At 39.7% G+C, this 142,740-nt stretch overlaps 8 protein-coding genes across 14 annotated transcripts in view; 4 read left to right on the forward strand and 4 right to left on the reverse strand.

Moving 5' to 3' along the window:
• Positions 1-1,269: 1,269 nt before the first annotated feature.
• On the forward strand, positions 1,270-25,024 carry mppe1 (metallophosphoesterase 1). Its single transcript, XM_084911776.1, has 9 exons — positions 1,270-1,820; positions 1,949-2,057; positions 4,075-4,178; positions 9,227-9,307; positions 16,238-16,346; positions 16,674-16,754; positions 21,977-22,099; positions 22,349-22,489; positions 24,150-25,024. The coding sequence occupies exons 1-9, from the start codon at positions 1,570-1,572 to the stop codon at positions 24,333-24,335; spliced, it is 1,185 nt and encodes a 394-aa protein (XP_084767902.1). The 5' UTR covers positions 1,270-1,569; the 3' UTR covers positions 24,336-25,024.
• Positions 25,025-27,623: 2,599 nt separating this feature from the next.
• On the reverse strand, positions 27,624-83,273 carry LOC146367952 (guanine nucleotide-binding protein G(olf) subunit alpha). Of its 2 annotated transcripts, none has more exons than XM_084911774.1 (12): positions 82,541-83,273; positions 70,208-70,280; positions 69,160-69,214; positions 68,876-68,995; positions 59,657-59,754; positions 35,233-35,287; positions 35,025-35,098; positions 32,935-32,993; positions 32,320-32,440; positions 31,900-32,030; positions 31,731-31,798; positions 27,624-30,023 (listed from the first exon to the last, which is right to left on the reverse strand). In XM_084911774.1, the coding sequence occupies exons 1-12, from the start codon at positions 83,025-83,027 to the stop codon at positions 29,877-29,879; spliced, it is 1,488 nt and encodes a 495-aa protein (XP_084767900.1). In that variant the 5' UTR covers positions 83,028-83,273; the 3' UTR covers positions 27,624-29,876. The 2 variants fall into 2 exon arrangements, with proteins under 2 accessions (XP_084767900.1, XP_084767901.1); XM_084911775.1 differs by lacking the exon at positions 82,541-83,273 and adding an exon at positions 70,567-71,428.
• Positions 83,274-87,712: 4,439 nt separating this feature from the next.
• LOC146367953 (serine/threonine-protein kinase MAK-like) lies at positions 87,713-97,886 on the forward strand. Of its 2 annotated transcripts, XM_084912877.1 has the most exons (16): positions 87,713-88,496; positions 88,576-88,823; positions 90,018-90,072; positions 90,387-90,508; positions 91,137-91,219; positions 91,448-91,580; positions 92,127-92,298; positions 92,616-92,783; positions 94,206-94,559; positions 94,760-94,914; positions 94,991-95,112; positions 95,525-95,635; positions 96,024-96,098; positions 96,191-96,304; positions 97,444-97,536; positions 97,623-97,886. In XM_084912877.1, exons 2-16 carry the CDS (start codon positions 88,660-88,662, stop codon positions 97,772-97,774), a joined length of 2,073 nt encoding a protein of 690 aa, XP_084769003.1. In that variant the 5' UTR covers positions 87,713-88,496; positions 88,576-88,659; the 3' UTR covers positions 97,775-97,886. The 2 variants fall into 2 exon arrangements, with proteins under 2 accessions (XP_084769003.1, XP_084769004.1); XM_084912878.1 differs by lacking the exon at positions 87,713-88,496 and having other exon boundaries at positions 88,508-88,823.
• On the reverse strand, positions 93,816-100,539 carry LOC146367954 (transmembrane protein 14C-like). 2 transcript variants are annotated; one of them, XM_084912881.1, is made up of 4 exons: positions 100,246-100,539; positions 98,566-98,667; positions 98,397-98,484; positions 93,816-95,109 (listed from the first exon to the last, which is right to left on the reverse strand). In XM_084912881.1, exons 1-4 carry the CDS (start codon positions 100,325-100,327, stop codon positions 95,070-95,072), a joined length of 312 nt encoding a protein of 103 aa, XP_084769007.1. In that variant the 5' UTR covers positions 100,328-100,539; the 3' UTR covers positions 93,816-95,069. The 2 variants fall into 2 exon arrangements, with proteins under 2 accessions (XP_084769007.1, XP_084769006.1); XM_084912880.1 differs by lacking the exon at positions 93,816-95,109 and adding an exon at positions 97,973-98,277 and having other exon boundaries at positions 100,246-100,538.
• A 70-nt stretch (positions 100,540-100,609) lies between these two features.
• On the reverse strand, positions 100,610-104,236 carry pak1ip1 (PAK1 interacting protein 1). The gene is made up of 10 exons (XM_084912879.1): positions 103,923-104,236; positions 103,501-103,663; positions 103,088-103,208; positions 102,917-102,991; positions 102,770-102,822; positions 102,539-102,684; positions 102,200-102,297; positions 101,983-102,082; positions 101,432-101,564; positions 100,610-101,237 (listed from the first exon to the last, which is right to left on the reverse strand). The coding sequence occupies exons 1-10, from the start codon at positions 103,998-104,000 to the stop codon at positions 101,125-101,127; spliced, it is 1,080 nt and encodes a 359-aa protein (XP_084769005.1). The 5' UTR covers positions 104,001-104,236; the 3' UTR covers positions 100,610-101,124.
• Positions 104,237-105,460: 1,224 nt separating this feature from the next.
• LOC146367956 (uridylate-specific endoribonuclease C-like) lies at positions 105,461-112,624 on the forward strand. Its single transcript, XM_084913410.1, has 7 exons — positions 105,461-105,557; positions 107,334-107,433; positions 109,248-109,359; positions 109,456-109,577; positions 110,685-110,797; positions 111,917-112,070; positions 112,166-112,624. The coding sequence occupies exons 1-7, from the start codon at positions 105,547-105,549 to the stop codon at positions 112,424-112,426; spliced, it is 873 nt and encodes a 290-aa protein (XP_084769536.1). The 5' UTR covers positions 105,461-105,546; the 3' UTR covers positions 112,427-112,624.
• Positions 112,625-113,635: 1,011 nt separating this feature from the next.
• On the forward strand, positions 113,636-135,600 carry cc2d1b (coiled-coil and C2 domain containing 1B). Of its 2 annotated transcripts, XM_084911426.1 has the most exons (26): positions 113,636-113,750; positions 114,037-114,163; positions 114,261-114,405; positions 116,693-116,793; positions 118,403-118,513; positions 119,028-119,171; positions 119,425-119,752; positions 120,303-120,421; positions 122,276-122,354; positions 123,683-123,760; positions 125,163-125,290; positions 125,964-126,036; positions 126,220-126,359; positions 126,438-126,567; positions 126,793-126,965; positions 128,912-129,037; positions 129,341-129,399; positions 129,514-129,630; positions 129,947-130,020; positions 130,279-130,337; positions 130,424-130,475; positions 130,790-130,889; positions 131,373-131,463; positions 131,593-131,715; positions 131,993-132,042; positions 132,592-135,600. In XM_084911426.1, exons 2-25 carry the CDS (start codon positions 114,101-114,103, stop codon positions 132,002-132,004), a joined length of 2,625 nt encoding a protein of 874 aa, XP_084767552.1. In that variant the 5' UTR covers positions 113,636-113,750; positions 114,037-114,100; the 3' UTR covers positions 132,005-132,042; positions 132,592-135,600. The 2 variants fall into 2 exon arrangements, 1 of the variants encoding a protein (XP_084767552.1); XR_014797523.1 differs by lacking the exons at positions 131,993-132,042; positions 132,592-135,600 and having other exon boundaries at positions 130,790-130,931; positions 131,593-131,609.
• A 61-nt stretch (positions 135,601-135,661) lies between these two features.
• Positions 135,662-142,740, reverse strand: part of zfyve9a (zinc finger, FYVE domain containing 9a) — a 38,171-nt gene continuing 31,092 nt past the window's right edge. For all 3 annotated transcript variants that reach the window (XM_084911424.1, XM_084911425.1, XM_084911423.1), the window contains 6 exons: positions 142,560-142,710; positions 142,317-142,397; positions 142,001-142,163; positions 139,986-140,091; positions 139,325-139,501; positions 135,662-139,105 (listed from right to left, as the gene is read on the reverse strand). In XM_084911424.1, the coding sequence (XP_084767550.1) occupies positions 138,944-139,105; positions 139,325-139,501; positions 139,986-140,091; positions 142,001-142,163; positions 142,317-142,397; positions 142,560-142,710 (840 nt within the window). In that variant the 3' untranslated portion in view covers positions 135,662-138,943. The remainder of the gene's footprint in view (positions 139,106-139,324; positions 139,502-139,985; positions 140,092-142,000; positions 142,164-142,316; positions 142,398-142,559; positions 142,711-142,740) is intronic.

A 142,740-nucleotide genomic window follows, 5' to 3' on the forward strand; every position in this document is an offset into this window, starting at 1 on the left:
AATTATGGCAGGGCTGAAAATTATCAAAAATGTTGACCTACTCCTTCATTATTATTAATGCATGAATGCTAACTTGTGTTATTAATAATGCATTTACCTTTGTGGATGCTGTGTGTGGTTGAAATATTAATATCCATACTTCTATTCTCCAAAAATTGATTCTGTTCATCTGGACGTAGCGTTTTCAGTGGGAGAAACGTTTCGTCACTCATCCAAGTGACTTCTTCTGTCTCAGCTGACTGCAGGTTTCCTCAGTCTTATAAACAGTACATTTGCATAATGACTGAAACCACCACAACTGAAGGAACAATGGTTCCTTCATCATAATACAGGAACTGACCTCCCAGCCCACTGTTTTTTGTGGATTTTGTAAATCCCCCCCCCCCCCCCCCCCCCAAAAAAAAAAAAAAAACACGAAAAAACAAAACAAAAAACTGCCGAATCTCAGTTTAACCCTTGACAGTCCTTATTTTTCTGTTTAAGCTTAGAAGCAAAGTCACCTCCTGTTTGTAAAATTCTCTTTCACTCCTTATGGCTTACATAATAGATGCAAAGTGAGAATTAGACTTTAAATTGGAATAACATTTGTATTCTCGAGTACTAAAATTGTTTTATTATTTTATTAATACAGTACTATTATATTATGTTATTAATATCAATGTTTAGTTACCTTTGCATGAATATTGTCCTTAATGGAGATACTTTTTATTTTCTTATTGAGTACATTTTTCATTTATACTTGAGTAAAGAAATTGCTTCAGTAATTCAACTTTTAGTGGAGTATTTTTTTTTAACACTGGTTTTCTTTACTTAAGTAAAGAACGATTTTATAAGTTTGATGTTATTTTGCCACCTCTGGTACTCTATGATCATATGTGACATCTTTCTTTTTGTTTTCAATGGCACAGGGCAAGCTGGTGGTTTATGAAATAATACTCTGATAAATTGATTAGCTGAAAGACAACAAGTTAAAGTTGGTTTATCATTAACGTTTTACAAGAGTATGGTACTCCTATGGCCAGTTTATTATCACCAATTAGCCTCAGTCTTTGGACTACAGGCATATACTTAAAGGCTTGACCCAGTGTGGAGCCTGAATCCAGAGGTATTTAAATTAGTTCCAGAATAATTGAAGTTTTAGAAACTTTCTGAACCTTAAGAAAGCCTAATTATATAGTATATACTGTACTACAGAAAGTATGGAGTTTTTGTGTGCCCTAGATATCGTGTTACCCGTTTTATTTTGAAAATGCACACCGGATGTGTTGTTTCCAGCTTAACTCATGAGAGCCTACGACTGAGAAACAGCGGCTGGCGGCTGCTCGCTCTCTCTCGCTGCTGTCCCCCTGAAATCAAGGCGCATTTTAAAACTTTGTTTTTCTTTCTTTTATTTTCGGAATCAACCGGACTCCACGCGAAGCCTGTTTTTATCCAGATGAGCTTGCCATGAGCATCACACGGCTGGAGACCTAAACCGTGGGGTCTGGAAGAGGTGAAGATGCCTCATGGACCGCTCCATCACCGCCAGTGCGCCAGTTCAGGGCATCCCGAACGCCGAATAACAAAGAAATGCCGAGGTTTAGCGTCAAATGGGTGGTTGCGGTGGTGCTGATTGGGGTGGTCGGCGGCGCCTTCTTCTTCTGCGAGTATCTCATCTACTTTCCGACCATCCTCAAGTGCGCCTGGCCGAAGATCAGCCATGCTCGCGGCGGAGAGGGCATCGACGGCCACTCGGTGGACTCTGCGGTCCGCGCTATGGTGCTGTCGGACACGCACCTCCTCGGAGCCGTCGGAGGACACTGGTTTGACAAGCTGAGGAGGTAATAATTCATTTGCATGTATTCTCATATATATTTGCCCTCCATCCGTCTGTCTGTGCCTGGGGCTCTGTAGGAGTGATTTGTAAACAACAACATCCAATAACGCTGACTTGTGTCCAAACGCGCAGGGAATGGCAGATGGAGAGGGCTTTCCAGACCGCTCTGTGGCTGCTCAGGCCCGAGATAGTCTTTATTCTCGGGGACATCTTCGACGAAGGCAAGTGGAGCTCGCAGAAGGTAATGTAGAGCTCCCTGTTTTTCTTCTTGCATTGCTGTGCCCCCCCCATTATGATAATTATGATGATGTTCGAGTATGTGGATGCAGAGCAGAAGCTCTGTGTTCTCTGGTCATAATAATCCTAATCTTATTATCATCCGGGCCCCAGAGGCTGCAGGTTTTTGAGGAAAACAGCTGCACCAGGTATCCTCTTAGCCCACCGTGGTACATCCATCCTGGTGTGTTGGGGGGGAGCTTCTGGGAATGCTCAGAAATCTATTACTGGGTTATAAAATGGGATCTGTCAAGACAGATAGAAGCAAGTGGAGCGAGAGGAACACAACACAAAGCCTCAGACAGTAAAATCTCCTCTAATCTACTTTTCCCTCCACCCACCCACTCGCTGATTCCTCCTCATTTTCACTCTTTGAATGACAACTCTTTTAATTTGTATTGTGCTAAAAGAGGAAGGGCCTGCGTGTTTGAATTCACGCTGAGAGTACTGAGACTTGATCTGCAGCAGGTGAATAGATTAGTCTGTCATTTATTTATTTGCCTGGCTAATCATTTACCTCATTTGTGTCTGAAGAGTTCCTCCTGCAGCTTAATAGGACATCTTGAAATTAATTATCGTGGTTAGAAAACTGGCCACAAGGGCAAAGGTGTTCAACGTACAGTGGTATGAAAGAAAGAAAAGCATGATGATTTTAGCATTTGTGGTTGATTCACAACGTGACTGGCTTCCACTTGAAGGATTTAGAGCTGATAGCTTGCACACAGAATAAAATATGCTAAGAGTAATAAATGGTGCAAAATTGTCCCAATTTTGCTCTGCTAACAGTCCAAAACCCTACTTATTTAAATAAAATCAGTATAAAGAGTAAAATAGAAACAAATCGGCACATTTCAGACCCCAAATTCAGGAGCCGTGTTGGATGTTTGCTTGATGAATGACCAACAGTTCCATAACCATTCATTCTGCGAGCAACCTAACTGCTCAGATACTTCATCGTTTTGGTTGTAGCCTCAAAACTTGTCCCACAAAGACAAGCTATTCAGTGTAAGCAAAAAGAAGCGTGTCAAATATCATTCACCAGTTTTAAATTTGCAGAGCGAGAACGTCTAAAAATGTGAAGCTGCGCTCAAATATGTTTGGTTTCTTTTCTGTCGACAGTCTCATTGTTTTGAATGAAAACCAAGGCGAGGGTGTCGTATTCGCCTGACAACTGACTTTAAAGATCACTCTGTTAGTGAAATAGTCTCCTATTTGCTCATTCTGTAAATCTACCAAGTGTTTATTTTGTCTCGAGCCTCAGAAATTGACCAAAAACCAAAAGATATTGAACATATGGTGTTAAAAAATGAAGAAAACCAGCTTATCGTGAAATAGAAGAACTTGAAAACGATGATATTTGGTGTTATGTGCTTGATTTACGATTTGTTTGAGGCACCTTCCTGGAGGATTCAGTGCTATGAGTTTGCAGAAACAATAAATGCTTAAAAGCAGAGAAACACACCAAACTATAGTATTAGTTCCTTTTATTTTCCTTTCACTCTTTCTTCTGTAAATGTTCGGAAAAACTGCCGGCTTTGTTTATCCGACAGTCAGACAACCAAATATTGTTTAACTAAAAATAAAAAGAATCAAATCTTCTGCTTTTTTAATCCAAATACTTTCCCACACACTCATCAATCCCCTAAATCACCTAACTGATTAATAAATAGTTACATTTAGTTTGAAAATGTGGCCAAATCAGAGATGAAAACTGCTCCAAATTCCCACATCCTATAAATTCTATAAATAAGAGACACGATGTATGAAACCCACAGCACTGATGCAATTAAAGGCTGTTTCTGTGTGCGGTTTCAATCCCGCAGAAGCAAAACTGAATCTGAATGAAAGCAACTCATCTCAGCCGCCCGTGGGGGCCGCCGGGCGACCCTCAGAGATCCCATTAACGCTTGTGAGCTTCTTCTGGGAGTTTTTCTTGTTTGAGGCCTGAAACTTCAGCTGTGTTCGTGTCGTTCTCTCCGCAGCACTGGGAGGATGACGTGCGTCGCTTCCACAGGATGTTCAGACACTCCACTGACACGGAACTGGTTGTACTGGTTGGAAATCATGACATCGGTTTCCATTACGAGTAAGCACATTCTGTATGCTATTGTTTTTCAGTTTTCATTACATAACCTTTACTCTGTGACCGGTTGATCTGGTTTTACCTGGCCTTTGCCTGAGGGACTTCTCTATTAAGCACAGGTTTTACCTCTGACTCAGTATGAACGATTTTCAGCACTATTCTTTGTTGCCCTAGTTACAGAAATACCTGCCTCCTTGAAAAGTTTTTAAAGCAAGAGAAACATTAAATGTGGCACCCAAAAAAGTCAATAACTGTCTCTCCTACTACTACACCGCACAGCAAGAGGACTTTGTCTACATTACATAAACTGCAAGGAGGCGATTGAATATTTCCATGAGGCAGTTTTAACAAGACAAAGCAGTGGCTGGATGTAGCACATGCAGTCAGGTCTGAAGCCATCGCTGGAGGGTCTTTGCTTTGTCTTGTTGCTGTAGCAGTAATGTGGTGCTTTCATCGTAGTATATATTAACAAGTCACATTAAAAACTAAGAGATTTACTGATATCGGTGTTAAAGGTAGTGTTTTTTATTGGAGGGAGTCTCACATTTCTGTAATGCAGCTTGGTAATGCAGCAAGCGTGTATTAATCCACAGATGGAAATATTCAGCAACAAATACACTGCTTGAGTATCGTTTGCTGGAAGCTACAGCTGTGCCCAGCTGTTTCAAGACAGTACTGAGCTGTAAAGAGGGAGGTTTGTGCTGCATGTTAAATATTGACAGACTAATGAACTGCTGGTATTGTTCGTTTGGTGGTGTTTGAATACTGCCTACTGTACTGATATCAGTTGTTTACATTCTAGAGTGACATATAAACATGAGGTTGTGGGCTTTGTGTTTAAATCTCACTTCTTATAATTAATTTGAATTGTTCTGACAGAGACACAAAAGCAAGAAATTGTACGGAAAGACAGAAATCTTCCTCTTAATGCCCACCAGGTTCTGGTTAGGGTTAGGTTCACATCAACCCATTTGTATAGTAATTCCATCTGCACGACCAAATAGAAATATTACAAGAGAAGAACTGTGGAGGAATAACAGGCAGCATCGTCTACTTTTTGAAAATAGTCTCTTTTGGCTTCTGGCTAAAATGCAACTTAACCCCAACCCTCTGCGGTTCACTGGAGATCTGATGGATGTTAACACCAACGGCAAAACAACGGAAAATGTAAAGTCTGATAAACCGAAGCAGAATGCATTTTCAGATACATTATGCAAAACACAAAGTGTCTGTAAAAATAAGTGTTAAAATAATAAATAAAAGCAGCAAAAAGATTACACGATTATATTGATAGCAGGTTGGATAAAAAGAAGGAAGGAAAATGTGGCGTCTCATTGAAGTGGAACTGCAGTTATGTAGTGCTGACCAAGAAAATTTACCCAAACAGCACTTTATTTTTTATACTTTAAGCGCTTCATCTACCTCACATCCACGGCTGCTTTAGACTCACCAGTTATTCTAATGTGCATGTCGCTGGGCACAGCGAGATCATGCAGACTCCACACAGAACGGCCTCGGGAAGGTTCAGCCTTCTTGCTGTGAGAAGATGTTGCTAACGGCTGCACAGAAGATCTTGACTCTGTGAGTCTTATCTTTAACGACAAGTTATTTCAGAGACTATAAAGAAAAACAATCTGCATCTTCTAGGCTCTTTGTGAGATCAAGTCCATGCAGTATTAGAGTAAGGAAAACCAGCAATTCCTTATAAGCAAAGAACATCAGGGAGGAAGAAGTCCTGATGACCGGTTAGGGAATGAGGGGAAAACAAAGGTACAACACACAGACCACAAACAGCAAACAGGACAAAACTCACGCCACAGCAGAGGGAAGAAAAAACGTTTATGACATTATTCATAATAATTAGATAATATAATAGCAGCATATAAACCAGCTCCATATGGAGTGAAGAAGAAGTGTTCAATGTATCATGGGAAGTCTTCCAGCGTCATGAGCCTATAGCAGCGCAACTTATGGATGGCTCAAGTTCACCTGATCTTGCTCTAACTAAAGATTTTAAACATGCAATAGTCAAACCCCTGATTAAAAAACCTGCTTTTGATCCTACAGTTCTTGCAAATTACAGGCCTATCTCCAAACTACCTTTTCTTTCCAAAATTCTTGAAAAGGTAGTTTACAGCCAAATAATGGCCTTCCTGGGAAAGCAAAATGTGTTAGAGGTTTTCCAATCTGGTTTTAAACCCTTTCATAGCACTGAATCAGCCCTTTTAAAAGTTTTTAATGACATATTTTTAGCTACTGTCGCTGGGGACTGTGTTGTTCTTGTGCTTTTAGATTTGACAGCTGCGTTTGATACCGTGGATTATGCCATTTTATTCTCTCGTTTGGAGCACTGGGTGGGCATTAGGGGCACAGCACTGGAGTGGTTCAGGTCCTACTTGGCGGGGCGAACTTTTTGTGTCAGCCTCGGTGACTATGTGTCGTCCTCCGCTCCCCTCTTGTGTGGTGTCCCACAGGGCTCAGTTCTAGGCCCCCTCCTCTTCTCTTTATATCTGCTTGGTTCTGTACTGAGAAAGCACGGCATTGCTTTCCACTTTTATGCTGATGACTGTCAGATCTATGTCCCTCTAAAGAAAAAAGGCAGATACCTTACACAGCCATTACTTCAGTGTCTCGATGACATTAAGGCTTGGATGTCTGTTAACTTTTTAAAATTCAATGATAAAAAGACAGAGGTGATGGTTTTTGGTAGCCCCACTGTGACCCCCAATGTGTATGTAGATTCCCTGGCACAGTATGTTAAGCCAACTGTCACAAACCTGGGGGTCAAAGTGGACTGTGATCTGAAGTTTGATAATCAAATTAAGGCAGTGGTAAAATCTAGCTTCTTTCACCTCAGGCAGCTGGCAAAAATAAAGCCAATTCTTTCACGGCAGCACTTTGAGACAGTGATCCACGCCTTTCTTAGCACTCGGCTGGATTACTGTAATGCACTTTATATAGGGGTCAGCACATCATGTATTACCCGTCTACAGAGGGTGCAAAATGCCGCAGCTCGTCTTTTAACTGGCACTCGAAAGTTTGAGCACATTTCCCCTGTTTTAGCTTCACTTCACTGGCTGCCCATTTCTTTTAGGATTCATTTTAAAATTCTTTTATTTACTTTTAAAGCTCTCCATGGCCTAGCCCCATCTTATCTCTCTGAGCTGCTACAGCCTTGTACACCCACCCGCTCTCTCAGGTCAGCTGATCAGCTGCTCCTGAAGATACCCAGGACTGGGCGTAAACTTAGAGGAGATCGTGCTTTTGCTGTAGCAGCTCCAAAACTGTGGAACGAGCTTCCTTTAGAGATTAGACAGGCCACTTCTTTATCTGTTTTTAAGTCACTCTTGAAAACCCACCTCTTTACCCTGGCCTTTGACACCACGTGAGATGTTGGTTTTTATTTTTATTTTTATTTCAGTTGTTTTTAGGTGATTCGATGCTGTTTTATCTTGTTTTTGTTTTTATATAGGGCTGTTTTAATTTTATGTTTTATGTGTTTTATTTATTTATTTTGCTGTTTTCTGTTATTCTATTGTTTTAACTTATTTTCTGTACAGCACTATGTTCCTGTGCTGGGTATTTTAAAGTGCTTTATAAATAAAATTGGATTGGATTGGATTGGATAACTGTAGAATAAAATAGACACACTAAATAAATCACAATGTGCCCCTCATCGAATTTCCTGGTCATCTTACAATATTCTTTCAGACCTACACAAATCTATACAACATCTTTTAGGTGCGAGATACACAGAAAGGAAAGCAACACAAGTCCAAAGAAGATACTTTGTTCAAGTATCGTTAAATTGGAGCCAAATAGTGTGCAAACCTTTGACATGTTTTCTCAGCATGCTTTTTAAACTATTGAACAGATCATTTGATCTAATTGATCAACTGTCGCCACATCCTCCCTTCAGTGCAGTTATGACACGGTAGTTTTTCTTTTCTTTATGCTCTAATGGACGTTTCTGACAAACACGGCTTCTCCTCCTATACGCGGCATGTTTGAGAGTGTTCAAAGACAAAACTCTGGACATCAAGCTGTCTCAAGTCCAAGTCATGGAAAAGGCTTTGAAATGGCGTTCACACGCCCCACTTTTTTATGTTGTAACCCATTCAAGCAGGGAAAAAATGGCAACTCGCAGCCCTTCATCAGAGGTGACACATTCCTGTTAGCACTTGAAAGCCAAGTTTTACCTTCTTTAAGCGTCATTTTTATCACCCCGATGATGAGAAAATGTCAAATATTTTACAAGACAAAAGGAGAGTTAAATGGCCTTAAAATTAAAGGTAATTTTCTTTTCTTTTTTTCCCTCCTTAATGGCTAATCATCTTGCAACCCTTCATATTCAGCTGTGGCCAGTTATGACAGAGCCCACTGATTTCAAAGGCCATTAAGAAATTATGTTAAATGTGCTTTTTTTGTTTTGTTGGTTGGCCCAACGTTTTCAAGAAGGAGATTTATTTGTTAAAAAAACCTTGATAAGATTTTGTAAGATTGTGGTAATATTCGGAGCAAAATTAAGAAGAAATCTAAAAAGAAATTATTAAAAAAAAGCAGAAGATGAGCGATGAAGAGATTTATTTATTTATTTCGTCACTGCCTTTGTTAAGAATTCCCATAGAAAAGTCATAAAGGAAAAAGATTTTAGCTTTTATTTTTAATAAGATGGTTTCACTGAGGTTTTATTGTTTTTCCGGTAATTTCTTTAAACTACATTTTTTGTGATGGATTGCATTAAATTGCAGAAAAGTTGTGTTCATTGTGTCCAGCATGTAACAGCCTTCTTATAGGAGACTCTTTTCTTAATTTCTCAGGGGAAGAAAACACAATGTCATGCTTTTTTTTTAAAATGCTTGGTATTTGACATGTGTGACTCAGAAATGTGAGCTTTTGTAGACATGCTCCTATGTGGTTTGATTCTAGCCGAGCAGCGGGAAGCATGCTGGCACAGCTGTTATGTAACGGTGCGTGATAGACAGGCCGACACGGCAGACTGAGCAGCAGGTTTTTGTGCTGTGTGATGAGCGTATTGTGTCTCCCTGCAGGATGGACTGGTTCAAGCTGCAGCGGTTTGAGAAGGTCTTCAACGCTTCCTCCACCAGGATCGTCACCAAAAAGGGCGTCAAGTGAGTGACGGGAGGGTGAAACATAAATGTAAACATAAAAACTGGTGACACGCCTGCAGGACAAACATGTGACTCAGCATGCGGGAAGGTCGACGGTTTAATCCCCTGAGTCGGCCTGTGCCACAGAGGTGCTTTTAGACGAGCCAGGCAACTGTTCCCGAGGTCTTAATTGTGTGTCGGGAGATTGCGCTCAGTTTTAAAAACAAAGTAGCCTCCATAATATGATAGATTATAAGATAGGATGAAGATGAGATCCTTTATTTAATATTCAACTACTGTGAAATTCTTGAGTTACAGCAGCTTTAAACACAACTTGTTACAGGACAGCTTAAATAAAGGAGAAACGCTCAGGAAAATTAGATACAGTCTTGTTTGTAGGGTTTACCCGTCAGGACATATTAGCACGTCTTAAAATGACATAGATACAACCTCACATGAACAGCAAACTATGGCACGTTAGACTGTGCCATTATTTAACAAAGACGAAGACTCACCAGCCTGTCGAATCACTTGAAGTAGTTGTTTTCTGCTTACATTTGTCGAATTTTGTCCCGCTCTTCTTTGTGGGCATTCTTTCATTCACAGCTCTCTTAAAGTCCTGACACATAGCAGTACCGTGATCCTTTTATTTTTTTCAGACGTTCCTCACATTTGACTCTAGAATACTTCGGTTTATGGTGAAGTTCACGGTCAACTCAATGATAGTAAGTTACCCTGGTCCTATGGCTGAAAAACAACCGCAAATCGTGACTCTTCGATTGCTTTGTGTGGCAATCAGTGTGAGGTGTTTCTGTTTATATGCTGTGTGTGGGTTTTGCCAGAGGTGCTGCTTTATGACCAAATGTCCACTTTGGTTTCATCTGTCCACAGGACATTGTTCCAGAAGAGGTTTGTTCAGATGCAAACCTAAGCCATGCTGCAATGTTTCTTTTAGGAAAAGAAAAAAATAGTCTTTCAGGCCTTACTTATTCAGCTTTTTTAAAATCATGTTGTCATGAATTTTAACATGCTGAGGCCTGGCAACCAGATGATGTTTTACTTTGTCCTGATACATAAAACTTGAACTTAAACAAGATGGTTTTTTCCACGTGACTGTAAGACAAAGCAGAATAGATCTTCAAGTTCAAAATCTAAATGGTAAAAGAGCTCAATTAAATAGAAAAAAATAAAGAAAAATAACAAAGGATCTCCAAAAGTGAAAATCTAAATGAAATTCAGTAGAATAACACGTGAAAGTTGAATATAATACAATAACTTGGCTGTGCAGAGTAAAAAAAGCCCTATTAAATATTAATAAATTGTAAAATTATAACATGTGGGAATGATTTCCTCCGGCAGTCTAATCAGTCATTTAAACTTATTTGAAACAGTGCCTGTTAATAATGGTGATAAAAGAAATGAGTCGATAAATGGACATTTATTAGTTAACATGGTAATTTATGGCATAAATGAAGCAGTCACATGGAAAAAGTATGGCTTATATATATTTGTTAGGTTTGCTGATTATCAGAGCTGCCTGTGGGAGTAGCAGACATCTTATTTTAAACTTCTTGTTGGTCTTTCTGCCACTGAAATATGGTGCGCCATTAGGCCAAGATCTAGATCTAAAGAGCCCCCTAGAGTCTTCAGGAAAAAGACTGAAGTCTGTAATAATTTGAAATAAATCATTAGACTGCAAGGAAAATTATGTACAAGTGGTGGAGAGTTCAAAGTGACTCCCAAACTGTGCAGGACTGCCAGGCCCAGAAAATTCAAAAAGAAAACTGAAGGAACACAAATGTCAGGAAGAAATCTGCAGGTAACCGAGTTGCTTCTGCAGTCAGAAAATTGGACCTGTATGCAAAGCATGCCAGGAGAAGAGCCTTTGCTGTCCACAAACAACGGTTTGTGTGTGTGAATACGCAGACAAAGAGCAGACCTGTGGAAAAAATGTGCGACATGCTGGAGCTCAGAGTTAGGATGCATGTTTGGCACAGAGCAGAGACAGCCTCCAGGAGAGGATCATACCAGCTCTGAAATGTTATGGTTTGAGGCCCCTTCAGTGCCTTAGGAAATGGGCAGCTTGCGGTCATTCAAATAAGAATCCTATATCATACGATGGAGTGCTTGAAGATAATGTGAGGCTATCTGAAGGTTTAAAGGGAAGTGGAGGTGCATTTCAACCTAAGTGCACCAGCAAATCCATCAAAACAGTGGCTAAAGAAGAAATGAGGCACTGCGGGGTAACTGGAGTCAGAGCCGAGATGTGAATCCCACTGAAATTTAAATGCAAGAAACCACTTAAAAATCCAAGAAAGGTAGATCTTCTTTAACACAATTTATACAGAATATTGCAGGTGTTGTATGCAGTAAAATTCATCTTTAATTTCAGTCATAATTTTACCTATCAGTGATTACCGAAACAAAATCAATGACAAAATACGGTTATGTTGTCTTACCTTTCAGAATAATTGTTTAGCCTTTCAGGACATTTTTCCCCTTTACTTTTATGCCTCAATAAAAAGCCAATATCACTCTCTGCCTGTCACGGTTGACGATGGCCAACCGTGGGGGAAGTGAGGGAAGGAGGACCCAGGCGCGGAGCTCAGTGTATAAACAGTGAGTTTATTCACAGTGAATGGAAAAACATGACAATAAATCCCCAGTGCATTCCCGACTCCCGTGACGTGTGCTCTTCCCAGTGCTAGTGTTCCTGTCTCCGCTCCTCGGTGTCTGAGCACCCCGTGCTCGCTGCCCTCTCGTCTCCACGCTACTCCTGGGAAAATAACAGAGGCAGCCGTCAGACACACCATAACGCAGCAGACTAAACTAGGAAACTGGTCGAGAGACTAACACAGGGGTGGGCAATCTCAGTCCACGAGGGCCAGTGTCCCTGCAGGTTTTAGATCTCACCTCGGGTCAACACACCTGAATCACATGATTAGTTCATTACCAGGCCTCTGGAGAACTGCAGGACATGTTGAGGAGCTAATTTAGCCATTTAAATCAGCTGTGTTGGTTCGAAGACACATCTAAAACCTGCAGGGACACCGGCCCTCGTGGACTGAGCTTGCCCACCCCTGGACTAACGTGAAGCCACACAATGATCCAGTGTCGGAGAGAGCTCCACCACACTCTCAAGTAGCTCCTCCGATGAGGCCTGATCAGCTGCAGGTGTGTCATGGTCTTCAGGTGTGGCCAATCACCTGCCAGGGCCACACCCACCAGGCCTGAAGGTGCCTGTAAACAGGTGCTCTCAGAAACACCTGCATCTACACCCACACGCATCTACAAGCAGGGAGAACGAGGGACAGCAATACCAAAAATACATATATTATAATACAAGTCCATGACTGCTCAGGGTCCCTGGGTCGCTCAGACCCAGTTACCCTGACACTGCCAGAGTGTAACAGATCACATTTAGTTTTTTTTCCCCTCATTTGAATTATATTTCAAAGAAATCTGCTTAAATATGAATTTGGTTTTTTTTTAAATATAATGAAACAAGATGTTTTCCAAAGTCTGAGTAATGAAGGCAAAGTCTGTAATAAATATAAACAAAAATTACTTTCGTTGTCATTTTCCCTTTAATTTTTGATATTGTGTGAAAAATAATATTTTCATTTTGCTTTAAGGATTCCAGTTTTATGTGTTGGGATATTTTCAAATGGTTAATGTACAAATATGTCAAAAAAAAAAAAAGTCAATGTCCATAAGATATAGTTATTTAAGGAACTGAAATCTACATGTATAAAATGACCAAATATATCTAATAATTTTAAAAAGCCACTTAATTCTATTGCACCAGATGTATCATATTTGATACATGAGATTTTAAGACTACATAGCACAATATATTTGAAATTTAGATAAGTCTTTTTTTTTTTAATTGTCAGAAGAATCAATAAAAAATAAAATATTTCATGGCTCAGGCTTTACAGGGTTAAAAAGTTTGATGATGTTGGTTGTGTTAACTCATTTTCAGTGGAACTAATTTTAGGAACCACTGCGTGACTAGAGCCAAATGAAGGATGCAAGAAGCAGAGTTAAAGTGAAAGCAAGCATTTAACGCTTAAGATAATAAGCAAGGTAGAAAATCCAGAGAACAAAAAGACAAAGACCAGGAATATACAGAGAACAATGGGAACACAGGACTGGGAAAACAGTGACATGGACAATCCTAAAAGTGAAGGATGAGACAATATATGCAATGAGATAAGAGAAGAGAAACCAGTTGGATAACCAAACACAGCTAGAGAGTCAGTGAGGGCAGGGAGAGGAAGTGAAACTAGTCAAATGAAAGATTAAACTGTTGATAAAATAAAAATAGAAAATAAGAAAAATTGGGGAAACGAGATTAATTTGACACACAACACAGCCTAGAATAGAACACTGAAGGCATCCAACTAAATACAACTAAAACTTGAACCATAAGAACAAACAAGGGCCTTTTTACTTCTAGGAGGAGGGAGGGGGGGCTAAATTAAAGCAACTCCTCTATAAATAGAAAAACTAAGAACCAACTGATAAGATAAAAGGCTCACCCAGGGAGATAGTGAAGAATATAAACAAGATAACATATAATACAAAAGAAACTAGGAACAAAACTCCCACATAGATTATTCTAAAACCAAAATGAATGATGAACTCACAAAAATTCAGAAGCCAAAAAGACCCGCGAGCAGTAACAACTAAGTGATGGCTGAACGCGTAGTTACCAGAATTGTGCTTAAGGTCACGGTCATATTTGCCATTTTACAGGCACGGTTCTGTCGGGTATTCGCAGGAAAGGGAAACAAATGCAGGGTATTAAGTCAAACACAAGGAAAGATAGACGGTGATACAGTTTGACTTAAACAGATAGGAGCTGAGGCTGTAAATAGACACGTGAGGCTAACCAGGGAGAGTGGAAACACCAGGCTAATAATGCACAGCTTAAACTAATTAAGACAATAACACAAGAAGTAGAACTAGCAACAAGGCACCAGAGAGAGCAGACTTACAAAATAAAACAGGAAGTAACTAAATGGGGACTCACATAACAGAGACAACAAGATGCAAGAAGACATTAGGGAGGCAAGAATAACGTAAAGAATCAAATATCTATTAAGAAGTCTAAAAACACTAGGACAGCTAAACTAGCCAAGCAATTCAAAAAGCTAAAATTCAAGAATAGTCACGGAAAAGACTAAATAATAATGAAAACTCTCCAAAATATCTACGAAACTCACAGCCCATGAGATTTTTCCATTTCCTCAAGAACTGGTCAGATTTTACTGAAACAAACTGAGGATTTTATTTCTCATTAGTTTGTGCAATTCAGCCAACCTATGAGAACAAAACTCATCACTTTCTTTTTGTACTTCACACATTACAAAACCTGTGATTTGTGGTGGATCGAGAGCTAGATGAGCTACTACGTCACTGGCATTCTGGTTTCTTTGTGCCTCGATGTCACACGTTCTCTTGTCCACGTTCGTTTATAATTGTCATCGGTCATCATGTGTCATTTAGTATTTTCATTTGTAGAGATAAAACGGAGCTTAATGACTCCAGTATACTTCTAAAAATAATTTTTAGGCTTTAGATTTTTACAATTCTTATCACCACTTAATGATGCTGACAGTGAACCGTGGCTAACAGAATTAGAGCAGTGCTGCAGAAACCTGGGTTTAAAATGTTTCTGCACAAAAGATTTCAGACAAACTAGTAACAGGATGTGTGTTTAGATTTTATTTAAAACAGAAGCGTGGAAGTAATAAAAGATTGTGATGACTTGTGACTGTGCCATCTACACGTTCCACCTACAGGAGCTTCTCAGCCATGAAGCTCCTGGTCAGCATCCTATTACAGCACCAAGTTGGAATTCAGTGAGCTTTTTAGAACAACCCATTCTTTCACAAATGTGTATCCCCCCCTCATGATTGTGTCAGAAGGCCATCCGGTGTAAAACTGCTAAATCAAACATGCAGAAGTACCTGCTGTGACAAAGGAGCAGCTTTCCTATTCTTTCACAAATGTGTTTAAAGACAGACAACAAGGCTGGGGGCTTGATTTTATTCCAGCAAAAATCACCTGAAACACCTGAAAAAACGCCAATTAATTGCATTAGAACACATTAGAACGTCTCTCATAGATAGTGATAATGTGCAGTGTTCTTGTATGAAATATAATAAGGTCATAAATGATCCTACTTCAGTTGAAACTCTCGACTGGTCACTTTAGGGTTAAAACATCCAGTAAATGCTTGTGCTCCCTGCAGCAGTGCTGTAACATATTTGCATTTGTTGCGTTACATTTACATGAGAACAGGCCTTTTGTTGTGTTGTAATATATTATAAAAGGATCTAAACAAAAAGCCCAGAGAATGGTTATGTGCTTCTCCCTTTTTTTTTTTAGCGGCGCTGATGTAAAACGCCCACAGTGCAGCAGTGTTTGTCCTCCATGTGAGCTCTAGTTTTAGGATCTATTTAAAGCAGCTGTAAGCAATAATTTTATAATAATGTATCAAAGATGACATGAAAACATTGTGGCAATGCGGAAAAAAAAGGAGGGCCACACATACACAGAGATTAATGCTCTGGATCCGCAGCTCGCCCTCGCCTTTACGGGCCCGGCTCATTGTTTTACTCTTCTGGTTTACTCTCATCGCACGTTTTCAGCTCACCAGACAGCAGACGCACACAGTTATCCGCAAGCTGGCGAACACAGAGCCAGATATTTCCCTCTGGAGTTGGTAAAAAACAGAGAGTGAATATTGGACTTAGATTTGTCAGGTGGCCAGAAACGCAACTCCAAACGAATTCAGATGCGGCTTTGAGAACTGCAACTGTTTTCTAACAGGTTCGCCATCTACTTAAAAGCCAATGATACTGGGATGTTGTTTTGTTGATAACGATGCTTTTCCTACATTTCCTGCCAGACTAACTGAGATTCTCCTTCTCTCGTCAGTTTTCTGCTGGTGAACAGCGTGGCCCTGCACGGCGACGGCTGTCCCATCTGCCAGTCGGTGGAAAAAGAGCTGATCAAACTCTCCAGGGACCTCAACTGTTCTCTTCAGGTGGGAGGAAAATTTCTAGGATTCTTTCGCACACTTTTACACTGTCAGCGCCTCGAATGCACTCTGCCACTGGCACTCGAGATGCGCGAACAAAAAATTAAGACGTACCCAGAGCAGGTGTTTTGTTCTTCTTACACATCCAGTGTTTATAAAAGCACATTAGAAGTGGTTTGTGTTTTTAGTTTTTAGGGGTTTTTTTCTGCACACAGCACCAGAACCAGAGGCAGTGTAGCGATATGAAATAAAAATATTACCTGATGCTTGAGGATGCTTTGTGAGGTTGTGGACAAGACAGCTGATGAATTCTTTATGTTTTCTCCTCTGCAGAGCGCGCAGTCAGGGAGCGGAGTGATGGACGGCTGTGAAGGCTCGCAGCTCTACCCTCCCACACCCCCCATCATGTTACAGGTAAACTGCATGACTCCACTCAGACTTCATCAGAAGCTGATAACATTTAGCAGCGGAAGACGTGATTAGCCTTTTCAACACTCGCGTACCCGAGCGTACACTGAATGCGTTATCGGTCTCTGTTATGGCCCCCGAGTGGCGTCCCAGCTCTACGCTGTGGACGAAACAAAATCCAAACACCTCGTTTTGTGCAAAATTCAGCTGCCTGTGCTGGACACAAAAGAAGGGAGGGAAAAAAAGTTATTTTCCAAAGTTGTAGTCTTTTTTTTTTGTCTACGACTCTCTTTTTGTTTTCCTAAGGGCAGAATCTTCTTGCTGCGCTCCAGCAGAAGAAAAACAACACAAAGACCTTCACAAAATTTCTTTCTTCAAAGTAGTATTTCTGGAAAATATCCACATGGTTTCATTTAGAACAGCAGTCCCCAACCCCCGGGCCTCGGACCGGTACCGGTCCGTGAGTCGTTTGGTACTGGGCCGCGAGAGTTGAGGCTCAGGTGTGAAATGTATAGTTTTCAGGGTTTTTATCGGTTTTCAGTGTTATTTTGTTATCGTTTTTATCATTTACTCGGTTTTCCTTGGTGTTTTCACGTGTGTTATGAATAAATTTTCTTTTTTTCGGTACCGGTACTAGTTTTATTTTGTTGTATTTATCCGCGACACCTTAAAGGCCGGTCCATGAAAATATTGTCGGGCATAAACCGGACCGTGGCGCAAAAAAGGTTGGGGACCACTGATTTAGAATGCTGAAGTCTTCACATCAGCTTCAGCTATGATAATAACAATAATCTCTTCTCCGCTGTGCAGAGTGGTGCATATCTGTCAAACTTGAGTCATGCTGGGAAGGTATCGCTTCCGGTACCCAATCTGTTTTTCAATGTACACAAAAATCATTTTGTGTTCTTTGGTGTGCATCTGCTTTTTTCTTCCGTTTCTATCGTCTCCGTTTCCTTCCTGCGTCTGTGTTCGAGTTTGAGTTTGGTTCTCTGTGCGTCTTGTTGTGGTTTTACTTCCTGTTTTTGACCTATTTAATCAGCACTCTGTGTATATCTAGCTGTGTCTTTCTTTCTGTCTTTGCTGGACTGTCAGTTTTCCCTCCTGAGCTTCTTGCCTTCATCCTGGTTAGTTTCGCTTTTGTGACTTTGATGTTTTCCTCTTTGGACGATGGCTAATCAGACTTTTAATTAAAGATCTTTGTCAGGTTTTTTTCATCCAGCCTTTCTATCTACATTTGGGTCTTCCTCTCAGCTGACCCTGTAATCAATTAATATATTTAGAACTTCATACTTAATTACTGATTTTGGAAACACACGGTTGACGTTCAACATTTTATACTTAACAGGGACCTATCATGCGCTTTTCCATCTCCATATTTCTACTTTTGCTTTCCACATACCACAGTTGCAAATAATTTCAAAAAATTGGCCCCCAGTTCAAACTGTTTCTCTCACTTAACCTCGCTTTCTTCTAATTGGCTGCCCCTCACAAGCAGAAGCTTTCAGCAGGAGGCAATAAAGGTTTCAGTGGTCACAGCCAGAGTTGTCTAAGAATACCACAATAATATCACATTAAGCCGATAACAGAAAAAACAAAACTGTGTGAAGATGGCGCTCTTGGCTCACAGGGATCACTTATTCATACACTGATCTCAATATTTGAAACTGGGAATCTTAAAAAAGGTTATCAATCATTGTACAGACACTGACAAAAAACTACAGGTTTTTTTATTATATATTGAAATAAATGTTGTACAACAACCAAATAAAATTTCAGCCAAATGTTATATATATATATATATATATATATATATATATATATATATATATATATATATATATATATATATATATATACATGTTTGCATTTTTTGAACAGTATTTGTGATCCAGACGTGTACCAAACATTCACGTTTGAAACTAATTTAACAACAATTTAGGCTCAACAGCTGCACATCATTTAGAGCTTTTAGGCCTCCAATCAGCAGAAAATATCTCAGCGGAGTAACAGTGAATGACTGAAACGAGACTGAATTTAAATGTTTGCATCAGCCTTAAAATACAACTTTACCCGTCCTAGTTTTCAACCAAATTTAGAGATAAAGGTGCTGTTTTTTAAAGGCTAGCGATTGATCGACAAGACCCTGAAAACAACGTCCACTGATTACTGTGTGGTGTGCAGGGATGTTGGGTTAAGCTGTAAGTTCAACTCTATGAAATGACCATTACACGCTGCTTTACAACAGGTCTGCAACTGTGTTTGAAGCTGACATCGAACAATCTACTTAAATGCTCTGTCAGCTTTTTTTACATTTAGGAGACGTGTCTGCATAAGAGAATTAATCATCTATTTTACAAATATACGATTTAACAGAAAATGAAATGAGGTTCAAAAATGTTCGACTCTCTAATTACCTGTTTAGAAAACTCAAACTTTAATTCCATCGTAGTACAGACCTGCAGAAAATTAGGGAATATTTACTATTTGTGAACATATTGTCTGTCATATGAATGCAGTAATTCATAATAACACTATCCTGTGTTATAAAACTGTGGCAGTCACCTCTCTCTCTCCAAACCCATCAAATTATGGCATCTGATGGTAAAATATGCAGCACAAAGGTCAGGTGTTTTATGTTTTAGTTCATCGCAGAAAACAGTTGTGCCTGTAAGTGAAGCGCCCTTGAAATTGCATTAAATAGCAATAGAGATTAACTGTCATTTGCCTATGACACTGCCTTTATTAACTTTTTTTTTTGAGGATGGCGGGCTGCTCGTGTGTGCAGAACTGAAAAGGACAATATGTGCTCCTTTTTGTGGCAAAGCTCAGTTTTGAATGTTTGAGAGAGACACACCACATTGTCAAAAGTATTCACTCATCCATCCAAGTCATTGATTTCAGGTGTTCCAATCACTTCCATGACCACACGTGTATAAAATCAAGCACCTAGACATGCAGACTGCTTCTACACGAATGGCTTCTTGTGAAAGAATGGGTCACTCTCAGGAGCTCAGTCAATTCCAGCATGGTATTCTGATAGGATGCCAACTGTGCAGTCCAGTCGTGAAATTTCCTCACTACTAAATATTCCACAGTCAGCTGTTAGTGGGATTATAACAAAGTGGAAGTGAACAACAACAAGACCATCTAAAATCACATAGTGGGGTCAGTGGATGCTAAGGTGCATACTCTGCAGAGGTGACAACTATCTGCAGAGGCAGTCGCTACAGACTTCCATGTGGATGTTAGATTTCCCAAGAACAGTGTGTAGAGCTTCATGGAATGGGTTTCCATGGCCGAGCAGCTGCATCCAAGCCTTACATCATGCAGTGATATAGAGCATGCAGCCACTGGACTCTAAAGCAGTAGAGATCTGGTCTCTGGAGTTACTATTCACACTTCTCCATCTGGCAATCCGATGGATGAGCCTGGGTTTGGTGGTTGCCAGGGGAACGGTACTTGTCTGACTGCACTGTGCCAAGTGTAAAGTTTGGTGGAGGGGGGGATTATGGTGTGGGGCTCTTAAAAAACTCTTAATGCTTCAGCATACCAACACATTTTGGACAGTTTTGTGCTTGGGGACGGCTCCTTCCTGTTCCAACATGACTGCGCATCATTGCACAAAGGTGCATAAAGACATGGATGAGCGAGTTTGGTGCGGAAGAACTCAACCACATAGAACACCTGTCTGTATGACTGTCTGACCTCACAAATGTGCTTCTAGAAGAATGATCAAAAATTCCAATGAACTCACCCCTAAACCTCGTGGAAAGCCTTTCCAGAAGATCTGAAACTGTTATAGCTGCAAAGGGTGGGCCGACATCATATTAAACCCTATGGATGTGATGTCACTCAAGTTTATATGTGTGTGAAGACAGATGAGTGAAAACTTTTAGCAATATTGTGCGTCTCTCAGTCTAGTTCAATGCACTATCCTATTATGGTCATCTGTGGTGCTAAACCAAAGTTTTGTAGCTCCAAAGTTGAACAGGTAAGAAGGTAACACCTGAGAAACTTTACAAGTCTCAGTTTTTTCGGCTATTTCAACGAACAAAGGAGAGCATGATTAAAAAACCTCCCATTTACATCTCTCAGTTCATACATCCTCGATTCCTCTCCTGGCTTCATAGTCCCTCCCAACAGAGATCGGAGGAGGCGATAGGGAGACACGAGAAGAGAGGAGTCGAGGCAGCAGTCATTTGACAAAATGAGACATCCTCGCCTCTGTGGTTCATTTTAAAGTGATGCCAATTAAATCTGATGTTGGCACAACCACATCATAAATTCCTTTTATGTAGCCGACTGCTGCTGTATTTTATGATCGTAAATGTAACAGTGCAACAGTGTGACAAGATATTAGACGCTTTTCTTAATCGCACACAGGAAGGTTTGATGTACTTAAATAACTGAAACTGCATATAAAGAGGATAGCTGTTTAAAGAGCCTTTCTTTTTGCAGTATATTCCAAGCGCGTGCATGAATCTTTTATACACAACAGGCAAAGAAACACTTCCGCGTGTGCATCCAAGGATTATAGCTCTTCCGGCAAGCCTCCTCTGGCTCTCCAATGCATTTTAGGGACAGAGACATCCTTCATCATTGTGTGCTGAGATTGATTCCTGAGTCACAGGCAGGATAAAGAGGACAGAGAAGATAAAGAGGCACTAAGTAGATAAATGAGAAAAGCGTCCTGTAATTTATATACAAGATTTTAGCAGGTTTAATTAGTCACATGACACAGATTGAAAATTCTGACCGAGGTTACATCGCACACTCTGGGATCCATGCTTTATATAAACTTCCTTCAGAGGAAGCCCTTTCAACTAAAATCATCATTCAGTCCAGAAGGTGTCATGAGTGTCATGGTGTGTTGAGTGTTACGATTCAGTACTCTCTCTGTGACAGCGACTTTGATGGATTGCCCGCTCTATCTGGAAGAATTACACGTTCAAGTCCAGTGAAACGCAGAGTGGCAGGAGAACCATGTCTGGCATCGTGAAACTTTGGGGAACGTGGCTATTCTCCATGTTCCCTGTGCAAAGGGCTGTTTAGACACGTGGATCACTGCAGATGTATTTATGAACTGTTTGATAGGGGAATTACGTGGCTGGGTGAAAAACTTGACACCAGAAATGCTGTTACTGAGCTGCCTCTCAGCCTGTTTCCTGTTCTTCCATGAAAAATCCGAATCCATGCACGTTTCCCTGACTGTGTGCTCCGTTCTGCAGCACTATCCTCTGTACAGAGTAAGTGACGCTGGCTGCACAGGACAGGACGCCGCGCCGCCTGAAGAGCGACACCTGCTGTTCAGAGAGAAGTACGACGTGCTGTCGAAGGAGGCCTCACAGAGAGTGAGTACTCTGCAGTCTCACCACACCGCCTCCGCTGTCTGTCTTTTTTTTTTTTCTTTCCTTTTCTCTGAAAGCGCAGATCTGTTCTGAAGTGTTTTCATCCAATTAAAACGGCGAACAACAGCCCGCCGTCAGAAATAGTCTCGTATAGAAACAGCCGACGATGGTGATGATGATGGTGATGATGAAACTGGTGATGTAAGGGAGCAGCAACCAGCCTCTGAAGCGGTTATGGGTTTCTCTCCTCAGCTGCTGCAGTGGTTTAAGCCCCGCCTCATCCTCAGCGGACACACCCACAGCGGATGTGAGGTTCTCCATGACAACAAGTACCCAGAAATCAGCGTGCCATCCTTCAGCTGGAGGAACAGAAACAACCCCAGTTTCATCCTTGTGAGTGAAAGCAAAATCATGAACTTTTTACAGTGTGCGAATTAAAGTCGGCATTTTTCAAACAGCAATAGATGAAAAAGAATCTAATTAATCTGTATTATAGAGAGAGATTATTAAGGTTGCCGGATGGCTGGGCTGAGAGATTGCCTTTTCTCTCTGTTTAGCTGCCCAGTGCACAACCTTACTGTTATGGTTCAGTCTCAGTGGCGTACAGTAGTTTTTGGCCCCAGCAGATATACTTTGAAAGCCACTGCTGAGCATGCAAACACTGTAAGCAACTAGCTGATGAACACATCAGAGAATTTAGCAGCTGTGCCAGATGTTTCCCTCAGGAGAATCAATAGGGATTGAGCAGTTGGTTACAAACTACATCTGGCACAATATGAGGTTTTACTTCACAGTTATAGAGGTAAGAAATATACATATATCAACTATAGATATCTATAGAAAATCCATCCATCCATTGTCTTCTACTTATACTATTCAGAGTTGTTGTGGGGGCTGGACCTATCCCAGCTGTCATGGGGCGAGAGGTGGGGTACACCCTGGACAGGTTGCTACGCTCATCAAATGCAGCTCTAATTCATTGCAAGTCAAAATGACCCTCAGCTCCCAACATCCAGTTTGCCACTGTTTCGAATCTAAATGGGCTGTAGGCGTGTATGTGAGCATGAATAATTGCTTTTCTCTGCATATTTGCCCAGTGCTGACCCGGTGAACTGTAAAGGTTAGTGGTGATTTGAACCCCCTTTGACTCCATGGCTGCCTTCATGGTTTAGATTCAACAAGGTGCTGGAAAAACTCTTCAGAGGTTTCAATCCGAATTGGCACGACAGCATGACAAAGTTACTGGAGATTTGTCAGCCGCGGATCCATGATCCACAACCACGTTTGCATCAATTTCACTTCCACCAAGGAAGGAGGTGAAGATTTTGAATCTTTTTTGGGAGAGTGTCCTGAGCTGACAAATGGCATATTAAACCAAACCAGCACCTCAAAGTTCAGGTTTGAGTTATTGTTCCAACATATTTGAGAAAGAAATTATCCTGTTTCTTCTTTTTAAAAACTCAAAATCCCAGAAGCTACAAAATCCTGATCCCAGGTGAGAATATGTCCCTGACTATGTGCTCTGTCCTTTGCTGCTCTGGAGGCTTTTGTTTGAACTTGATTTAAGCAGAAAAACAAAGATAGCATTAAACTAACATGATTTTGTCCAATATCTGTGACAGAGAAACATTCAGATTTTTCTCCAGAGAAAATCAACAAGAACAATGAGGACACGCAAACTCCCCGAAACCACCTTATGTCAGGCAGCAGTACTTAATAGTGAGCTAGAATCAGGTGGCCTAAATTAGATGTTTTTCTTTCATACAAACAAATAGTTTCTTAATAAAGCGTTTAATTATATAGTAAACAATCTGCTGAGGTGAGATTCTGTTGAATCTGTTGTTCCTTTGTTTACAGGCTATAAAAAAAACCCAGATTCATTCAGATAAAAAAAAAAATAGGAAGAAAGGAACTCAAAATGAGCTCCTATTTTTAATCTTCGGAGGCCCTCTGGTGGCCGAAGAGCTCTAAGCAGCCACCTCTGCCAGTATAAACATTACTCATCACCTCTAACTCACGTTATTTCTCACTTCTCCCCCCTTTCTTCTCCAAGGCGACGGTGTCACCGAGCAGTTACACGCTGTCCAAGTGTTTCCTGCCGGAGGAGAGCACGGTGATCAGCGTTTACTGCTCGGCCGGCGCCTGCCTGCTGCTGCTGTTCCTCGCTCACTGTCTGTGGATGAAAGGCCTGCTGCAGTGCCTCAGCCTCTGCCTGCTGGGGAAACACAAGTCTCTGTGAACTACATTAGCCACAGCCCACCGGGACAGAGCCATAAGCTGGTAATTTGGTGTAAGTTGATGTGAGGATGCTCTGTGTGGACCAAAAATAACGACAAGAAAAAAAAATCTGTTTGCACAACCTTGATTTGTTTGTCCGGGTGTTTAAAGGCACTGTGAAGGACGTAATATGATTTTTAAATGTTTTTAAAGGACTCAGAGTTAATCACTACTGGTACTGATGATGGCGATGGTGATGTTAGCGCCTGTGACGGAGGCCCAATTGTTCTTACAAATCATCAGTTTTAACTTCCTCGGAAGAAAAGTAACCGTCACTGACTTCACCGCTGAGTGAGAAAGTACGCATGCGTGGCACGGGTAGCACAAATCAAAGGAGTAAATATGTAAATACTAACTGTCCCTGGTCTGGTTTAAGGTGGTGAAGGTGCTTTAAGTCTCTTCTCTCTGATGTTACCTGTGAGCCGATGTGAACGCACACTGATCATCTCACTCAACTCTGAACACTCTTCGTTTCTGTCGTCGATGTCAGATAGTCCATCCGGGTTCCTCATTGTTTTTATGACGCATATCAGAGAAAAAACAAAAAGATATTGTTGCTGATTTTCTGTGCCAAATGTTTGTGAAGGTTTTTTGCCAAATCGTTGGAACGTTTCTGATGAACTGTACATAATAAATAATCAGAATCTTAAAGCCTGTTTCAGTTTTCTGGTGGACGAGGGAGGATGTTATCACACGCGACAGACGAAATCCTTAATATATAGGTACAAATATTTTATGTTTGCAGATTCATGTGAAATAAAATATAAAAAAATCGGTTCAAAATTTGTTTTCATTTGGGGTTTTTTGCGTTTGGTTTGCTTGGTTGTTTTTTATTTTAGTCATTTTATAACTGAGAAAACAGCTTTTAGCAACAGTATAACAAAGTAACTTCATTTTTTACTTTAATAATGTGCAGGATTAATACACTATGTTTATTTTATATTAAATTATTCACTATTTATTGATTGATTGGATTATAAATTCTATAGAACAGACCTTAACTGTGACCCAGTTTCATCTTTTTAGCTGTGGTTAAAAAGATGGTTTTGACTCTAGAATACTTTGGTATACAGACTTGGTCAGCCTAATGACTGCTGGTGCCCGGGTCCCGTAGCTTCAAAACAAGCCTGAAATCATCATCATGATGATTTTCATTACACTTGAATGAGATCTTTGTACTACGATGCTGTGCTTTATTTCTGCCAGACGTGGCACTGTACTTTATGGCCAAATGTCCACTTTGATTTAATCTGTTGACAGGACATTGTTCTAGAAATCCTGTGGTTTGTTCAGATGCACATTTGCAAACCTCAGCCATGCTGCCAGGCTTTCTCCTGGCATCCTCTCCAAACGAGCCATACTCTAATTGTACTGTCATGAACTTTAACATTTAACTTGCTAAATGATGCCTGTAGAGTCTGAGAGTCATTGCACCGTCTGAGGTTGGGGTGAGTTTGCTGGAATGTCCACTCCTAGGAAGATTGAGAGCTGTTATACGTTTTCCACTCTTGTATAAGCTTACTGACTGATCAAATTGTTTTTAAATGGTTGTGTGACTGTGTAGGCTCTCAGTCATGGATATGATAGTCTTGAGAGCTTGAAAAGAAGTCACCTGGACTTCTTTAATTTGTGAAGAAGTTTTGCCCCACCTGGTATTTAACACCTTGGTGGGGTCTGCTCCTTTGTTTAAGTCATGCTGAAGGTCGTTGGCCCACTATTAATCATGTGACTCCCCCACGAGCCAAGGTGTGAAAAAAGGCATGGGTAATTAGCTGTGAAACCTAACTGCCACAGCCCACCAGTCTTTTGAGCTATAGGGCTTTGGAGTCAGCTGAGGCATTGTTGTAGTTTTTTATGAATTTGTTAATTAGCATAAAAGAAGGAATGTCTGGTTTATTAGTAACTTTAAAACGTAAGTTTAGAAAACTTTATATTTACCATCTTCTTATCTCTTACTTACAGTTTGGCAACTAATGTCACGGATTTAAATCAGTATTTAAACTTTCAATCATCTCTTCTCTCAACACTTTGTTCTTATTTCATAGTAAGTGGATCGAGTATTTTATCAGTCATTTCAGTTTTTGAATGTGTGATTTCAGTTTCATGGTAACAATACATTTTTAAAAATGTCACATGAAAACTCAGAACTAGCACAATATTGTCGTCCAATTCTATGCACTCCTAGCACATACAGCCAGCCATTATTAACTTTATTAGCTGAACCTGCCTTCTGTGAAGTTTAATCAACCAGAACTGTAAAATCAGGTAAAACTGTTTATCATGATCATCTCAAAGTTAAAAACAAAAAGATACCGAAAGTACCCAGCTTCGCTCTCCTCACAATAGTTTCAAATATTAGTAACAAAACAGCAAAAATAACAAATAAAGTAGTAATTAAATAACCCTTACATGCCTTTAGATGCATGAAAGAAATATGAAAAATGTAGGTATTAACAAATCCATAACAATTGGCATAAATTGATATTTAGGTTAATTTGCTTTTGTATTTATACTTTGAAACGCATGAAAAATACAGAAGAAAATACAGAAGTAAACAGATTTCGAAACTAATAACTAATGCGAGAAAGTAAAATATTGTAAAGGCGATGTAATTGTAAAAAACTAACAGAACCACATGAAAACACAATTATGCATAACTTATAACTATTATTTCTGATGCATTAATTTGCATATTTATCAAATCATTAATTATTTTCTAAGGAATTAAAATTAACATGGCCGAAATGCATCAAATATAAATTAATTTGTAAAATGTGACGAGTAATATTTCTGCTTTATTTGCTTTTGTATTACAAATAACCTATAGAAAAACTATTTGTGGGTCAGGAAAATGGGAAATTATATTAAAAGTAATAAATTGGGTATAAAGTCAAAATTCAATGGGAAATTAGATAAAGTGGAAAAGTGACACACGTGTAAACATTTAAAGAATCAAATTAAAACTTACTTGATGCAGTATTAAATATTGACCATCACCATTTATACCATTTTAATGTTAGAGATTTATACCGAATATAATTTAAAAAGCAATATATTAAGTATTTATTAGTTTCACATTTTATAAATGCTCGCCCAATATTTGGTGCATTTAATGGCATATTGATTTACTTATCCAATCATTTTTTGTTTTTATTTGTTTTGGTAGTTTCGGTCTTCCACATAAATTATTTTTTTTTAAATCACCAATGAATAAAGAAAATCCGGACACAACTGGACACCAAGATGGAAATAAAGCAAAGTCCTCTAATGTGCCTCTTTATTTAAAGAAAATAAAAATGTCATTTAATCATCCTCCCAGGCCAAACAAGGTTTTTGCACCTCCAGTCAGTTCACTCTCTGTTGGGGATAGACGTGTACTGTAGCAGAAGAAAAGGCTGATGCTGTTTGTACAAGGAGAAGAGCTCGTCTTGTTGGGTGCTGCTCACACATTCATAGTGCCTGTGCCATCGGGTATGGCTCCAAAGGACCAAAGAATTACTAATATTGCACGCTCTCATTTATTCATCTCCATTCTAAACATGCTTTCCTATGTGTGTATGTATACATATTTACCGTATACATACATAGGTATGTACACCTAGGCACACACATAATTAAACATGTATAATTGTACATATATATTTATATAGACCTATAAATTTACATGTACATACATTTATAAAATTTTATACACACATACACACTTGCTCTCCAACACTCTCTCTCACACACACACTCACACAATGCATCTGTGAGTCTATGTTTGTTTTATGTACACATGCGCACAGGCACGCACATCAGTACGGATCGCGTACGCACACGCACTTCATATCGAAAAAACGTTGGTTCCTATTAAAACAACACCAGGTTGCAATTTGGACACTTTCAATGGAATTCAAATGTTTGTTTAAAGCTGTGAAATTCAAAAAATATATATAATAAAAGGAGGGAAAACAAAAAAAAAAAAAAAAAACAGAACGAAAAAAAAAGGCATGGCGCTGCAACATCTGGTCTTCACTGCAGGTAAGTGGTTAATTTGCATAATGTATACAGGTTTTTAGGATTTTTCCCCTATTTTTTATTTCTTACTAAACAGCATTTCCTTTTTTTTTCCTTTTTTTTTTATAAACCAGAAAAAACTAAACTCTACAGAGAAAGTCCCCTACCTGCAGTCTTTCGCTGCCGATAGAGTTTGACATCAAGCTGTACAGCGCAGTTGAAAACATACTTACATCTGAGCTCATTTACAGGTACAGCCATAATCAAGGCACAAAGATCTACAAGTAGATTTGTTTTTCTTTCAATTAAGTTGTACAAAATAATATTACATTTTACAGTCTGTACAGGATAATTCAACCTTGCACAGTGTACAAGTTAACAAAAACCCCCCCAAAAAACCAAAACCAAAAAAAAAAAACAATACATTTTTTTTCTCTCCCGTCCCACCCACCCTCCTCCCCATCAGTATCTCTAAGCTAAAAGGATGGTTTGTGTGGAAAAAGGAGGCAGGTCCGAGTCCGTGGAGGCAACAGGGCTAAGGTGCAGAGAGCTCAGTCCCTTTTCCTTCATTAAAATCCGTCTTCAAGTCGCCGTAATTTCTGCCCCCCTCCCATCTTTAATCTCTCGCTCCACACGTCTTCTCGGCTGCTCGGTCCGCCCTGCAGCTCGGCAAGCAGGGCGACAGGATAATAAATATTGTGATGCTACATTGTGTGTATGCTTCCTCTGGAAAAACAAAAACAAAAACAAAAAAACACCGACAACAACAAAAAAACAAAAGTTATTAAGGAACCTGATGCAAAGTGCATTTATCTCTTCATCCATTCGGTTCCCTCTCCGTCCAGTCGTCTTCAACGCGGGGAGAAGAAGGCGGTCAGAGAGGCTGAGGGCGGGGTGATAGGCCAAAAAAAAATATTACAAGAGGTGGTGAGGGGTCATGGCGGTTAAACACACACTCGTTCACATGGCATTCCTCCATCTCTTCATTACACACACATACTGCCTCTGCACTGAGGTCCTCCAGGTGTGTTTTATGTGTCCTCGCCCACCAGTCCAAGTCCAAAGACAAAGCCAAAAAAAAGTGGACACAAAGGGGCAAAAAATAAAATAAAAGGAGGTAGCCCAAGGCTTAGTGGAATGACAAAAATCAAGGCATTCAAAAAGGAAGGATTAAAAGAAGAAGAAGAAGAAGAAAAAAAAAGAAGCGGCACACATCAACTTTGTTCCCCAGCTTTCCTTTTACATCTGTGAAATGGGGACGAAATCTCGGAGAGAGAAAACAAAAAGTAGTACAAAAAGCTAAGAAGTTAAAAAGAGGAAGAGGATTTGACACACTTCAGTAGTACTTCATAGTCCTCGACAGGAGGGGCGGTCGGGGTGGGTTTCTTCTGGGGATGTGGGGTGAAGAGTCAGGGAGGAGCAGGAGGAAAGGTTCGTCAAGGTTGCAGAATGGTGGAGAAAAAAAAAACAAAAAACACAGAAGGCTGACGGAGTCGGTCTCCCATCACAAGAGTTCGTACTGCCGCAGGTGCATTCTCTGGATGATGTCCCGGCAGTCGTTGAACACCCGCCGGATATTCTCTGTGTCAACGGCGCAGGTGAAGTGGGGGTAGCAGTAGTGTCTGCCGTCGCCGCTCGCAGTGCTGATCCGCTGAGGAGGACACAGACACGACACGTCACATCCTCCACGCCACGAGCACACGTTTAGCCTCCCTGATGTTCCCTCAGTTTCTCAGATCTGCTGCTCTCGTTTCTTCCCTTCCCCATTATTTGATTTTTCTTTACAGCTAAAAGCTCTTACAGCACCATCCCCACCTAAAAATCACACTACTTCCTTCCTCTGCAGCTTAAACTGTGACTCATCTGAGCACTTCACTGTCATTTTACTCAAAATATCTGGATCACATCTGTTCTGAACACCACTGGGTTTGACTGACTTTAGTATCCATTCTTAATTTCACACATCAGTTTTCTTTTTGTTTGTAAATGTGATGATAAATAGTTTTATTTCATCTTTGAATAAAGCACATGCCTTACTATATATTATTTAAAGTATTCAATTCAGCTGAAGCATTTAGCTTTTCCTGCTTCTTTCCTTGAATATTGTTCAGCATATTTAAGATTAATGTGCTAAAGCCAATGCTATTCTAAGTTTTCTGTGCACTTTCAGTACTTTGACACATAAAGGCCTCTCAACTTCTTATTTTTAGCGCCCTCTATGGGTTAGATATCACATCACAGGCATGAATAGATTGCCACAGTTTAATTCTGACTGATGTGTGTATCAGACGCTGATGAAAACACTCTGGGGGCAGGGGGTTCCCCTAACAATTCACACTTAAAATATTATTCTACCTGACGACAAAGTGGCTCAGTAGTTATGTGCAGTTACACTGTGCCGCGCTTGTTTCGTCTTCATTTTTGTAAAAAGTTTGCATCTGTAAAAATGACATCTTTCACCAATGTGCACCAAAAAAAAAAGTTGTGATACAAGGAAGTCTGTAATTTGCATAATTCTTCCTAAAAGTGCACTACATTTGGAGTACGTGATTCCCGTCACACATATTCCCAGGTATCTGTCCCAGGTAACAGGAATACTATCATAACGCATTTATTTCTGGGAAATTCACAGCTTTCAAGCTCGCTGTCATTACTAGAAACTGAGGCAAGTAATTTTAGAGCAAAATACAGCTTACATGACCGTAAGTGTGTCTAGCGTGTTAAACACTGGTCAGATAACCACACTAGACCCATATTTGTTCTACCCACTAAATAAGAACAACATTGGTCACTATTAAACTGAAACGCTGGAGTCACTATTTTGATATGAAAGAAATGAATTCAGCCACAGAACAGCTCACATTCAAACACCAAGAACAGATGTAACCCTTCACGTCCTCAACTAAATGCTTCAAGTTATTGCTGCAGCATTAAGTCCTACTAATAAAGTTATAACCTGTATAATAATGTTATTTGTGTCTTAAAGATTATTTGTGACTACAGAGTGTATACAAAAAAGGCCATGCAAAAACAGCTTCGTTACAGCCATTTATAGTAAAAACAAATGCAACCGAATTTAATTTTTAACCCTACAGAATGTGTTTCGCGATCAGCGGCAGGACTCGTAGCAGCAGTAGTAGCTGCTGAAATCAGCGTTGCGCATCTGCGGAAAACTTGTCCCCACGAGGAGGTCGGCACCACCAGAAAAGGTTCATCGGGTTCAAAGCAACATAACAGGCCCAGCTGGGATTACAGGTACGTGTGTAAAATACTAAGTTATGAATTAACAGGACAAGTGTATTCGTGGCTGGACACTGATTGACTTCAGCTCACTTCAGACATACGCTGATACACTTACAAGAAACTCGTCTCGGATGAAGAACTTGGCTCTCGTCACTCTCGGGTCTTCACCGGGTTCAGGAGTTGCTAAAAAGGAAAAGAAATTTAACGTTAATACAGACCGATACGAGGAATTCAAAAGTCTGTCTGGACATAGACGAGCCAGGTGCACTGAGAAAGGAACAAACCTTCATTTGGTATGGTGTAGCGAGCATATTCAGGGAAGTAGTCTTCAATTTTGGATTTTCCAGCTAGTACTTTCTCAGCCAGCATGTCCTGCTTGTTCAGGAATAATATGACGGATATAGTGCGTAACCATCTGAAAAACAAACAAACAAAAAAAAGAAAAAAAAAAACACCATTAAAGAAACTGCACAAGCTTCAACCTTCAGTCGTGGAAATTTTGGGATTTTCAAAGATAAAGCTGACACAGTCATTTACACACATCACGATAAAGGTGAGACAGAAGCAGGTTTTATTTACTTATATTTACTACTTTTTAAGCCTTATGTGGGCCTTCTCTCTCATTGCAAAAGGAAAGTGAGCATTTTCTAACATTTTGAGTTAAAAAAAAAAAAAAAAAAAAGAAAAAAAAAAAGGGGACTCACCTGTTGTTCCAAATACTGCGGAAGAGGTCCAGAGCTTCCCGTAGCCTGTTGGTGTTATTGTCTTCCCTTATTACCATGTTGTAGCTGCTGCTGGCCACCACGAAGATGATCGCAGTGACGTCTGGAAGAAAACGAGGAGATAGATTTTGACGTCACTGGTCTTAAGGAGTATATTCAAGTCGTGCCAAATCACCTTTATTTATATGGCATTCAAACTACGGGAGTGGACACAAAGTGCTTTCCAGTTAAGGGAAATGTATTAACATTCAAGGTTTAAAAACACACAATAGTGCAGTGAGAAGGAAAGCAAAATTTATAGTAATATGCAAACCAAAACCAGGAGAAAATGTAAAAATAGAAACAACTGACTAAAAGAGCACTTTGTGTCAAGGAAAACAAAAAACAAGACAGCTCAGATTTGACTATAAACAAGTCAAAAGACTAGGCTCTTCAATACCAATTTAAGATTTGGACTGGTCCTTATGCAACTGACGGGATGCTGGAGCTGAGAGAAAATGCCTTAAGACGGGCAGGATGTAATGGGAGGAGAATGAGCTGCAGGTCGAGGATGTGCAGTGTGGCTATTTGAAGGAAAACAAGGAGGAAAAGTCTCACCGTTAAAGCACTGAATCCATTTTCTCCTTTCATCTCTCTGGCCCCCAACATCAAACATGCTGTGGAAGAGACAGTAATGGGTCAGATACTCGCTGCTGCCCTCTTCTGATCAAAGAGCTCATATCACTCAGGACTGGGGGGCATCAGGTACATACTGTACGGCACTGACACACCAGTTTTGTTTCACAGATTGTCCTGATAAAGACTCAAAATAAAATTAAAAATCCTCACAAAAGACGTGTTTCTGTCTTGTATTACATGTGCTTCTGGTTTGCAAAAAGAGATCCTTGACACTTACGGAATGGCTGTGGACGCATAAATAATCCATTAATTAATAAATGTTACGAAGGGCGAAATTATTTGTAATGTCTGTGTGTCCGTGGCTGGATGTTTGGGAGTGATCAAAGTTGAATAATGACAAACGCACACCCAAAGGGAAGTCATGACCCAGACCTTTTTTTAACCAGTCGTTTAGGATGATATAATGTGATACAAAGGCCCATTTCAGATGGTAGAATAAGACTGTTGTGTCTGCGACTGCGGAAATGGGTCACCTCATCTGACATCATCAAAGCTGTTACAAAACATTTACTCTAACCTTTATCGGCTGCTCTAATAACTGTAACCAACAGTAAATAACTTGCAACAGGCTCAGAAATCACACTGGTCGACCGCAGGGGAATCATTTTGCATTTTAGTCACCTCTATGACGTGCATTTCTACCTCTTCTTCCAGCTGCTGAGCAGGTTGTGGGCTCAGGGTTTTGTTCAAAGGAACAAACTTATGACATTTGAGGCTCTTAACACGAGGCCAGAGTAAATATAGCAATAACACCCAAGAGGGCAGTGATCCAACAAGGAGGCACAGTCCAATGTTTTTTTTAAAAAAAAAAAGAAAATTACTGGAAATCCGGAAAACACTTAGACGGGCTCATTTTCACAATTCTGTGAAGTTTGGAAAAGTTGCTGCATAAAAGGCAATATTAGATAAACCAATTTTAGAAGGAATACGGGGCTCGTGATTATTTTGTTCATAGGGGTGTAAATAATGGAATGAGCTGGAAACACAATGATAATACTGATCCTTCCCATAAGTACTTTATAATGGCGTCTCATCAAAAACCAACAAACAACAAACAAAGAGGAATGTGGCAATGAAAACTGAGACCTTCTGGTATTTATATGTACACGTCAGGGTTGCCAGGTCTGTGTTACAAAACCAGACCAATATCCAGAGCCGGCAGAACACATTTTCAGTAGCGCCACTTTAATTTCTGTGATTACAGCTGCCATAATCTATGATAATATAGCATCATCTACTAGTAGATTTATATTTTATATTAATAATTCAAATCTGAAAATAATTAGTGTAAATCGTTTGTGCCTTTGTAGGCTTGGCCCAGTAGAGGGGTGTGGTTGCTGTCGACACTCAAAGTTAAAGTTAGCTGAGCTGTGTGTGCATCAGTGTGTAACCCCCCCCCCAAAAAAAAACAGCTTTCCTTCACATTTAAACCAACTAATGTGAAAATACTGCTGACAACTGCTGATCAACTTCCCAGCCTACTTTTTAACGGGCCATCGGATGGTTATGTTGAAACCTGGTGTGCTGTTCAGTTAGTTCGGTAGGATGTGGCTATAGTTACTTAGCTGATGAAACATTTCTAGTTCGGCACGCTTCATGTTTTTCTGCCTAAAATCAGACTTTTTTCTTCTTATATACAAAACATTTTGCCCCTCCCAAAAAAGTTTGGAAAACTTACCAGGAAAAAATAAATAAATAAAACCGTTCCTTTTTCCATTGACTCACAGCTAAAATGCATTTTGTTTATCAAATAGACAAAAATCTAGAAACACAGATTTTTGGATCAGCTTTGTGCAGTCAACCCCAAAGGTCCCATTTTAACCCTGTTCCCAACTATTTTATTTCATTTCCATGTCAAATTGGACTTCTTCTTTTTCAAAGTAGCCTTATTAACTCCTGGCTACACAAGCTGCTAACAGGGTTTACATAAGTTGGCAAACAATAAATGGGGACAAACATGTCTTCAATGTGTGTGTTTATGTCCTTGTTAAAGTTAAGCAGAGACTTACTGAAAGTTCACTTTATCTACTTGGAACCTCGTCTCGAAAATCCCTGAAGTTAACACTCGGCAGCGTAGCAGGTCCTACACGTAGTGAACACAAAGAAAAAAACATGCAGTTCAGGGAAAGGAGGGGGGAAAAAGAAAGAAAAACAACAGGCAGGGTTTTGCTGGTGATTTATACATTTAATACTGAGTACACTGGCAGGAGAACTGACCTGGTCTGTTGGCGTGTAGTCGCTCTGTCTTACAGAATCAATTCTGTCCAGGAAACTGCAAAGGAGGGAACAGAAGAGTAGTTAAAGTTTGTTTGTCTTCCAACCATTTTGTATGTGCTGCGGAAAGAGTCATCAACATACAAAATGTAAAGTCACTAAACTGTAAAACTATAAAATAATTGACCATTGTTTTCATAAATACTCAGTCTTCACTGAACTAACCCAAAAATATAACTCCAGATCTGATCAGCTGGAAACTACAAATGCCACATAATGCATTTTGCTATATCTGTGCAGTACATTAAAATATTTACATACTAGACTGAATGCTGCAGGAAACGGCTGCCATGTCTGACTCCTGTTTTAGGCCTGCTAGGCCGGTGTTAAGGCAGCTGTATGCCACAAGAGGGCAGGCCTGCTCAGTCTGGGCTATTTTGGTCTGTCTCTAGCCAGAGTGATTACATAAGGCGGTTACTGTGGAGGTTAGACAGCTTGCTGTTGCCATCTCTTCACTACTGAGAGAGCATGTGCAGCGGTAGCAGCAGCAGCTGGGCCTCTCTGCAGCACAGCAGGCAGGATGAGGACACCGAGGCTGGGGACACATGGTCACGCAGGCCCCTGGATCATCTGGATCACATCATGAAAAGACTCCAGCAAGGCCGGTCCAAGGGCCATGATACATTTAAAATACACCACGGGTATTTGAAAAGACAAGGCGCAATGTTATTAAGAATAAGTCCACGAGCCAAATGTATAGATCAGCTGTTAATATTTCAACATTTATTCTCTTTAGCACGGATTCACTGATATCTAGCTTGTTGTTGTTAACAGCTTTACTATTAAGCAACACTGAATGACAGGGTAAGAAATTAACCAACTACGGGGCCCAAAGCAAAAATGCTTGCTACAATACAAATGTGCTTACTGCACAAAATTCATATATTACTCGCAAAAAAAAGCTATAAACTGCGCTCTCTCACACACAGTTTATATGATTTAATGATTATTTACTTTCCTAAAGTAAAGTGACAACCATTTAAAAAGTTTATCTCTTGTCTTTGTGAAAAACCAAAACCAAAAAAAGCAAAACACTGAAGATGTGAAAAATTAGCGGTCTTTGTAATTCAATTTCAATTTACTATTATTTATGTAGGGCCAAATCAATACAACAGTCGCCTAAAGGCACTTGTATGGTAACGTAAAGATCCAACAATATTAGAGAGGAAAAACACCAGCAATCAGATGACGCCCTGTGAGCACACTCTTGGAGACAGTGTAAAGGAAAAACTCTCTTGTAACAGGAAGAAACCTCCGGCAGAACCAGGTTCAGGGAGGGGCAGCAAACTATAATATTTCTATTATTATTTTGGAGGACTATGGGTTAAACAATTTAAACAACTGAAAATGTCACTTTCCCAAAAAGCATATACATTATTCCATCACCTGATTGATTACTCCATCAGGAAGAGAACATCTGAATCTCCATCACCCTGCTTTATTTCAAATTAAATCCAAAGTGCTCCAGGTCACAGCCATGCCATATGGCAGACACATTTTATAGAAAGAATGGTACAAAGTGTCTGTCAGAGCAGAGGGGATAAAAGTGTGTACATCTTACAAAGTTTCCTCATCTACATCTGAAGCTGGTGAGTGATTCTAGTAAGTAGGACACAGATGTGGACCAAACAGGCTCCCCCTCACATCCTTCATTTTCTACCCAAACGCTCGCCAGCTTCACATTATCACAAGACAGCCAACACGGGTGCGGTGCACAGGAAACCCAAAGCGTCAGAAGATCCGCGTTCAGGTTTAGAGTTTTTGTAGTCAGTTCATTTCCACTTCAGCCCTACAAGTAGCGCACCTAACACACCCAATGAGAATTAAATAACCGAGAATGAATGCTCTATTATGAACCATTAGATAACAGAGACGCTGCTCATGTGCTCCGACAACAATGTTTTCATCACACCAACTGTTTCTGCCCACAAAAAAGGAGAAGTAAGGCTATTTTTGAAAGAGCACTCCACTTTCTCACAGTAAATTCATATACATGAACAGTAAACACGCTTGCAGGATGATTACATTTAACATATGCAGTACAGAGAAAAGGAAGGTCACATCTGAAATTAACTCTAGCAGTTCACTTGGAAACCAAAGACGCCATCATTATTTTTAAAAAATAAATAAAAATGCTGTCCAAAATCAGCCGGTTATACATCGCATTTGACGTCCAAAATACATGTATGTAATGTAATTTCTTTTCGTGCCGTTTTAATTATGCAATATTTAAGTAAGTAACAGATGAAGTGCTCAGGACACATTACCATAGCCTGAGTTGGGATCTAAAAATTGTCCTTTTATTATTTTACTACCCTTCCTCTCCATTGGATCAACACTCTAATCCAGCATGTAAAATTCCCACAATTCTTTAATGTCTTTGATTTACAACCTGACCTTTGAAGGTGAACGTGAATACACATTTTAGACATTCAATTCAGCCTGAAAATCATCTTTACAGACCTGACACACACACACCAGAGACGTTTATGGACATGGTTTGCTTTGTAACGAAACGTCACAATCCGTGTGGGATTTTCTATCTTACACTACATCTTGTATGGTTACGTGTCTCCCTGCATCTACCATCTCTTTGTCTATAATTCTATTATGTGTATAATGTTAGTGGTTTGAGTCCTGAATAAACAAAACTGGCCAGCGTTTCCCAGGAAAGGAAAAAAAAAACAAAAAACAAGTAAACAATAAAATCCACATCATCTTGTGTTCAGTTTGAAGAGTTTGTGAAGACAAGTAAGACTAGTGCTTTTGTTTATTTTGTTATATGGTTTTAGCAGGAAGCTGAAAATAACCTAAGGTAAGAGTCTCTTTTGGTTATGATTATTTTTAGCAGCTCTTGCTGCCTTTAGCCGTCCTATTTTTATTTTCCGCTTAGCTATATTATTTCTGTAGACTTCAACTCAGTAAAAGATGATAATTTTCCCCAAACCCATTTTCAAGTGGTTGTTAATGTTTCCCTTCCCCTGGGGAGCTGGGGTCGTAGCAATGAGAATTTAATTTTAAGTTATTTCTGACGAGTATAGAGGTCAATGATGCACATAGGCAATTACAGACAAATGGGCAGCAAAACACACACAAAAAACCCCAACCAGACTCTGTAAACAATGTGGGCTTCTGAAAATGTTTCATCAGGTAGGAAGCCAATTCAGCGTGAACATTTCATGAGATCAGGTCTCAGACTCACACTTTTGTTAGTGGTTAGTCTGCTGCATTAATTGTTTCCTCTATGAAATGTCAGAATATGGTGATGAATCAAAGTCCTAGAACCTGAGATCATGTAACAAAGATTTGCGATTAAAAATAATAATAATCTCAAAATATTCAAACTCAACTAGCTGATAAAAAGTATGAAGCTGACTTGCATCGAGGTTTTTTTGCTTTATTTTTTAACTGTGATTAACGTTACAAGTTGTGAATTGTGAATTTAAAGGTTCTCATCAATTCCTCTTCAATATTTCTTACATTTTAAGCTCCTTCAAAAGCATCATTCAAACATGCTTTATCATCTGAAACCAGAATACTCATGTTTTCCGTAAGTCTGTCACCTTTTCGGTTGACGTGTTTGTGCGTGTTACACAATATATTATGCATTTAAGTACCTATCACTTATCATTTATTCAATATTTAAACACTTTCACCTGTCAACTATAAATTATCCAATTCACACATTCAGAAATACTCAATTACCAAAATAACGGCAGGTTAGTGATCAAGAAAATAATCAAGTTCACTTTGAGTACAATAACAGAAAAAACATGATTTTAAATAAACACTAAAAGATGTGACGGATAAATAAAAATAAAATAAGCGCAGAGAGAGAGAAAACACGAATCTGTGGTTTAGAGCACAGCGTTTACTTTTTGTCCTGGCTCTGAAGTCATACAACATGAAGCACACCCATCATATTACACAATTAATTATATTATTTACCAATTAGCGCTTCTCTGGAGACAAGAAACACAACCAGTAAACCCCACTGCACTGCACTGTTATTTGAGACGGCGCAGTATATGTTAAAGTGTTCCTCACTCACACACACGCAAAAATACAGGCAAAGCCTTTTAAAATTCTCCAGCTTTTTTGCCCCATTGCTGCAACAATGTGAGAGTATTTTTAGTCAGCCTTCCTTGCAGAAACCCAGCTAGGTTATAATTACTGAGTGCTTTGTGACTGCCATGTGACAGAAGTACTATTGGTAGAGCACTGGAGATCCAAATATAGTCTCTGTACAAGGAAGAGGCTAGAAAAAGAAAAAGAAAGAGAAAAAACAAGAGTACTGGATCCAGGAAAAAAGGCCGAAAAAGATAACATTGATCATCAAGTGGCCGACCAGATAATGCCTTATCAAAAGGTTTCAGTGCAGTTTACAGTGACTACAGCTGTTCTAGTTGAGTGCTACAAATAGACGGGTTTAAGGTCCAGAGAAATCTGTGGTTTGTGCTCCGTTTCTTCAGTTTCCTCTGAGAACTGCTCAACGCTGGCGTCGGAGATCTTTGTGTGATGTGGTCATTTTGTCATATTTGTGGCTTTGGAGGGATAGCAGGCCGCCATTTTGCCACTTTGTTTTTAGCATGTGTACAATATATACACAGAAAACTATGCTTGGCATTTATGAATTAGTTTTATGACTTTAAAATTTGTTCACAACCATCAAACCACATTAAATGAGATGTAATTTCTCATTTGTTTTTAGCCTGGCACAGTAGCGCTCTTATAAAGAAGGCTTTTTACTGTTTCATGACAGTTTGTTCTCTGTATATATATTTAAAGTTAAAAAGAAAAAATACCAACAATCTGCTCTCTAACAGTCCCCCTCTTATTCTTTTTGTGTTGGGCTGGTGCTGTGGGCCAGCCTGTGTGCTATGTATAAACTTTGTTGTGGGCAGAATCATATGGATTGACATAAGAAATATACTACACAGCAAGTTCAATATAGTCAGACCCCACCAATGAGAGGCATCGTAACAATTTTTAGCTTTCTTTACCGTTTTTGTTTACTTTCTAAAGCGAGGATGTAACAATTCCCAAAACTCGACTTAAACCACGGCACAAACAACATCGTCACACGTCCCTGGTTGAGATGAGCTTTCACAGTGCTATCTTCAGGTTAAAAAAAAGCCCCCTTTATGGCGCTAAATGGCTAAGCCGTTCATTTCACTTAGCAGTGCACCCCTTCTAGTTCTTCTGTGCCATTTGCCTAGTCTTTCCATGAAACACATACAGAAACATTATTGCACATACGCAGGCTGAGCTTCACTCAAGCACTCCGATATGTTGAGGGACAGTTAATGCAAAGTGCCCCGGGCAACATGTTGCTGCCCACTGAGCAGAAAAGGGTGCAGGTGGAAGATTTTCATGGTGGGTATGTTTCCACCAGGAGCTCAGGGTCACTGGCCACCCAGCTCCACAGCACCTTCTTCGGGTACACGTTTGCCTTGCAACAGGCACAACAAGGAAACAACCAAAATAAACCAGATATCTGGAGGAGACGACCAAAATAGAACAGATCACTTTTAAATTTGTGCTAAAATCTAATTATGTGCATGAAAAAAAAAAAGCACGTGTCCAAAGCAAAACAAAATTGAAGACATCAAAAGACACAGGAATAAATACTGGGGAAAAAAAATCCCCTCCAACACACTGGAAACCTTCATACCGACCCACAGCAACCCAGACTCATGTGCTCATTTGATAATTGGGTTGACTTTTTACAAATAGCGGACCATCTTTAATTAGCAGTTCAGAGGATCCGATCAATAGTTTCCATATTTTGAGCGCGCGGGCCAGTATAATGGACTCTCACTTTAGTCTCCAACTGGCTGGTGACAGCGCCTGAAAACACACTGCTGGACACAACAGACCCACTGCACTGTTTCTAACTGGTAACCCTCCATTTAAATGTTTTCTGTTTGAACTGTGCGTATTTTTATCTGTAATGTGCATTTAATTCAGTTTTGTATTGTGTACAAGTTGTATAGATCCAAGTCCCCAAATATTTTTCTGAATAAATGTGAAAGGCAGTTTTTCTTAAGCTGGGCTTAATTTAATCAAGCTTCAATACGTTTCTTGCTTAGAAAGTGGCTGAAAATAACTGTAAAATTCACAGACTTCTGTTAAGTAAGAGAACACAAATTGAATTATATGCAGACTAGTTGTGGTCACCACATACAATTTAGTCTGTTTTGAGCAACAACAACAACAAAAAAAACACATGCTTTCATACATTAAAACTAGGCAAAACTTGGCCCTTAACATGAGTAGTCAGCATCTTTTTTCATTGCATTGATTTCCAAGAGCATTATGGGTAATTAAGCCCTTTGAAAACAACCATTTGCATGCAAAGTACAAACTGTCTTTGCATTTACTGCTTTAAAATCAAATATTCAAACCTCTTTTCACAGTTCAGTATTTCCCACTTTAACTGTGTTTAAATGGATTACCATTTTCTCTGAGGACTTTCCCACTTCTATTAACAACTCAGGCTATAAAATGTCAGAAGATGATTACAATTTCCAACAGCCAAAGATAACAGATTCAGGTGTCTACTTTTTCTCAAGCTAGCAGTGCTGGGGGTTTTTCCTGCTTTGAGGAATTTTTGGTGTGCCCCCGAAAGGAAAGGAAAACTACCGGAATTTACTTTAGCATAACAGCCATGTTTATGAAATGGTTAGAAATAACAGGAAAATGCATAAACTTATGTCAAATAAAGCGACAGACTTTTTGCAAAAACATAATGCCATGAATTTACAAAAATTTCATAAAAACAAAAAGCAGCGTATTCTGTTATTGTTGCTGAAAACACTTTAGTAATGCAGATTTCTTTTTAAAAAATGACCAAAGAGTTGATTATATTTATATCAACAGACTAATGTTTTCAGCTGTACTTGTACTCATTTCAAAAAGTCTAACCTAAACTAGTATCTACACACCAACTGTAAACTTAAAGAAGAACTTCCACTCCACGCTTCATCTGTCTTCTCTTACAAAACACGCCCAGTATCCTAACAAAACTGGCAGCGCTGCACAGCTCATCACATAACACGGCCTGTCCGATGTATTGAGCTGGTACAGCACGCAGGGCCACGTGCGGCGGGACACAGCGAAGGTGGAGCTGTGCAGGATCCCGGTCACCTGCTGGAAAGATCCAAGCCCGGGGTTCAGCTCATCCATCCAAACAGGAACACTGTGCAGTTTGGGAGATGGATCTGAAACTAGACAAATCCATCAACGGCTCAGTGGGTACTTCCTAAATATAGGAGCAAGAACGGAGACACTCCTGAAAGTCAAACCAAATCTTGTGTAAACAAAAGAGCCTGCTTTATCTCAAGGCCTCCATTTCGCCTTCCAGGCCGGCATCAAGTCGTGGTTTTGAAAGGTGTTGTATAAAAATGTAAAATAGCCTGTAATGCCCTTTTGTCTCTGCTTAGTGTCTGTGTGGACCATTACATTACCTCTGTTTAAAATAGTCTCAGCCTCTGAATTGGAGCTACAGTGGGAACATTGGGAATGAACTGTGTCCCATGTGGAGCTCCCAAATACAGTTCTCACTGTGCCATTGACTTATGGGTTTCTCTAAATAATATTGAAGCCCGACATCGATGCGCTGTCAGTAAGCTACTGAATGAGTCTGTGCCAGAAATAGAAAACCTAGTAAAAATAGTCTAAATCAACATTATCGAGCAGGTTTCAAATCTCTTGCCTGTAAACAACAGCAGCCTCTATGTCAAATTAGTTGTTCCGCTTGGAAGTCAACCAGTGACCCAGTGAAAATGAGCTTTTCCTCTTTTCCCCTAATCAAAAGTCAATAACCAATGACTAATATTAGACAGGGGCGTCTACAGTATCAGTGCAGATTGCATAAGCCTGAACTAAGCTCTACAGGCCTGAACAACCTGGTGATAGGAAATAATCCATAATGACAGAGGATGAAAGAAAACTCTGCAATAAACAGAGCTAATATCCTTTTTCCTTTCTTACTATTTAAAGATGAATTCAGCCTGAACTTCAGTGCGTATGATGTTTGTGTAGTTTGCAAACAGGCCTCCGGGTGGCATCCCTTCTCTCGCGCTGCATGCAGCCTCTCTTCCACACTGACCCTGCCTGGTTTTAGCAGCTGGGTTCCCATGGCAACCCCAGACAGTCCATACCACTCCTCTCTCTCCCTCTCTTCCTAAGCCAGGCTGCACTTGTATCCTTCCATTCCCAGACGCGCTCATACATCAACACACAGCAGAACCGTGGCCTGCGCTGGCTTTCTATTACTGTATTTGTGTCACTGTATACTGCATCTGTATGTTTGGTGGGAAGCCACCGCAAGCTCACGGCTTAGATTATTTTCCAAATCCACCTTCTCATGCTCACGAGTAAAATACAACCACAAGTTCTGGATGAATGGTCAAATCTGCTTACAGAGTGAAGTGACCAGGAAGTATCTGCGTGGCAGCCTTAATAAGAGCTGGATCAAATTCTCTAGATACTCAGGGAAGGTCCTTCAATGCTTCATTTATTTCCCGCTTTAGGAGAGGATACACTGGAGCATCCTTTATGAAAGGAAAGAAGATAATGCTATCCCATAATTCATAGCAACCCACTTCGCAAACGTCATTATAAACAAACGATCAACATAGCTGACAAGAGACACAGATCATGTAAATGTTAACAGTGTGTTTTCCATTTCATGTCATAACCTGCTGATGTGTTTTGTGAATGATGGATATTATACTGCAGCAATAAAATGTGGTTATCAGGATTTTGCGCTGTGTGCAGGTCGTAGATTTACATTTTTAAAAAGTGGACAAAACAAAGTGGAAGGACTTTGAAACTTAAAATATTCACTTTTTGTAGTCCATCTTCAGAGGTACACCACCATACTGCAGAACCATGTCAATGGCATCAACCATCACATTATTAAAGAAGCTTTTTGAGTACAGTTGGACTCCCTGCACACCACAGCTCTCTCTTCCCATGTCCTTATTAATTCTTTCCTTGATCTCCTGATATTTTCTATCAAGGTCAAGATAAAAGTATTAAGTAACTTCTTGAACCGTTCAACCAAAATCAACAGCCACATTTTAAGTGAATGGGAGCTACGTAAAATGTTGTGTGATGCATGCAAAGAACACACCAAGTCAGGCAGAACTTCAGAGACAAAGTGTTGGTTGTGGCAAAGTTTAAAATACAAAAACAAAAAAACAACAACAACAGGGCATTAAACCACAAGAATAACTGAAACAGGTGTGGCCCAGGTGACACACATCAAAATGAAAATGATGCTTTACGACCAAGTGGTAAATGCAAACCACTGGTGAAACCGAGGCAGCCTCGTTTAAGCTATACACAGGGATAAACACATCTCACACAATCAAAAACTCAAACCACCTTAAAACGCAGCAGGATAGTCCAGATATTGTTTTAGATTAAATCATTCACCTGAATGGTTAATAGTTTCTGCCTTTGCTAGTTGGCAGCTGAAATGCTAGCATGTAAAACAAGCTCATATTTCATTATTTCATTAGTACTCCCTCTGTCTCGCATAGAGAACCACAAAACCCAGCACAGTTCTGCAGTTTTTTATTATTACTATTGGTTTTTTTAATCTAGTATGTCTCTGGACTGTGTCAGAGAAAAACTTCCATAAAACCCAACAGATGTGTGGACATCAACATGCAAGGTAAGAAAGTCTACTGCTGCCAGCACTGCTAGCGTTAGCCACACTCTAAAACCAATCTGGCATCACCTGTGTGTGCCAAGCTTGCCACAATTAACCACACATTTCAGCAGCAATGAAAACGACTGAAGTGAATACTGAATAAAATGTGATTCAGCAGTCTCACACAACTCTCAAATATTGTGCGGACAAAGTTTAGCCTGCACTCAACTTTTATCTTTTTGTGGATTACTTTCTTAATTTTGGTTAATGTTCTTTGACTAGTAAATTAGTCACCAGGAACATCCCTCGTACAAATTAGTTCCCTCACATTCCTGTGATGCAAGCAGATCAGGGGAAATGGAAGAGACATGATTTGATGTGTTTGTGATTAGTGGGATGAGTGCATCGTGTCATTATTTTCCCAGTTAACAAGTGCAAAACAGGGTCAGAGGACTCAAACAGGTATCACAGATTATTGTAGTAGGGGGGGAGAGACCTTACTCAATGTACTATTTAATAAAATTGTATTGGGCTAAATAAAGAATGCCTAAAAGATTATATATTATAAAATATCTAAAATCAAAGGACTTTATGGTTTAGTGAATACCTGCCACAAGGCAGACAGAACTTTCTACCTAGAAAAAAACAAAACACTGGGCACACCTTGGGTTCTATGAGATGAGAGCACAATAAGTCTCCTTTGCTTTTCATTAGGCCAACATATTTGAAATATGTCTACCTAATCAAAGTTGTGAATTTGAAAGTAAACACCAGTCATAAAAATCAGTGACACCAATGTATCTGAAATGGTTCTTAAAAAAAACATCTCAACTGCAGCTCTGTCAACAAATCCTACATCCATTTCAGCCACAGCAACAGCAGCAGAAGCAACAGCACTACAACTACTAGTAGTAATCTTCTGTGAATGTATCATGTCTGGTAAAATGGCACCAGATGCATTTTTATAACAAATACAGGTGTAAAGTAGAAAATATTAAACCAAGTTTAAATGTAACAATTTTTAGTAACGTCTAACATTTAATAATACACCCAAAAACTGAAATATATATAGTCGAATCTTAAAACCCACACGACTGAGAAAATGAAACAAGGAAATGTAAATCAACTGATTACTTTGTATGGGCATTATATTCCAGTATTCACACACGGAGACTATTTCATAACATGCACATGTAAGTACATCTGTAACCTGTAGCAGCTGTGAAAGCACATCAGCAGAAGAATTACATTTCTGAATAAATATTGCTTTAGTGGAGAGTATCAGTCACTGAAAAACCACAACAGGAAAAGAAGAAGAGGAAGAACCGGATGTTCGCTGGTGTAGCATATTCTCTTTTCATGACCCTCTTAGACTCGGGTGGGGGGGTGGAGGGGGGGATAGCCATGTCTACGTGGTTACTTTCAGTATAATAAAGCTGTAAAATCTCAGGTTACAAATGCCTGCAACAATAAATCACCCAACCAAGTGTTTACTTAAGTTAGCCTCCAAGCTACCTCTTTTAGCTCAGCCTGACAAAAAAACCCTACAGCTCAAACTGTCAACAAACCGCTGTGACACCAAAAAAAAATCTCTATATAAAAAGGTTTCTATTAATAGCATTGTGTCCCATTCTGACCACGTTCCACAGGAGGTGAAAGGTGAGGCTTGTTTGACTAGTGGCTGAGGTGGAGGGAGACCTTTTGCCTGGGTGTGGCTGGACACAACTATCCTCTGGACTCGCTGATAACTGGGTCTGCATGCTACTGAACGCATTGAGGCCAACCTTGAAGCAGTGCTCTGAGGGTTTGAAATCCCCATGTGTGACAAAACATGCTAAACACACACGGTCATGTGCTCCCTTGTAGATTCTGCATGGCTCAGAGTCTGTGTGTAGCTCACTCTGCTAGGCCTGGGAGAGAGTGTGGAGCCGATGAGGAGGCCTGGTCATGATTAGGCAGCAAAATGTATCCTCGCGTGTCAAACCTCACTTTGATCCATTCAGCTTCCCCTCTGTCTGTCTCAGCAGTGAAAGAAATGGTTGAGCTGTGTGGGTGTGTGCGTGTGTGTGGGGCAGGGGGAGACAGAGAAAGCAGGGAAGCATATGAGTGCATTCATACACTTACAATGATTTGTTTTATGTCAGGGCATTAAGAGAAAGTATAGTCAGGAAGTGTATATTCTCCCTCTCACACGCACGCACACACACACACATATACAGAAACACACAAAACCAACACAGAGGCGTTTTGTGTCTCACCTTCTGCTACTGACCTTCCCTTTGTTTACAGCGCATTGCCGGGATACTCCCTTTGATTCGGCTTCGCACACGTGACCCTAGCCAGTTTCTGCTCTGCAGTGCTGCTGCTAAAAATAGCCTCAGCTTGCCCTGGCTCCACAGCTAGTTTACATAAGCTCTAAGGGGGGTGGGGGGAGAAAAGGGAGCGACATAGGGGGAGAGAGAGGAGGGGGAGTCTCAGTAAAGAGAGAGCGATAGAGAGCGAGGGGGAGAGAGGAGGAGTAAAAAGGGGGAGGAGAGAGGGAGGGAGGGGATGGGATCTATGGACAACCATTCCACAATCTCTGAGCAGGGAACCTGCAGCGCCACTGCTGTCCTCCAGCAGACTATGCCTTTACACTCCTGGTCAACAGCAGGGGGTGTGTGTGTGCGTGTGTGTGTGAGAGAGTACGTGTGAGAGAGAGAGAAAGGTATTTGTGTATGTGTGTGGTCGGCGCACACAGTAACAGACTCACAGATATCCACCATTCACGAGGCTCGCTCTGTCTCTCTGCTGGACGTGCATTTTAACCCAAAAATAAAAAATCTATTTATAGCCTCCCCACCCCCCAAATCTTTAAGTGGAGCATAAGTTCTCATCGTCCTCTGCAGCACTGCTTACACTGAGCTTAAAACCGCCATAGTGATGATTTACTTTTTTCATACTGTACATTACGACACAGATTTACATGTTAGACACTTTAGCCAAAATGTATATCAGGTGCTATGGAAATGAGTGGCGTTTCTAATGTGATTCTCCTCAGGCTAAAAGAAGCTGTCAGAGCCTCTGGTCTCTAGAAACTAAATAAAAACACATTGGCAGTGTAGCCAATCTTGTGGCATGTAGCATGCAACGCAGGGCAGCTTTAGGCTTTCTTAACCGCTTTCAAATGTCCACCCAGGCTGGCTGTTTGAATCTATAACTCAACGAATAGACAAAACAATTAAGTTAGAGGAAAACTAAAATCTCAGGCACACATAGGGCATCACTTAAACATCTTCAAGTAAAAAGCGGTTAACACACAGACACACATACACACACTCTCTCTCAGGGAAAAGGCTTGGCATGTGTTCTCATGTGCTCCGCAACATCCTCTCTGCTATCGCTTTCTGGCCTCAAGAGACGACTGAAAAGAGAGAGAACGGCTCGGTCCCACAGGGGGCTCTAACAACCTTAAGGACAGTGGTTTGTGTAGATGGTGTCCCACCGAGGTTCCAGCAGATCTGATCCTACATTTCAGTGCAAAACCACTCCTTCCTTTCCCTCAAATAACTCACAGATACAGCCAAACACAAACACGCACAGTTCCATAGTGCGTCCTTTGATTATTCCTCAGTCAGCTGACAAGAGGGTCATCTGATTTTAACAAGCGACACAAAGGTTTTTGTTAATCTGGATTATGGTCTTACATGACTCATTTTATGTACAAAGTATTTAATTTTTTTAATTAGTAATGTAGCGATAATGTAAATGAAAAACAGAGCTAGAAGAGTTTTAATTAGTTTGAAACCATTTAAAATTTGTTTACCAAGCATTCATGCCTTAAAAAAAAAAAGAAGGGAAAAAAGTTCTAAAACTACAAAAAGGAGAAAAAAAAAAAAAAAAAAAAAAAAAAGAGAAAGCCTTAATTTTTTTAATGCCTTTAAATGTTCTTACCCGAACAACAAGGTGTGCTGTTTCTATGGCCTGTTTGGTGGTTGAATCTAACATAATGAGGAACATTTGTTTGGTTGTTTACAACTTTAGAGCTGGGAAATAAAAAGAAAAGAAAAAACTCTCACCATAACGCTACCAAAATGTTCCTCTTCCTCATTCATTTCTTCCTCCAGTCCACTTCCTACCTGCCAACAAATGCTTCTCTATTTTTCCATCAAAATAAAAACTACTGTGCCGTTGGGATTCAACTCTGTTGAATTCTGGCCTGATACTGTACTTGAAATTAGGCCCATAGTTGATGTTTAAACAAACATATGTTTAAAATTTTTCATATTTCTGTCTGACTCCAAGTACATGGGTTTTAAAATCCCACCAAATATTAATATCGGTGTGCATCATGCACACAAGAAGTTTACAGTTGTCTCAAATCTGAAACATGCACACGCTACGAGTTTGAAAACACAAAGGCAGCAAAACTAAACTGTGATGCATCCAGTTTCTTACACTTTAGCCACACTGTGCAGTGAGAAGAAAGGCAGAAAGCTGAATCGAAACAAATGTGGATGGTGGAGGTTAACTCGCAGTAATATTTGTCAGCAGCAGTACGTTAGCTGACGTTAGCCTCAAAGGCAAAAATATTTACCACTGCCTAACAACACTGCTAATCCAGGACTAGCGGTGTATGTGAAGTTGTGTTGTTGGCACATAACACAAATCCTCTTCTCAACAGCCCAACTGACAGTTGTAGTAGCTTGTTGTTTCAAGGCTGCCGTTTCAAACTTTCATTTCTGTCATTTCTTTCAGACTTGCGTCTCTCATTGGCTGTTGTTAAAGTAATCATAACTATGTGGATTTTAAATCTTTAGACTGTTGGTGTTTCTGGAAGTTCTGTAAATCCTCACACAGCCAGCTTATCTAGGTTTGTCATCAGCACTGACAAAGGTCCCAAACCACTCCGCTGAATGACGGGACAGGTTAATAACGCCCAAAACTCCTGAAGCCAAGTCAAAAGAAGAGCTCCAATAATATATCAGATTAATATTGGCAATGGCCAACCCATCATCAGTGGGATTGTGCAAAGAAAAGCTTAAAAACCTCAAAACAAGTCTACTACATTGTTTGTAAAGATGATTCCTCTAGAAAAAAAAAGAAGAAAATATAAAACACACAAAACAAATAAAGCCTGGAACATGTATCTGGATCAGCAAAAAGGTTTTAGAAACACTCATCTCAGCCAGAAATTCAGACATTACAAGTAAAATACAAGTCAAAATTGATGCAACAGCACAGATAAACCAACACTTGTCTCTTTTGGTGATAGGCTGACATCAATCCATATGACCGGCAGTAGAAAATACCGCTGCACCTTTAGCATGACATGTTCTTACAGCCATCATCAGACTCACAAACCTCATGGACTGTGTTGACTGACACAGATCAGTAACGTAGCTTTCATCCCGTGTGAAAGAAAATCTTCGTAGTGTCAGTGTCATACCACTTAGATGATGCATAAATTTAAACTGTGAAAGTAACCCGAATATAATTTATGCAAGCAGCAATCCATACAAATCAACAGAGTCCGTGAAGGTTTAACAGCTTCCAGGGGGACAAATATTTCTTATGTGATAAAAACAACTGATCAGAATAAAAGTTCTTACACTGAAACATAAACACAAGTAGAGTCATTCAGACTCATCATTATAGGCGGTACATCAGATCAACTAAAACATTAAGAATTCAAGCAACTTATTGGTGACACAAAAAAGCAGCAGTGACATGCAGCCAGTGTATAAATATCGCTCTCTCTGGCTCTTCCATGAACAGAAGAGGCTCCTTATTGAGGAGAGCCACTGTTTGTGAAGCCTAGCCCCTCTGTTTCTGTAGGGCCTTCAGGGGCTGGGGCTGGCTGACAATGCCAACCATTCTTAGCACTTTACAGCCCCAGATGACTGTGTCAGTGGCCCCCAGGCTGGTGGCAGAGTCCCGTGACCAGCACTAAACCCCAGCCCCAACCTCAGCCCCAGCCTAGTCCAAGAGCAAGATCAAGCCTTAGACTTATCCACCCACAGTCAAGCCCGATCTCCGGGACTCTGCACAGGACAGTTGGATACCTGTCCCATCCCAGGTGTGCCTCTGCTGTGGCCATTTTCACAGCACAACATCCTAACCTGATTAAACATGCACCACATGTCAGTCACAAAAAAAAAATCCCAGTTTTAAACCTAAGATGCTGAAGCTGAGTTCTGAAACTTGCTTAAATTTAAAAAAAAAAAAAAATTCTTGGTCAAAGCAGGCGTTTTCACATAATTAATAATAACTAATTAGCAATTATATTAGCAACTAATTTGGATTCTTTTCCTGTTTTTGTACTTTTGACTTGATGAATAACAACTGAAGTCTGTTTCAGTTTAAGAAACACTAATGACCTGAAAAACAAGCTTGTGTGTGTATAATATATATATATATATATATCTCACAGACTGTGGTACAAAGTCAGGGTGTATTATCAAAAGGTGACTCCATCATTTTCCATTTACAGAATAAGTAACATGCACTATGCTTACACATGTTTACAAATATAAAGGTGAGTGACTATGTATTATTTTAAAATTCGGAAATAGCAAAAAAAAAAAAAAAAAAGGATAAAATCTTAACTATACCTATATCAAACCACCTCTTTATGAACTACATCTTTTGTTGCTGTTAAACCATCTAAAAAAAAAAAAAGATTCAGATTCCTTTTCATTTGATCAAAGAACATTTGCCTGTTGTTTGTTTCATAATCCATATGCTAAATCTCTTAAATCGTGCCCCTAAAAAAATATATTATGATCATTTAAAAGACTAAAAAAAAAAATAGACAGACTAATAAAAAAAACCCAAAACCAAAAAACTGAAATGAAAACAGAGAGAAACAAAACAAAACAAAACAAAACACAAAACCATGAAACAATAAGACCTTACAAAAACCCAACTCAATTTGTGAACTATAATAAACACACAAATCTTAGCATTAAATTATTGTGTTCCTGTTGAGGCAAAGTCACCAGAGGAAGTACATGGTTGGCTGCTCTGAGTTTGTGGTACATTTATATAAAAAAAAAAAAACAAAAAAAACAAAACAAAAAAAAAAACCCTCTAAGGCATCTCAGGCTTCATCCTCATTGCAGGAATAAGCCCCAACTTGTTCACAGCCAATTTACTCAGTACCACCACCATCCAGTGCAGCTCTCCTCTGGCCCAATCCTGTTTGGCTGCTGCAGCCCAACATCCCAGCCATCATCATCATCAAGCACACTAACACAAGAGTTTCATACCAGCCTAAACAGCATCTAGCACTGGTATGATGATGAATCTCAACATATTATTTGTGCCATGTTTTGTGTCATATTTGCTGTGGGAACATTCACCACAGCAGCAGGCCTGGGAGTTCAGATTTGCGTGTGAAAAAGTGTTTGATTTTGCCGTTGACACATCCAAGGCATTGCGATGGAACCAGCCTGCCGCAGCTGAAAATAGCTTATAATCAATCAGCTGGCAGACACATATCTGTGCTCTTAAAACGTATAAATGTGCAATGCAGAGGCCAGATCGATGGGTGACAGGATTCCAAAAACATCGATATGGACATGCTCTTTGGCATAACAAGCGCCTGCCATCGGCCCGTACTTATTTCCTGTGCCTCTGTCCGATGGGCCATCCAGCGTTAGGCTGGCTGGAAAAAATATATCTGCCAGTGGTGCAAGGTCTGTGAAGGACAACACAAATGAAACAGAAGAGGTATATAATCCGCCCTTGTAAAATCTAAATATGACATCTAGCTAAATCTAACCAAAATGTGTTCTGGTGGCATTGTTGCAAAACCACAAATCGCAAAGAGTGAGCTACATATAGGTTATTTCCTTTTTGCTAAACCTGCATAGTGACTGATTAGAAAAACTAATTGCTATCAAGATCAAGGAGTCACCAGCACAGCCCCACTAATCAGCATGGTGTTTAAATATAAATAAAAAGAGAGTAAGATATGAAATAAAACTGAAATAAAAGTCATGACAATGCGGTTTTATACTATGTGAGTGTTACAAGCTTGTAATACAACTTGTGCTGATGTTTTCCAGGGAGAATCTTAGTATACTGCTAACATCAGAGGTAATAACCATGAGCAGAAAAATCTGCAAATAACCAAACAAGTTTAGATTCTCCCGCCATCTGAGGAACTGAAAACTCAAGTGAATTACTTTAGACGGCAATGTCCCCACAATCGTAGGAAAACCTGCATGATCTGATATCCCTGTGGCGAAGTGGTTCCCACATCATCACAACAATGTTGGTCCAGGATCAACACTGCAACCAACCAATTACATTATCTCAGAATTCAGTTAGCGTTACCTGAGAAGTTAGCTAATACTGTTAAAAACAACAACATAAATAACCCAAATTTAACTAACAGCAAAGCTAACCTGAATATATACCTGTTATATTGAATTGATTAATAAAGTAAATACTTTAAATGGTTACCATCTGTTCCAGGAGAGAGCTTTTTTCCTTTTCCCAGCATATTCCAAACTTATGACATCACAACAACATGATGATGCAGGAACAACACCAGCACAGAGAAATCAGATACACCAGGACAACCCTGTTGTATTCGAGCAGGGCTAATGAAGCTAGCATGATTGTTAGCTTTGGTTGACACCATGTATGCCTCATGAACTGTGGAAACTTTGTGGTTTGATCAGGAAGGGCGTCCAGCATATAACTCTCATATCTATCAACCACTTGTTACAAGGGAGCAAGAGAAAATAGCTTTCTTTATATACTGAGTGCATGTGTGTCACTCTGTGTTCATACCAGTGCATGTGCTTCAGTGCAGCTAAATTCGCTCCGTTTCTGTTAATCCATTACATCTGTTTGTATCACTTCTACTCTACACTGCATTTTAACACAGCCAAAAATCACATTAAATCTCTTCTCACATAGTTTTCTTTTCCTAGTGTCAGTCAACAAAACAAGGTGAAATATTGACTTTAATGCAGCCATCGGAGTCAATATTTCCACCAATATTTTGACCACAGAGCGAACAGAGGCAAGCCATTTACCAGGCCGCTGCTCTACACCGCTGAAATCCGGATTTCGTGATCTCGATGCAGTCTGGCAAAAATCTAACCCTGTTCTGAGAATGAAACTGTATTTACACATAAAGCAAAGTGTCTCAGCTCTGTATAATGCGCTGCACTAATTAAATTGGCTATTTCTTTGTCACTTATTCCTCTTCCTAGGGGCGGGGCCAGCAGCCATTCCAGTTCAATTCAAAGCTACCCTCAAAGTTCAGATATCTATAGTGGGAAAATATGAGGCCAACAATAATGTCCCATAATCTACCACAATAAAGTGGTAGATTATGGGACCTTTAAAAAGCAAAGCCTAAACAACAAGAGACATTCACAAAAAAATTTAAAAAAAATACTGATATCAAAACACAAACATTTGATTTAATACACCCAGTCTCCAACAGAATTACCTATGCTCCCTTTCTTTTAACCCAGTTGGCAGCTGAAGCAGTCTGCCACAACTTCCAGGATGGTTACTCAGAACAGTTCGTGGTCATAACAACAATAGGTGTGCATGTGTATATGTGTGGACCTTTACACAGACATGTCTGTTGCCATGTAGGACAGAGTATCTATGAGAGTTCATACAGAGGTTAGAACCGAGAGGAAGTAAGCGAGAGGCTGTGGAGTCTGACAATTTCCAGCCTTCAATCAAAACACACGGCTCAGGCAACACAGGGATACTGTGAGGTTTTTGCTGAAAAGCAAGATTTAGGAACATGGTGCAAAAAGCCTAGCAGTTATCAAAATGGTTAGACCATTCATTTTATTTTCAAGATTTAATATTTCTGTTTATGTCAAATAAATTTACAGCACCACAGTTAGATTATTACACAACTTTATCTTTCAAAGAAAAAACATTCTGAGATGAAAAGTCACAAAGCTTTAAGTTTAACAAATAAGGTAATGTTTATTCTAAAGATTTTATTTTGTGATAGACAAAACAAACAGTAAGCGGGGGCGAGAGATGGGGAATATAACGCAGCAAATTGGCCTGGGGCGTACTCAAACACATGCCGCTGCAGCCTTCGGTACATGGGGCACGTGCTAGAGGGGCACCCCAATGATGATTCCTTGACCAAACATTATTGTATAACTGCCCAAACAGGAGCAGAGAGGCAGAGATAGGAGGATAAAATGACAGCCAGAGGAGAGCAGAAAGAATGAATGATATTTTTGTGGAGGAGGAGGATGAAAATAGAGAGGGAAAAAAAAAATCTGACTTCAATCACTTGGCAGTATTCCCCCCCCTCATTCAAAACAGTAGATGTAGGACAGAAAAAGGCATAGCAACCAAGTTCAAAATCAATACACACAACAGAGAAGTCACACATGAAGCACTGAAACACTGTATGCTTTTCATTGTCTTCATTTTACTGTGTTAATGTTTGCTCATGTCACAGGACAGCTGTATTATCAGCGCTCGGGCTAGCTGCAAGCCTCAGTGGTTTCAGTTATGACAATATTCCTGGAGATTTCAACATTCAGAAGCATTTGCAGCATTTGTGACGAGGAAGTAACAAAGATCTGAAATGTTTATGGTACCACGATATTAAATGATGTCACCATGACACTGGGATATGGACTAAAATAAACACAAAATGCTCTTTCTTTCTTTTTTGCGCTGGCCTACAACACGCAGACTGACTCAGAGCAGCAAAGACAAACACAGGCCGTGTGGACTGTAACAGCTCCACCTTACAGATTCATGTGACTCTCTAACCATCACCTGACTTTTTCTCTTCTTTCTATGGACGCTCCTCACAGGCAGGGGAACAACAACAAAAGTTACATTAATGTTCGAGGAACAGAAGATATTTAGGGGAAAATTAAAAACTCTCTCTACACTCCAAACATATGAACACACCAGTCACTGATGTAGCCTGCTTGTGACCTAGAGTTATTAGTTTTGTATCTTCTAATGCGTTTTAGCTTTGAATTCAGTTTGGCTTCAGTTAGTTTCCAGAGTGGGCTTGCTTCTTCCAGTTTTCGTTAGTTTTAGTCTTTTCAATTATAAATATATATTTTAAGGGACAGGTATTTAGGAAAATTGTAATAGATGTGACATTACCACACCACTGTAAAGACATCCTAAGAACACTTCCTCTACATTTTATATTAATTCACTTTGAAAGTTCAGGGCTTGCAAAATCGCTAGCCCGACGTCCCGGGGCTAGCGATTTTTCCAGTCGGGCTACCAAAATCTGTCTCTGCCCTGCCCGTAGGGCTATCATAGGAAAATATATTTCAATGCTTTTGCATTCTTTCGGAAATGTAGCTGGGTAATTATGTCATTGGCATCGGTGAGCCACTGTCAATATGTGACATATTGAAATCGTGTTTGAATTTGCGCTTGTTTTTTGCTTTCACTTTGCAATCGCGGGAACTGTGTATAGAGAGCGACAGCACTGATTGGTGAGTGATGATAATTTGCGCACCAATTCCTCTGACATCGTCTTATCAATCGTTAGCTTACTATGCAAACATGACAAGTGAAATCTCCCGCAGCAAGCTTAAACATGTGAGAGGTTGATCGCGCAGAGAATCGCTGAGCGTTATGTGAGTGCGTGTGTAAAAGCAGCAGGATATATATTTTAGTTCTGCTGAGCCAAATAAGACAGGTCAGGGTGAAGAAGTGACAGCCAAAGAAAAGCTTACCACAAAACGGAAAGGTTATGACAAATCAGACTATAAGGCAAAAAGAAAGTGCAGCTTTATGGTTTCATGGACAAAAGAATTTCTGTGGCTGCGATATGATGAGCTATATAACCAGGGCTGCACATAAGTGGTCCGCAGGTGCGCATTTGCTGTCAAAATAAAAAACGCGCACAAGATAAGAAGTTGCACCGCGTGTTTGCGTACATAAGATTTTCTGGAGGAGGACAGACATTTGTTTAGAACTCTTAAAGATGTCGAAGAAGCAAACTCCTTTAAGCAATTACTTTGGTTTTCCTCCACCTCCAAAGAAATGTCAGAAGGAGTCCGAACCACAAAAGAAGCACGTATTCTCGGAAAAGTGTTTGCAGCAGGTGAGCTGGCTTCAAACAAATGATGAACGCACAGAGGTGTGGTGCAGAATGTGCCGTGAAAATCCCACTCTAGCGGACAAAAACAGTGCCTTTTATATGGACGCAAACGCGCGTTGCAACTTCTTATCTGGTGCGCGTCTTTTATTTTGACAGCGAATGCGCACATGCGGACCACTTATGTGCACCCGTGTAAATAACATAATGTTCTGCCGGGTGTGTTGTTGCTTTTCCCTCGATTTCTGAGTCGACAAGCGCCTTTGTTACTGGGACCAGTCATTTTAAGAAAGGCCCCCATTAGAACCCATGAGAAATGCAAGAAATGCATTATTGCTCAGTCTGCAATATCTTTCCCAGAACAAACACCAATTGCAAATAACATACTAAAAATAAACCTGAAAATCTGTTTAGAATAGCGTACTATGTTGCAAAGAGTGAACTACCACTGGCACAATTTAGCAGTCTTTGCAAACTTCAAAAAGCAAATGGCCTCGATCTTGGTTCCACTTGCCTCTTTCCCGTGACTTCAGTGGAAATTTCAAATTCAGGATCTGACACAGACTGATTCATGTCCTACACAGTTCTTACAAGTTCATAGAAATTTCTGTTCAATTAGAACCAAGTATTTGAGTTGATGATTGTAATTTTTATACAATGTTGTAATTTGTGTTTAAACAATTTTTTGATTAATGTTTTGTTTCCGTTACAATATTATACTTTAATGTATAATCAATCAAAAAATTGCTCTCTTTTTTATTCGGGCTACTTAAATTTATTTTGGGCTACCAAAAACTGAAGAGTCCCTGCCCAAAGGGCTACCAGGGATTTTGAAATTTTGCGAGCCTTGAAGTTCATTCATCTATTTATTTATTTTTTTCCCCAAGTCTAGGTTTTTTTTGTTTGTTTGTTTTTTGTTTGGGTTTTTGTTTTTTGTTTTTTTTTTGTTTTTGGGGGGGGGGGGGGGTGTCAGTTAACTGGCAATGTTTTACCACACCTAGATTTAGTTTGCAGTTTTACTTTAGTTTACTGTAATGACCTCGCTTTGATCGAACCCTCAGAGATAAAGGGAGCCAACCTTTGGGATGGGAGGGGACTCCTGAGCCCACAGCATGTACATATCCTCATATTTACATGTGACTCCAGAGGTGAGTCAGAGGGGAAGCAGAAAGAGAGCACTGTAATCAGTGAATCCTTTTGCATATCCAAACTTCCTTTTACAGGGAACAGAGGGGCCCTTCCTAGTGTACAACCAGCACCCTATGGTGGCCCAAAGTGCTTTAGGAGCCGTAAAAACAATCCGGGACTCTCCTCAAAGTGACATCAGTTTCAGCACCCTGCACACTGCAGTATCAGTACTTACTACATCTACAGTTCAGCTGGACTAAGATCGTAGCTGCTACACTTTACACTGTTATTTAGTGAACCAATCCGAAGGTAGATGTTTGCCTTACTTAAACAGTTGAAAAATACTAGCTTTAACTAGAGCAGGGATAGTGGCCTAACAAAGGGACTAATCTGGCCCATCTAACGGATTGGCAAATTGTAAAAGTTGCTATTAAACAAGACCTAAATGCTGGACAGTATTTGGAGGATCACTTCATGAGAGCCCAAACTGTTCCTTTCATGTCTACATCATTGACATTATAGATAGCCAGCCATACAAAACCAAGGAATGAAAAAAAATTAGGCATTTTTTTACTGTTATTATTCCATTCAATAACAAAATTCCTGTTTGTTTTTTTTACTTTGTTTTTTCCCCAAATTAAGAGAAATTCTCACCTTTTTTTAATTATGTGAAAGAGCTGCCAACTAATATGTTTCTTAGAGCACAGTTAAGCCAAAGCCCACCGACAGGTTTCTTTGATTTTCTACATAAGTATTTCTTTCCGATTATTTTTCTCAAAACTGCACATCTCAGGCTGTACATCAGTTTTGCAACAATAACAACAACCACCACCACAATAACAACAACGATAGCAATGAAAACAGAAGACTCTCAGAAAGTTTCAGCTACGCTACTTTACACCAAAAAGAAAGAACTGATTTAGAGGCATTTAATCGGTTATAGATTGCAGGAAACAGCCGTCTAGCCAAGACCAAATTTTACTTTATGTGGTTTATGAGCTAAACTGAGTTTGACACCCCCAAACTGCAAGATCACACCATCATTACCTAATTACAGTTTTCAATAGAACAGCTTCAATAAATTTAACACTGGGGCATTTTAATACAGGTCAGACCAGGCTTTGCATATTGCCATGGAGAAAAGCCAAACACACTGATATGAGGAGAGATATGCTAAATTTTCCAATGGACAGCTACAGCTCTTGCTCAATTTGCCACACCCAGAGTAAACATATCTTAGCCACATTCATATACGACATGACACCAACAGACACTGCAGAGCTTTCACCTCAAAGGCGACAGGGGGGGGAAAAAAAAAAAAAAAAAAAAAAAACACAGCCCAAAAAACCAAGGGTGTAGATGAAGCAGAGATTATAATTTGCAGGATGAAAAACAAACCAGGTCCTTTATCCTTCCCATTTATAGCAGCACAAACCATCAAGTACATAAAAGCATGTGTTCATGAAGTGAACTCCGTAAAATGTATTATGAAAGTTTGAACTCACTATTGTGCACAGTCGATGAGCTGGTATTCATTGGACCTCTCAAAGCATGCTTTCACTCCTTCGTCGTCCCACAGCTTCTTTGCGTGATCAAAGAACTCCTGAGAGGGATTTAAAAAAAAAAAAAAAAAGTTTTAAAAGCAACAAAACACATCAAGAAAAACATTTATATACAAGTACATGTACAGTCATATGAAAAAGAAAGTACAATCTCTTTTAGTTCATCTGGTCTTCAACAAGTCTTATAAATAGGTACAAAACATGACATATTAAATATTATTCATTTAATAAAAACCAAGACATAAATGAAAGAGCAGTGTTGGAAAAACTACGTGCACCCTCACTGTGTCTATAGGAATTAAGAGAGTGAGTAGCAGCCAGGTGCTGCTAATCAAATGCACTTGATTAACTTATGACTATTAATTGTGAGCAACTCAACAAAAGCAAACGTTTTGGCTTTTTCGTGGTCTCAAGCATTTAAGGATGCTGCCCAGCAATCCAGGAAGGGTTACAAGTCCATTTTCAAAAATATAATCCTTCCCAGGGAGAAAGATTATGCACAAGTTGCCAATCTTCCCAGGAGTGGACGTCCCAGAAAATTCACCCTAACTTGAGAACATCAAAGTCTCAGAGAAGTTACAAAAAACCCATGAGTGACATCTCAGTCTCTACAGGCCTTAGGCAGCATGTTAAATGTTGACGTTCATGACAGTAGAATTAGAAAAAGACTAAACAAGTATAGCTTGTTTGGAAGGGATACCTGGTGAAAGCCTCTTCTCTCTAAAAAGAACATGGCACCGTGGCCTAGGTTTGTAAATTTGCATCTGAACAAACCAAGAACAGATGAGACTGAAGTGGAGAGCCTTGGCCGTAGTGCACAGCGAAAACCAAACAGAATATCAACACAAACACCTCATACCAGTTGTCAACCACAGTGGTGGGGGAGTGATGATTTGAGGCTGTTTTTTTCAGCTGCAGGACCTGGTCACCTTATAGTGATTGAGTGAAACAGTGACGATCCATCTGACAGCTGGAGCTAAAGCTGGGCTAAAACTGCACCATGCAACAGGATAATGATCCAAATTGCCCACAAAACAAGAATCAAAGCGTCGCAATGGCCTGAAGTCTAAAACTTAACCTGACTCAAATCCAAAATTTCTTGACAATGACATAAGTAGCATCTAGCAGTAGCATCACGTGGAAAATTATGAAAAAAGTTAATTGCTAATAAAGGTGGTTCAACGAGTAATTGAATCATGGGGCGGACCTAGTTTTTCACGCATGGTTTCTGCATTTTTGCCCAGTTAAATAAATAATAGGACAGTTTAATATATCACGTGTCATTGTTCACCTGAGGTTGTGTTTAAATAATTTTAGAACTTGTAAAGGACCAGTTAAGTTTTTTATTTGTATATCATGTCCTGACACATACATTTTTCTCTTTCTTTATATAAAAAAATAGAAAGCGGTTGCAATTCTATCCTGTGTATTATGACATTTTCCAAACGTTCTCATGTTATTTCTGAAAATACAACTTTTTCTAGTCATGCTGCAACCCAAGCATGTTATTTCCTGACTTGAAACGTATTTAGCCTAGCTTTGGGATACCTGTTGGGATACATTTGCGTAACCTCCAGTTTGCAAGAACAACATTCTCTCAGCAAACATGAAAGCACATAAGAACAACAACACCAACAACACGTTGCGGGTGTCCACAGCTCTCCGTGTCCACTAACAACAAATACATTCACGACCTTTAGCTTTGCGCCAAAAACAGATTTCTTAGAATCGGTTTCTACTGCTACACGTAGCAAAAGCCCAACCCTATCTTTAACCCTTTTCACTTTGGTGCTGTAAGGTAATGTAAGGTAAGTAGGTCATCTAAATACCTTCTGATATGTTTTAGTTCTCCCCTAATGGACAAGACCTGAGAGAACAATTTAATAAAAAGAAAAAAAAAAAGAAAAGAAATTATGATTCAGATATTGGAAGTCCAAGCTAGTCCGAACACTGCTGTGTCACTGTAGGGGCATGAAGTGACAATTTATGACATTGGAGGGTAGAATTAAAATTGAAATAATATTGGATTGATGCAATCATTTACTGTAAATCATTTCATTACCATTTCATTGGTATTAATTAACTGTTAAAAACCCACACCATCTGACTTCAGCTGCATATTTGAGGTGTGAGAGTTCATTTCATTCCACTTGGCACCACCAACAAAACAATATGACTTCCTGGAGAAGCTTTCACGTAGCCATCAAGCTAATTCTGCGCAATGAGAGCGGGGATGCTGCTGGCTAAGTGTATTCACTGATCATCGTGTCGTCCAATGTTATTGCACTTTGCATTCAAAGTCAGGGCTTCAATGACCTGACGCATGACATTACACCTGGAAATTTAAAGCAGGACACTGCAGACACTTTTTTTTCCTTTAAATAACCACTTTGTATAAACATCTATCAAGAAAAACATACCAAATCACACAAATCACTAAACTGAAAGTTACATATACACAGTACACACACACACACACACACACACACACACACACACACACACACTTCACCCAGACCAAATACTTTTCTTCCATAGCTGGAGACAGTTACCTCAAAATGCAGGAGCAGAAAAGAATTTCTCACTCAACAACATTTCCTACATAACTACTGGACATGATGAAAACAGCAGGTCTCCTAGTTTGTTAGATCTGAATCACACCTATACAAAGATATGCACCATATATTCATATCCACGCTTCCAGGTTTGGTTTTCTCTTTTCCACCCAGTATATATATATAAGAAAAACTGGTTGGGTTTAACATACTCAAGCTAAATGTTTTAGTTTGAAAAATAGCTATAAAAATGAAAAGTAGGGTAAGAGTCTTTGAGCACATGCACTCCCCCCCCGAAAGTCTGTTGTAAGCCAAGAAAATCCCTAGCTTTATGTTCCATTTTACAACCTGTTGCAACAGAAAGGACAAAGTTGTAAACTAAAATGCTAACAAACACCATCTGTATTAGTCAATTAAGAGATTAGATGTTATATTGGGAGGGGGGGGTTACACTCACTGTCACAATAGAGACTACACAGTTCAGCCCCTACTGTCACTCTGTAAGGACTGCTGTGGTATCTTAAGTTTTCATGTTTAAATTACAAAACTACAAGATGACGTTTAAAGAGAAGAGAGGGTCAGAGTGAACTTAACTGTTATGTCTCTCTCCATTTCATTAAGTCTGTCTGACGTTATCTATGTCCTCCCGCCAATCTAAATCTAAAAGCAACATGAGAACATACGTCTTGCATGTACGCAATTTTGCTTTCCCATTCAATTCCTTGATCCATGTTTATCCAGGAATTTCTAAAAACTTAGTGTAGATCCTCTAAAGTACATAAATATAACCTGCACTTCTGGTGAATGAAATCCATCCATCTATGATGTAAATGCGTAGTTTCAGTACTTCAGCTAATGAGAGAAACTCATCAATGACTTTAAGACACTTTCCAGGAGTCTCTGTTCGATCTAGACAGAGGTGATTGAGCTAATATTCCTATTCGCTGCTTGTCCACATGTCTTTGAAATGGGCTCCTACTCCAGCATGGAGGCACCACATGACTCTCTGCGCTCAGCACTGGCTCTTCGCTGTGACTGGAGAGAGGGTTAAAGTAGCCCCGAACCAGAGAGAGAGGGGGAGAGAGAAAGGGAGAAGGGAGGCTGATAAATGATCACATGCTCCGGGAGATCTCCTCTCGGCAGATCCGGTGATTCAGTTAAACATGGAGTGGGGGGGTAAAAAAAAAAAAGGACTGATCCAGTCCTTTTGTTATATATGGCCTTACACTTAAGGTTTTTCCTCACTTGTGCCTTTGATAGACTTTTGATGCCAAGCTGTTAGCTGTTCTATCAAAATATGCAACATAACACATTGCACAACTGTGGATCTGCTTCCTGCAGCACACAGTTTACCTCTTGAACAAAAAAAAAAAAAAAAAAAAAAGCAGCCATATTTGCTTTCTGGTCTGTGTTTGCGTTCACCTCGGTTTCAGTCGAAATTCAACCCCCAACTGAACCAGTATCAGTAAGACAACACTAGTGCTGGTACAGGTCTCATAGAAGAAACATTAAGGGGTCTGAGACCCTAAAGAAAGGCTCAAAAAGGCTGGTGAGTGCTGAAGCTTGATGGAGGGAGGATGAGGGGTGGAAGGGGCAATAAGAAGGAAAGAAGAAAAGAAAAAAAAAAAAAAATATGGTCCTTAGGGCTCTTTTCCACAGAGGCGTGTGACACTGGGTCTTTGAATAAATGCAGTGTGTGCTACAGTGCCCTACAGAGGAACTGATAACACAGAAAGAGACCAGGAGGGAATCTGCTAAAACACAAGTTTTTTAACCCTTTCCTATGCTCTTCCTCCCACGCCATTTCCACCCCCCCACTCTATCGCCAGCCTCAAGATACTGATCATTTCTCAGCCTCTCAATGTTAATAAAGTTTTTGTGATGTAATCTGTCATACAGGTCAGGAAGACCAAGAACAAAATGGCCTACATTTCACTTAACTCATCAAAATAAAGTTGTAAAGCAAATGGCTTGCATCTTCCGTCGAACACTTAAATTCATTTGGGTTACTTTATAGATAGGCTTTTGACCTGTAATGGCTAATAACCTCAAATCCTTCCATACATAGCCAGCCAGACAACCAGTTGGCTCCTCGGTCAGCCATTGTCACCACATTTATTGAATCTTGGTATATCAGTGTTAGATAACTGTGCTCAGAGAGGCCTGACTTTGATGGGTTATCTCAGTAAACCAGTGCAGACAAATTTAGCCCAAAAAAAAAAAAAAAAAAAAAAAAAAAAAAAGAGTGAACAACTGTTCAAGACTGTTCTTCATTTTCCAGGGCCCGGCTCTAAACTAAATGATATATAGAGCGTTTGCAGTCCCGGCCCAAAGGTTCTGTAACAACCTACCCGAGGAAATCAGGTTGTTGGAGTCAGTCACCTCCTTTAAGTCATATCTTAACCCATGCTTTTATCTGATACCTCTTCTCAACTTGACTTTTAATTTCCCTTTTGAACTTTGTTTTATTCCCTAAATTTTGCAAATTCTGTTATTATAGGTTTCCAATTAGTAACTATTACAACTGAGCAGAGTTTGCTTTGTTTTGCTGGTCCTGTGAGGAACTTAATAACATGACGTCCTAAAACAGTAGCTATATAAATAAAGTTTTTTATTGTTATTTATATAAGATGAAAAAAGCATAAGAGAAGGCCTCCAGGCCACCTTTTGCCTCTCTGTAAGGATCCTCAAGTGATGAACTGGAAAAACTTCAAGGACTTTCCATGTTCCACTATAAAGATAACTACAACGGAAACTGCCCTTGATGTCTGTAATGGGGAAAAAGTTAAGCACAAAGCAGTTCCAATTACTTACAGGAGAAATAATCACAGGTTTGGCATGTAAACCGATATAAGATGATATTAAATCATGTTACACACTCACTGACAGTGTTCCACAAGTTGAACCGAGGCAAAAGATATGAACAGTGCATCCGTACAGTAACTCTGCTCCAGCTTAAAGAACAATAAGGTTCGCCTTTAAGAACAGACTGCAAGATATAAAGTAGCATTTTGGCGGCTTGATCCATCAGGGTGTAAATAAGTAACATTAATATATTTCAAATATGTCTAACAGAAATAAAACTACACAGTGCTAAATAGAGACCGGGGCTCATTTGAATTTGCTTCACTTCAGCTGACAGACACTGTCAAATGGCTAACGTTGCCACCGCAGTGGCATTTGTTTCCATTTGCATAGATGACCGTTTGTATCCGTGCTTTCCTTTCCATGGGTCTACTGTTATCCAGGGCTACAGTCGGAAAAAGTTTTCCCTCCTGCTTTGATTATTAAGAGTAAAGGGCACGAGAGCTGAGCATGTCCACTGAAATATGGCATAAATAAAAATGTCTCTCAGTTTTACATCAACATGCAAAAACCATACAGGATGATATCCATTGGTTAACAGAAGCAACGTCAAAATTTCCACCAGCAATACGTTTAACAGATCGTGACACAATGCGACCACAGCTCTGAGGCTTGTCGCCTAATACAGTCACAACTGCGAAAATCTTCTGTCTACGCCCTGACAATGATATCAATATATAAAACCCAGTGAATTTAACTGTATTACTTGATAAACATAAACCAAAATAACAACAAAAAAGTCATATGGACCCAGCCCATGGTGTCAAGTGTCAATGATTAAAAGACAAATGGAATTTTGGTGGCATTTTGGTTTACAGTGCACACACAAATTGGAAACGGGTCGCTTTTTACCAGCATGTCAGCAGGTCTGAGATTCCCAAATAACAGAGAGGAAGCTGGAAAAGATTAAACGATCTGGAGAAAACTAAGTTTGAAATAAGCACATTTTCAGGTTAATGGGAATTAAAGTAGTTTATAGGGAAGGGGACATCATTTGGTGCATGTTATTTTTTTTAGCCATCACAGCTTTGCTTATTAATTAAGAGAAATGTAAGAAGTCAAAGGTTATTGTGTACCACTTCTCCACAACACAAAACATGACATCATCTGTCCAAAAATATGCTTCCACGTTTCAAACCGGCGCCAACAGATGAAAGCCACAGGTTGCCGATTGGCCGTGTTCCTGCACTGCTGTATTAGATATCACGCCTAGTGGCACTAAGTGACAATGTAGTGGTGACACTGACGGCACAAGTGAAGCCTGAGACCGATGACAAGCACAGACGCTCCAAACAGAGCCATGTTGTTCCCTTTGGCCTGGCCGGGCCTGGGAACTCAACGCCGACTCTCCCCACGGCCCCGGCCCTCACACAACACAACACCAAGACTACTGCAGGCACTCTCACTGTGGGCCCCAAATGCCTTTAATGGTTATTCTTGTAATGTCTGAGCTTAGCACAGTTGCAAGATCCAAAAAAAGAGCATCTTATTCCAGATAGCTTCAACATTAGCAATGAAACCTTATCAGAAATTCATTGTAAAAACACACAGCCAAGAGAGATCAAACCCACAAATAAACTTATGTCCATCTTGTCTTATTTCTCCATATAACTGGCAACATTTTTAGAAGCTGAAATTGTACAAGGATCGAGAACAGCAGTAAAAGTTTACAGGGGAGAAGCTCGAAGTGAGCAATTTGTTTTCTCCTAAAATTAACAGCGCCACTTGGGTCTAAAGATACAGGAATGCATACAGAAATAGGAATCAATTTTAAGACTTCTTAATAAGGACAAATGGATACCAGTTCCACAGGAGAACAATACCAACTCTAGCAGTGTGATGTAGTTTTATCTCTTTGTATAACAACTGACCGTCTATCGCGTGAAGAGTTGCCTTAACTTATTCTTAACAATAACACTGTGGGTGGTTCATCATGCCCAGTGTCACTAGTCTTTGGACCAGAAGGAACTGCAAAGATAAAAGACTCTACTGGCAACAAAGTTTTCCAAATATCAGCAGAGGGTTGATACTCTTCTAGTCATTATCTGGAACTTGATTGTCTTAAATCCCGTCATCTCAAGTTAAAGTTTCTGAGCACATCTTGAAACCATTTCAAAACTCAAAAATTGGAGCCATATTCTTTTACTATTTCTACATTTCCTCATCTGTCTAGCTTCTTCTTCTCCTCCTCTCATTGTTTGTCAATGCAAGATAATTTAAAGAAAAGAAAAGAAATTCTGACTAGAGAAATGTGACACGCCGTGCCATCGTTTCAGTTCCAAGGACTGGTGTAGTTCAAAACCTTTTGGGAAGCTTTTGACAGAGCTTAAAGTCAACTTTGCTCAATTTGAATAGCATTATTTCACTTAAGCAGTTTCCTGTAAGCTCCCCAAATACACAGGAAAGGGAGAAACTAGCGTGATTTTGCTTGAATCTAACTTTGAGCTGAAATCAGGATACAGCAAAGGACGGCTAATAGCTACACATTTATTAATGTTTCACCGTGTTTATCTCAGTCCTGTTATTTATTATTTCACTAATACATACCAATGCAGTATATTTCAATTCCTGAATGCATCTGCAGCTCCTCTACATCCCTCCACCCCAGAGTATCCAGGGTTTTTTTCAGAATTTGGAAGAGCAGCACACAGAGTAAGTAAACTTTTAGAGTTTAAACCTCTAATAAAGGTTCCCTAACTAGGCTTTCTATTATGTAATTCGTTTCCAATTTGCTTTAAAATTTTCCCATGTCTGTTCTACTTTATTTTAGAAACATTAGAAACCTTGTAATGGTGTGCGTTCTCGGTCAGGCCTCCATGGAAAAATAGATTTTAATCTTTAAGGGACTTCCTGTTTAAATAAAGGTTAAATTAGAAAATGTTGTGTAGCCTAATTTTGCCTTACGATTCCCAAATTCTTCCTTAAAGTGAGGATCACAGCTTATATCCGACTTATATTGGCAGATACTCAAAGCCAAGGTATCAAATCGGAAGTGGAAGTATAGAAAGTTGGATCAGGGCATCCACAGTTAGGACATATGTAAACTGAAAACCTCTGACAAGTAAATATAAAACTTTAAGACATTTTATGACCTTACTTTTCTTTTTAAAAAAATCTTTAAAAATTCCTAAAGACCCTCAGGAACTGTGGTTCCTGAAATTTCACACCACTGGTTAAAACACAAAGCTGAGCAGCTGAAACATAAACTGCACTCGATTCCCCTGAAATAGCATGTCAGTGCTTTCTCGCTCCTGTTAACCTGAATTAACAATAATAAAATTCAAAACGTCCCTCTGTGTATCTGTAGCTCTGTATCAGTTTGTTATTCCTGTTCTGTGGCACTGCACACCCAGTGTCAAACAAGGAACACTTTGAGAATTATGTAAAACATTATCTACATTTCCAACACATGACCTCGTGTTATCGAATGGCTGATCGCACACTGAAAAGATGTGCTCCGACTAGTTATCATTTCCATACTTAAGTTCATATCCTGCATAGTAAACACTATGCCCTTACCCATAGGGTAGTTATGAAGGGGTGTGTGTGTGGGGGGGGTGGGGGGGGGAGTCATATTGTCATAAGGAACAAGAAATCACAGAAGAAATACATGATTAGGTGTGACAACTTTGATATGCACAGTTGGAAAGACAGCAAATGTATACCTTCACATGCCATCAACCACACAAGACAAAAGCAGCACCTGCTCTCACACATACTCACACACGTCCAAAGGTCTTACCTGTGAATAGTCAAAGTCAGAGAGGGGTGCTATGCTTTTGATGTAGTCAATTCTGAATTGGTCCTCTGGGTTGGCTAGCGGGACTGGGGGTATTAAAGTGCTCATTGCAGACACTATAGTCTAAGGAAAAAAAACAAACAAGCATTAAGCAGGATGAACACAAGGGGGTGGGGGGAATCTGATTGTAAGCCTGTATAATAATCAGTAAAATGGGATTGCAGAGGGATTCTGTGTATCAACAGAGACATTGAGCACATTTGGGAGGTGATGCAGATGAAACTCACCACTATGGCATCCTTCACGTTTTTCCGAATATCTTGGATTTTCTGTTTCTTTTCCCTATGTGGGGAAGACAGAACAGAGACATCCCACCACATTAGACGAGTAACACAAAGTAACAAATTAAACATACAGGCCATGTGCTGTGTCTCAGTATATGTCCCAGCACTGGCAAATACATACGCATGATTTCTTCCTACATATAGCATATTTTTCCTGCACAATTTTCCACATTTTGTCAAACTTCAGGGCAGCAGGGCTGTAGTTAGAGTTTCTAAAAAAAATCCTTTATTAAAACGCAGGGTTCCTCCCAAGTTAAAATGTGCATGTAAGCAATGAGTGTGCCACCTTGCTAAACCACTATTATTTTCGGCCATTTGAGAAATAAAGATGTATTTAAAGCTCAAGTAAATTAAACCCCCCTGAAATCCTCTTCGGTGGGCACCAATTATTTGTACATGGAGGTGGTGGGGGACCCTGTATATGACAATCCCACCCTCCTGCTCCCCAGATCTTGAAACTGCAAGATCATGCCTCCCTCAGTCAGGGAAATAAACTAAAAGCACACAAAAACAGGGTTTTCATATAGTTACATGACTCTGACATAAAGTGGGCCTGTTTAAAATAGCCCACTGTTAAGATCAATGCCATGCAAGGCCTTGCAGCAAAACAAATCATCAATAATAGGCCTGTGTCGATCACAACCTTTCACCCTCTCACATAAAACAGGAAACGGCAAATTATTTGCCATCTGTGTAACACTGACATCCTCACATATGTATGATAACTGTGCACGAAAAGAAGAGGGAGTGTGTGTGTGTGTGTGTGTAGAGAGAGAGAGAGGGAGAGAAGGAGGGGGGAGGACGATATTAGCTGGTTTGCATGGGAAACTGGGCCCAACAGGCGCTGCAGTGCCTGGGGAAAATCCATTCACAGGCTATCTTCTGGCCTCGACAATGTTATTCATTAAGAGGGGAGCCATAAAAATAATCATTAATGCGATTTTTTTTTTTTTCATGTTGGCGTTTAACAGGCGTACTGAGCAGCACTCACTCTGCGTTGAAGCCGTTGACGTGTAGAATCCTCATCTGCTTCACAATGGTGCTTTTTCCGGACTCTCCCGCACCTTCGAAAATACACACAAACACATCACAAAATGACCACAAACACGGACATCCTGATTAGCGTGAACCCCTTCCACAGCACCGCAAAAGAAAGAAAGAAGAAAAAACCCAACAAAATCTGGAAATGAAGCCAGTTAATTGTAGGCTCCGGAGCTTCGCTTCCATCAATATCCACCCCCATGACATATTATTGCAAGCGCTGTCAAATGGGGCTACGTGTTCGGTAAACGAAAGGGATTACGGTTAGCTCACATTTCAGACAGCCATCACCACAGAAAGCAGCCTTACCCAGTAATAAGAGCCTGTGTGTGGCTTTGTACGCTTGTCTTTCCTTTTGCAACTGTTTTTCTATCTTTTTATTAGCCTCTCGTTGTGCCTTTTCGTCGATGCGTTGATCTTCAGTCTTGCTGTTGCCCAAACAACCCATCTTCCGTCGCCCTAACCCTTCCTTGTGGAATCGTTAAAAAATATATATATATTCTTTTTAAAAATGAAACCTGGGATGATATTGCGGGTTGAAATGACACAAGAAGGAGTCTGGTGTGAAATAAAAAAGGTTAAAAAAATCACAGCGAGGCTTCTCCGTCGGAGGGAGGAATATGTTCCCCGTTACAATTCCGCTTTAGCCGCAGCCAACCGTCATCCAAACCGTTTGCTAGTTTACAAACCAAACGAAGAATAACGACTCGCTTCAACGGAGAAATCTAAAAAAAATAGACATAAATAAGAAGAGAGAGGGGGGATTCAGTTTCTGGGAATCCAGTCAACTGTTCCTATCGCGTTTCCAACCCCTCTCTTCTCTCAGTATTTTTTTTTCTATCTGAATTTCTATCAGTATTTCTGTCTCTTTAACTCAGCACTGCCTCTCTCTGTAGCACCAGGAAGTAGCCGTGCACCGTGGAGGTGGAAAACAAACCTGCGTTAAACTGTAACATTAACAACCCGTACTCATAGAGCATTTTAGAACGTGTGTGCCAAAATACGACGAGCCATTCCAGATTTAGTCCGTTTGCTGTCCCGCTATCAAAGTAATCGAAAGAAAGTGGAAACCCGGACGCGACTCTCTCTCTCGACTGCTTTTGCAGAGGGGCTGGGTCTCTTCTCGTTGGCTTTCAGTCAGTGAGACAGCCCTGACCCTAAACTGGCAACCCAGTTACAGCGACTGTCTGCGTGCGCAATGGGCTTTTACCTGGCTGAGGTTTTTACAATAGACTACAGGTCTGGCAACACATCACAGCGGTCGCGGGCAGGGGCGTTTCTACGATTTGTAGGGCCGATGTCACACGACAGGCCCCACCGGAAGTTAGACTGTTTGATAAAAGAAAATACATATGTAGAGAAATGGGGCACAAAGCACAGTGTTTACTAATATACTATTACTATAATCCCAATTCAGTATTTATAGAGAAGTTTTAGCATGCCAGTACACTAAAAATTTTAGAAAGTAAAATACTCATTAACCAGAATAGTTAATTATTGATTAATGGATCATCTTTAATTTTGTTTTTCATGTTTGTTTGTTTTTAAACTTGAACAGAAGTCAATGATTGTGGGAAATAATAATAATAATAATAATAATAATAATAATAATAATAATAATAAATACTGAAAGATCTCTGGTTCAAATATAGAAATTTTCTGTGGTTTTTTTTTTGTTTGTTTGTTTTTTGTTTAAAAAAAATGTAGTTTTCAGTTTTTACATTTCCAACATAGCCGTTTCTCTGAATAGGTATGGGCCCCACTTTAATGCATAATTGTGCACATCACATTCATTTTGCAGCTACAGATGATTTTAACTATATAACTATTGCTGTATGTCGCTATCTATAATAATAATAACAATAATAAGTATATAAGTATATAAGTATAAGTATATATATATATAATAATAAGTATATTTATAAGTAGATTTCTATTTTTAAGTTCTGCTAGTTAATTTACTTATTGAAGAAAGTATTATTTATATATATATATATAAACACCTGAAGGAATATCATAGGAAGAGCCTCCCATATGTTTGACTCTCTCAGAAGCAAAACTCAAAGTACTTTTTAAAAAATAATGTTTCACATTATAAATATGTAGAAAGAAATATTGGGATTGCATGTTCTACAGTAAAATATACAAACCAACACTAATGACCTCTGCAGACCTTTAGGCATCAGTGCATAAAAATCAAAATAATTTTGTAGTTTATATCATTGCATTTGTTTAGCAACAACTCTGAAAACAACTGTCACTGAGCAGAGTTCAGTGTTGCGAGATAAAAGCTTTACCACATAAAACTAAAGAAAAACTCAACATGAACAATGGAAAAATGAGTCAGAAATGCCACAGCCTTCTCTTGGCTCAAGCTTCATTAAGACAGGCTGAGACGAGGTTGAAAACTGTTCTGTGATATGACAAATGAAAATTTGAAATTACTTTCATGGATGCTGCATATTCTAGGCTAAAGAGAAGTGATGACGTGTTTTCAGGGAAGGCCTTTGCTTATTTCAGAAATACAATGCCAACATTTCCAGCACTGTAACAGTGAGAGAGTCCAGGTGCTAAACCGATGTGCCTCGAGTCCAGATCTGTTACCCACTGAAATCACTTCGCATATTATGAAGAGGAAAATGAGACAAATGAATCCCCATTGTTGAACAGTCACTTATCAAGCCTTGAAAACTTTCCTGGGAACTCCTTGGTTCCTAGGAAATGGTGATACCACGCGGAACTGTCTCAGTTTTTGACTGAGATGTAGTGCTGGCAGGAAATTGAACATAAACACATTATCTTTCTCATTTAAGAGAAACCTGACAGGGATTTTGGGATAAACATTGAGCATTTTTAGCTTTGATGTAATCATTTTGCTGGTGAAAAATAAAATGTTGCATGTTTAAGTAGTTTTAACTGTGGCATTGCAGCATTTACTTAAGTAAAGCATCCGGGAACCTCAAGAGATAAATTTGAGAAAACCTGATTTTTTCCAGAATTTTGTCTGATTCTTCCCATTTTAGTTTTGATTCCTGGACAACTTTAACTGTTGTTAGGTATGTCTTTTCAGTTGCTTATTAACACACATATTTAAATCAGCCAATCACATGACAGCAAGCAAAGACACCATGTATGCATGTAGGTCAAGAAAGCTGTAGTTCAAGCTGAGATTAAAAATAGAGAGGAAAGGTGATTTAAGTTACTTTGAATGTGGTGTGGTTGTTGGTATCAGACATGCTGCTCTGAGTATTTTAGAAACTGCACAGATTCCCCAAACCATCATCTCTAGGGTTTAAAGAGAATGATAGTGGCCTAATGGTGTTTGGGATATTTTCTAGGCAAACTTTGGGCCTCTTCGTACCAGCTGAGCATCATTTAAAACACTACAGCCTACCTGAACATTGTTACAAAGCTCAAATCATCTGAAAATGGTTTCTGAAACATGAGTTCACTGCACTCAAATGGCCTCCACAGTCGCCAGATCTCAATCCAATACAGCATCTTTGGGATTTGGTGAAAGGGGAGATTCGTGTCATGCATGTGCAACTGATGAATCAGCAGTAACTGTGCGACGCTATGATGTCAATATGGACCAAAATCTGTGCTGAAAGCAGCTCTGAAGGCAAAAGGGAGTCCAACACAACACTAGCAAAGTGTACCTAATAAAGTGGCCACAAGCATGTATATACTGAAATTTCTGAGCAATTTGAGACACTCCATAAAACAAGATCTAGCAACATAATAAGTTACATCTAGTCAATCGCTCTGCTGTGAAATTGCAGTGATACTAACAAGAGATAAAATGTTGTTTAGTTCTATTAAATCAGCATAATGTTATCCTCAACCTGATCTCAAACTGCAAAGTCCAAATGACGGAGCACAGGAGTATTTTAATTATACGTTAAGCAAAGATAAAAGAAATGCCTTTCTTCTGAGTTTCATCCTTTGTGAAACTCAATGCTCAGCACACATTAAAGCCATGTTTGCCACCGACACAGTTTACACGCCTGCCCGCCGTGCCGCGTGGCGGGCTCACTGTAGAAAGAGATGTTTAGGATGTTAAATAAGTGCTTAGTGCCACGTCTTCCTTACTCATAAATGTTTACCTGCCAGAGGCTAAACCAATAAACCAACCGTAAACCATGGACCACCACAGAATGAAGGATTTATCCCAGAGACCATCCATCTGACAGTTTTGCCAGAGCTTAGACCTGCAGTAGAGCTACAACCACATGAACGGCCCTCAATTAAGATCAATTAAAGGCATTTGATAAAGTTTGCTTGTGATGGCTTTTCTTTCTTTCTTTCTTTTTAAAGTTGGCATTTACGGTTACATTTAAATTTAGTTTTACATTTAGAACAGCATTGCGTTATTTGTCAAAGCAATATTTACGAAACAAACTCATTTTATTCACGTCATCACAACGTCTCATAGCTCTCGCTAGTCCCGCCTTCCTGTGTTAAAGCACACAAACTATCAGTACCAGTCTGCTGCATTCAGGTTTTAAAAACTAGCCGCAAAATGTACTGTACATATTAATACCATCACTAAACGCGTCACTGAACAACGAGGTTATTTTTGAAACATATACCAAGGAATCTGCGATTATTCTGTCCGAAATGCAAATACCAGTTTCCTGTAGTGAAATTAGTAGAACAAAGTTACCCAGCATGCAAAACCACTCTTGAACTCTCTCTACCACCATAAATACTCCATCACCAAAAGAGGGAAAAATCCGGTTGCCGGCCTGAGAAAGCAAGGTCAAAACAAGTGGCTGGCCCACACCACCCTCTAGTGGCTACGCGCAGCATTGCACGCAGGCTGTCGAGCTCCCCATGAATGATGCAGAAGTAGGTTTTGCTGCATAAATTATTGTCCTTTTTAGGAAGTACCGTCTGTAATTTATATTTAGCTTGCCGCTGCTTCCTCTTAACTAGACTAAAAGTGTGTGCCAATACTCATTTTTCTTTTAAGTTCCTCTCCAAACAAAGATTGCTCTCATTTATCTGTACTTCACTTGAAGTCCTTTTTTTCTGCCATCTTTGTCCAGGATTTGACACGAGTCACATTCATCTGGTGAAGGAGAAAGGCTTCTCAATGTTCCACCTAAATTCAATCTGTATCTGTGTGAACAGCAGAACTAGCTTTTGATATCATGTGCAAAAACATGCAACTTTTAGCAGATGCATGATTTGTATCCTGTGGAGACATGAGAAAAAGATAAAGAGAGATGGGGCTTAAAGAATCCTGAATTGAAATCGCAGGGAAAACTCTACACAAACAGGGGTGATAGTAGAAGAATTACATCCGGGGGGTAAAAAAACAAAAACAACAAACCGTCTTTATATCTTATTTTGGAGCAAAGAAAAAAAAAATCAGCAAACTTAAGCAATTTTTATCAGATTTGACAGGCAAGTCTATACATATGATTTTTGGGTCCACTGAAGTTAAAGTTAATTTTCATAAAACTTCAGGATAACAATCAAAATAGGCGATCAGAGGGCTTTGAAGGTGGTACTGAGAACTGGCTTTTGAGTGAGGTACGAGGCCTTCTGTCTAGCAGTTAAACTTTTGAATGTGTGAAAGAGTTTTAATCTATCAGTGTGACATCTGTAAAGGTCACTATGAAAAATCAATCAGTGCCTCCAACCTGACTCTGAGCCCTAAAGTACAAAGGATGGGTTGAAATTCAGGACCTTTTTTTATTTTATTTTATTTTTCCAGCAGTTTTGAGCCCTCATTACTTTAATGAGTAGTGAGTAATAAATGTTACCTGGATGTGCTATCTGTTTTCTGATCATTCCCACAATAAAACAATAAAAGGTTATATCATCATGGCTCTTTAAAACAAGTTAAAGAATAAGAAAAGCCCCATTTGTATCCCCATTTTGATACCATCTTTTATACTATGTCAAAAAGATTATCTAACAGTCTGTTTTGGGGCTTTTAAAATATAAAACGTGAGGACCAAAGTTTGCATGCTTTCATTAAATAGAGTAAGGTTATTAAATTAGCCAATTCTGACAGGGTGAGGTGGGAACTTTTTTCAGATTTGGCCTGTTGATTTTATATAGTAGAAGACATACTTGCCAATTAAGGTCTGTGTCAGTGTATTCACATGTGCAGCCTTGGAAGCAGCTCTCAGATCCTGTATTACAAGTAAATCTGTTTTTTGTCTGCATTAATGGTTCTTCCCTCCATTTTCACCCTTACATGTATCCACACCTCGAGTGACTCGGGTTTATTTCCCACACCCGCTTAAAGCCCCTTAAACACAGCTGCAAATGCTGCACAGTTGCAGTGTGCAAGTAAAACACAGGCTTTACCAAAACTATTGCACTTTACATTTAATATAATCAAATATAAGGCTTTCTGGCTGGGAAAAGATTATAACTGCCAGTGGGCTGTAACGGCAGACCTAATAATAACTGACACTTGAAAGAGTTCTTTTCTCCACATAAATCTTCTACACTTATTTACTGGCCCGGCTATAATTGAAGCATGTATTGTATAAACAAGGCACGCGTCCAAATGATATGCAGCTAAAATTAGCCTCCTTGAAATTTTTTCTGAGGCTGGAAAGAACTTTACAGCACTCTCTGTGGGGACAGAGGCTCTTGATAAAGCATAAATTATACTGTAAGCACAACGTGAAGAACAACCACGGTCCAATGTCCTTCGAATGTGGCGTGGTTCACTCTGATGAAGCAATCACGACTATCAAGACAACTCACACGGCGACCTTGCTATCAGTATCATAAACACGACTGTAATTCATACTCCAGTACCTGCTGTTGCTCATTACATTAACTGGGAACTCTGAGCAATGAGTAGCAAAGTTCAGGAGTGGTCAATGATAAAACCCATTTAGACAGAAGCAAAGTTCAGCTGCCTCTGCTTGTATTCGAAAGGGCTGGGGGTGGGGCCTGTGTGAATGAGTAAGATTTTCCAAAGTGTGCATGATTTCACATGGAGGATAGGGACTCAAAAGGCAAACAAAAACAAAACTAAAAAGCACATCTCGTAGGGACTTCCAACGAAATCCGCATTTAGCCAGCCTACCTTGTTTCAGTGATTGTTTCGGTCAGAAGTACCACATTGTTAGCAGCCTGTTGTTCAGGCTTATGAAGGCGATAAGGCTGACATATGAAACAGCCAGTTAAGGACATCTAGGAAAGCTGTAACAGATATTATCAGAGGACTGTGGAGAATCTGAGCCAAGAGGCCAAACAATAAAGTAACTTCCTCTCCAAGAAATCATAGGAACTTTCCTTCCAGTTCCCATCCCTGTATTCCTGCACTGCAAGTAAAAAATGCACTACTTCACATTTTCTGAAGTGTCTTTTATTCGAACACACCTAAGAAAGAATGTTTTTACTGTAGGTTTGAAGAAAATATAACATTACTGTGCTGTGAGAAGTCCAGATAATAATAATAATTACACACAGATCCGTGACTTTCTGTGTCTAAACAGATAAATGAAAAGGCCTATTTTTGACTAAAATGAGCCATCTTGCTTTGCAATTCAAACACATCGGATATGTTAAAGTTGCAGAGCATGCGGCAATCTCAAAACCTTTAATAAAGGGCTGCATCTTCATTAGAGAAGCTATCATTAAATATTTCATTTATATTTCTGTGTAACGCCGTCAGTAATCTACACAAGCAAGCTTTAGCCTCCTGAAAACCGGCAGTGCCTTAAACTTTGCCATGCTATTTAAAAAAAAAAAAACTTCCCATATGAGGAAATACTTTTTTAGTACGTAACAGTTATGTAACAAAGTTACAACTTCCTGTTCAAGGATGAAAGCTTAGTTTTTATTCTTATCAGGTATCCAACTAATCCCAAATAGATCCCAAACAGGAACTCGGGTCTCAGGAGGTCAAAAATATTGGATCAGAAGTGATTTACCCTCACAGGCTGACTTATTTTGTCAAATTGCAATTTTTAAATGTCTGAACAAACTAGTCACAGATCTGCTCCATAAAATAGTTTTTAAAATTCCACTATTGATGCTTTGCAGAAAGATCTACACTTAAACACTCATATACATTTTTTGTTGCATTCAAAGGCACAATAAAGAAAGTGGTTGTTTTGTCTTTTATGTTGAGGGTATTTGTACATTTTGCACTATTACGCAGTTTTTAACAATCTGACTTTGCATGCTTTCTTGATGGTGGCCTTTCCTGTAAAAGGTTTGCTCTCGATGGGACTTCCTGGTTAAATAAAAGAAAATTTGATCAGTCCCCTTTCAAGGTTAAAGGTCCAGAGAGCTGGAAAACCCTGCCATAAGAAATAAAGACATGACTGATTTTACAACTTTTAACACTGAGGAAAATCTAAGGCAAATCTGTGATCACTCTTCTCAGGGACTGTTGTTTTAAAAAAAAAAAAAGTCTGTTCCATTTTATTATTTCTTTATGTTTATTTTACACCTAATTTGCAAATTATTTGTGGCTAGAAGTCCTACAATTATGACTACATATATATTTTATTTAAATATAGCGCATGCAGTGTCCCTACTATATACATAAACAAATATGAATCGCTTCTATTTCCATTATCCGTCATTATGGGTCACATTTTTCCACTTGTCAACGATCTAAAGAACATAAAGAAAGTCAACCTGCTATCACAGAAGACCAATGAATGAATCTCACAAATATCTGTATTTAAAAAAAGCTTGAACGTGTGAAGTTTTGCTAAAATACTTTTTTTTTTTTTTTAAATGATGAAATGTCTCAGCTCCACAAGAAATTATCTTTATTTCTGTATTCAAACATAAAATCTTGGAAAACGAAGAAAAATGATTTACTTTTAGGAAAAGAAACTGTTTCAGCTTCACTTCAGCAGGTTAACTTCATATTTTCCAAGTTAGTGCTGAATTAAAATATTACTCATCAGTTGTTACCATATGAAGAAAAAGCCTAACACAGCATTCGAACATTTACCTGATTGTATAAATATTACCAAAGCGTGCTCAAAGCCTAGCACGGCAGCCCATTTATGGTCAGCATTTGTTCCTCTTAATCATTGTTATTTCACTAAATTACTGCAGCAAATACAAACAGATAAAGTGACCCAGATTAGCCACCATACGTTGTGTTGAAATGTAACACTATTTGAAAGGTGTCCACTTTCAGAGGAACACAAACCACCTCAGTCCACTGCAACAGGAGTCCTGCTGGAGACTGGCAGGATATAAAGCCCCAGAGGCCTCTCGGGAGAAGCCAGAGGTGGCCCGTGAGGGCTGCTGGGTGTACCAGGAGAGTCAGCCAGCTCCCAAAAATAACTGTGATCCTATGGAGGCAGATCACGCTGAAGTAACACAGGTCAAACATGCTGTAAGCTTCCATAGAAGAATGTATGACAGTGGCCTGTGCGGCTTCATTAGGATGAGCCATTTCTTCCTGTGTGTAATTAGTGGGAGCTGTTTACTCAGGAAATTAAACTGGCAGCCATTTATAATAATCGAGGAAAGAAGCAGTGCACTTTTCGAAGTAGAGGAAATACATACGATACAGCATCAAGCCTGGCATGAAACTGCGAAAAACAAAAGAGCATCAGTTCTGTTTTTATTGTAAATGTGTCGACATCTAAGTCTTTTATAATCAGGTTAGCCCTGGCCACCTTTAAGCTTCTGCTCCTGGTCAAGATTTTCTCTCTTGAAAAAAAAATATCAAGTACTGTGCAAGTTTTCTTTTACAGTAGAGGGGTGAAATAACACAAATTACAAGATAAATCTATATAAAATATGACAGTATTAATTAAAGTGTAATCTCAAAAGCAGCTGGAGGGCTGAATTCAAAGATGGGTGTTACATTTGCTCTACGAGGTGGTCGAAATGAGCTCTAAGCCATTTCCGCTGGTGAAGAGGTCCAGCCCAAAATCGCCATCATTCTGAGCATAAGACTGGAATTCATATAAACAATCCATCTATGGGACCCAGTGATGGTCTGGTTAAGTATTCAAGTCCTGTAGTTTATATAAACACATTTAAAATCAATACGTGTCCCACATACTTATTTAAATATGAATTTGCTGGTTATGGGTTTTTTTTTTCCACACTATAATAATTTACTGTATAAAAAGGGCCATAACCCCCAATTATTTATTAAACTGATCACTTACAAAGGCTGACAAATCTATGTGAACTTGTAAATTCTTCATAAATGAAGGTGTAACCATCAAACCGAAGGTCAGAACTGGGATCAGTCTGTAAGTTTGTACTCTGAGTGGATCATTTTATCATATTTGTTTGGTTATTTAAAATGCAGACTCTAAATGTGCAACAGTTAGCAAAAAGGTCATTTTTTATTATATTATACACATATAGAGAACTCCAGAGTAAATATGATCTAATACTACAAGTTACCATAATATGCTTTAAAATATTATTTTAACCATTTATTCAATTGGTTAACTTTTTTTTTTCAAAGACAGACTATTTTTGGTGTCTCTGGGCAGATAACGCACTTAAAAATAAACCTTTAAAGAATCACAGGAGCCAAATTTAGCACGCAGTGCCTGATGCAAATCACCTTATCTCTATTCATCTTTCACAATTACACCATTTACATTTGTCAGTGTTAATCGAGCTATTTTATTGGCAATCCCTAAAGTGAGCTCACTCTACACCACAGGCTCCTATACACTCCTCCGCTGTTTATTAAAGCAAAATAACATAAAGTTATTGAAACCCCCTTACTGTAAACATGTAACAGTTTAGCCAAAAGTCCATTTTTAACAAATAATATTATAAAATACTCTCTCATACATGACTGCTAGAGCAAAAACGGTCCTATAACCAAAAGCTAAGTAGTCTTTTTATAAGAACCCAACTGATATATTGGTCACTTGATCACAGATATGCTATGTCGTCCAATTAACATTTAAAAAACAGAATATAGAGGTAGAAAAATAAGTTTGGGATAACTTTAAAATGGTCAATATATCTTTAAAATATATAATATAAATCTCTGCCTGCTGTGGCTCCCATATCAGACAGACTCTAATTGTTATGAACCATATTTGCATATTATAGTCTATCACAAGAAGCCAACTGTAGTCACTATATTGCAGAGTGGAACGCTTTACTATACTGCACCACAGAAGTCCCAACATTTATTGAGCAAACCAGCGAGCTATATTCTGTGTGTACACTAAACTGTACTTGAACAAGGCACAGCAGCAAGAAGCTAAATGATCTCTATGCAGTACATATTTGTACACTAAGGTCACCTTACACACTTTATGGATTCATTTACTGGAGGGAGGGGAAAAAAAGACTACTGTAACTAGATGTACCTGTTGTCTCCTGTTATATAATTACAGGAGTGGTTTTCACATTGTGTGCCTTGTGATTTTGTCCCAAACTTACAATATTATTCCAGTAGCACAAAAAGCAATAAATGAGATGTAAATGCAGTGTATTAGTGAACAAGCAGTCCGATTGATGAATTGCTTCCCTGTGTGGGCCAAACTACAACGATCTAAACTGTAGGTGTCATTTAAGTGCAGGTGCTGCACATCTGTGTCTTCATAATTTAAAGAAGAATTAACAACATTTAACATGTGGGCTTTTTTCTGCAAATACAAACTGACGTACGCCTTGAAATCTTGGGGTGCCTTGGGTACAAAAATGTGTGAAAACCACTTGTTTTAGGTATAACATCTAATTTAATAGACACTGGAGCATTACTAAAGCACCCTGTATTACAGTATATTTGTTGGTGGGTAGATGACTTTAAAAAGTGCTCCAGCTCCTCCACATAAGTGCTGAGTGGGAATGACCAAACAGCCAAAGCTAAGGCATCTTTAGATTATCTTTACAGAGCAAGTCAGCTGCACTTATAGGACACTCCAGAGTCCAAATGTGCCAGTTAATAAAAGAAATATTTGTTTTCTGTCGCCTTGGACATATGCCACACTCATACTATGATAGAGGCTACTACACAAGGCAAATACGGCCCAGTATAACCTCCAGCTAAGAAGTGTCTGTGTGCCAATGTAATGTTTATGTTTGTCCCTGATTAACAGTCGACATTTCGCTTAATTGGCTATTCAAAAATCCCCATAACCCTGAATGTAACTGTGACAGCAAGGATCCGGTAGTCTAAACGTCCATCTTCATCACTTGTCATTGACAGCCGCAGGGAGTTTAGTCTTCACAGCCAAGCCAACAGATGTGGCAACAGGCCTCGCCAGAGCAGTGACATAATTTCTGGAAAGGCCAGTGCGTTTTTTGGTTTCTAATAATAAAACAGAGGTACACAACCTACCGAGCAGCAGCAGCCGATGCGTCTGTTTGTACTCCCGTTTGAGCTCCTTGAGCACCCTGTCTATATTCTTACTGACTTTCTTCGCCTCCTTCTCGGCCTCCTTCTCCTCCACCAGCAGTTTGTCACAGTTTTTCTGCTTTTGGGTGCTTGTTTTTTGCAGCAGCTGTAAGCGGCGGCCGCGGTCCTTCCCCGTCCCTTTACCGCTGCCTCCACCTCCGCCGCCTCCGTTCTGTATGAGCACACCGTCGGTACCGGTGTCTCCACGGCGGTGCTCCCCGGCCGGGAGCCTGGCAGGGTCCCCGGGGCGCACCAGGCCGCCGCGTAGCGACGAAGTCTCCCCGCATCCGCCGGTGTCCTCCTGGCGAGCTCCCCCGGCGCGTGTCGGCACGGCGGCGTCCGGAGGCTGGTCCGAGTCCGAGGTAGCGTTGGAGATAGAGCCGCTCAGGTCCCCGAAGAGCCGCGGACGCAGACTGTAGCACAGCCCCATGTTGAAACCAATATGTGTCTGTGAATGTGATTTTTCATAAATTAAAATATCAAAAAAATCGCCGTTGTGCCACGAGCCCTAACGAGCCATCGTCACATTGGAGCTCCAGCGATGCGATTCAGGTCCGAATTTGAGCCGAAAACGTGAATGAATTATGCTCCGACATTTGCTATATGTCATTTTGCATTTTCCCCAGTCAGCCTTCGCTTCGTAGTTAGTGGATCACCTGATCCTTTAGTGGACACTGCGGGTCCACCTTACCGTAAGTAACCAAAAGCACAACCTTGGAAAAAAACGCGTCTATGCGCCTCACAGACAGGCAACAATCTCACTGCACAGTTGTTAGGTGCAATGCACGGCACGTCACATTACTACAGTATGGCCATTTCGAGAATGCTGGTCATGGTTTTCATTCCTCACATTTCGTGTTTGCATCTCTAAATCAGTTGGTGGGTCCTGCTCTCTAGACCGTAATCTCTATTTTAAGACACGGCACCAAAGCGTTTCTTTATTGGGCCCTGCAGACATTCCTCTGACACGATCTGTGGCGCACACAAGGATATTAGAAAGATATTACCAAAATGGCACTTTAACTCTTAACATTGTTTCTATGATTTTTTTTTAAAAAAAAGTAGATTAGGCACTACTGTATGTTTTAACAGTGGGAGCTAGTGTCTTAAGCAGGGGCGTGTCAACAAGGGAGAGGATGTGGTGGCACAGTCCCCTCTCTGTCTGCTCAGCTGGTGCTAAAAAACTGTTTACCTGTAGAAAATATAACTACATACACAATTTGTATCAATTATATATGTATAATAAATTAAGGCCCATTATACCAGGTGAAAATGAGACTGTTATTTATAAACAGTGTATAAAGTTATGAAAATGAACTCCACTCTTACCAGCAGCAACATTAAATGTATATGTGGATGCCAGTGCATTAAGAATTAAATCCACCGATAAAAAATATAAGTACTTTAAATTTTTCCATTTTTTGAGTATTCCCAGATCAAATAATGTTGTTTGAACAGTACAAACAGTTTTAAATGCTAGCCATTTTCCTCCTGCATTTAGCATTTTTCCTGTTTTTCCTTGTGTTTATGATTGATAACCTTGTGCATAACAAAATTCACAAACAGATTTAATGTGTTTGTGAATTTTACCTTTTGGCAAAATGTCCTGGATTTTTATTACACGTGCATGACAGTGTATGACCTGTTTGTTCCTGCACTGGTTCCTCTTTCTCATGGTTCATCACATTATCACAACATGAATAATGTTTTTTAATGCTTCCTTTATTTTCTCATGAACAGTTTTTTTGTATTGTGAGTCTAAACAACATAATTTGGGGGCGTTCCATATAATATAACAACTATAACATATTTAAGCCATGCAAAATATGACCTTCATGCTATGATGATTTTCTGAATTTTCCAACATTTTTCAGTTAAAATAGGACTCACAGGAGAAACCACAGCAAGAAGATGAGTCTTGTATCAAAATTTATTTATATATTTAATTTTAATTTAATTTAATTTAATTTTAAGTTTTTAGATTACCAGAACCTTAACTTAAAAACATCCAGGGTACAGATGCTTCTTCCTGTTACTCTGACATAGACATTCAATCAGTACGGTTTTACTATTAAAACTATGACATATCAATTTGATTCTGGCACCGAGAATGGCTGTAAAATTGACCTTGTTGCACTTTTGAAATGTGATGATTTAAAAAGTGCCAAATATTTAGCACCATTGGCACTTCGAGGCTAACTTTTACCTTCATCGTATGAAGGTAAAAATATTTCAGTGGCTTCATGAACAGCACTAGAGTCAGTGTGGGGCACTTGAATTAAGTGTCTGATAACTGGGGAGCTTTGTGACGTGAATAATCATAGTTATGGATCAGAAAACATTCTGACTACACAAACAGGTGCAGAGAGCAAAATGGACCACTAGATGGAGCACTTGTGAAACAGTAAGCCAGTGATAGAAGTGCTTCTTCCTCTGGGAGGCTGTTTCTGCAACAGCATGATGTGCATTAGTAAAGTAGATCTGTAGCATAGTTTGAAACCCTCTACTCTGAGCCACAATTGAACCCCAAAAGACAAGCACCAGTATGTTTTTACATTATGAACCTTGCAGGTTCCATCCTGTTGTTTTGACTTAACAATGTCCTTTTACATTGTATAGATTCTGGGATAGTCTCAAGTGCATTTATTGTGTGGGAGGGATGGAAGGGTCAGCAAAGTGACATGGTACGTGGGACACATCACGTTTTTGAGTTTGCCCAGAGTTAACATATCTGAGTTTGGGCATCTGATGAGTCTATTCTTGATGTTTTTGGGGGGTTGTGTTGTTGTGTGGTTTTATTTTGAGTCCTTACCTTGGTTTCATTATTTTGTGTACCAGTTTTCATTTTTTTCTGAGTTTTCCTCATGTGCTTTTGTATCTTGTTTATTGTGACTTTTCTTGTCACTGTGTTTAATTTTCTTCTTATTTATTGATATCCTTTGACAGTTAGTGTCCTGTGTTTGTCTTGATTATGTTCACCTCTTTCCCCTCCTGTTTCTACTTTGCCAATTAGCCTTCTGTGTATAAATAGTCCTGCCTTCCCTTTGTCATATAGTGTCTGTGTATTTTTCCTGTGTGTGCTCTTCTTTTTCTGGTTTTACTACACGTGAAATATTGATATTAAATATCATTAAATATTGAAATATTGATCATATGTAAATGTGAGGGGTCAGATTATGCAAGGATCTGGGTAATGGAAATATAAACTTGTGTGTGCCATGTGCTGATAAAGATCATGTCATGTGAGTGAACTAAAAGCTATTAGGTTGTTTTGTCAAACTCAAAAAAACAAAATAAAACAAAAATATTTATTGCAAATCTCAATAAATAATCAAAAATATTCAGATTTAAATCGTGCCCACTGTTAACAGCATTATCTTGTTCCTTTTGGTTTTCTGTTTAAATATTGACATGACATCACAGCATTCGTGAAATAAGATGGATTTCTTTTAAATTTATCTCAGAGCTGGAAACTCCTTTAATTATTGCAATTAGACACAAGTATATAACAAAATAAGTATAAGTAGACTAGCCTGTTGCTCAGTAAAATAAAATTTAGATATCTTAATAAAAAGTAAATATATAATAAATAAATAAATAAATACATACATAAATACATATATACAATAAAGTATCAAAGAAATTTAAATAAGATTGTGACGAAAAATGTGAAGAAAAATAAAACTGAATTAACAAAAAAGTTTGAATTTTTATTACACATTAATTTAATTATATTGGATATACTTCTAATACAAGCCTAATCATAGGTCTGCCCATATCCGAGTTCTCTTGACTTTTATTTTGGAAGTCTTGTTGCCTAAGCGACAGCTAGCTGCTGAAAGCTAGCATCTCTGTGTTATCTCCAGCAGTGAAATGACTCCTGAGGTAGCTACACTTTAATCTTACTGATACTCAAGTTATGCAACGCAGAATAATTAATAAATAAAATGTCTATTTTTTATTTATTATGTGATATATAGTTTTTTATGATAGAGTTGAAATTTGTAGCTAGACATGCTTTCTAGCTAGCTAGCTAACTCTGTGCTAATAGTATCTGAAATATAATGGTAAGATTTTCAGACGATAATATTAATGGTTTAAGTGGTGTAAAGTTCGAAACAGAGCTCACATTTTCTTCAGTATCGTTTGTTTTTTCCTGTATTTTTTATGAACTTCGAGAAAAACATATCAAACAGGCAGCTGTACAAAAATAGTTTTTAGAGGTATTGGAAAAGGTTGCTAAATGAAGGAGAATAATTACGCTATAAAGTTAACAGGTATTATTTTAAGGCACAAACTCTTGTCTTGTTTTAATCCCAGCCTTTTACCACAAACACAGAGAAAATTCAAAGCTATTTTTCCACTGGAATTATGCTGTTATGTATCATTTAATTATAAATTCAACACCGTGACATTGGTGGAAAATACATGCTGTAATCAAAAAGTTCTGAGAACAGGTCCATAAAAATGAAACGCTTTACTTGATTAGCTGATTTAAAGTTCAAGGTTGCCTTCTCAGGCACGCCTAGACAACTCACTAAATAATAAAGTCATAAATAAAATTGTGATAACAGTAAAATGATTATAAAACAAAATACCGTAACCAAATATGAGCAATAAATAGCAAGCAATATAACTTTATTTACAACTTATAAGGGGAGCAAAAGAAAAACAGTTCGGTCTGTATATTGTTCTAATTTTGGTTTTGTACCATTACCATAATGAATTTTAAATGAAACAACTCAGATGCAGTTGAAGTGCAGACTGTCTGCTTTAAGTCAGTGGGCTGAACAAAAATACTGCATAAAAATGTGAGGAACTAAAGCATTTTTAACAAAATCCCTTCAATTCAGGGACTCAAAAGTAATTGGACTAACTGAATAACTGAAAATAAAATGTTTATTTCTAATACTTGGTTGAAAACCCTTTGCGTCGTGAAGTCGTGGACATCACCAGATGTTGGGTTTCCTCCTTTTCAATGCTCTGCTGGGCCTGTACTGCAGCGGCTTTCAGCTGCTGTTTGTATGTGGGCCTTTCTGTCTCAAGTTAAGTCTTCAACAAGTGAATATCTCTGAACATCTCAAAACACCTCATAATCCCCCTCCACCAAAGTTTGGTGGAGGGGGATTATGAGGTGTTTTTCAGGAGTTGGGCTTGGCCCCCGAGTTTCCAACTTCTAATACTTCAGAGTACCAACACATTTTGGACAATTTCATGCTCCCAAATCTGTCGGAAAAGTTTGGGGCTGGCCCCTCCCCGTTCCAACAAGGCTGTGCACCAGTGCACAAAGCAAGGTCCATGAAGCCATGGATGGATGATACCGTATTTAATCATGGGGCTATAATTACTACAGGCCCTCATTTAATCACATCTTATGTCAGTTAAAAATACACACTGACCTTAATTTGTTAAATGATGACCAATATCCTGCTTCTACCCACTGTGAATGTAGGTTAATTGGGTTTCAAATGAAACCCGGGGCTCTGGAGTTGAAGGTGTGCTCCAAATGGTAGATGATTTGTTGTTGTTGGGCTACGATGCCTTCCAGTGTGTTTTTTAGCAACAAATCATGAATTCATCTTGCTGAAAAAGTTAAGGAAGCCTACCAAATTAAACATAATGAGCCTGTGTGCTAGCAGTTTTTTGAAAAAGATTAAATTATACTGGTGTTTGATGTTGCTGTTTACTTGAAGATTCTACACCAAATGTGCCCCACTTTCACACTCCTCAGACTCGAAGCAGGCTTCCCCTGTTAGTCTGCTTTGTGTCAGACTTTCTTAATCCCATGAAAACTTTAATCCATTTCCTCTCGCCCTTCCTCTACCACCATGAAAGACTTAGCTGGAGGATAGGTGAGGCAGAGTGGAGTGGGCAGGGCTTTTCCAGTCTTCCTCTTAAGGTAAGCCTTACCCTACATCACCCGTCTGCAGAGAGGAAAGTAAAGGATGAATGGATGTTTCATCTCTGTGTTTCTGCAGTGAAAGCTTTGGGGCAGCCTCACAGTAGCAGGACACATCAGCCTATCAGTTGTTGACCTGTGGACGATTGTTAATGGGCTCACAATGACCAGCGTCTGGGATTGTCAGGGTTCCCCGCTGAAGGAGAGCCAGGGCTCTGTGTGGATGATTAACCGCTACGCCACACTCAAGCAGCTCGGGGACGGCACGTATGGCAGCGTGCTCCTGGGCAAGAGCAATGAGACTGGTGAGCTGGTGGCCATAAAGAGGTGAGTGCATGGAGCACCAGTAAACGTGTCAGGGATTCACTGTGTTGTTTAGTCTCAGCAGGTTAAGCTGATTAAAGCCCGAGTGGCTGCTACAAGTGTATAGAGTTGTGTGCAGTGGATAGTGTAATAAACGGGAATACAAGAATTAATACAAGCAGTAGTAGATGTCAGCATTAGCAGAAGCTGTTTTTCATCCTTGTGGTGTGTGAGTGGAAAGTCCTGTAACCTCTGCCAGAGGGAAACAGTTCAAAGAGGTGTTGAGCAGCGTAAGTTGGGTCTCTGTAAGTCTTCGAGATCCTGCTCAGGCATCTAGACAAGTACATGTCCTCAGGTGCAGGCAGCTCCAGCTGTGCTCCAGTCATGTCCTCCACAGTCCCTGCAAAGCACTTTGGGACACAACAAAGTGGTTATGTTTTAAGTGAATAGACTGGTACTTAGATAGCACTTTTCTGCTCTAACTGAGCACTCAAAGCACTTTGCAAACATTTCAATGGACGCATAAAGGATACTTAAACATTTAGACTGGAACTGTTGGTGAATTGAGCCACCGACTTTCCAATTGGTAGACCTCCCGTAGTTGTTGTTCTTCTTCTCTGAAAGTGGAGGCATTGTTGTATTTTGCTGTGTGTATGCAGACCTGGAAAATCAAGGCACTGTTTCCACGGCCTTGCCTTTTATGGTCACAGATTTCAGGTCATCTCTTTTCTTCCTGAAATCTGTCCTAATCACCTTGGTCTTCTGGGTGGATTGCTGATGGAGCACCAAGATCTTTCAGTTAAAGTTTCCAAATGTCTGTGCCATCAGCGGGTTTTAAGGCAATACCTGTAAGGTTTTGGGTCATTGAGAGTGTTTTGCTGCTCTCTATGACACGGTGAAACAGAGATAAGAGGGGAGCACCAAGACAGATGTGGAGAACAGCACAATGCTGAGCTTAACATCGACTTGTTTACTGTAGCATAGAATTACCATTAAACTGGTATGGAGGTGTTTGAGGTTGAGATACAGGTGTTTTCTGAGAGCCAGGCACCCCTTAAACAGAGAAAATTATCCAGAATTTGTCTCAAAGTCTTAACAGATTTGGATTTATTTGGGCTTAGCATTAGTTGATCATGTGGATTGATCAATATTTCTCCATGCTCTCCTAGCAAGCAAAGCTGATTTCTCATAGAAATCTGATTTATTCCACTCCAACAGGATGAAGAGGAAGTTTTATTCCTGGGACGAATGCTTAAACCTAAGAGAAGTGAAGGTAAGAATCTAATTTAGGTGCTTAAACAAAATCAATTTACAAAATCCACAATAGAGGTAAGTTGTAAATGAGCATTCATTTTATTTCTCTAAAAGAGTTAGATATCATCTTTAAATTGTTCTCATGACCTTTTTAATTGTAGTATAACTTGGCATACATGAATGAATTAGCTTTATATAAATGCTACCTGAGCCTATGAGCTAAATAACTTATTTAGCAGCTTGAACTACACTTGTAATAGTTTTGCAGTCTAATTCACACTGATCCTCTTTGAAAATCAGCTGAGGACTCTCCCACATGTGTTTCCCAAATAGTCACTGAAGAAGCTGAACCATGCCAATGTGGTGAAACTGAAGGAAGTCATCAGAGAAAATGACTACCTCTACTTTGTCTTTGAGTTTATGAAAGAAAACCTCTATCAGCTCATGAAAGAACGGTAAGAAAATCAGAATTGTGAATTTCTGTGAAAGCAAAATCGCAGCATGTGTGATGTGTTAGCCTCCTAGCTATTTCTGTGTTTTTTAATCCCCGCTGTGAATGTGAGAATTATTTGGGTTTTATTTGAGTCATCGTGTTGTCGGTCTCGGTTTTTACAGAAACAAGCCGTTCCCTGAGTCAGTCATCAAAAACGTGACATTTCAGATATTACAGGGACTGTCATTTATTCACAGACGTAGTAGGTGACTTCACAGAGGTATTTTAATAAAGGTAAAATAAAAATAACTCCCTAACAACTCATGCACAACTAAATAAATAAGAAATAAAATGCTGTGAGTAGTGGCTTGGAATACATAAGATAAGAATTATGGAAATGATATTAAACCTGATAAGTAGATGCATGCTGGACTGTTGGTAGGCCATCACAGGACTTTGTCCAAGCAAAAATGACTCGCTTCTTCTGTGCGGATGTGAGAAGAGGAGGTGTGACTTGTAACAAAGCTTAATTCAGCAAACAAAAGCTCAGTTTTTACTATTTGTTGGTGTTAATGTCATAAAAGCTTGCATGTTGTTCTTTCTTCTTTATCCCTTCTTTCTTTTGTCCTTTCCCACTTTGCTGCTGCCAGAGAAGATAAGATGTTTTCAGAAAATGAGATAAGGAACATTTTGTTCCAGGTATTATCTGGCTTAGCATTCGTGCATAAGCACGGTAAGAGACTTCTCCTGTCTTTTCTTTACATTATTATTATTTTCCCGCTGTATGGTTAAGGCATCGTTTTTTTGTGCGAGCTCTGTTTAAAATCTGTGACCTGCTTCATTAGGGGGTTACGTCACGTCGTCGTTGTTATAGTTGTAGAAGCTAATGTAGAAAGTAATGCAAATCTCTACACAGATGAATATCAGCAGGGGTTAATTTGAATGCTTCTTGGCTTTTTAGGGTATTTCCATCGTGATCTGAAGCCGGAGAACATACTGTGCATGGGCCCGGAGCTCGTGAAGATCGCAGATTTTGGCCTAGCAAGAGAAATCCGCTCGCAACCACCTTACACAGATTATGTGTCCACAAGATGGTGAGAGTTTCTTTTTTTTTCTTGAATATACAAAAAAATGAAGTAACTCCAAAGGATCTGAAGTAATTCTTGAAGATAAAGCAACATGTAGTTGCAGTTGATGGACTGAACACAGGATCATAAGGGCTGAGATTACAGGCGACTGAGCCCCGTGGTCAGTTTGCATCAACTCATCATGAGTATGAATTTCATGCTAATTTGGAGGTTTTAGTTATTTTTTAAACTATTTTTTTCCATGGCATGATGGTTGTACTGCATTGATCTCTAAAGAATTTTAAAAGTGTGATGTTAGGGTCCCAGTTCAGCTCGCTGGTTGAGCCTCATGGTAGAGATGCAGGGGCCCATGTTCAAGTCTGAGTCATGGCCCTTTGCTGCCTGTCTCCCCCCACTCTCGCTCCCCTCTTCCTTATCTGCTCTTCATCTCTGATCTATCATATAAAAATAAAAATGGTCGTAATCAAAGCATCCTCTTTGAGGGGATCACATTTTATATTTATATTTTTTTAAAAAGCCCTCTTTATATATTTCCCTGGGCTGTTATTTCAGGTACCGGGCCCCTGAGGTTCTGCTCAGGTCCAACTCTTACAGCTCTCCCATCGACATCTGGGCAGTGGGCTGCATCATGGCAGAGCTGTACACCCTGACACCTTTGTTCCCAGGAAACAGCGAGGTGGACGAGATCTTAAAAATCTGTCAGGTGCTGGGAACACTGAGGAAGGTGAGGAACCATCAAAATACATCTGTATTACTTTGTTACTATACAGCTGTTTTCACACATGCCCTACAGACCTGAATTTTTCTACACATCACTCGACGGAGGTGTATTTGAGAACACAAACATCTGATGTGGTTGTTTTTAAAAGAGTCAGTATTCAGCCTGGCCGCTCCCTAGTATAAAGTCTGGTAGATTATGGATTGTAGAGCTTCTTGCCTCCTGCACTCACTGGAACCAAACACATTAGTGATAAATATTCATGACTATCCCAAAACTGACCAACTTTAATAGCATCTCTTTTGCAATGATACCCCCGTCAGTTGGACTGGCCCGAGGGCTTCAACCTCGCAGCCTCAATGAACTTCCGCTTCCCGAAGTGCGCTCCCACCAGCCTCAGGTCCCTGATTCCCAACGCCAGTGATGACGCGATCACGCTGATGAAAGACATGCTGCAATGGGACCCCGAGAAAAGACCGAGTGCTTCTCAGGTACATTTAAAGGGAACTTATTCTGCTAATTACCAGCTCTTTTTAAGTTCATCAGTTTCTCAGGTTAAATTATTTATTTTGTGTGTGTGTTGGATTTTGTCGGCTGTGGGATTGGAAGTAATGGAAACCTTAGAGTGGTTAGTATAGTTTTATCATCCACTGTGTCTTTGTATTTTTTAAGGCAAATCTGTCTGTCACCCCAAAAAACATTTTTAAATATATGGTAAAATAAGTGAAAGCATAATAAGCCCACTTCTGATCCTGATAAACTCCAACATAGATTGTCTGAAAAACAAACAGACAGAAGTGAGGACGACTCATTAATGTTGAGCTGCAAAGTCACCCGAGTCGTCCAAATGCTTTTATCCCGAGCACCTTTGAGTACCTTGAGTGCTTCTAATTTTAGAAATATGATCCAAGTGGGAATCAATCAGCTTATCTTGAGAGTTAATGTAATACTTAACTTGACATTTGGATGTGCTGAGGGAGTGAACATCCACCAGCGTAACTCAATGCATGACGCCGAAATCTAAGCTAAAAATATGAAGAATTAATTAGGTGCTCTTTCAGAAAACAGTCTACACCACAATATCCAAACCAGGCCTGAAACTTCAGCTTTTAGCTGGATGAATTTCACATTTTGGATAATTACTTTAGCACCTTAAAATGTTAAGAAGCTAATATTGGCTATAATAGTAAGATAAAACAGTTAATAACTATAGTGTTCTGAATCACAGGCTTTACAGTGCAATAAAAGCAGCACACAGTGAACCTATATGTAGTATTGTGTGGAAATAAGTTTTTTTTATTTTTGGAATTCATATATATTTAAAAGGCTGTCACATATGTGCTTATATGTAGAGGTAGATGTGTATGTATAGATAGAGAAATAAGGTATACTTTATTTATCTCAAAGGTTGGGAGAATCCTGTTATATGGGTCAAAGAATGAAACACAACTTGTTACAAAACAGCTTGAGTAGAATAGAGTAGTGTGAAGTTGGACCCTTTACACACGTACAAGACACGGACGTGGTGATAGCACTTCTTTATTTTGACATTTGGTTTTACTGTGGTTTTACAATGGGACACAGACACTCCCGCTCCGCTGTCACGTCCGCTCTCCTCCTATAAAGAGTCACAATCACATTCACATCCCAGCACACCTGTTCACCCCGCCCCGGGAGCTCGCTGCGTCACCCTCCTCTGCAGCCTGCCAGAGACCACACCCACGCCACAAGTAGCTTGAGAAAAATAAATTGGGATGTAACAAAACAGAATATTTAATAACATAACAATTTACAAAAGAAAGCAGTTCAGTTAGTAAAAATCTTTATAAAATACAAAGTAAAAACACAACACAACCTAAAATTTTTAGTAGCAATTTCTGATGTTGTACTTTTTTCCATTGACTGTTTTCCAGGCTTTGAGGTATCCATACTTCTATGTAGGACAGACACTTGGTGCCCCACTAAAGCACTCAGAACAGCAGGCCCAGAAGAAGAAGATTTCTGAGACAGCTGCAGATCTGAAGCCTCTGTCCCTCTGTAAGCCTCATCTGGACCCCTGCGAGCTTGTCACGACCCACGCTGAGCCTCAGACCTGCAGCCAGTCTCTCCATCAGCCGATCCAGCAGATTCCTCTTCCTCAGGAGAATATAGAGAAGAGCACACTTCAACCAGTGTGTCCCAGCACACTGACAGAGGGGCAGCAGGAGCCTCTCAGTCTGGTGAAAAGAAGACCACCAGAGCACTGTCAGCCTGTAAACATCACTGAGGTGAAGGCTTGCAGCATTAAACAGTGAACCCAATCATGGCAGGATGATTAGTATAAGGCTTGGGTTTTTGAGGGAGCTAAACTTTTATCTTCTTTATTTACGCTTCCACACTGGATACAGCTTTATTTAAATATAAAAAATAACAAAAATAATAATTTAATACTCATTTCTCATTTAACATTTGCCTCGCGTTAAATCAGCGAGGAGCCGAGAATAGACATGCCCGGCCTGCACGACGGCGGTGGGGCCAAACATCTTTCAGGTCGGTGGACAGTTGGGACGACAGTGACGATAAAGACACCGGTGTTTCCATCTCCAAAAAACCCACCATCACTTCTCTGAGGAACAGCTGTCGGTGAGAGACCCTCATCATCAGGTGAAATGTCGTCATCAGAGTTTCAGGAAATGTTAAAAATAACGTTATAATGCAGATTTTCAGAGTCAAAGAACAACAGAGGATCAAAACTGCCAAGCAACAGCGGACTGAGCCGAGATGACTCCAACACCATGTCAGCCAAGCAGCACTACCTCCACCAGTCCAGATATATACCTGGTGAGAAAAACATAGTAATAATAATAGCAATAATAATTAACCATGCTTACACATAAACGCCACAATGAAAAGAACCAAAGGTAGATGAACATAATCCAAAAACAAAAATCCCACCTGCCCTAAATTTCATTAAACAATAAAGTTAAAATATATATTCAATTCCATTCAGTTTTATATATATATCACCAATTCATGACAACAGGAACTTTATATTGTACGACAAGGAGCCTACAATATTAGAAAGAAAACAACAAAACTTATAAAAGGACACAGGAAATATGCCACAAAATAAACCTTAGCTTGGCCTGATTGCAGCTTGCTATTACGTTAAGGTGTCTGGTTTCTTAATGTGCAGACTGTACAAATGTACAAAAATTCACCCTGAGCTGGGTTTGTTTCATTGTTGTTTCAGGCATAAATCCAAAAAGCACCTCCTCAGTAAGAGGCCAAGTGTCCAGCAGAAAGCTGGGAGTGTCCTCGTGTTTATCCAGAGGACACGGCCTGGAGATCCCTCTCAGGAGAGGCAAGAAAACTTCATGGATGCATATTAGAAGTTTTATCATTACACCGTTGAAAGACACACATTTCCCTGCCTGCCCTTCTCTGTACTGTTGAATATACTCACAGTTTAATCAAATGTTTAATGCTTTTAGGGGATGCTTTGATTTCAATCGCAGGCCTAAATTTTCTAATCTGATTTGATCAAACTCAACCCAGCCCAACCTGGTGCTTCCAGGTCAATAAAGGTCAAGTGAAAGTTTATGTGATGCAAATTTCACTAACAAACTGTTTAATTTGTTAAGCAATGAGCTTAATTATACTGAATGTCCACCTAAGACTTCTTCAGCTTGCGTTAAGACTCTTTCTCCTCTGCTTACTCTTACTTTTGGTTTCCTCTCACGTGGTTTTAGATGTTGGTCTTCCTAAAATACCAGATAAGACGCCTCTAAAAGAAAAGACCTCAGAGGATCTTGATCTTTTGAAAGGTATCGCTTAAAAGTGTGTTAGGGCTTCAATTGTATTTTTTCTAATGCCTTAAAGAGGTTAACTGTAACTTGTGATGGGGTTTCTTCTTCAGATTCCTTTGTGAGCAGCTCCAACACCAAGACGTTCGTGACACCTTTACAAAAAACGGAAACAGGAGCAACCCGACAGAGGGTTATACTGGCACCCATAGGAGGCGCCTCTGCTGGTGAGACCCTTTCATTACTCTTCTCTGTTTCTGCAGTTTTTATTAGTTGAGCATCTACTGGCACGAATCACACAGTACTAAAAATGTCCCGATGGTTGAGAAGCTTTTCTAACTCCATGGCTTCTTTCTTCAGATCCTTCATGTTCTGAGGCACAAACACCTTTAAAAATGCCATTAATTCCCTCCTTAACCAAACTTTAGCTTAGTAACCCCTAGATTTAGAAACAGCCATGAGCAGAGTTGTTATATTTTTTTAGTTTTTAAATTTTAGTTTTCATTTAAAGTTAACATCAGTTGTTCTTGGTCAACAATCGGTTTTTACCCCTCAGCCAAAAAAGGCTGATGGGGTACTGTCATCAGCCTGCCAGGTGGGCGGGCAGGCAATGCTGACAACCAAGGATGTGAACTTTCATTTTCAGTTAGCGTCAGTTATTCTTGGTCAACACGTTTGTAGTCATTACACTTGTTTTGATTAATTCAACTGTAAGTTTAAGTGTTTTTACTCAACTGTGAAGGGGAATTTATTGCATCTGGCTGACAGGCATGTACAGTACTGTGCAAGTGTTGAGTCACCACTCTTTTCTTTATACATTGCTACCAAGGAGCCAGACTTTCTTGTAATTTTTAAAGCGGTCTTGAGCAATACTTCTCCAGGCATTCTGAAGGTCTCTCATAGTTTTGCTTTGGTCACTGGCTGCTTGAACCAATGTTGCATCTACACATAACAGACAACTGAGCATTTTCAGGTGCTTTGTTACTAGCGGCCTGTTGCAAAAACACACTTCTTTAGTTGAGTCTACAAAAAATGATAACACAGTTCGACATGCATAAAATCTAATTTTTCACTAACCAGTTTTTGTTTTTGCTGTAATTGCTGTTGCCTTTACATCTGCACGTTCCATTAAATCGTTGCACTTAGTTCATATTTTCCGAGCCAAATATAAAGGAATGAAGGGTGGCTCAAGACTTTTGCTCATTAATATGCAATACAGTCATGCCTGTTGTGTAAATTGTTTCTCAACCAGAGGTTATCTTCCTAAACGTGAAGAACTTTGGAATTTTATTATAAGGCACTGACGCATCAGTGGAAAAGGCGGCATATCTGTCCTCTAAACTCAGCTTTTTTTCGAATCTTTCAGTCGATCTGTCGTCTGCTGCTGATCTGAGAGTGGAGCCGCAAACCAAACCATTGAAAAGCAAAACCTTAAACAAGCTGGCACCCTCAAATGAAGGTAAGACAAAAAGAGCGGCACACACTGTGAATAAAAAACGGTGTAAGCTATTTGACATTATCCTGTGTTTTTTGTGTTGATTTCAGAGTATGAAGGATGGAAAAGCAGGAAACTGAATTCTCGGGTCTATGGATTCATCACCAGCACTCCAGCAAAGACCAGCCTCTCCAGGAGCTCAAACTCTCAGCCAGTGACCGGACGAGTAGACTGGACCGCCAAATACAGCGGCCGCCGGTAACGCAGCAGTCTCTCGGCTTTCCAGCGGAATCCTGTGAAAGGTTCCCAGAGCAGGAAGTCTGTCTGCCGCTGCTATAAAATATCATTCAGTGTTGTATGAGTCAGTCGACACTTTTATCTTTGTTATGTTAAATAACAGGAAGTTTAATAAAGTGAGTGAATATTAGTATCATGGTATTTTTTTGTATGGGTCGAAAAATTACATTTAAGCACAGCCAAAAACTTTATTTAAAAATGTTTTTCATACAATAAAGACAAAATAATTGATACCACAACTGTGTGATCTGAGGCAGGACAGGCTCCAGGAAGCCCTTTCTATATGATCCCATTTCACGTTACATTTTTAACAAAAGTATGACTGCAGTAAGAAAATAAATGGTGAGGAATGCTGTAAGTTTGATCTTTTATGTATTTACAGACTCACTGAAAACGCTTATTTTAGCTCAAGATTTGTGTGATTGTGTCTTTCCCATTCTGGCGAAGGTCTTCATCAATACCAGCAAACTGAAAACATAAATGTATATCACTGAATTTCTGAAAACAGCCTACATGATGCAGAATATTAAAATATATTATCAGGGAGCAGGGAAATGGGTACAGTTTGACAGAAACTGTGCTTTTACCTCAATAAAGTCATCAAACCAGCTGGCATGAACTTCCAGGAGCCAAGAAATCTCAGTCCCATCACCACACAGAGAGTTCCTGCAGTGCCTGCATTCAAGGAAGAGCAAAGATTTGTTAAGTTCGGGAAACTGAACTCGTTTAAGTTGTTTAACACCTGAACTCACTCACCTGCTGAAAGCCACACATTCCTGGGGTTTTTAGATGTCAGATAAGCGCCGACCGCAGCCAGCACGCCAAACAGGAGCCCCGCGACCAGAGAGGTGACACTGCCTGTGGAGGAGACGTTGTTAGCTGTCATCGAAACACCCCCCTTAATGTTGAACACTGACCTACATTTACCAGAATGCCTTGTAAAGGTAAAGCAGCTAAGTGTGCACTCGGAGCTGCACTACAAATGCACAGCTAGCCATAATTCAGCAACTGCGCTCTTCATGAAGGCTTTAATGGTGATTTTGTTTTTCCATCAAGGTTTTATTTTAAAATCTACTTTAGAGACTGAATGCTTGTGTTACGATGAGTTTCTAGATTTTATCTGCAAAGCTTACATTTATTTATCAGGGATTAACCACAAACACACTGAGCTTGTGTGAAAAAAGACACGTTGTGCTGATTTAGTCTCTAGTATATTTTCATTTGTTGTCCCTTGGCAGGTACAAACAATAATAAAAAGCTAATTTTGGTTCTTCCCTTGTTCACAGTGACTAATTCCACATGTTTGATTTGGGAAATTTTGTTCCCTACCACACCCTTCCTGACAAACTTCAAAGGGGTTTGTCTCTCCTCACAGCACTGAACCTGGGATCTGTTACTTGTTGGACAGATATGTAAACCACTACGCTATGGAGCCACTATAATAATAAATATGCTATTAAATAAAAATGCATATCCAAGATACAAGTAGGTTGATATAAAAACAAAAATGCATGCAAAGCCTAAAAATACTGGTGGCTGACAGTTCTACCCCCTCAGACTCCTAATAGATGCATCTATGTTATCAATTTGAAAACCCAGGTCACCCACCCAGCAGGGTGACGACAACACCCAATCTTGAGGCGACTGAAACCCAACTCACACCTTGTAACCTTAGTAACTCTACAAGGTAACAGCTCCACTAGAGGTTAAATACATGTGTTGATTTACCAAATTTAATATGATTTTTCATCATTTTTCACACTTGATTACTTCTGTAGCCCTGGAGTCATAGTTCATTCCTATTTTATTTAGCCAATATGTGACACACTTGTGAAATTTAAGTTCTCTCACAAAATCAGTTTTCCAAGTACTGGAATATACACTCTGAGTGTTTGGATGCTGCCTGTGACCAAAAATATTAAGTTTCCTTCAGATATGATACTGTAGGCTGTGCTGATGTTTTTTTCAAGGAAATTCAAGCGCTCAGGATTTTATGTTGACCCTCAGCCACACCTTTGTCATTCTGTATTCCTGAGGACATAGGAGCAAATGGTTGGTTTAAAAAAAATTAATTGACCTATCTTAAGTAGATTTAGGTATTTGAAAACGTCTCCATAGAAAAAGTTTGAAATGCCTTTGACTTCACCACAGAAATATTTGTTTGTGAGCAAACTAATAATAGTAAAGAGCTAAAAATCCGGCAGTTTTTCTCTTTAAAAAATGTGAGTAATCAGCCTGGAGATGGTCAGGCAGGAAGCGTTTAGTCAGCTGGACAAAAATATATGTGTGGATACATTGGCGGCATGCCTCTTGTGTAAAATGACGTTTGATGTACTTAATAAAGTGTCAGGGTAAAGGTGGTTATCTGTGTCTAAAGTCCGCTTTAACAGGGTTCATGTCATGTAAATGTGTCTATTCTAAAAGGCTTTCGCCTACCTGCTTTCACATAACCTACGACCCCACCTGCCGACACCAGAGCAGCATAGCTGAACCCAATCCAGTCGACAGCCATGAGCATAAAGCAGCAGCTTCTACTGCGATAAACCTACGGCGAGTTTAATTAACACGGTGACCACAGGTCGTTTTAACTGGTTACTTTAACTCCTGACTGTAAAGTGAAGCCAAACACAGCCGATTAAAAGACACTAAAAGTTTGAAACACAGTCGTTTCCACTGATTGTCACTTAGAAACTTCCCGAATGGAGGGTTAAGTCTTTCACTTCCGGTGGCTTTTGCATGCGCTTTCAAATTAAAAGAACGTCTAATTTCCTGACTCCCCTACAGGAGGAAAAGAGATGACTCACGAGGACAGAAAATGTATTTATTTAAAAAAATACACTCAGCAGTTGTGCTTTATCTCACCTATAACAAAATTTGTACAACATACCAAGATGCTGGCAGATGTCCAGCCTAAACTGTTTTAAGAAAGGTTCTGAGCTGTGGAGAAAAATAATAAATCTTTGTTACATTTGCTCTGGCACATTACATCATTGGTAGCTTCAGACTCCAGGCACTTTTTTGCGTTTGCCACAGTGTTTGTGCTATGAAGTCTACTTTTATATAGAGTAGTTGTCTGTGTGCAGCCTGGGGAAACTCACGGACATGGGTCTTATTATAGTCCCCTTTCCTTTTGTTTGACGTGTAACTTTCAGTTTGATTCTACAAGAACTGCCAGTCTTTTGAATGTTATGAAATATTATATCATCCATCTTGTTCTGCTTTTCTTTCATCAGTGATAAGTTCACATTTGATGTAGAACACTGCAGGTCGTCAGAACAAAAATCCACATGTGTATGGGTAATAAAACTTTTTATTCTATTTTCCACTGTTCTTTTTCTTCTTCTTCTTGGGCTTGCTCTCGTCTTCCAGGACGACTTCTTCCGTGGCAATTCGGACTCTCTTTGTCCTTAGAAGTTCGGGAAGCAGTTCTGCGGATAAACACAGAGCAGGGCGTTAGCTCAGGTTTACATTCCCTCGCCCGTAGGAAGTGATATTAAGTAGAGAAGAACAGATCAGAAAGTGAGGTAATGACTCAATGCCCCGATGAGCGGGTCGCACATTCAGGTGAGCTGAGTGTCCTGATCATCATCATAAAGCAGCAGAAGTGTTTCCACAACCTCACCTTCAGATGTTGTTGCCTGGGGTGCTTCTTCCTCAGTGATCTGCTGCTGCATCGGTGAAGTTCTCCTCACAGCAAGGCATGTCAGTCTGGCTGATGTGTTCACTTCCCCAAGGAGTGTGGGAGATTCCAGCTCCTGGTGGTCAGCAGAAGTATTAGCTCACCGGGATAATCATAAATATACAATTTTATTTTAAACAATTTTTATTTAAATATTTACTAATATTGTCAGCAATATTAATGCAAAACTAAATACATAAATTAATAAATTAAAAAAAAAATTTGCATCTATGATCTCTTTTAGTCGACTAAAAAAAAATGTTCCAGGAGAGAAATCCGGAGGACCCAGCTTCTTAGCTTCTTAGTGTCCTTGTGCAAAATACTTAATCCCAAATTTGTCAGTATGACAGGTAAAACGTGCACAAAAGCCCAGAATAAAGGTGATGTATGAATGTGTGTGTGGGTCTCAGTGGCTTGTAGTCTACAACAAGTCCATTTCCACATTAACGAAGAATGCATGTTCTCCAGAAAGCTAATATCAGGACGCAGCATACCTCTTTAAGATGAATTTTCCACATTTTGATGAAACCATCATTTGAAGCAGTCACCACCACAGAGTAATCATCCACGTTCACACTGTCGACCGTCTTCACTCTGACATCACAAACGGACACAAAGATAAGCTGACTTCTCCCATCATCACGCGTATCAGAATATTGACAGTATGATCTACGCATGATTGGTGGGGAAACAATGAATAAATGAATTCACCTGGTTTCGTGAGCCTTGAAATCACACACCCATTTTGCTTTCTCCACATCACACAACCTCACAGTTTCATCGTCTCCTGCAACGGCCAGGATGGAGTTCTGAAAGATAAGCGGTGGTTGTTTTTATAGATATGCTTATCCTTCATATGAAAATGCCTCATCTTGAGGGGATCCACTTCTTGAAAATTGACAACAACACTTAATGTTGTGTCTGTGTGATTCTACCTCTGCAAATGTGGCATTTACTTTGTGTCAGAACTGTAGCCAAAATCTGGGAGGTCTTTTTTGCGTTTCCATGCTCTATTTTAATTGGATAATATATCACGGTCAGCGAGCTCACGTTTAAAAACTTGACAGAAGCGATCCTTTTGGGGTTTGCGACCGTTCCCGTCACAGTGGCTGTCTCCAGCTCGTAGATGTTCACTTTGTCGTTCATCACGACCACGTATCTGTCCCCGTCTGGTGACCACCTGACAATGTGTGCATCTGTCAGGTGTGTAAAAATCACAGGTTTGAGTCAAAAATGTGTCAACAATTTCCTCACCGCTCAAAAGGTTAAAAGGGAGCTTACTCTGTTTTATGTTTTTGATGAACGCTGATCTTCCATTAATGAGATTCCAGGTTCTGCATGGATACAAAGACACAACAGCCAACATTGTTTATCAGTGCAAACGGATCATCTGAGTCATCTACCATTAAAGAGAGCTGTGAAATTTACCTCAGTGTCTTATCGGTCCCAACTGAGAGCGCAAGCTTCCCAGACGGATGGATGGACAGCGATGTCACATGACCTCTGAAAGACATCACAGCACAAAGCAACACTGACGACGAACCAAACATAAAGAAATACCCCTCTCTGTGTGTCTGTGCCATCTTTCTGTGCACTTACTTGTGAGCTTTGATGGATTTCAGACACTCCCACTTCTTCGTGCTCCACACACACAGGAGTCCGTCCTCTCCTCCACTCAGTAAGTGAGACGTCCCGTAAAACTCGAGGCAAGTGATGGTGCCTGTGCAGGAAGTCAGTCAGCACCGCAAGCAGAAACCAGGCAGACGTTTACGTTACTGCTTTGACACACAGGTATGGAAGCTTTCCATACCTGTGAGTTTCCACCATCAAAAAACAAAAACAATCTAAACCTCAGGTTAATTCAAATTGCTGAGAAAATAATTTGAAATAAACTGAGAAAAAAAAAATCAAGTCAGCCCACTTTGAATTATTCAACAGGTCACTTCTATATTAGGTGTTTTTGATGTTTAACTGAAGAAATCAAACAGACTAATTACAATTTACAAACTCACCGTCATGATGCAGCAAAGCACCGTGCTCGATCCTTTTCTTCATGTTGTACACTTGGATGGTCTCATCTTTGCTCCCCGTCACGACAAACCTCTCACTGGCCGCCACAGCGGATACTGAAGCTGTGTGAGCGTGATGTGTGAATTCTGCTTTGGCTGTCCACTCCTGCATAACAATTATTTTTAAAGAAAACTTTTTATAACAAAACAATTTATTTGCATATAATTTAATCCGCAGACTGTTAGAGAAAAAGGAGTGAGTCACGAAACTTCTTACATTACACTCCTTTCATATACTGGGCAATGAATGTGCTTCATAATCAAATAAATACTGCATTGCATACAAATCATGACAAGTACAAAGGAGGTAAAAATAAAAAACATAAACAATTTCCAGATCGTTGCTTTGTGAGACTCCAGCTTACCTTTTCGTCAGTTTTTACTTGATAACCGAAGGTAATCTGTTCATAACTGCCAGCGACCAGCTCCAACACAGCTGCCATGCTGCTGGACTACAGTGAGTTCAACTAGCCGGCTAATTAGCTTTCCTTAAAATTTGCCGATATCCTGAGCAGATTTCCTCGAGCAGTTTGTGTAACAGCTGTTAAAACAGTAATAGAACACCAACAAGAGAAAGGCAAGGACAGTAAAAAGCGTGGTGCGAATGCTCGCACGCGAAAACGGTAACTCTTTTTAGCTAAACACACGTTCAGTCCCAAAATAACATGTGGATTCACTGCGCTTGCGCAAAAGCACTTTCTTACCATTTGTCGTTAAGGCTTTTTCAAAATAAAAGTCGTCATCGTTCAGTTATGTTTTTTTACGTTGATTTTCAGAGACACTCTAAAAGACTGGTGGGAAATTAAATTATTCCAAGGGACCACAGGAGAAACTAGGGCTAATCTTTGCCTGATTTACTATAATTTTGTATGGAGTCATGGTAAAAAAAAAAAGAAAGAAAGTACGCCCCTTCCATTTTTAAGGTTTTATGTTACAGGACATAATAAAAAAAATCATTTGTTCCTTGTCACCAGTACAAGCTCAGATGAACAGCAATATATAAAACATCACACAGTGTTGTTATTTATTTAATACAAACTAAGACAAAATACAGAAGGAGCCTGTTGAACCACCTTTAGTACCAATAAGTTGAAGTACTTGTGTTTTCTGTAAGACTTTATCAGTTTCTCACATTATCGTGGCAGGATTTTGCCCCACTCGTCTTTACAGTGTTGCTTCAGTTCATTGATGTTTACCAGCATTTATTTGTGCACAGCACCATTTTAATCAGGATGAGATCTGGACTTTGGCTGGGTCTTTTCATTTCATTCTTTTCTTTTTCTGCCATTCTTTTGTAGATTTGCGGCTGCTCGTGCTGTTCATTGACACGATTTCACCCAGGTTTTAGTTGTCAGGCAGTTATGCCTCACATATGACTCTAGAATATTTTGGTATACAGAGGGGTTCTCGGTCGACTTAGTGACTGCAAGCTGCCCAAATGCCTTTGCCTCCAAATTAAGCCGAAATGATCATAAAACTCCCCAAACTTCTACCTTGATATTTGAGCTCACACTTACTGGTAATAGTAGTTGATGATTATAATAATTAATTGAATGCATTTGATTGTGAAAACATTTACCTTTAAAAGGGATTGCAAGTGCGTGTGAATTCCAAGTGAGGCTAAAAAGTATTGTTATGACCCTAAAACCTCCGCCTTTATCACATGTTACTTATTTTTCCTGTTTCAGAGGATTACACCTTTTCTCACACAGAACTGCTGGATTGACATCCATAACGAGTTTACTTTGACAATGAAAAGTTTGAGTTATGAGTTTATGAGGATAGAGAACAAAATTACTGTAATTTATTAATCCCACGTCTGACGAGCGAGGGGAGGGGGTGGAGAGCAGCGTTTACTCTCCTGTCTTGTAATTTGCTGGCTCCCTTGGTGACGTCATGATTGACGGCTGAGTTAACCGTCTGCGGATTCCGGCAGTTTTTCAGAGAGCATAAGAAAAGTCTCAGTGAGTTTTTCCTCTCAACAAAATCATGTCGAGAAGGTGAGTTTGGGATTAAAATAACGCACGCGCAGAAGGATGACTTGGCGTCTTCTCAACTTTCAGAGAAATTTAAATTTGCGTGTTGTCGTTTTCAGCCGCTTTTCGGCCGTTTCAACGCGTTTGTTTCCGTCTAACGAAGACATGTTTGATGTAAACATGTAGTTACAGTGTAATGTCACACCTTTGATGGTTCTCCTCGATAGTTTTGTCACGATAAAGTCCAGGTTTGTTTCCCTGACAGCTGTTCCTCAATGCAGACTGCGCTCTGTGCAGCTGCTGCATGGACGTTATGTGCGTAAGAGGAGCCTGCAGCGGGGTCTGGGAATGATTAGTGGGTTGAATTATACAACAGAACAGACAGGACATGGAGAACTTCATGGAGAGCCTCCTCTGCTGTAATAAAACTGTAGTCGCTCCCTCCTGTACTCAGGCTAAACACAGAGGACCTTCTGCCTCAGTATGTGCTCCATCCTGTCATCTGCTTCTCGCTCAACGTTTTTTAACGTGTCAGACATAGGGTGTGGTTGTTAGTCCGCCTCAGTGCAATTGTATTAGCATTTATTGATGTAATTGAAGAAAACTAAAGCAGAGATGTTATATTTTTTTTAGTGGTATCTGTAGGTTATGTTGTCTCACATTACAGCCCTCCCACATTCACTGATCCATGCAGCTGTAACTTAATGATGGAGGTGGGATCATTATTTAGAGCTGAAGCTTTCCCCACTGGCTTTTTAGTTTTCATCTGGCGCCATTGTGCTATCTAACAAAGGAGAAGACTTACAGCATAACATGTGATAGGAGACAACACAAAGCCTTCAGCTGCTGCTTGTGTTGAAGTCAAGAGTCTTCACTTAATTAAAACATTATTTAGATCACCTGTGTCGGACAACCTGGGTTTTTAATGAAGAGTCATTGTGCACGGCTGTATAGATATGTGAGTCATTTACACAGCTAAGCACTGCTGTTACTATGTGGGAAACTGTTTTTATGATTTAGATAAATAGGTCCTTAACTGTATCACAGGCGCCTTATGTTTTAAACCTAAGTAACTGAGAATTAAAAAAAAAAATAACCACACACATCCTGAAACAGATGTACAAGCTGTGCCTCGACTGAGGCACAGGATTAATGTATGTTTGTTTTGGAAACGCCGTTTTCGTTTTGTATACCTTACTAATTCATTCTAAGAAGAGCAGTTAACTTCCTGTTAACTGCTTTCCGCAGAAAGAATTAGTCACATGAGTGGGGAAAACAAAATTGTCACGGCAGATTTCATCACCAGTAGTTTGAAACAAAAAGGAGGACTATCCCAAACTGCATGGTAGCTATGAAAAACAATAAAGTAAACAGACTGCCCATTCACTCCAGTTCCTCTCAGTGCATAGACAGCGTGAGAAGTCACTTCTCTTTTAATCTGAACAGTGGGAGCAAGTATATGCTGAGAGAAGTTATTTTAGTGTGTCTGTCTGTAAAACTCTACTTGAGGACAGAAGAAATAGCAAAAGCATGTGAACATTACACCCCGGTTAGTCATTTCTTTCTTCTTCTTTTCTTTGTTCTTCGTTGTCTTCTTCTTCTTTAAGGGGTCGGCAAAACAGGTCATCCGCCTCGCAACCTGTACCTAGCATCCTCTCTGTCACGTCAACCCTCTGCGTCTCTTCCTTTTCCATGTCCATGTTTCCATTCACACATACACTGCAGTTTTTAGGCCTGCTACTTAATTCACCATGTTTGTCTGCCTGTGTTTTTTAAAATGTATTAATTTTTATTTAACAGTCAAAAGGCCGATCAGGACCTCACCAAGGTACTCAACCAGCTCTGGCACCTGGATAAAAACCGCCTGAGACCTGGGACCGATTACAGGATTTCCCCCCAGGTCAGTGCTAAAAGGGCATCACAGCTTTTCTGCAATGCAAAGCAGGCAGTCACTGATGCATGCAATAAATGCAAACCTTTGTGTGGACTGGAAACCCGATGGGGTTCTGGAGTGTAGGTGTTTTAATGTATATTCAAACATTTACAGTGGTGACGTTCTGGGAGCGTTGTTGCTCAGTGACAAGTACTTCTGAATGTTATTTGACAAAAAAGTTTTGTTTTTTAATCTGTTTTATAATGAAACTGAATAGATTGAAACATTTTGCAGTAAATAAATCAGAATGTTTGGAGTTCTATGGCAAAGCTAATTTAATTTTAGACATTTTAAAGCTAAATCAGAATTAGAATCACATTTAATACTTTAATAATCCCCAATGAAATTATGTTACAAAACACTAAAGACAGCAGATAGAATTCACACAATGATGAACATGCTGTCATTGTTAAGTCCAGTCAAACCATCATGCCCACACAGGATTCCATCAATTAGCTGTCAGTGCAGATTACTGGAGTCACAACACATAACACTTAGTCATAACATAATAACTAGTAAGACGTCTTGATGCATGCTCAATCATCCAGGTAAGTAAATCTCCAAAAGTTTATTTCTGTTCATGTGGACGTAGGGTTGTCAGTGGGAGAAACGTTTCGTCACTCATCCAAGTGACTTCTTCAGTCTCAGCACTTTCTCCCACTGAAAACGCTACGTCCACATGAACAGAAATAAACTTTTGGAGATAACTAGTAAGATTAACTTTGCAATGGTTGGTTTGAGTGCACCATCACACATTTCTGATTTGTTGCACATTTTCCCCGTCACACAGTGCCAGGTGTGGGGAGATGTTGTTCTAGTTTGTGCCTTCACTTTAGGCCCATATGTACTGGCTAGTGCCAGAAAAAGCTAAAGCAAGAAATGAAAGATGAGTCATGGTGTTTAGCACTGTTGCCTCACAGCCCACTGGTAAATTTTATCTTAATTCTTTTCCTTCAGTGTTTCAAGTGGTTGAATAGAATAGAATAGAATTCAACTTTATTGTCATTGCACATGTCACAAGTACAAGGCAACAAAATGCAGCTTGCATCCGTCCAGAAAGTGCTTTAGCAATAATATAGATATATTACAAAATATATATTAGCAAGAATATAAAAATGGGTCTATTATAGGAATGAGGGTGAAAAATATGTGTCTATTATGGGTATGTTACAATGTACAAGGTATGAAGGTATGTTATGAATATGCTATAACTATAAGTATGTACAGGCTGTAGTGAGTGTACAAGCTATGTACAGGCTATGAACAGGATATAAATATGAAAACTATACAGAAATATGAAATGTGAACTATACAAGTTATATACAGTTGTAAACAGTTGTAGAACTATAATTATTGTATTGTACAGAATGATTGTCTATACAGCATTTACAGTCGTGCAGTTTAGATCAGTGAGATATGTGGCTAATTTCTACAGTGGTTATATAAAGTGCTAATGGTGTGGAGTGGTGGTTCAGTCCATGTTATTATTATGTGTATGAGGGTACAGTCGGCCATTTGTTTGTTTTTGTCCATTGTGTGTGTTTTCAGTTATAGGTTGCTGTGTGTGTGTGTGTGTGTGTGTGTGTGTGTGTGTGTGTGTGTGTTCAGTGAAGTTGGCGTCGTCAAGCAGCTGCTTAAGTGTATTTAGCATTGAAACTGGGTGATGCTTTTATGAGCTGCTTACATGTCAATTAACCAGGTACATCAACAGTATTTATGAATCCTCATATTTGTTTGTTCAGTTTTAACATGTTGCTGAATGTTTGTGTTTTTATATTTAGGGGAAGGCGGGTTATGTGGCTCAGGGCAGTAACGTTGCCAGAGACCAGGCCAAAGCTCCACTCTTCACATATGTGAATGAAGACAAACTGAAGAGTATTAAGACATATGAATGTGAGTATGAGTCAGGCCTATAAAGGTTTTCTTTATTATGTTTATTTGGAACAACAGCGATTAAACAGTTTAATGAGGTTACGCCTTTTTATTCAGATTTCATCAGCTTGCTGGACAACTATGAGATGTCTACAGGTGTGTCAGAGACGGTCACCTCAGAAGAGCTCAAAGAGAACAATCTCTTTATCGATGCCATCGTGGAGACAGATGTCATGAAGGTACAGCGGATTCATAGGAGGGCATGAGGGCAGAAATAATTTAAGCTGTTGTTTACTGATCGGTTAGAGAAAAGTAAAAAAGAGGTGTGGTAGATGTTAAAAACAAATAAAAAGCAGACTAATATGGAAGTCGTTTTATGCTTATATACAGAATAATGAATTTACAGTCAAGGGACCACATCAACGAACAATTATCTAAAAAATAAATGAACTTCTGCACTCATCAGCCAGACACTGCTAGTACACTTTAAGTGTATAATGAAAACTGTACAATTGTTAACTATAACTGCAAAATTTTGTTCGCTTGACACACATTTATTAAAAAAAAAAGATTTATAATTTTCATTGTAGTTTACATGCCTTATGTGCATGTCAATAATATACAGCTGACAAGAATGCATGAACTGTTTTTTTTGTAGGCTTAACTAATGCACATGGATTGAAATGCCACTTTTTTGATACTATTTATAAAGTTATGTATCCAAGAGTAAACTTTAAATGTAGTCTCTAAATACAGGAAATTTGACTTCATAAATTAATGTCCCAAATTATGTAATGTAACACTGAGTATATTAAAAAACAGATACTGTGTAATGAAACAAAAATGATGCCATGCTATGATTTCATAAGATGTTATATAGGTACATAAATGATGAGTCATTTTAGTCTGTCAGTCGGTGGTTGCCAGGCAACACAATGACATTAGAATATCTGATATAGATAAGAACCTTCTGGGGCCAAAGATGAACCTGTGTGTCAAGTTTAGTTTATCATCTCCAGATTGTGTAGGAGTTCAAATAGAGATTAGTTTATTATAGTAAGATTAGATTTTCCTGTGACTCATTACTTTAACTTCAGTGTTGTGTTTAAATTTGCGTTGGGGGGGGGGGGTATTTTTATTTTCCAGGCACTTTTGATCTTTTGATCTATGCCGGCTCGAATTTTCATTCCAGGCATGGATCCGTTTTTTGTTTTTTTTGTTTTTTTTTCAAGACTAAGAATTAATTTTCTAATGTAACGATGGTTTATTCCGATACTATTGATAGGTCACATTTTTTACTCAGATGTCTGAAATTTCAAAGTATGTTACTGTGTTTTTACTCTTAGTGTGCTCACCAGTATCTGGTCAAGAAGGGGAAGTCACCATCAGACCTTGGGCAGTTCAAGAGACAGCTGTATGACATCTGGTTCCGCCTGTACCACAGGGACAGGAGCGGAGGGTGAGTAACTGTAACAACAGGGGGCGCTGCTGCAATGTTTAAAAGAGAAGGAAGGGAACCACATACCGGTTTGAATGATTGGTTAAAGGCAAACTTAAATGAGATCCAGGTCTGGAGCAGAACGAGCAGATGAATTTACAAGAATCAGTGAAGAATCTAAGAATAAAACAGTGTTCCCTGAATGTGTTTTGGGTTTATTTTTTGTTTTTTTCTGTGTTAATTAACAGCTGCTTTTGTCTGAAAAGGCTGACAATAAACTACATGTATTTAAATCTTCCTGAGGTTAACCTTGTAACTCCAGCCAAATACTTACATCTGTTTTTGTGACACTTTTAATCATAAATAAAAAATGCTTCCAGAAATTAGCCCCAATGTAGCAAGCACAATGAAAAGACTGGTATTTAACATTATACAGTAACATTATAGCCTTTGTTATTATTGTCATCTTTAATTTTTTTTTCATCTCATTTTCACAGTTGCACAGGATGAACAACAGAGTGTGATAACTTAATTCTAATTTCTTGATCAGAGTCACTAGATTATCTACATTTGGGTGTTAAAATGATGTTAACACACTGTAATACATAACTCACTCTTTAATTTTTTACTTGAATTTTTAATTTTGAAAGTTCTGCACACCTGGATCAATGACAGGTGACTAGGAGGATTTTTTTTAAGTGTTGAGTACAAATGTGCAGAGGTTATAATCTTTGTTTAGTTTAATATTTAAAATGTATTATTTTTCTAGTTACACTGAAACAAAGAAAATTTGTTTTATAAGATGTGACAGTTTGTCTCTTTCTACAGTTTGTGCTTTTTAACTTATCTTTTTAATTACAATAAAACAGCATAGGTATGATAATCACACACAGAGCCATTAGAAAGGTTTTCGTGTATAAAATATAATGTCATTCATAAATTAGTCGTTAATGAAGCTTGGTTACTTGAGGGTTAAAAGTGAGTCACCGGCTCTGCTGCCATCTGTGCTGTTATCCTTCTGTCTGCCCCGCAATGTTAACATTGTAGATAAGGCGTCTTGATATGAATGAGGGCATACAGCACTGAGAGACTGAACTTAAGTATCTCTGGGTGTGCTGGTTGGTTTTATTTTCATTACAGTGAGGATTCCTGTGGATTTGAACATGTGTTTGTGGGAGAAGCCAAATACGGAAAGGAGATCATGGGTCTTCACAACTGGGTGCAGTTCTACCTTCAGGAAAAGCACGGCCATGTGGACTATAAAGGCTACAAAGCAAGAGATAACAAAGACACAGTAAGAAACTGATACAGCAGCTCGTTATTGTAAAAGCACTGACTGAAAAGTAAATAGCCGCACATGTCGCTGAATTGCATTTACTGTTTTTAAAGCCTGATGAGGACGACCACGTCCTGAACCTGCAGTTCAGTTGGAAAGGCTTGGTGAAGCCCGTCGGTGGCTCCTTCATTGGTGTCAGTCCAGAGTTTGAGGTCGCTCTCTTCACCATCATCTTCCTCATGTCGACTGAGAAGATGACGTCTGTGGTGGTGAAAGTGGACGAGTACGTACTGGAGCTGGTCGTCTGTCGGCACGGGCGATCCATCGGCACGTCCTATCCCAAACTGCTCAGCAGCAACAACAGGGATCTGTAACTTTACACCAGCCGAGAGTTTGCAAATGTTTTTGTTTAAATCGAAACCTTATTTCAGTGCAGTATAACCCAGTATAACCCTAACATAAACCTGGATCAAGTTCTCTTTGCACTAAACATGAGAAGTATATACCGGTTATTGAACACATTTTTGTCATATGAACTGTTACAGACAAAATAAAAAGTGTTTTGTTAACAAAATGTTTGTATTTGTATTCTGTGTTAGGAAAAAATAGCCCAAATATTTAAAGTCTTAGTACAGCGTGTAAATGAAAGTGGTAATTTTTCAGAAACTAAATCTCCATTTTAAGAAATTTAAAAATAAAAAACAAAGTATGAATACATACAAACATGTGTGATAAATATGTAGATTTGACCATTTTCACAGCTACTTGGCTTTATTTGAGCCTGAGAAGTATAAAAACCAAGCCACATCTTTGAATAAATAGTCTTTTTTAAAGGCTGTCTTTATGTTGGAACAGTGCATTTTATTTTATAGCAGAACATAATAAAGTTACCATTGCGTGTGTGCTGAAAAGCCAAAAATGTCCCTGTCTCAGGACACAGGGTGGTTAAAAACAAAATAAGAATGATTTAGCCCAAAAACAGTAAGTAAGTCTTTAAAAGAGACTGAAACTAAATACAGAAGATTGTTATTTGGCAGTGTAGAAAGATCAAAACAGTTTGAGAAGTGGCTTTTGGGAAATAAATAAAATGGAGAAAAAAAAGAATGATCTACTGTCCAGGGGAAAAAATAAAATAAATATTGAGCAGTAGATAAAAAGACTATTTCAAAGTTTCACTGCAAAGAGAAAGATGTGTACTATGAACCAAGCATCTGTAAAAATCTCTGAACCGTTTTTGAATTGTGTGACAGATTTAGATCTGACAGTATGTCACTTGAAATATTTGTTGAATTTGAACATTTTGTTCTCTGTGTTTTCTTTTATCTGTTTTCTGGAGAAAAGCATTTTTAAGGATCTGCATCACTATCGTGTATTATGTTTGTTTGAAGTTAGTGTATTTATGTTTGCGTTACTACTTAGAGAAGTAAACCAATACATTTATGAAAAACCTCGTTACCAAATGTTTTACACGCAGGAAAACCTGACTTACTCAATAAACGTGGCTTGTATTTTTGCTTCTTTAGTCAGTGGGGACCCCCTCGTTGCCTGGCAGACATGACTCAGGGCTTGAACTTTCAAGCGGTGCTAGGGTGCTCCCAGGCTTAGCGCATGCGCGTTCAAAGAAATCCATTATCATGTCAAAGCATAGAAATGAAACTGTTCCTCTGAAAACTACCTGATGAAGTTGTGAACGAACAGGTAAATATACACGGTCTTTTCGCGGTATGATAGACTCTCTGAAGCCCTCGCGGGCAGATACAGAAGTAGTTTCCATCTTGTTTATAAATTAACTTTTAGACTTAAGAGCCCACAGACATGGTTGGCTAGCAGCTAGCTGGGCTAACGTCACCGTTGTTTGGCAGCTCGTTTTCGCAGCCTGTTCGGGAGCCACCTGACAACCGCTCACATGATTTCAACAACTACTGCAACCGACACTGATTACAACACCGACATATTTTCTTAAAGTGTACGTGTGTTCGTGTAGGTGAGGTTTGGACCACCGGGGTGTCTCCGAGGGGATATTTCTACAACAAGAAACCAAAACAAACATGTTTGGTAAGAAGAAGAGAGCACCGCAGCCCAAAGGCCAGGGCGCCGCTGCTGCCAAGCAGGTAACAACTCCAGTAAACATAAGGTTGCAAACAGGAGGCTTTCTCTTCAGAAATATGTCAGCGTGGAGACGTTTATCCCCTTACTTCCTGCCTTTAGATGGGTCTGTTTGTAGACCTGAACCCCGAGGAGATGATGATGGGCATGGACGGAAACCTGGACGACCCGGATTTGGAGGCGGAACTTGCTGCTATTACTGGAAAAAAGGCTGCTGCAGGAGGAAAAGCCAGGCAGAAGGGGAAAAGTGAGTGCAGTAGTTATAACTTAAAGTTCTGAAAACCCCACCTCCACACGCACCTTTCTACACCTGTGGTAGGTACAGCTAACATTTGCTGTCATTTAAGCGCTGCACTCACAGTCTCAGGCTACATCCACACAAATGCAGTCACCATCCAGGTGTGTGTTTTAGCAGTTTCGAACATAACCTCTGAATTTACTAATTTTCCTTTAGACATGATTCGCACGATCATGCAACTACACTTTGTGTCAGTGTAAACAGGAGGCAGAGGGTTTGTTGGTTGGTAGAGCTGCTTAATTACAGCTGTTATTGTGGTCAGTATTGAGATCACTCACAGCCTTTGCAATTTTGTATATTTAGTGAACTAATTCTAACAGTGGATTCCTTTGTACTCTGTAATGTTTTCTTACTACAACCCTCGTTCATCCAGTCACACTCTGATGGATGCATCAGGGAAATTCAGGGTTCAGTGTCTTGCCGAAGGATAGCCACCAATCTACCAATTAGTTAAATCTAACTCCAGTGCCACAGCCATCCCAAATGTTAAAAATAAATTAACTGAAAGCATGCTGCAGCCCAGCAGGAAGTGTACCTGTAAGTAATTGGGTTTTGAGCGGAAGCGGACATTGTTATTGCTAATATAATTTGATTATTTGTGCAGATTTGCTATGCAGGAAGACCATTAGGTACCAAAAGTATGATCTGAGATTTCTTTGCTTGGACCAGCAGTGTATTGTCATATGGAGGCATTGCAAAATAAATTCATTTTGTGGCTTGTTAGACAGAATCAGGGAAAAAAGATATAGTAAAAGTTCCCTCTCTTGCCCACTGTCACACACACTGTCACCGGGTAATTTGTTGATACGTGTGTTTGTTTTTCATATTTCTTGTTCATATTTGATCTTTTACCCCTGAGGGGACTCTTAATGAATGAATAAAGAATAAAGGTATAGCAGGAACGCAGTACTCAGAGATAAAATCAGAGTTTGTTGAAGAAAAACTGTCAGTGAGCATGTTAGGTGCACAGACTTTGTTAGTCTGGAAGCTCACTCAGCGTGTAAGTTAGCTCTCTTTTTGCAACAAAAACTCAAAGCTTCTAAAGTCGGGGTTTAGATCTCCTGAGTTGATGTCCCGAGTTGTCCTGAATATGGTCAATACCATAGATAGTGTAAAGATGAATGTAGGCCAAAAAAAGCTACTTAGTAGTAACTATTCATAGAAGCCCAGACTGTTTTTTTGTACCAGGCTATAAGCAAACTTTTTAATGCAGTAAATGTGAACATTTTAAGTAGAAATCTGGGGATTTACATGCCTCCAGAAACTGCAGTTTGTAGCACTTCAGCATCATTTTTTAGCTCTGGAGGTTGCCACCTTAGCCACCACAAATGTGTATATAAATAATTTGACTTAGACCTCGTTAAGACAACACAAGTACGGTCCATAGTTGGGATGTGCTAGAAGTAGAATTTTAATTTAAGTTTGAGTTTTGACTTCCAACAATTATTAAAACCAGATACTTGAGATATAACAATTATTGTGCCACATTTTTATTTCCAACAATTAGCACATCCCTTTCCTCCATAAGTGTCTAACTTCACCTCCTTACCAGACTGCAGCAGGTTTAGTTCATCTAAATATAATTAATGGTAAAAGAAATAAAATAAAATAAATATGTTTTTTTCTAAAGTTTAATGAATCAACCAGTTTTTTTTCTCAAAGTCTGTGAGTAATTGTGTCACTCCTGATTTTATTAAATAATTAGGATTATACCGGAATTAAGCAGCTGTACTTGACAGTCCATAAAAAAAAAACAACAACACACCAGGGAGTGTATTCCCACTTGAAGATAGTGGGAGAGGATTGTTTATGTACAACAGTGAATCATTTAGCCTATCACAGCTAAATGTAAAAATATCAGCGAAACCACTGAAACAGTTTCAACAATCTTTGCTGTGCTCTCCCCAAACACGACCGAGTCTTTCACTTCTAAGTGTATTTTAGAGGTTTAAGTCAAGAGTGTGAACTCGATTTAACTTCTTTAAAAGCTGAATAGTACCTCATAAGAAAAGATGATCTTCAAGTTTTAGGTTTATAAAACTTTTTTGTGAGAATGCTCTCTTTCATTTGGAGACTTTGACTGTTGACTGAGTCTAGTGAATAATTATGTGTGATAATTATTCCCACGGACAATCACTCTTTGTGAATTCTTTGTTTTAGAAGATTTCATCCACACTGCATTGCTTCATTTGTTCTGCTTATAATGTGAATTCATGACACCTTGATTGTGTTGTAGGTCCCCTACCCATGGAAGATATCGCAAGAATGGCAGACGAGTGTATGAAGGACCTGGATGATGATGATGACGACAATGTCGAAGACGATGAAGACCTGTTGGTTAGTGTTTAAATAACCTGCTCTATTTGATCCATTCCCAAACTTTAGGCAAGGCCAGCAAGCAATTCTGCAGAAATCTTGTGAATTTAGGAGTTAGGCTGATGTGTTTATTTTATAACTTGGTATGTTTTCAGTGCACACCAGAGCTTTAAAACTGTAAACTGCATAGATTTAGAGATGAAAGGCTACTGAGTGCAGTGATAAAGTCCCATACATGGCAGAGACGTGGAAATGACTTTCCGGCCTAATCAAAGCGAGCTTGGATATTGTTGGTGATCAAAAGTCTACAAATACATTGACCAGTCTGGTTTAAGTTTTAGGTCACTTTATTCCATCCTTTTAGAATGATGTGGCTCACTAACCCAATAATCGTGCTTCGTGTTAGATTCCTTAGGAGTCATGGTTTCCAGTTTCTTGTAGTGGTGTTTTAACAAATGCACAATTACACCAACTGGCCACTTTCGCGGCTAAACCTGTTCCACCGCTCTTTAATACAAATATTTAATCAGCCAATCACATGCCTCAACTCAGTGCATTTAGGCATGTTGACATGGTCAGCAAAACTTGCTGAAGTTCAAGCATGAGCATCAGAATGAAGAAGAAAGGTGATTTAAGTGACTTTAGAAACTGCTCTATTGGGATTTTCCTCATGCAACCATCTCTGAGCTTTACAGAGAATGGTTTGAAAAAGAGAAACTCTCCAGCGAGTGGCAGTTCACTTTGGGGTCCTTAGTGTCCATGGTGCACTGCTTGAATGCCACAGCCTACCTAAATGTTGTTGCTGGTAATTTCTGGCCATCTTTATGACCACAGTGTAGGTTCTGATGGCTGCTTCCAGCAGGATATTATCCCCTATCACAAAAACTCAAATGAGCTCAAACTGGTTTCCTGAGTATGACAGCAAGTTCACTGTTCTCAAATTGCCTCCACAGTCAGCGGATCCCAATCCAATAGACCGCCTTTGGGTTGTGGCGGAATGGGAGGTTCATATGGATGTGCATCCTGCATATCTACAGTAACTGTTCCATGCTGTCATCTCAGTATGGGCTGAGAATTTCTGAGGAATGTTTCCAGCACTTTGTTGAATCTAAGTAACTAAGAATTAAAGCATTTCTTAAGACAAAAGAGGGTCAACCTGGAACTAGGTGTACTTAATGAAGTGTCCGTTGAGTGTATAGTAGTCAGAAAGTGATCTGTAGCCAAAAAGATGACGTTCCTTTGGCAAATGTGTGCTTTTTCTAAGTCACTGCTCATCTTGTTGACCCTGAAAAACTGGAACAGAACAGCATTTTACTCATATTAACTCACAGTCACTATCAACTGACTCCATAAACTAAAACCAATAAAAACAAATAAATAAATTCACTCTGGCCTCTCTGTGCCCCTCAGTTTTATAGCTCACACAGTAATCATGGTGTTATTAAGCTGTAAATTACAGTTGGTTTTTTTTTTTTTATGGTCTGCACTTTCTGCTTCGCAGTATTTCCATTTATCAAACAACAGATGGAAAGCGTGACTCCCACTCGCTGCTTCTGAAATCCAGCTCTGTGTCTGCACAGAGAAAGCTTACTGTTGATCGGTTGCATTTTTTTTCTCCCCCCTCTATCAGGCAGAGCTACAGGAAGTGGTGGGTGAGGAGGAAGCTGAGGATGTTTCCTCCACATCCTCTGCCCCTGCTGAATCTTCTAAGGGCGAAACACCAGAGTCCCCAGCGGCACAGGTACAATACACGCTGCTTCTGCCAAACTTGAAACTGACACCATCAACATGTTTGTCAAATGGGAGATTTTTTTTGCCTGTTGCCAGTAACTGAAAAGAAAGGGAAAGGAAACATCCTACCTGTTGAGGTTTTATAAAACTTGCTGCCTATTTTTTTTTTTTAATATGAAATCAAAGATCTTTTAAATTTTTACACAAACAACAGTTGTTCAACTGGCACGTGATCAGCTTCTGCTGACTAGATGCAGTTGAGGTAAATTATTTTCATTCCTTCTAGTAAGTCTGACTTCATTCCTGGTGATGTATTTCCTCACATCTGCATTTTAGTGTCTTTTAAAAACTTTGGATGCTTAATGTGCCTCGAATTTTAAGCATATGATTAAGGTTAAGATGTAGATGGACGGAAACTGAAAAATATGTTGTTTATGTCAACATGTTTTGCACGGTGAGTCATTTCTTCCTTTAACCAGATGTTTCCAGCTGCTTCTTAGGTTGTTTTGATCTCACACTTGTAGGAGGAAGTAAAAGTCTCTGCGGCAGCCCCCGGCAGCCTCCAACACACCCTGGAGGAGAGGTTGGCAATGTACAAGACAGCCCTGCAGAACGCCAAGACAGCAGGGGAGTCCTCAAAAGCCAGGAGATATGATCGTGGTCTGAAGGTACGACATGCAGAGGGCATGAATTTACACCAAGTTGTTCGTTATGTCACAGTCAGAAGATGCACTTTTGGTTCGCATTTCTTAAAACACCTTATGTAAAAGATTTTCATCTATTTCTTACTCCTGCCCATAAAACCTCTTGGTCATTGTTTACACTTGTGAGTCTTAAGTGATTAGATTTCTGCGATGAACCCTTTTTATTACACATGATGGCGTCTTTGTTGACTTTATGAATTTATGGTTTCTCTCACAGACGTTGGAGTCAATGTTGGGTGCTGTGAAAAAAGGAAGGCCTGTAAATGAGGCAGAGATCCCTCCGCCTGTTGCCACCGGAGCCCCGAGCGCTGCCCCGCGACCAGCTGTGCCTGCAAGGCCTGCTCCCCCTGTACCATCGCCACCTCAGCCCTCTCAGTCACGGGAGTCGGAGGCCACATCACCACAGTCACCTGCTGCGCCCGATGTCATCACACCCAGCAGCGAGGAGGAGCAATCGTCTTCTGCTGCTCTATCCACTCTGAGCAGCCTCCCATCTCCTCAGGAGCAAACCGATGAGGAAGCTGCTGACGTTTCACAATCAGATGGTCAGTTTCACTTGAGTTACACATTAGACCGTGTTTTTCTTTGCTCAGAATTGGCATGGAGACTACAGCTATAGGCATAATTGAGCTGCACAGTAAAAGCAGTCTGTCTGTGTTAGAATATCTGGTACGCTTGACGCTGATTATCAAAACAAGTCAGATTAAACTGACCAGAGAACAGTAACAAGTAGATGTTTTTTAATCTTCCAATCGATGAAAAAAACTCCGTCTTCATCAAAATTTATTATTATATTTTTATTATTTATGTATTATGTAAAGACCTCAGTTTTCTCAACTCTTAAACAGGCTATATAAAGTGACCACCAACACATTTTAGGTTTAGATTATATTTTTTTTCTGTATTTTAGCACGCTATGATGCATTTGATCATGTGTAACTGGTAATGGTTTGCACACATTTGAGTTTGGATCGGAGGGAAGCTGATGACTGATATAGCTGAGGCGAATCTGTCGTCTTCTCCCTCCTCATTATTGCGATGAATGAGGCCTTTCACTGTGGGAATTGACATCTGATTTGTCCGGTGAACCCTCAGCCAACAAGGCCACCAAGAAGATGCTTTTGGAGAGACAGCAAGAGTACAAGATGGCAGCGCTGAGAGCCAAGAAGCAAGGAGACGTGGAGCAAGCTAAGCTTTACTTCAAGACCAGCAAGGTGAGTCAGAGACCGGCAGCTATGAGTGATGTGTTCAAAATGAAGTGACAGATAACCAGCAGACTGAATTGTGGTCTGACAGGTCTGTTGTAGATGGTTTAAAAACATTTTCAATGTGATGTTTTTATATTAAATCAGATAAAAGGATTTCAGACAGAAACATGTAGCCATTTGTCACGTCTTTGTAAGAAATTGTATATTTTCTGGGCTTCAACAGTGTAATTCAAAACGGTGTTTCTGTTTCCTGTTTAGCATGTTTGTATCTGTGTGTATACACAGAATGAAGCCTTTTTCTGATGAGAAGTGCAGCAATGTTTCTGAGCAGAGGAAGTTTCTTCTGTAGGAATGTTGTAAAAGCTGCATTTTTGATAATAGATACCGTGTGTCTGTTTTCAACATGATGTCTCACAGGATTATTTTTAAGAAAAATCTACTTACCTTTACCAAGGAGGAATTGGTTCCTTTTTATTTTTTTCTGTTATTAACTTTTGGTGTCTATTTGGATCTGGGAACATTTTGAGATGGGGGAGCAAAACTGGAATTAAATTCTTCTCAAATAAATGTTTTTTTTTCCTCAAAAAAACATGAAGAATTTCATTAATTAATCCAGATATCTTTTTGAAATCAGAGCCTTCATGAGGCGCGTATCCTCACACTACTCTTGTTCTCTTTGTTTTGCTCTTTAAACTTGTATCACCAGCTTTTTTCTTTGTTATCAGACGTGATCAGATTAAATGATTTCGAGTGAACATAACTTGAAATGTGGCAATGTGGGATTTTCAAATCGATAGATATCATAGATGTACATGCTAAAAATCTTGGACCTTTCAAATGTTGGTGGCCTTGTACATTTGGTGACAAGGGGAAGCTCAGAGGTCAAGTTAACTGAAAATCTTTTGAAAGTCAGTTGATGTGTTTAAATAGACCTTTGAGAAATAACAGGCAATGAAGTATAATCACTGTTTGGTCGTGTATGCTGCCATGATTAAGGTGATTAGAGGGCGTGATTATGGCTTCTGGTGAGGTAGGTGTTTCAGGGACAGCTGTTCCAGGTGCCACCTAAAGATTGTACTACAGGAGGGTGGCACTGGCGAGTGGCACCATTTTCAAGAATATGTTGATTTACTTTAAATGCTACAAACCAAAATAGAAGGAAAAGTAACATCCACAGCAAAGAATTCAGAACAAAAACGTTGTGGTTTACCACCAACAACTGTCTAGATTCACTTTGTGTCCTTTGCTGTATGTTCTTCTTTTTAGTGGGAAATTTGAGTCATCTAAAGTTTTCAGCCTTAAACAAACTGATGTCCACTAATGCTTGGTCATTTTATTATACAGTAATTATATTTTGCTGAACATTAGCTTTATTTCCTTCCTGATACACCCCTTGAGTATCTCAGAAAGTTCATTCTGTTTATCTGTACGCAGCGTTTTCAGGGGAAGAAACATTTAATTTCTTTGATTACTGTGATGACTGATGAAACGTTTTTTCTCCCGAAAACACTGCATCCGTACAAACTTTCTGGGATTGCCTCACCAGAATTATTGAGCATGCATCAAATCCTGTAGAGTTAACAAACACGGTAAAAAAAAAAGAAAAAGCATTCTGTTATCCTCTGTACATTCATCGCTCGTGTCTGATTTGATTTCCAGTGCTGTAAGATTTAGAAAACATTTATTTGAATCTAGAGTTAAAATAGTAGCATAGTACTGCACGTTGTTACCCCCACACTGTGTTGCTGCACACTCTGTTGGCAGGGTTTCTCTCTGAAAAATGTGAAACATGCCAAAAATGTGGATCCTCACAAAGACCATCATTATGTTTGACCTTTTTTTCTTTTAAATTTGATCCAGAGTTTCGATGCAGCGATCGAGGCGTTGGAAAAAGGACAGTCAGTGGATCTGAGTGGCCTTCCTTCACCTCCAGGACAGGGTGAGAAATACTAGCGTCAAATTTCAGTTTTGTTATGATGAACACACCAAGGAACTGGCACCAGTGGTTCAAGTACAGTAAAAGCAATCAGTCTGTGTTGTCTTAATTGGTTAGAAATCTGCTATCCTGTTACATTAGGGTTATTATAGGCCATTGTTTATCTTATACTAGTCCTTAGAGTAGAACCTCAGTTATAACTCCTCTCCTTTTAAGCCAACTTTCTTCTCATTGGCTGCCCGTTGCAAACAGAAGGCCTGAACAGCAGATGGGCGGGGCTTGTTCAGCTGGGATGTTTTGGTGAGATTATTCAAAAATGTAACATCCAAGGCTAAACTACATCTCCCTCTAAGCTTTATTTTCCACATCAGTATGGTGAATATTTGTTTGGCACAGGCAGTAACAAACTTTTCTGTTTAGTACTTACCTAAGTAGTTTCTGACAGCGTTTTACCCAAAGCTGAACATTTCTCAACATTCCATCAGCCAGAAAAAACACTTTTAGTGTTTTGTGTCAGCATTACAAATGATTGAAAAAGTGTATATTTTTCATCTGATTTTCTGTCATGTGTGTGCTGTTGCAGGGGTTGTCATGTTTAATGTCCACATTAAACATGACAGAAAATGTAAATAATGAGGTCAGAGTATGCACAAATAATCAACCTGAGACAAAAGCTCAGACTTGACATTCAGTTTCAGTCAGTTCTTCGGTGTACTGCTTCACAGGCCATCATCTACATGTTTACCATCACCAGGGGGCAATGTCAAAAATATGTGGAACAACCGGTCTGTGGAGTACTCATGCATGTGCCGTTTCTGGTCCTTCAACCAGCCAAAGGGGGAGAACCAAAGTTAAAATGTACTTTTCAAAACAATGAAAACCGTCTGCCATGGCCGTCACCTGTGCTTGGCATGTCACTTTTTTGAACACTGATTGTTTTCTTTCACGTCTCCCCTTCCTGGTTAACTCTCCTGTCACTCCTTTTCCCGCAAAGGCATTTTTTAGATGACTCCTGACAAAAAATGCATCCTTTACTTTGTGTAGCTAAATATCTACACAAATGGGTAATAACACATTACCATGAATTCTAGGGGGTGTACACCTCTATGTACACCAGCACCATAGTTCAACTTTAAGCTATAACACACTAAACTGGGGTATGTATGTAGTCACATTAATTATGCATCTAAAATGCAGTAAACTACTAATAACAAAAGTCTTTTTTAAAAAAGGACCTTATTCTAGAACCTCAATAGAGATCACACAGATCTTCCACAAACTTGTTTTCTGTTTGTTTCAGTTGACTTTGTGTTTTTGTGTTGAATGTCCAGGAGGAAGCTCCGCTCCGGTGGCTGCAGCTCCCGCTGGTCAAAGCACACAGCCGACCCCGCCGGCTGCAGCAGCTCCAGGTAGGAATCATTTTAACAGTCACGTAGTTCTGTTTTCAGCTTATTTCTCGTAAAATACAGCAAATTATATCAGAAGAAAACATGCTGTTTGTTTGGTGACAGCGTTGTATTAATTTACATAAAGATGAGTAGCAGGAAGTGACCCCAAACATGACAGCTCTGATAAACATTCAGCTGTTTGCATTAAAAAGTAAACATTCACAAAATGTCACATGGCTGATGAGATGAGATTTACAGTCCTTATAAGCACCCATGGTTCATTCATAATAAAATCAATGAGCCTGTGTTGTGAAAAAATGTATAGTATATGTATGTATGAGTTATTAATTAACTGAACAAACATTATACGTGAATTGTGCTTTTAACAGGCACTTCCTTGTACTTTTAAATATAGTAATTCAAAAGATGGAAAAACCACAAATATATGATTTGGAGGTGGTGGGGGACACTGGGTTGTCTGGTAAGGAGTAAAGCTCATATTGCTAGATATTTTTGAGTGGAAAGGCATCTCATAAGGGCAATTATCCGCTGTGAGGGTGAAAATGGGGGCAACAATGGGTTGGGGTGACAGTTTACTTGGGCCTTTTGAACCTACATGGTAGCCAGGAGCGCAGCAGAGAGCTGCAGCTGATAAACGAATGACACCAGGTCCCTCAGAGATATGGAGACAAAAGGAGCTGCAGCAGGTTTTGTAATGGTCCTTTGATCTGTCGACCAAAGGCTCTCTCTCTCTCCATCTTGGCTCAAGCTGAACTGAACTGTCATGAGTTTTTAGGAGGATGCAAATGCACCACTATAAAGGAAACAGGTGTGCCTAACTTGTAAAACAAGAGCTTTGTAGCAAAAAGGAGTGTGGAAAATTTTTTCTTCCAGATTGTCATTATTATTATTATTATTATTATCATCATTGCTACGAATCAAAATAATAACTGTATTTTATGTCTGATCATTTTTCCTGCACCAACCGACAGACATTTGCATCTTTAACTTCTGTTTGTTCGGCAAACAATTCGTCTTTTCATCACGTCCATATTGCCTTTGTACTCAATCAGATAAAGCTACTGCCTCATTCACGGGGTCGCTACAGTGGGTAGTTCTGGTTGATTTGGTAGTTTTTAAATCTTATTTTTGCTGTGGACCCTTCCAGACACAGCCCCCAAATGATTTTACCAGTCTCCCAATACATACGCAGATTCACTCAGATACTGATTTTTATTTATTTAGTTGTTACTGATTATGATTAATAACAGTTCTGTGTTTTTATTGATACTTTTAGAACTTTTTGATTGTTATTTTTATCAGACATGACAACAGACAAATGATAACATGCTTTAAGCTCTTGTATGTAACGGCAGAAATTTTTAGCTCTAATTTATTTTATTTTATTTTTTTTTTCTTTCAGCCCCTTCAGCTCCTAAAGATGTGCTGGAGGCTCTCGAGCAGAGACGAGCCAAGTACATGGAGGCGTCTGCACAGGCCAAGGCCAGCGGAGACGACCGCAAGGCCCGAATGCACGACCGTATTGCCAAGGTAACAGGAGAAACTTCTGAAGTCTGTCCTTACAGTCAAAGTGCTCTGTTACTAAAGCTTTGTCACATTCGTCCTCTCTGACATAGACACAGCGTTTCATTTTTCATGCAATCTTGGGTCGTTTCCACACATGAACTGCACACTTTGAACAGAATCAGAACGGGATTTGTTCCACAATTATTATTCTTCACATCGAGCACAGAGCAAGACTTGGATTACTTGAAGTATTGTTTGTTTGTAGATGAGGCGAATGCCTGAAAAGAAAGCGCTGGAGGCAGCATACTAAACTAATTAAGCTAATTACAAAGAGATTTATATGTGATCCAGCTGCGAAGGACATTTGTGTTCTTACGTGCTCCTCTGTCGGGTAAAAAGTTCTGGAAATGTTCAGGATTGTACTGGATGAGTGAAAACGGGCTCACTCCAAAATGTGAGACAAACCATCCTCTTTCCCTTTTTTGTTGAAGCTTGGATTTGTTTGTGTCTAAGACTTTAAAATCTCGAATAATTATGTGGGTATGAGTAAATAAAACGAGGCAATAAATTAAAGTGACAGACATAATAATAAAGGCATAGACTCCCAGCACTTAGCATCGGCAAACTTCTACGTTTACCCCCCGATGAGAGGATTGGCTCTGCTGCTAACATATTTTTAAACTCCTGCCTCCTGCAGCAATACCAGAGCGCCATCCGAGCTCACAAAGCAGGAAAAGCAGTCAACTTTGACGAGCTGCCGGTTCCCCCTGGTGAGATACATGTTTTTTATTTTTCCAAGTTAAATTTAACTCTATAAAGCCCAATTATATTTATGTGCTCAGTTCTGTAGTGGAGGATTACTTTGTATACTTTTATTATTGCTGCAGCACAAATACATGGACATTTCTTTTTTCTGCTAAGCTGAAAAGGTCAGTGAACACCTTTTCTTACAGGGTTTCCTCCGATCCCTGGCCAGAAGGCAGTGGGAGCTGAGCAGGGGATTGTTGCTGCTCTGGAGGCAGCTAATAAGCTTGCCTCTAGTGATGCTGCTGAAGTAGCGGATGAGGAAGAGGATGAGGCAAAGGAAGAATTGGTAGGATCACAGAATTACAAGGTAATTAAATATTTGGTTCCTGTGGAAAAAATTGACTGGAGTGTTTTGTCTGTGTAGGCAAAGCCTGCTGCTCCTGAAGAGCCAAAGAAGCCCACTTTAGACATTCCCACAGCAGGTCACGAACAGAAGAGGACTCCGTCAGCTTCACCTGACAGGACAACCATCGGAGAAGGACTCTCACAAACAGGTAAGACACAAGAGTTTAAGTCTGAAGGATATAAGACATCCTCTGAAAACCCAGAGACTCTTTTGGCTCCTGAGAAACTCTTTAACAGAACATCCTCTCAACTCGCACTGAAAAAGTTTTAGACGAGGTAGATGGAGAGAAGTACTGACTGACTGAAGAACCTAGGGGCTCATTACAGATCTATAAACTACTTCGCTTTGTGTCTGTTCTGTCTTCATTTTCCAGCTGTTCAGCAGCTGGAGTTCTTGGAGGGTCGAAAGAAGCAATACATGAAGGCTGCGCTGCAGGCGAAGCAGAAAAATGATATGGAGCAGGCAAAGATTTTTCTCCGCACCGCCAAGGGCTTTGAGCCCATGATCGAGGCGGCACGCAGCGGCAAAACTGTGGACATCAGCATGGTGAGCAGACAGTGGATCTACGCTTCATATCTGGATTAACCAAAACCTGCTTACAGTTAAAAATAGGCTTCTAGGTCTGAGAGGTCTGAGAACAGGTTCAGAAAAACCAAAAGTTTTTTTCACGTGCACCTCTAGAAAATTTTTAATGTTTGCTGGTTTTAAATCTGTCGAAGTCCTGTTGTCTGTCCTTCTGTGATAAGCGCTGCACCTGCTCCAGCGTGCCAAAACCAAGATCATTCAGTTTGGTTCCCTGAACCACCACAGAGTTAATTACTGCTCTTTAGAAACTAGTCACAGAAAGTCCACTCAGTTTTTCTGTTTATTAAAAACTGAAATGTGGGCTGGAATTAAAATGTCAATCGTTCAACTGTGTTTTCATTTTGGAGCCGTCGAAGACGTTGTAGGGAGGCAAATTTGATAAAAAGGGCAGGTGGTCAGGAAATACTGTGTTGGCATCTGGTGATGTTGTGCTGGCTTTCACCACAGTCCAGATGTTTCTGCCTAATACCCTCCCTTAGACACCGCAGGATGTTGCTTGTGTGGACAGTCTCACACTGGGGCACCATTCCTCAGTGCAAAACCTGATCAATGTTGATAAGTTGGAGAAAGAAATGAAGAGCATGTTTCCTGTCTTGTTCTTCACCTTCAGTGCTGCCTTTGCTATTAAAAAACCTGACTTCCAGGAAAAGATCTAAAAACGGCAGCTGTGATGAAAATGGTCCTTAGGTGCTCAGTAAGATCAGCCTGATTCAGATTATTTTTTGAGAAAGTCATTTTATTTAACTTTAAATTGTGTAAGTGAGAAAGTTAGTTCTGAATGTGCCTTGATGGAGTTACGTTGATGTTTGTTGTTGAAATTTCATTGTGTTTTATGTAAGAATTAGGTTGAAGCTGCAAAACACAAGACAACAATTTGTTTCTAAAAACTTGCATGTTATATGACAGGCTTTAGAAGGCTTTAGATATTTAAATCTGACTCCCAAAACACGTTTTTGGCCAGTACAGTTAAATTATACACACGCACAGGAGAGAAGAGGGTTGTCAGAAGTTCAGTTTGTTTAAATGATCAGATTTAAGATAAAATAAGAAATTTTATTTATCACTAAAGTTTGGAAAATTTGTCTGTGAAGGTTCTCAGTCATCCAGTTCATTGTAGACTAAGGAGCTTGGAAAGAAAAGCGTCTGGACTTCTTTAAGTTTCCTTGAAGACGTTTCACCTCTCATCCGAGAAGCTTCTTCAGTTCTAAGAGCAACTGGTGGAGAGTCCCAGATTTTAAGCTTGGCTCGTGTGATTAGGTAGAGGATCAATAGGGGATCCATGACCCTCTTGGGGGACATTCCCATAGGGCTTAAAATCTCGGACTCTCCACCAGTTACTCTTAGAGCTGAAGAAGCTTCTCGGATGAGAGATGAAACGTCTTCAAGGAAACTTAAAGAAGTCAAGACGCTTTTCTTTCCAAGCTCCTTTGAAAAATTTGGTGTTACAGCAATTATAAACACAACTAATAACAAACTAAAGCAATAATAATAAAGTAAAACAGAAAAAAAAATAGCTCGAGAGCTCAAATAAACAAAAATAAAGTAGGTCAATAAACAAATATATAAACCAAATAAAAAAACAAGGCTATCAAGTGATGCTAAACATGCTGATTAAAAAATATCTCAGTGAAATATAGAGAGAATAAAATAATTAATTTTATTTAAAAGATGGCCTACTAAATAAAATGTGGCTAAAAAAAACAAAGAAAGGAAATGTCAGGTGACATTAATGTGTCTCTGCACACATGTGGTGTAAAGTGTTATGAACAGTGTATGGTTGAAATTAAGCTGCTGAGATGAGACTATAGAGAAATCTCACCCACACTGATGTGTTGTGTTGAGTGTCTGCATTCGGAGCCACAAACACAGGCTAAAAACACTCTCTCTCTCTCTCTCTCTGCCTGCAGGTGCCGTCGCCTCCTGGTGACGAAGACGAAGACTTCATCCTGGTTCACCATAGCGACGTGCAGATCTCAGAGAAAGCCGAGGAAGTTTACACGCAGCTGGCCAAGATCCTGAAAGAGCAGCACGAGGTAAAACCGCAGCAGAGTCTTTATAAAAAGTTTTTTTTTGAAATTTAACAGAATTAGATTTTTCTTCGGCCAAATTCTACAGATTATTTGTGATTTTAAATAAATGTATTTATGCCTTTAAACTATTAACAAGATTTCCCCTCAGAAGAAACTTTTCAGCTCTCTGATATGTTTGTTTATGAATAATTTCTGCTGCCAGAAACAGATTTTCTGCCTCTGATTTCTCCAAACTGTGACCCTCTTCCTATAAGGAGGAGAATGTTAAGGTGTTAAGATTTCTCCTGGCTTTCTTCCTTCATTTAGAAATGTTTAACTTACTCCGAGCAGTTCAAACACCTGGGAAACGTCACTGAAACAACAAAGTAAGCTTCCTCGTCACCTACAGAGATTTACATTTAAACTCTAAATGAATTGTTGAATGGTTGATGACATGAAACATGAAAAGGTTTTATTCCTTTTTTTCATGTTTTTTTTAGGTTTGAGAAAATGGCTGAAAGCTGTAAGAAGAGTATGGAAGTCTTGAAGTTGGCTCAGTCGAGGGGTCTGCCTCCTCCTAAACATCATTTTGAGGAGAAGTCATTTCGCATAGCCAAGTAGGAACATTTGCCATCAATTCTTTACTCCTGCTGAGTTATTCATTAGTTATAAAGTTAGCAAATAATCTGCTTCCATTTATTTTAATAGACGGTTAATATATTAAAGGGGTAGTAAATAATTTCATACATGCCTTCATCTTTTGCTTGCACTAAACAATTTTTAGAGAAAAGCAGTTTTCTATTTGTTTCTAAAAGTGTATACAACATAATTTCGCTCAGTGACTGGTGCAGCTTTCTTAGTGTTTACACTTGAAGCAGATACAATAAATCACTCGACTTTCTCCCTGCTTTTTTTTCCTGTTGTTGTTTTCAGGATATTTCCAGAGCTGAGCAGCACTGACATGGTTGTTATTATCGTAAAAGGGATGAATCTTCCTGCTCCCAGCGGTAAAAATCTACATTTATCAGTTTTTCCTGTTTTTTGTTTTTCCCCCAAGGACGTGTTTATTCAGAATTTAAAGATATTCATATCAGCAATAAAACAGGAGGATGAACAGGGATAAACGGGGAATTCAACTCATAGAACAAACCAGTGATCTTGAATCAGTTACTCAGACTGATTTTCCATAAATCGAGTCGAAGGTCACACCTCAAAGTGTGGGTAAAACAAAAGTTTCATGCTTTTTGCTTTTCTTCCTCCTGCAGGAATCCAAGCAAACGATCTGGATGCTTACGTCAAGTTTGAGTTCCCCTATCCCAGCACGGTAAGAGCCTGAAAATCCGCCTTTTTAAAAATTAACACCAGTGAGTGTTTTTGCTAAAGTTTCATCTGCTGTTTTGCTGCCACCAGGAGCAGCCACAGAAACTCAAAACAGCTGTCATCAAGAACACTAACTCCCCAGGTGAGACATGACTCTTGCTTCAGGTGTGCTTTAGTTGTGGGATTTTTTTTTTTCTACTTCCAGAGTGTATAAATGTTTCTTTTTTTTTTTTTAAGGACACAAGCATTTTTGCTGTTCAAAACAAACCGAGCCTTATTTTAGGTTCATTTTCATGCGAGATCATTTTGGTTTTAAAGTTGTGGTACTTTTTAAAAACTCTCTTAAGGAGTTGGGGTAGAATTCCCTAATATTTCCATGTTGACTTTATTTGTTGTCCTCTAAACTGCTTCATTTTGCTGAATGATGTTGACTTTTTTGTTGTCTCTTTTTGTCAGAATACAACCAGAGTTTCAAGCTTCAAATCAACCGCAACCATCGCGGCTTCAGGAGGGTGGTGACGGCTAAAGGCCTCAAACTAGAGCTGCTGCACAAAGGGTGAGTCCCAGGAGCTGCTGGTCGGACAGCATGCGACACGTAGTGAGTATTTAAAATGTGCTGTGAGAACTTTTCAAGCAGCTGCTGGCTATTTAGTCATTAGCATGTTACAACAATGGGACTTTGACACAAGAAGGGCTGTAATTGTACCTGTTTATTTCAGATAAATGTGAGAAATTAGTCAAATCAGTCGTGCTAGTGGGTGTTTACTGTGAGGGATTACTGGTGATGTTTCAATATGCTGCAAAAAAGAAGATCTGAAAGTGGAAATGCATAATAACCAGAATCTCTGATGGGATGAATGATGTCTTGTTTATTTTGGCATCACAGTTTTTCTATAGAGAGGTTTTCTATTTCAGTGGATGTTGAATGGGTTGCCAATGACTTGGTAGATGTTTAGAGGTTAAACCTTGATTTTTCTTGTTTCACACACGCTGTCCTTAGCTGTGGCTCATTAGTGTAACCGTGTCTGTCGTCTCACAGCGGTTTCTTGCGGAGCGACAAGCCGATCGGAACAGCCCTGCTGAAGCTGGACAAGCTGGAGTCACACAGTGAAATCAGGGAGATTGTCGAGGTGAATGACATTCAGTTTGAAAGGATAAGGAGATTGATCTGTGGTGTTTAAGTTAATTCGTTAAGACAGAAATCAGGAGGCCGTTTGTCTGAGAGGGTTAGGATGTGATCACGGTGTTTCGTGTGCCAGGTGATGGACGGACGGAAACCCACAGGGGGTCGCATTGAAGTGAAGGTCAGACTGCGGGAGCCTCTTAGCGGTCAGGACATGCAGACCAGCACGGAGCGCTGGCTGGTGATCGACCAGTCGCAGGTAACATATAAAGATATGAAAAAGCTCGGTAATTAGAATATGATCAACCCTCAATGACTTCAGCTTTACTTAGAATGGCTTTCTTTAATTTTCTTGCTTTTATAGTTTATTTGGCTTTTTTCTGCTTGTTTAGTTAATGTTACTAATTTGTTGTTAAGGGTTTTTTTGTTTTGTTTCATATTTTATAAAATTATGGACACACAAGGTCATGTTGGTAGCCAGGTGTGTGTGGTTTGAGCTTTACCTGTTCTTTTTTTTTTTTTTTTTTTTTTGGTAGGTTCTTGTTTAGATGTTACTGCAAGACTGAAGATGAAGTGCAAGAAGAAGGTAATTATACGGTTTACATTCACAATCATAGCTAGAAGATGAGCCTGCCATCACAATGTAGGTGAAGAGACTTTTTAGATGCTTTGATTTCTTTTGGTCACCTGTCCCAGATGGATGCCTTAAAATGTACAACACACTTTTTCAGGTTTGATCCAGTGAATTAGAAGAAAAAAGATCCAACATCCAGAGTACCAATGTTTCTCAGACATTAGGTTGTATAGTTTTGCTGCTGAAATTATGATATATCCTATAATATTGTTGCTCAATGCTACTAATAGGGGGGAAAAAACAAAAAAAACTAAATTGGCAACCCCTCAGCCTCAAAGTAGACACAGCCATTGGATCAGTCCCAGAATGCTACATTACATTGAATTATTGCGTTTACAAGATTTTCAGAACACTTGACCTCCAATCTTGACTTTGAGCTCAAGGTCACCAGGATTCAAACTCATCCAAGATTTTTAGGTTATGGCTAGAAAAGTTCATGTCTGCAGTGCATCTACGTTTAATTCCTCCTTGACTGATACTGGTGATGTCTTTGCCCTGCAGATGTAAGGAACTCAATCAAAAACACTCAGAGGGAGAAGAGGAGGAGATGATGAAGGTGGTTTGGGAAGTTCTGAAGACGGTCTGTTGTTCAGTTTGGACTCAGACCTACACGGGTCTTGTAGTATCTTTTGCACATTTGCACGACACACACGCTCCCCTTCACTCAGCAGGAGACACGGAGCTGCCTTATGGAGACGTGAACCTCGTGTCTGCCTCCACCAGAAGGCGATGAGGGCCTCTCTTTGAGATTGAAAAACACTCAGGCAAAGATCACAGCTGCCTAAACTGTTTCCTGATGTGTGGGTCCGGCATGGTGTCCTTTGCGAGTGACAAAGGGGACCGGTGTCGAGTTAAGCTGATCCTGCTGCCTGATGTAACTTTTAGTTAATATATCAAAGAATGTGTAAATAGTCCTTGTGGTATCTAGAACTGCACCTATGCACTAATACCAAAGTAATCACAGTTGCTGTAAAATCCTGCGTATTTGAAAGCCGCCTTTAGCTGCCAAATCTGTTACGATATATATATATACATTTAAATTATATAATTACAGCCTGGGCTGTTGGGAGTTTTCAGTACATTTTCCGCTCAGTTACAGTCTGTTACAGACTTCGGTGTGAAAACGTCAGGCAGATATTGCAGTAGCCACCTCATGTTTATTTAACAGGAAAGTAAGCCAAGAAATGACCAGATTACACAAGGTACGATCGTTATTTTAGAGACCACACATTTCGCATGCGCTGCAAGTCCTCTAATTGTGGTCACTAAACTGCACACTCACCTGCCTGCCGTTTTAGGTGCATTTGACTTGTTTACACTGAATAGCACAAAAACTGGAGACGAATAATGTCACGTGTGAGGAGGAGAGTACACAGGATCATCTTTAAAAAGCATCGTGTAAAGGAACAGAAAGAAAGAAAGATTTAAATGTCAGGAAACTCTAAACTTAGCCTAGCTTTGCATAAAACTGGAAGGGGGCTGCAAATTGAATCCTGTTTAAAAATACAACTACTAGTTTTTGAAGGTCACAGATAAACACATTTTATATTTATTTCTACCCACTCATTTTGTAGAAGGAGTTTAGGACCTTTAAAAAGACTCACCACTGGCCGTCTCAGTCATTATGCTCAGCTAACCTAACCTGAAGCAAAAGCAGCTCTAGTCTTCTGGTTTTATTCTTTTGACAGAATATGGGGGCCATTCTGGGTGGTTTTTCATAATCCACAGTTCACAATAATTCCTGAATAATTTATTTAGGTGTCGCCCACCAGTTGATTCTGTCTGAAACAAGCTGTTTTAGCTCCTCCCCCTTTATTAAGTCAGTTTCCTTCTGATTGGCTGCCCCTTGCATACACCAGCTTCAAGTTTCTGTGTTTTAGGTATACTGCCCTGATTATTTGAAACTTTGGCTAGCATATATATAAAACAGGAAATAAAAGATAAAACAAACTAGCTCCACTTTAAAGTTTTGAGTTCACAAGGAAAAATGTAATACATTTTGAAATTTTAAGGGGTGGAATTTTTTTTCACTTGAGTTTTCAAGATTATGTCAGTTTCTGTAACGTCATTGTTATTCAACAAACACCAATTGAATCACATATTTATGTACACTGCGATGAGGTTAAACCAGCCTTGCAAAGTCGAGCACTGTTTCAAAGAATAAGTCGGAAATTTGGCTCCATTGTTTATTTAAAATGGCCCTCATGTGCTGTCATAGAGTCTCAACAGGAATGTTTGTCACTACTTTTGAAATCTATGGACCATCTCATGTGAGGGAAACTGAATATTGGGAATGAAACCTCAGTGAAACTGAATATTGGGAATGAAACCTCAGTGAAACTGAATATTGGGAATGAAACCTCAGTGAAACTGAATATTGGGAGTGAAACCTCTCAGTGTTTTAATAAAGGGTCAGTTCACTCAAATTACCAAACCACGTCAAGCCAAGCACTTTTTCACGTCATTCAGAAACAGTTGACTGAATGAATTGCCATGGTGAGTTCGAGTTAAGATAAAGCTCTAAGCGGAGTCTTTCCCAGCTGCCTTAAAATGCCTCAAATGACTGAAACGGAGTCGTTTCACATGACTCTGCAGCGTCTTTCAGCTCTTTGTTTCTACTTTGCAACCCTGTTTTGGAGTATTTTGCAGCTAAAGAGACTTCTGTGCAGTTGCTGTGTTACATCCATGTAGTGTCTGAAATGTGCCAAGAGCTGTAGCAAACTCTCTGCATGTAGTACATAAGTGGGTAAATGGACAGCCTTAAATTCATTAGGAGGTTAATGTCGATTCAAGTGAGGCAAGAAAACCAATGCTTCCAATAATACTGAGTGAACTAACCCTTTAAAAAATGAACCGCAGAAGAAGCCATACAAGTTTAACTGAGCCAACGACGTAAATCCCACCTCAAGCAGGTGTACCTCAGACTGTCTGCGTCATTATCATTATTATTATTATTATTATTATTACCATGGTGGTCACACATTTCAGTTTCCGCTTCTTCTAATTTTCTCTTTTTTTTTTTTAAAATCTGCACCTAATTTTTAGTATAAAGGAAAAAAGTTCAGTTTACAGTAAACACTGATCAAAATAATGAAGCTGGGTCCACGCAGGAAGCGATGTCACTCATCATGCATAGCCTTGAAGCTAAAAGGTTCGTCGCTAGTGGACTTTCTAGACCCCGGTTGCCTAGGTAACCCTCTAACGCATTTACCGCACTGTGATATGTCAATTAACGGTATCTTGTGCTCTTATTGGCCGAAGTTGATTGAAGTTGAGTAAAGCTCATCTCGGGATACGCCCACTTTGCCCTCACCAACCGTTATGTCGCCTGTCATCACTTCCTGTGTGGAAGCCATTAAAATGTTTTCGTTTTTACCATATAGATGTTCACACAGATCATGATTTTGTTTCTAAAATGCTTCATAATTAACAGAATCAGTTCTTTGATTTTTGACTGAATCTGCTGATCCTGCTCTAAAACGAACCAATAAAAAAAAATCCTGTTTTAAATGTGTACTGTCAAGTTTTTTTCAAACATAAAAAAAAAACAAAAAAAAAACAAATACTCGTCTCAATTTTCTATAAGTTTTTATTTTACATATACTACAGTATTTTTTGACAAAGGAGGGGGAAAGATGAACAGGCTTTTTGGCTTTTCAAACTGATTTATTAAAAAAAAATAATAATAAAGAACTGAACAAGTTCATATTTTTGTGGAGAATTTTCTGACTGTTGAAATGCAAAGTTGACTCGCTCCAGTCGCCTTTTCCGGCTCATTTCTGTTTGCATGCAGTGTTATAGGTTTAAACAGTAACATCTTACAACTGAATACAAAACAAATGCTACTTTTTCAAACAAATTGCACCTTTTTTTTTTTCTTCTTTTTTTGGATTTCGGGCATATTGCACACTTTAGATAATGCAAAAAGGAAAAAAAGAATTAAACAGTAACAAAAGAGTGAGTCAGAAAAATAGATCCTCGTGCCCCCCTTTTCATTATGCTAATTTATTTAATTTTTTTAAAGAAACACAGTGATTGAACCACACTGCTTCTGGTATGATCACAGTAAAATAACCCAGAAGTGGTGAACTTTGACCTTTTTTTTCCCTTTTAAACTAAACGTTACTTTGCTACAGTAGCTCCTAAAAGATTCTGATTAATAAATGAATGCACAGCGGCTACAGGTCAGATTTAAACTTCAAGCGTCGGCTCTTCTGCAGATTTTCCTCTGATTGTCTGATTCTCACTCGAGATTGTTTTACATCAGCACAATTAACGATGGAGAAATTAGCATAATGCAGAATGGTTACTGTACAGAGCTTTTTAAACACAGCAGGGTGGGTTTTTTTTTTTTTTTTTTCGTTTTTGTGATCAGTCTCGTCAGAAACAAGAGCACATTTTGCAGATTTAAACAGAAACATGAGGAATACATTCTTAGACTTCTTGTCCAGGTCCATGTTGCTGAAGGAGAGCAGAGTCCAGATCAGACGGTGAACCTCCAACGTGCCTGATTTTAGAAAACACCTCAGAGGTTCAGGGTGTTTAGAGAAGTCTTGACTTCGAGGTTTGGAAGGATGCAGATAACTTGAGATGAGATACATTCAGCTTCGGGTCATTTAAGTCTCGACAAATACTGACCTCTTACTTCCAGGACACCCTGATGCTCACTTTAGCTCTCCTGTAAATGGCTTAAATCCAGTGCACTGCATCTGCAAGTTAATACAGTTTATTTATATATAATAATATTATATTTATCAGTTATTCTCGTTATGATTAAAAAGACAAAAATGAGGTGAAGATTTTTTCGACCTCTGCTGAACCAACACTGAATGACTGATGAGATTAAAAACTGACTCTCTTCCCCCCTCGCACATTTATGTACAGATTGATTATCGATAAAGCATCGGAACCTTTATTTAAATCAGCTGTCTGAACGATAATACTGGGATCTCTGGAGGCTACAGATGTTTCAGGTGTGATCAAGGAGAAATCGTCCTGCCTACAAAAGTATGTACAACGAGTGAAGTAAAGCATCTGGTGACTGATGAGTAAAGCTTAAGAAGTGAATCTGAAATGGTTTTCATTTTCCTTTTCTCCCTTGATGAAACACTACTGCAGGCACTGAGCACCACGGTGCAAAAAAAAAAAAAAAAAAGGGAAAATAATCACCACCTCCTTCCACGATGATTAGTACTGTTTTGAAACAGAAATAGTCCAAACTTTTCAGTAACGGATATGACTCTCCCTTGCACCAGCATCCGTGCTACACAGAGGCAGGTTTTACCCAGAATTCAATGCTTCAGGACCTCCGGCTGCCTCCGGCTGATGTGCGATCAGGAAGCAGGAGGTCAGTCCCGATACCCACACTTAAGGAGCATCCGAGCAGGAGCCATGAATGTAGTTTCCATCGCTGTACAGGTGCATTTTTTGTAATGGCCACCAGGGGGCGAGTCCTGTGGCTGTAAGAAAAAAAACTTGCTTGGCTCTTGGCTCATTCTTCACGACCTCAGCAAACACCTTCCTGGTGACTTTTTGTGCTCAATCACCAGTGTCATGTCGTGCATCGCAATGTGATTCACATATGATGACCAGCTCATAACTAGCAGATTTTAATAAAATAGCGTTAAGTCTAACGGGTCAAAACATATCTGCAGGTTAGATTATAAGATGGAACCGCTGTTGTAGTTTATTTGATTTCTTTTGTGTTTAGAGACCAAAATTAACTATTTGGCCCCAACTGATATTTTGAGCTCTGGAGTGCTGCTTTATGTACCAAAGGGCAGAATTGCAGCAGGTTTAACCAAAACTTGTGGCTCTTTCAATTGGTATTAAAGGCTGTATTATCCTCCATGCTCTCATAGCATTTGATTGATTGAAGGCTGTGTATCACTGCAGGAGAGGTCCTATCTGTCACAGTTCTGCTCGTAATTTAGTCACTACTTCTGGTTGATTAGTTTGTATTTGTGCAGCCATGGCCGTTTCAGCTTTACTCTCACAGTGTTAAGGCGACCTTTAGGGAATAATCTGTCTCTTTGTCAAAATGCACGAGAGCTCAGGGTGTCCTGACCTGTGAGGACGGCTGCAATTACAGAGACGTCACTGATCACTACGGGTTTGTGTCTGGTAGAAAGGAGAGAGTGCTTTCTCCTTAAAAACTCTGCAGCTCTTAAACCAGGAAATAGATGGAGTTGATTGTTAATTCTACAGCTCCTCTGATAATAGACAGAATAATTCATCATCCTATTCACACACACCCTGGTTTTACTCATTTCATAATTCACTCATTTGTCTAAAATCATGAAGCTAAAGCTGCATTTAAGAGAAAAGTTGAGAGGCTTAATAAATCCCACAATTCATCACGCTCAGCTTTTAGGTTCACAGACACGATTCTAATGGCACTGGTTTACTAATTTAGAAAAAGGCTAAACACCCTGTGACCCTTTCATTGTAATAAACACTCTTCTTACTTAAACTCCGAATGAGATAAGAAAGTTTTACTTAGTGCCTTCATCCGTTCCTGGATGCGTTCGCTATCTGAGGACAAACTGCACAATATCGGCCGCCTGACGCTCGTCGCGTGGCAGCTTCTCAGAGACAGCAAAAGTGTGGGTATCAGGACGGACACAGTGTGATCTGTGGAGACATCCTGACTGAGGTGACAGGTGATCCTATTCAGAGCTTCCTCAGACCGTGGGTGGATGCATAGGTTTGGCTTGAGGAATGCTACCCTGCCGGGCACTGCACAGTTTTCGGGCTCTTTTGAAGTGCAAACGGCCGAAGGGAGATGATGTCAGAAAAAAAGAAGAAGTTTGGAGGTGAGAAGGGGTGCAGGTTGGTGGGATGTCTGAAGTTCCTAAGAGATGATCTCCAGGATGTAGAAGATCAGCTCCATGACCACCGGGCCCTCGCTCAGTTGACACGCCCCGCCATGAATGACGGGGATCAGAGCGCTGTCCAGGTCGCTCAGGTACTGAGGCAGGAGAGGCTGGCCGTTGCTTCCGACCAGATAACCCACCTGCGGAGAATGAAAGGGTGAAGTCATACCAAAGATCTAGTGTAAACTGGCACATCGGGCAGATTTCTGATGGTTTTCTGCAGATTTATGAAGAGTTTGAAAAATAATGTGGACTGTGGCAGGGTTCAGTCTTTAGAAGGATTCGTTCCGTTGTTGATGCAAAGGTCTATTTACACATCAGGGTCTACATCTATAAAACAAACCTTCTCAGAGTCCTACCTGGTCAGAGTCCAGAGTGACCCTCAGTCCCAGTTTGGCCATGCCGTCCTCCTTCAGCAGCTTCAGGTGTGGACACAGAGCCATACAGAACGCTCTCGCCACGTTCTCCGTGAGGCGGCTGTGGTCGGCCGGGTCGCTCAGAACACTGGTTTGGTCTTCGCTCTGGAGGAAGAACACCTGAGAGCAGCACAGAAAAACAACTTTATAATAAGACCTGCAGACTTGAAAACAGATACATATATTTTTGGGGTTGTTTGTAATATGTGATAATGAGGAGATTGGGTTAGAACAGAAAGTTGAGGGTCTGTGAGGAGCAGAGGAAGGTGACTCAGACTTTTTGAGATAAACTGACCTCTTTTTTTTTTCCAACCCCCTGAGCACAAAAACAGGGTCTTAAAGCTGCACTCAACTTTTTCTCTAAATAAAACAATCCTTGAACTTGTATTAACACAATATGTTAAATCCTCTCATCTTCCTACTGTATATGAGGAGAAATTATCATGGCGTGCTGGCGTGTGTCATCAGAGTTTACTTTAGCCTGAGGTAATGGAGCTGCAGCCTCGCGGGATGAAGGTTAAAACAGTTTAAGCTGTCTGTCCTGAGAGGCTTCAGTGGTGGCCTGATTTCCTCACTGGCGCTCGGTAAAATGAGCAGACTGTACCTCGGTCCAGCGGATGACTTTGCCGTTTGCTCTGAACTCGGAGCCGTGGAAGATCTTGACACTGGGTATGGACTCCATGGACTTCCCGTCAATAGGGCTGATGACGCTGAACAAACACACAAAAGACAACTTACAAATAAAGCGCGCAAGTAAGCAAAAGCTGATTCTTTGTGGGAGATCCAAATAAACCGCTTCTGCAGCATCTGAGCCCTTTGCCCTTGAGCAAAGCACTGACCTGCCAGCTGCTCGGCTGGAGCAGCAAAAGCACCAACATCAAAGCATCAAGCAGAGGCTGAAGCCAGCTCATTTTTTTTTGCTGGTTTGTTTTTGATTTTTAAAATTGCAGGGTTTTTTGCCCTCTGTGTGAGCGAACACCAGTTTGTTTTTTAACGGTTGCTAGGCAAATGTTAAACGAGAACTCGCTGCCTTGCATCATTAAGTTATTCCACTGTGTGGACGCCTTTAAAGGTCATGCTGCTCTAAACGCTCCATTTAAGGCTGTTTTTCCTCAGTTGGTACTGAGGTGCCTTGAACTTTGAACCCTGGTTGGGCTCCTTCTGTGTGGAGTTTGCATGGCTTCCTTCTGGGTAGCTTAGGCTGTGCGATATGACCAAAATCTCATATCCCGATATAAGAATTCTATCATCCCGATAACGATATAAATCACAAAAATGTAACATTTTCTGTAAATTACGTGAATCTCGGCAGCTCGTCTTGCGTGAAGTGTTTCCAGCTGCGCGTCATGTAGCTGTCGAGTCGAGTGTTTTAACCGATGCATGAAACAATACATTTTTAGACATAAGTTGTAAAGGCCGCTGTTTTCTTTGTGAGTATTTATTACACAGCGTGCTGCTGGGAAAAGCCTGTTCTAACGTTTGAGTCTAAGGTTTATTTTTTAGCACCTGGCGGCTCTTTTTGCTCTTTCACATGATTCAGTTTATTTTGAAAAGTCTCAACAGGATCTTGAGCTTTATTGTGAAAGGTTTATGTGGAACATAAACAAGCGGACACGCGATGGTGTTACCGTCGTTGTTGCTAACGACAGCGCATAAAAACAGGCGCTTGTCCGTCTGTAGTGTGGTTATATTAAATATAAGAGAAAGGGAGAACTTTAAGAAATGAATATAGCCACTGCAGTGACCATCAAAACGATGAAAAAATATTGCCGTAAACAGTTTATTTTGCAACACCACGAAACAAACGATAGCGTAAAATGAAACGATAGATGGTTTTATATTGTCATCTGATATATATCGTTATATCGAACAGCCCTATTCCAGCTTCCTCTCACAGTCCAAAGAAACACATGTTAGGTTATCTGTTAACTGTAAACGGCCCTGAGTGAAAGGCTTTAACTGTATAAAATTAAGTGTTGAACGACTGTGTAGTTAAATGGTCATCTTAGCCATACAGCCCACCTGCTGCGCAGATCATCCGTTTGTGAGGGGCAGCCAATCAGAAAAAAGCTGTCTTAGAGGGAGATGAGCTAAAACAGCTCGTTTCAGTCACCGGATCAATGCTGGATCAGGTGACTCTGAACTATTCTTTAATTATGCAGCAATAGGCTTCTGGTGGGCTGTTCTATTTTATGAATAAACATGAAAGAAAAGAGCGTAATATACACTGTAGACCAACTCTGATTGTGTGACAGTGGCTGAGGGTTAAAACAGCTTCTGTGCAGTGAAAATATCCTCTTAATGAAGTCATATCGTATCTGGTGACAGGCCTGAATTAGACTGAACAGTGAAGAGTCGCTTTTAAATGAGCAGATTTTATCATCCAGCAATAAAATTGATTGCAGCGGTCCAGATCTCACAGCCGTGTCAGACTGCATCATTCCACCCTGCTAAGATTCTCCCTCACAGGTCTTCCCCCGGCGTGCATAATGACTTTTTATAGCAAAGTAGTAAATGCAGCGCCCGGGAAGCTATCAGTTCAATTGTCCGTGACATAAATGCATCTATTCCAGCTCCCCTTCCCCTCCTGACTTCCCTCCCCCCTCCACCCCATCTCACCCTTTGTTGAAGTTGTGATCATCCTCCGTCCACTGGATGTGGACGACCTCCTGGTTCTCCTCCTGGTCAGCTTTACCGCACGTGATGGTGAAGTCTTTCATGTCCCTCAGGGCTTGACGTAGAGAGTCCATCGTCTCAGCTGTGATCTGAATCATGACGCCATCTATAGGAGGAAAAAAGCAGCTCAGTTGCTTTAGTCAGTACTGAGGATCATGATTATTTACTTTATTTATTTATTTTAACTTTAGTGACAATTCTTTTGACTAATTTCAACATTTCTGCAGCCAACGTGTAGCTTTGCTGACGCTGTTCTCACCTTCCACGATGCTGGTCTTGGCTAAGAAGCCAGACGAGGCTTTCAAAGCACCACTGAACACAAAGAAGCAGGCTCCAGTAACTGAAACAAACAAAGAGATAAAGTAAGAGGCTGAGCTACTTTCAGGCAAACAGATGAGACAAACAGTCAGGGGGAGGATTTTCAGGCATCGCAGCCTTCCAGACGAGCCGCAGATAAAGGAGGTCTCAAGTGTGACGGTCGAGTCGGTTTCTGAGTCGGCACCTTTGCGCGGCTGGTGATGGATGCTGATGGCCTGCGTCTGATAGTTCCCGTCATCGTTCTGGACGCACACCAAGTGGGAGTCGGCCCGGTCGTTGAAACACGCCCCCATGGCCAGCACGTGTTCGTTGGACTTGTTCATGGCCTTCATCAGCTGCAAGGACAAATAATATGCATGACTAAT

Source organism: Perissodus microlepis, chromosome 18 (assembly GCF_051167445.1).
Source record: "Perissodus microlepis isolate ML-2025 ecotype Zambia chromosome 18, ASM5116744v1, whole genome shotgun sequence".
Lineage (NCBI taxonomy): Eukaryota > Metazoa > Chordata > Actinopteri > Cichliformes > Cichlidae > Perissodus > Perissodus microlepis.

Coding starts and splice junctions, on each gene's coding strand:
- LOC146367956 (XM_084913410.1), top strand. Junction 109,360..109,455: donor GAGTATTAAGACATATGAAT/GTGAGTATGAGT, acceptor CTTTTTATTCAG/ATTTCATCAGCTTGCTGGAC. Junction 112,071..112,165: donor CAAGAGATAACAAAGACACA/GTAAGAAACTGA, acceptor CTGTTTTTAAAG/CCTGATGAGGACGACCACGT.
- LOC146367954 (XM_084912880.1), bottom strand. CDS start 100,327: ATGCTCATGGCTGTCGACTGGATTGGGTTCAGCTATGCTGCTCTGGTG. Junction 98,485..98,565: donor GAATGTGTGGCTTTCAGCAG/GTGAGTGAGTTC, acceptor CCTTGAATGCAG/GCACTGCAGGAACTCTCTGT. Junction 98,278..98,396: donor GGTTTGATGACTTTATTGAG/GTAAAAGCACAG, acceptor TTATGTTTTCAG/TTTGCTGGTATTGATGAAGA.
- LOC146367952 (XM_084911774.1), bottom strand. CDS start 83,027: ATGGGGCTGTGCTACAGTCTGCGTCCGCGGCTCTTCGGGGACCTGAGC. Junction 32,441..32,934: donor ATGGATTCAGTGCTTTAACG/GTGAGACTTTTC, acceptor GTTTTCTTCCAG/ACGTCACTGCGATCATCTTC. Junction 31,799..31,899: donor CTACACCATACCAAATGAAG/GTTTGTTCCTTT, acceptor TTTCCTTTTTAG/CAACTCCTGAACCCGGTGAA.
- LOC146367953 (XM_084912877.1), top strand. CDS start 88,660: ATGACCAGCGTCTGGGATTGTCAGGGTTCCCCGCTGAAGGAGAGCCAG. Junction 91,220..91,447: donor AGCATTCGTGCATAAGCACG/GTAAGAGACTTC, acceptor TTGGCTTTTTAG/GGTATTTCCATCGTGATCTG. Junction 91,581..92,126: donor GATTATGTGTCCACAAGATG/GTGAGAGTTTCT, acceptor CTGTTATTTCAG/GTACCGGGCCCCTGAGGTTC.
- pak1ip1 (XM_084912879.1), bottom strand. CDS start 104,000: ATGGCAGCTGTGTTGGAGCTGGTCGCTGGCAGTTATGAACAGATTACC. Junction 102,685..102,769: donor CATCAAAAACATAAAACAGA/GTAAGCTCCCTT, acceptor CACACCTGACAG/ATGCACACATTGTCAGGTGG. Junction 102,083..102,199: donor TTCAAGGCTCACGAAACCAG/GTGAATTCATTT, acceptor TTGTGATGTCAG/AGTGAAGACGGTCGACAGTG.
- mppe1 (XM_084911776.1), top strand. CDS start 1,570: ATGCCGAGGTTTAGCGTCAAATGGGTGGTTGCGGTGGTGCTGATTGGG. Junction 4,179..9,226: donor GACATCGGTTTCCATTACGA/GTAAGCACATTC, acceptor GTCTCCCTGCAG/GATGGACTGGTTCAAGCTGC. Junction 9,308..16,237: donor GTCACCAAAAAGGGCGTCAA/GTGAGTGACGGG, acceptor TTCTCTCGTCAG/TTTTCTGCTGGTGAACAGCG.
- cc2d1b (XM_084911426.1), top strand. CDS start 114,101: ATGTTTGGTAAGAAGAAGAGAGCACCGCAGCCCAAAGGCCAGGGCGCC. Junction 118,514..119,027: donor CAGAGTCCCCAGCGGCACAG/GTACAATACACG, acceptor TCACACTTGTAG/GAGGAAGTAAAAGTCTCTGC. Junction 129,038..129,340: donor TCCTGAAAGAGCAGCACGAG/GTAAAACCGCAG, acceptor TCCTTCATTTAG/AAATGTTTAACTTACTCCGA.